We start from the raw sequence: 144,179 nt of genomic DNA, 5'->3' as shown, positions 1-144,179 counted from the left end.
CTACAGTAAGATGCTGTCGGCTGGTGGCTACAGTAAGATGCTGTCAGCTGGTGGCTACAGTAAGATGCTGTCCGCTGGTGGTTACAGTAAGATGCTGTCAGCTGGGACACGTGTCCTGGATATATTGGAGTCGTTCTGGTCCCCCCTGAATTTTCTTTATTTTGAAGAAAATTCTATTCTAGCGCAATCATCACCTTTCATCAGACTATAATCTTCTTGGTCTTCACTTTGGGTAGAGGTGAACATTATTTCTTCATAATTTTCTATTGCCTCTCAGAGTTTCTTTTTAAACTCTTCTTTGGATAGTTTAGGGTTTCGTTGTTGAAATATTGCAACATATTATGATATTTCCATCTTTTGGGGTGAAGTTGAAGGTATAAACTTCATTTTTATTTTGTTTGGATTTAAAGAGTCATTCTTAGAATTATCCCACCGTTTGATATAGATTTATCTTTGTAATTCGGGGATATTATGCCATCTATCCATGTCATCTGCTGAGACTTGATACTCTCATTTTAAAATCTAAGGGACCTGATATAAGGTCATAAAATTTATGTGGTAGTCTCTTTTTAGACTCTTTTTATTATACTAAGAGAATTTTCTCTGTGAAATTTACAGTTCTGTTGGTAGTATTTAGTTTGTGGATCCCCATATGGAGAATCAATTTTTAAACCAATTTGGAAAATTATTTGGCTCAATTATTTTGAACTGAATTTACCAGCTATGGGAATTTTTTGTATTCTGGTATGAAAAGACTTCTTCCCAAGCCTTTATATATTCTTAGTAATGGTAGGATTTAATTTTAAATCCTTTTGTATTCATGATCCCTGGCTTTAAGGGATTCGATCCCCATTCTTTGTAATTAATAACTTTTTTGATTTGGAACTTTGAATATGCTATTTCATTATCACTATTTCTAGAATGATGAACTATAAAAATTGATCATGTTTCTATCAGGATGCATTCGTACCATTCTCTGCTTGTATCAGGTCTTAGTAGATGATATGGATAGATGTGGTTATATTCCCAAATTACAAAGACAAATCTATATCAAATGGTGGCATAGTTATAAGAATGACTCCTTAAATGCAGACAAAATAAAAATGAAGTTTATACCTTCAACTTCACTTCAAAAGATGGAAATATCAGAATATGTTGTAATATTTCAGCAATAAAACCCTAAACTATCCAAAGAAGAGTTAGAAACGAAACTCTGGGAGGCCATAAAAAATAATGAAGAAATAATGTCCACCTCTACCCAAAGTGAAGACCAAGAAGATTATAGTCCGATGAACGGTGACGATTGCGTCGGAATAGAATTTTATCCAAAATAATGAAAATTAAGGGGGGATCAGAACGAATCCAATCTATCTAGGACATGTGTCCCAGCCGGCATCATCTTACTGTAGCCACGAGCCCACAACATCTTACTGTTGCCACTAGCCGATGGTCCACTATTGTCACCAACCGAAGTATCTCACTGTTGTGTCGGTGCGGACTTTAAACATCTTCAAATCCGCCTAACTTTAGAAGCTATAAAAGAGGGAGGACTCCGCTCTTTTGAAACATCGGAAGTTATCTGGAGTTTCCAACCTGAGTTTTCCTAAGTAGTCCTCTCTCTCTGCAACTCTCTACAGTCCTCTCTCTATGCAACTCTTTACAGTCCTCTCTCTCTGCAGCTCTCTCGCTATTGTCATCTCTCTGTATATCTGGTGGTGTATCAAGCCATTCGGATGTTTATTTAGTTTCGTTATTGTAAAAGTGTAAGATTGTTATGTGTGACAGTTTTTGGGAAGAAGCTCTTGACTACATCTGGGAGCAGCTAAAGTTATTCACCAGCTTATGTATTTGTTAAATGTGAGTTTACTTTACGTCTTGTATTCTGTTGTATTGGTTTCATGTTAATGTTTTACTGTGTTTAATCTTGTTTAATCTTGCTTTAATGTCTAATTTCGCCTTATGGTATCAGAGTGGAATTATTTCCTTTCCATATCTATTTTAAAATAAAATCTCTAAAAATAGATATGTATATGTGTATATATATATATATATATATATATATATATATATATATATATATGAAAATTCTTCCCAACGCCTATAGGCAAAAATGAACAGTGATTTTGTCTACCCTCAACACTATCCAAAGTTCATATACGGTCACGATTGTCTGGTAGTATTTTATTTTTTATTTTTTTCTACACATTAGAATGATCTAAAATTTTGAACGTGTGTATATCTTAGTGAGGTGCACCTAATAAAAATATATAAAAAAATAATTCGTAAAAAATAAATTGACCAAAATACCCTTAAAAATTTTCAGGGGTATTTTAATCAATTTATTTCATATAAAATATTTTTTTGATATTTTTTATAGATTCGTCTATTTTTTATGAATATATGCTCCAAATTTCAGATCATTCTGATTTGTAGAAAAAAAATAAAAAAATAAAACTCTATTGGACAATCGTGACCGTGCGATGAACTTTGGACGGTGATGAGGGTAGGCGAAATCACTATTTATTTTGCCTAAAGAATAGTGTATATAGGCAAAAATGAACAGTGATTTCACCTATGCTTATTATCGTCTAAAGTTCATCGCACGAGCATGATTGTCTGGTAGTGTTTCAATTTTCTTTTTTTTTTTCTGTAAATCGGATGATCTGAAATTTGGAGCATATGTACATCTTTGTGAGGCGCACCAAATAAAAATACAAAAAACATTATTCGAGAAAAAAATTGACCAAAATATCCCCGAAATATTTTGGGGGTATTTTGTTCAATTTATTTCATGTAAAATATTTTTTTAATATTTTTCATAAATTCACCTATTTTTGATGAACGCATACTCCAAATTTCAGACCATTCTGATTTGTAAAAAAAAAAATGAAACACTACCGAACAATCGTGATCGTGCGATGAACTTTGGATGGTGATGAGGGTTTACGAAATCACTGTTTATTTTCACCTATAAGCGTCTTGTAGTATCTTCCATATATATATATATCCCTCCCTCCCTCCCCCTCTCTCTCTCTCTCGGAATTAATAGAATTTTTTGGGGTAAACATATTATTAAAAATTTATTTCAAAACATGAAAATGCATGAAGGTAATCCCAACTCTTGTAAAATAATTTGTCTCCATCTTGTATCCATGAAATCACCTAAAATCTTGGGATCTACAACAATGTATTAGCTAATCTACTTGCTACAATTTTTATTAACATGTGGCTTTTATATCAATCTTAGGTAAAGGTAATATTGAAGTTAAGAGCAACCTATGTAACTTATATTGAATCAGAACAAATGAAACCTAAAAAACTAAAAATTTATAATTTGATAAGTTGCTATTTTACTTCTAAAGTTATAAATACTGAATTAAGATTCAAGGTAATATTTGATTAATAGAAACTTACCTATTAAGTTGATTATCAAATCGTCACGTAAACAAATGAAAATGTGAGTGATCTTATGTATAAATTTTGTGAAGAATAATTTTATTTATGATTATATTTAATGATTTAAATTTAATTTTGTTTATTAATTATGGTATTGCTCATTTATAAATTCTACTTTATACTTATAATTTTAAACAGTTAAAATCATCTATTAATTCATTTTTAAAAATATGTCAGTTTGAAATTGGTTACAATAAATTTAAATTTTTAAAATAAATTTTTAAGAATAATATGAATAATAAAAGGAAAATTGCTTCATGCGGGCTGGACTGCATTTCTACAATATGTTGTCCAAAGGTAATTGGGTGGCCTATCTAAAAACAAATATAATTAATGGTCCAAATGTTTTTTTAGTATAATTATTATTTATAGTTTTTTTATTTTTTTAATATCCATGATCTCCATAGTAAAGATTATATATTCTCTACAAATTAAGATCAAATTATATTTAAAAATATATATTTATTGCCAAGCCCGCATTTCTACGATATATGGGCGGGCCGCATAGAAATCGTGTCCATAATAAAATTTACATAATATGGATTTACTTTTATTCTATAAATTTAATTTTAGTTTAGAGAAGTTCCTTTTAGGAAATTATAAATCAGTAAAAAAATTATTCAAAATGAAAAAAGATTTCTTGTATTTTCAAATAAATAATGGTAACTAAAAAGAAATACTTTTTATGTTTTTAAGTACATGAAATCAGCATTTATATCAGCTGCGTGGAAAAAAACATGATATTTTCCAGATTTTTTGAAAACTTGGAGTTTCAAACATGCTTTAGAAAGGCGAATGACATTTGAGATTTATTGGGGGAAAACATCATGTTTTTGTTAGAGATTTGCTATCTATGTTTAAGACTCCAAGTTATGGAGTTTTTTTTGTTTCCTTTTTTATCAAATGTTTTTGTCTAGAACTTCGAGCTCTGAGCATGTTTTTTTTTTGTTGTTGTTGTTAATGTGCAGTTCAGAACTTGGACTTCTGAAGATGATTAAAAAAAAAAAACTGAACAATTTTTTAATAAAACATGGTTCTGAACTCCAAGTTTACCCTATTAACTCAATTTGTTATTAAAAATATTTATAAATTTATATTTATCTATAATATTGCTGAAATATAAATTTTTATTATAGTTATAAATTTAATCTCTCTCTCTCACTAATTTTTTCTTATAAATGTTCTTTTTCAGAGTAAATTAATGTACTTTTTTGGAATGGACATGGTATTGAAAATTCATTTCTAAACATGAATATGTATAAAAGTAGTCACATATCCTTTAAAACAACTTGCAACCATCTCATGTCCATAAAACAGTCACCAAAAAATTTAAGATCTAATGATTGTGTATAGCTAATTTTCTTACTATAATTTTTATAAATATAATTTTTTATATTAATCTTAAGTAAGCTACTGTTTAGGGTAGTGGGGTATATTGTGTTTGTTGTGGTACTATGCTGTGCTGTCACGAATTGAGGTGTCAGGAGATACATTGTGAAAAATAATACTAAAATTAAGAATAACTTATGTGACCTATTGCATAACAACGAATTTAAAAACTAAAATTTTATAATTTGGTTGGTTGATATTTGTACTTATAAAGTTATTAATAGTTAATTAAGATTCAAAGTAAATAATTTTATTTATGAATACATTATACTTTAAATTTTATTTTATTTATTAACTATGATGTTTCTCAATTATAAATTTTAATTGTACAGCTATATTTTTTAAACTCATTTACTAATTAATTCCTGGAAATTTGACATTTTGAAATTGTTGTTATACGATATTTCTAGTTTTTAAAATAAGTATTTAAAACTACTATCATCATCATAGCCTTTTCCCAATTATTTGGGTTCAACAACATAGATCCTGGTCTGCCATTCTGCTCTATTAAATGTCATACCTTTAGTGAGTCTATAAGTCCTCATATCTTTTTGAACTACTTTCAACCACATCCTTTTGAGCCTACTCCTTGTCATTTTCAATCCTTCTACTTAAACTAAATCGCACCTCCTAACATGAACTGTACTGACTCGGCACCACACAAGGCTAGCCGAAGTCTAATCTCTCATCTTATAGTCAATTGGTGCCACACCTAAATTTTCTTGAATGATTCATTTTGAATTCTATCCCTTCTTGTCTTGCCACTCATCCATCTTAACATCATCATCTTCGCTATACCCATTTTATGGGTTCCCAATATTCTGCCCCATAGAGCAAAGCTGATCTCACAGCTGTTATATAGAATTTGTCTTTCACCTTTATTTGTATGTGGCGATCACATAAAATTGCAATTGCATATCTCCACTTCGTTCACTCAACTCTAATTCATCTTCCTCAATCTCTCTATTTTCCTGGAATATCGACCCAAAATATCGAAAGTGCGGTCTTTTTGTACTTATTGGCCATCAATCTTAACTACTTTCTCATATTTACTTAGATTATTACTAAACTTGCATTTCATATACTCTATCTTTGCTAGGCTATTTTTGAAACCTTTGGATTCTAGAGCATCCCTCCAAAGTTTTAACTTCGTGTTGATATTGTTTTGGGCCTCATTGATCAAAACTGTATCATCTGTGAATAACATGAACCATGGTACCTCATCATGTAGGTGTCTAGCTAAGTGATCCATAACTAATACAAAGTGGTACAAGCTCAATGTTGACCCTTGGTGTGATCTATTGTTACTAAAAACTCACTCGTATTTCTACTATTTGTTCGTACACTAGTTAGCGCTCCATTGTAGATATCTCTCATCAAGCCGATTTCAAACTACTATAAAAGTAACATTTACTTAAATTTGCAGTTTCTAAAATTTACTATTAAGCATTGCTAATGTCGAGCCTCACCTGAATTTTGACTAGCTATGGCTCAAGGAGATGTACAAAAGTCGTAGTTGTGAGCACAACCGATAAGGGTTTCGATGTGGGTTGATGATATCGGAGTTGTGCCCAAGACAAATACATCAAGGGACTAAATGTGAATCATATAGTTGGCGGAATGGAACATAGGCTTAAATCTTTATCATTACTATCACATAGCATGTACACTAGATAGTTGTCCGGTAAGCGGCTCTTTGGATATGGGTGTATGATGTGCACAATGTGCGAAAAGATGATTCTATGCATCATTGGACTGTGTTGGAAGTACCAATGAAGCATAGTGATAGAATGGGACTTAGACTTGTTCTTATGGAGGGATTTGCAATCCGTAAACTACAGTCATGTCTCTTTCATTTATTGCTTGACTTTAATAGTCCAATCATGAACCTCTGCGAAAGGGCTGTAGGTCATGGGAAATATTGGACCAGCTTGAGAAGAGATATGATCATTAGAAAGAATGAAATCCTCAATAGATTTGTCGTAATCTTAACTCTATGGATCTAATCTCCATTAAATCTTCTTAGATATGTTTAAATATATTTGAATTATTTTTCAAATAAGTTAAATAAATTTTAGACCTCTCTGAGTATTTTATTTTATTGAAAAATGATTTGTGCATAAGGAAAAAAATTAATTTTCTGGATTTATTTTAATCAAAGAGAAAAACTAAATATATGATAGCGTCACAAAAATTATTTTATAATCTAAAAATTATATTTAATATATTGATGTCCATAAAAATTTGTTGGACCCACCAATTAGTGGGGTGTGGAGCCCACATGGCTACCCATGGGGTGGGGTGTGGAGCCCACATGGCTACCCATGGGGTGGGGTGTCAGACCTCATCTTATTTTCTTTCCTAAATTGTGTCATATGTTATTAAACCACATGTTGAGTTGAAAATTTTAGGAACGTGTAGTATAGATATTTTAATTTATTAAAAAAAAGGAGAGTGTAATGATTAATTGTAATTGATTTAGAATTTTCTTTACATCATATTTAATGGGAAAAGAGTTATGGAAATTGAGAGATAATGATTCAACGTCATTTATCTAATCATGATTGACCAAGAAATAGATGGATGAGATATCTTTACCCCACAGGTCTCCAAGATTAAAAGTTAAGATGAAGCCTCATAATGATGACAAAACCCTAACCCTAGAAACTCTAACTTTTAGTCTATATAAACTAATTATGGGGGCTCATTCTCTATATCTTTTGGTCTCTTTTTCTTTCTCTCTCTCTCTCTTAGTCTAAGGGGTGCCATTCCCCTCTATGATCTCTCTCTCTCTCTTCTTCTCTTTATAAAGTTAGGGTTTTAGAAAAGAAAATAAATCCTAAGGGGTGGTATGCCCAAGCCACAAAGCTTAGTTATAGGTTTTGGCCTTATGGTTATGTGCTGAGCCGTGGTCTAATTTATTTCATGTCATGCTCTCTGCTAGTTTTGTCTAAGCTTCCCAAGTGGTGAGACAAGTTCTTGAACCTAGATCCCGTACGTCATTGGTGGAAAACTTGAAGATAACCTGAGGCAAAATATGCAATATTTTATTGTTTCATGCTTTCTTGATTCCATTACGTCTTTTATGTAATTTTCAAATTCATGTTGTGAATGTAATTTTCTTTTGATGGCAAGCTAGTGACAGCTTTTTGCATTCTTGTATTTTTATTTGGTTCATAAATTATAGGAAAAATATCTCTATAAACCCTATTTTTAACTTTCACGTCTTTTTAAACCCAATGTTCAAACCCTATCTTCTAACCCCCCCCCCCCCCCCTTCCTCCCTCCAAATAACTTTATCTATTTTTATTTCAAATTTTAACCCAAACAAATTAAAAAAGACATCTTTTTTTAATTCCCTCTCTCCTCTCACCTCACATGTTTCAATCTCTCTCCTCATGTATTTCTCTCTCTAGAGTGTTCTTCCGCTCTCTTTATGCAACCCATTTCTTTCCAGCTCAATTGTGGAAGCTGGGAGATTGTAGAGAAAATGGGCCACCTCGTGCCATCAAGCTTCATGATGGAGCTTTACTTCATAGTCGCCATCTCATCTGCCATTGCAGTACCAGAGGCATCTCCATCTTTATAACAATCCCTCATCTCTCTCTCTTCGCCTCTCTCTGCAATTTCTAGATAGCTGGCGTAACGTTCCAACCCTTAAGCTCTTCATAGCTCACAAAGCCATCTTTATCTTTTGGCTTTACATCAATGAGAGGAAACAAAAAAGTAGCCTCCTCGTCACGTCATAAATCCCATTGAAATTCATCGGAATTTCCCCCCACTTCCCTGGATTTTCCCTTTGAAAAGCCTGAATGGCCAGAATTTCGCTGGGAATTGCCAAAAAAATGAGCATTCCGGCCAAAGCCTTCCTTTCATTCTAAGTCGAAGAAAGAGGGGCGGGGTTCCTGTGGTTGATGGGAAATGAGCCGGCGATGGCTGGAACTGGTTTAGAAAAACGATGGCCTCCTAGATGGAGATGCCTCTGGTGAAGAGATGGCATAGTCAATGGTGAAGTAAGTTACCTTTTTGTATTGATGGAGATAAATGATGGCCTCCTAGAAAACCATTTTCTCATTGATTTTCATGTGTTGTCATGGTTTCTCCTTTAAATTCTAGAGAGAGAAACCTAAGAACTTTGTTTCCACACAGTGAAGGTGTCGCGGACTTGGTGAAAAATTTGCCCTTTTTTATTGATGAAGTCAAACAATGGCTTCGTCTTAAACCAGTTTCTTATCCAGTTACATGTCTCCTTATGGTTTCTCATTTAAATTCTAGAAAGAGAAACCCAGGAGCCAAAACTTTGAGAAATCCACTCACATCTTTTGGGATTGAGAAACCATTAACCCTATTTGAGTGAGAGAGAGAGAGAGATTTCCCATTCCGTGTAATCTGATTTACTGGCTTCTTCAACTACTAGAGAGAGAAGCCAATTAACCCAATTAATTTTCACCAGTTTCGCCTCATAATAGGATCAAAAGAACCTGGATCAATATAACAAGAGAGAAAATCGCAGGTGGGTTTTCTTTGTAATTTCAAGGATACGAGTGGAATGTTCTCTGATGAGTTGTTGGGAACTTTTGTGGCCATATCGGTTTACTAGTTTTATTCTGGGGGTTATTTTCTATTGATCGATTTAATAACTATGCCTGCACTCAAGGAGAGAGAAAGGGAATCATGTAAAGAGCGAGAGGGTTCAAAAAACAATATCTTTTTAGGAATCATGTAAAGAGAGAGAGGGTTCAAAAAACAATATCTTTTTAAAATTTGTTTGGATAAAATTAATTAGTAAAAATGAATAAAATATGTCTAGGGGGTTAGGAGATAAAATAAAATGAATTTCTATGTGGTAAGATAGGTTTTGCAATCTCAGGTCAATGGAGAAATGAAAGTTGAAAATGGAGTCTATGGAGATATTTTTCCTCTATTATATTGGCTGCGGTTTGTATAGGGCCTACGCTCTAAACAATCAAAATAGAGCTTACCTTCAAATAGTATTAAGAAATATAGTTTCAATACTAAAAATCTTTTTGATAGCCTTAAAATATATTTTCATCTTTATTTATAAAGTTTAAAGCTTAAAAAATAGTGTAGATTGATAGATCCATGAAAACTTAATTTTTTTTGAAAATTGACGATCCAAAAATGCGTTATAAAATACACTATTTTCGAAGCTTGAAATCCAAATTTTTTTTCATGTCTATACATCTTGATGTCGAGATGATCAATTTGAGGATATTTAGGCATTAAAACAACTTCTTCTAATAAATTTTTGAGGTAGGCTCAAATTTGATTGTTTAGAGCTTCAACTCTATATGAACTTTTCCTAATTAGATTTGGATACTTATGAGTGATTCAGGTGGCAATACATAAGAAAAAATTTATTGGTATTAACTGGCCCAATCACATAATCATTCTTTCAGTTGCTAGGTCAAAGATATTACGATGACAAATTTTGGGGTGCTAAACATAATCCCAAGGGAGTAAATAGACAATGTCTTGAGGGCATAAATTCATTTGGCTATTCTAAGTTATAATTTCAATATCTACCTAAAAAAAAAGTTATAATTTCAATTTTCCACTCAAATTATTACTTAAATTTTCAAAAATTTGATTACTTAAAATTATCCTTAAATTTTTTTGTTATTATTTAAGTATAAAAAATTTAAATTTATGAATTCTAGGTTAATAGAATTATTAGGTTTTTTTTTAAATTATCCTTAAATTAGTGATATTATTTAAGTATAAAAAATTAAATTTATAAATTCTATTTAATACAATTATTAGGAAATAACATTCAATGCATATTCAATATATATGATTTCATTAAAATGTGTGTGTTTTATTGTCAATTCAAATTTACTATAGATAAGGATGTTATTTTCAGAAAATTTATAAAAGAATTTAAAATAATAAAGACCATATTGCATTTTTTAGAAACACAAAAGTGATGAAGTTTTACCTATTAGTAGCATTAATTGCATATAATAGTACAACATGACTAAACTTTGCATTAATTTGGGAAAGTTATGTGGTCTTATAGTATCATACTGTAGATGCATTCCATTGGGTTAAAAAATAAAATATTTGTAATTTTTTGACCAAAAATATTGATATACTCTTTAGAATGAGTTTGTGGATAATATATATATATATATATATATATATATATATATATATATATATATATATATATATATAGGACAATGACCTTATGAGTCCCTCCCACATCCATGTGTGTAGGACCCCAATGGACCACCATTAAATTTGGCACAGATCTTTAGAAAAATCAAATCTCACACCTATGTGATAACGTTTCTAGAGATCTATGACAAATTTTGGGGTCCCACCCACACACATGGGTGTGGGAGGGTCTCATAAGATCATTACTCGTATAAATAAATATATATATATATATATATATATATATATAAATAAATAAATAAATATATATATATATATATAAATAAATAAATATATATATATATATAAATAAATAAATATATATATATATATAGGGAAAAGTATGGGATTGGCCACCTCGCTCATATGGTTCCGCTCTACCCAACGGCGTTGAATTAATTTTCCTAATCCGATGGCCATGATGCGATACTGCAGAATGAGATTTGAAAAGTTAATAAATTCGACAAAATCAATGCCGTACGAAACAACACTGACAAAGGTACGCTCCCTGCGAAGCGTACGCTCTCCTCTTGCTTTCCCTATATATTCTCTCTTCTTAGCTAAAAATGACCTAAATCTCTCTCTTATTTCTGCTCTGAACTTCTTTCTCCTCTCACTGCACAAAATGAACTCTCTCCCCTCGCTCTCTTTCCTTTCACTGCACAGAATGAACACTCTCATCTCGCTGCTCTGAAACTTCTCTTTCCTCTCCCCTGCACAAAATGAGGCTTATCTCTCCTCTTGCTGCTCTTGTCTGAAGTTTCTCTCTCCCACACAAGGCATCCGCAGATCTCGCACAAAAGGGTTCCTCCTGCTAAGGTATGGGCTCTCTCTCTCTCTCTCTCGTGCTTCTATTTCCATCTCTCCCTCTGGTTTTCACTCTCTAGTTACATCAAAACCCCCAAATCCCCAAGTGAGGAAAACCCAATCTCGGCAAAAATTGCTATAAAAAAATGTGGGCAAAATATGTCTCAAGTAGAAACCAATTTTACAGCAATTTTTACTCAGATTTTGTGCTCATTTCTTGGATATCCCAAAGACAGAGCAAAACATCAGGTGCTTCTATTTCCATCTCTCTCTCTGGTTTTCACTCCCCCAAATCCCCAAATATGGAAAACCCAATCTGAGCAAAAAAATTTATTGCTACGGCTAAAAAAAGGGCTATCCAGATGGTTCACAGCATACTACTCATTTGTCTGAAACAAATCTTGTTGGTGGCTTTAATCTAAAATTTTAAATCTACTAGCACATGTGGTTCCTCATATTTTATGGATTGGTCATATTTTGCAATAGCTATAAATATTATAGTCATGAATGTATATGGGAATCACAGGATATGAAGATGGCAAAAAAAACTCAGTTGAATTATGCCATTTTTTGTATGAATAACATTAGATGTTGTTGAAGAAGTTTCACGTGATGACTAATCGATTACATAACAACTTTTAAACATTAGCACCAATTGGTTTTATCCCAGCGTTTTAGCTGGTTGAGAACACGAGATATTTGAGTATGGAGATGGCATTCCTATATACTATAGGGATCAAATATGACTTTTTAAATAACAGAAGATATCTCTATCATGTACCAAAAATGAACTACTGAAAGTAAAGTCCATATAGGTGAGCAAAGGGGCTTCTGTCATATGCATAATGTTGCTTAGAACTAGCGATGCATATCACAAAATTTTCTGACACATTTCATACCAATGCTAAATACCAATAATAATTCGACTGGTATATTTGACAAAAGGGTTTATGTTAAGTTATGACTCTGGATCTTCTTGAAGCCACCTCTCTTGTGCCCAATTTCAATTTTATAGGTTAGATATATAAGATATTTTCTTGTCGTTTTCATTTTCTTTCTGAATGCTCCCCAACATTTTTGATGTAGTTCAGAATATTCCAAGTTTCTTCTTACAGTCTAGATTGAAACTATGGTTTTCTGTTGGGATGGAAGTTGAATTTATGGGCATGTCTGGGGCTGGGGCTGATGGAAAGTAGGAATTTCATAGGAATCACTTTATTTCAGCACAGGAACTCTAACACTGAAGAAGAATTTGGTGTGCTTAGGTCCTTTGAGTCTTCTATTGCTTGAATGAATATTCTTATTTCATCGAGTAAATAACCGCTTTAACGGCCAAGGTTCTGTGAGAATAATTAAGTGGAACTTCCTATGAACCTTTTGGTGATACTTTAAAATTTTAGAGAATTCCTTAAAATAATTTGTCATGGACATTCCATTGTCATGTGAGAAGGTTTAAAACTTGTTTGGATATCTTTTCTTGTCCAATTTGTTGCTGATTCCTACATTAGTTGTTTAACGAAATGGAAATATTTGTTTAGTGTTGGGCTGGTAAATGTTTTTTATTATCACCACTTACTGGAATTGACAGGTTTCTCTTTAACATTGCAATTAAAATTGATCTAACATACTCACTAGAATATATTTAGGTTGTTGAACACTCTTTGGGTGGGGGCACTGCTGCACTCCTAACCTATGCATTGCGGGAGAGGGAGGAGTTCTCTATGTGTACTTGTGTTACATTTGCTCTAAGCATGTATTTCCTTGAGACCTTGACTATTTATTTAATAATCTAATTGGTTAAATATTCTGATTGTTAATGTTCGTCCTTAATGTAAATGGTCTTATTGTATACAATCCTTATTTCAGGTGTGATGAAATTCTAGGTGAAGAAATGAAGCATGTAGTTAAAAGGTTCGTGTCCCAGAGGCTAGATGCTTATGCTTCTGATGGAGTAGATGCTTCTATGTCTGAGATGGAGAAGCGCAAATATGTTGCTATGGTCCCTGAGAAAGTAGACGTTCAAATTTTTTTTCTCATATGGGTAATTTTATTAATGACAATGATGTTTGCCCTCCTTTTTTTTAAAAAAAAGAATAGGTATATATTTTATGATATAAAAATATATATATATATATATATATATATATATATTTATAATTGTATACACTTAACTTTTTGTGGTTTTGTGGTTTGAACGGTGAACACTTTATTTCCTTATACTACATCGTGAATGATTTGGTATACCTTTGAGTTTTATAGTGCTCGAGCATCAGATATTCTTAAGTGCTTTGAATGGTGATAGCTAGATTGGCATAGTGATGCCTAGTTGTTTTTGGATATTTTATTCTTCACCTATTTGACGCATCTTTAGGTAGATTTGTGAGAACAAATGTGTCCGTTAATGATCTAATATGTTTTGAGAGTTGGTGTATTGAGTTTCGAGAGGGTCTCATGGTGATTAAATTAGGGATTATGTGCCTTATTTCTCTTCTAAAAAGAACCAAGTAAAAGATTCACTTGTTATTGCACCAAGTACATAGATCGTTAATATCACATGTAGGTTCTAGCTCATCTATTTATTATTTTAATTATGAGATCAGATTATATCATAAGGTGCCTTTGTCGATAGTCATATTAAACAATACGCCAATAGCCTAGAAAATGCAGCAGATGCTTCAAATCACATTTAGATTTATAAAAAACTGTCGAGTTCATCATACCATTGGCACGGCAAAACTTTCCATGTCAAGAAACGAAAGGAAAATGTCATTGGGCCTCACCGCATTAAGCACTCAAAGGATTAATGAAAGCTAAGGAATGCTCCTTTTATGCACTGTGACCTGTATCTGCATCTTGACAGCTCCTCCCCCTCTGATTGCATGCTCAAGCTTTAAAGGTTTCAGAATGCAGTAGAAAACTGACTCTAACGAACTCAATCCTTTATTACAACTACTCATGATGTCAATGCCCCATCCAAAATGTCTTCTATAATAGAAGCTCCATCGCAATTGTGGTCCCCAACTCTCCCTCGATCTTATTAAGATAAAAGTCTTTACAGGCCCTATGCGATCAGAGGGTCTCATGGTGATTAAATTAGGTATTATGTGCCTTATTTCTTTGCTGGTTATGAAAAATGAGTAAACTGAAACAAAAAAACTACCGAAAATTGAAAAAAAAAAAGAAAAAACGAAAAAAAGAAAAAAAAGAAAGACAAACAAGTTCAAATCCATTTATAGAGTGAGATAACATCCCAAATCATACCACTCCAAAAATGGATTCAAAGGAAATCCAATCGGGTTTGTAAATGGAAAATATTATCAATAGAGAGAGAATGATGCCAAACCAGTGAATATCACATCTCAAAATATTAAACCTCAAATAACCATTGTCTTCAAAAAACAAAAACAAAAAGATAAAAATTTCCTGATATGGTTTTCTCTGAGCTCAAATTCATACCAGGCATCATCACAAGCTGTAAACTAAAAAAAATGAAGAGCAATGGGGTTTCTCTCTCTAGAGAATACTAAGAAAAATGGGTCTATGCTACATAAGAGTGATAAATGGGTCTTCTCTATCGCAAGAAAAACTAAAGAACAGAAAACTATTGCATATAGAAAAAGAAGTACATACATGCTATAAACAAAGCCATACACATTCTAGAATTCATCCCATCCATAAATGAAAAATAAGTATATACATGCTATAAGAAAAGCTTCAGCATTCAACACATTGCATATAGAGAGGGAAGCAATTAAAATCTTGGCATATGCATTCAACATACACATGGGAAGGAAGAGGAAAAAAAAGGACTTGAAACCAATAGGTTCATCCCCAAATTAACAATCATAAACTTCTCCTAAAAAGAAAAAATTTGGTCTCCAGGCCAATTTACACAATTTCGGGACTTCAATGTACACAGCCATAAAGTGTCCCTGTTGTTGCTATGACTCCCCACCTGTTACACAATTTACACAATTTGGTCTCCACCTGTTGCTGCTGTCAAAGTGTTTTTTGATGTTATGAGTCCCCCGAAGCAATAGAAGGAAACATTTTGAGCTCTTGTCAGACAAAATTGTGAAAGCTGGCTTGAAAAGCTGCATAAAATAATACATAATCAACAAAGCAAATGAATGTAATAGTATAGAAGAATAGAATCCAAACACCAAAAGATATCTACATCCCTATTTGTGATTTTATTTATCAATAAGTCCCCAATATATAAATTAAAAAGGTAAATAAGAGGTCTTGCACATCAAATGTAATAAAGCAAAATAATAAGAAATACTACATACCCCTGTTTTAAGTTCTTGAAGAAGCACATCATCAAGGGTATAGCCAGTTTCCTCCAAAAATAGCGGAAATGGCTTTTTTGAGAAATGCAAGCAAAGAGTCAATAACTTCAAAAGCTGCCTTAGGTCAAAGATTATATCAGCTCCTGTGAGTTGTATACAAAACCTAAGCAAAAATTGATGTAAAATTGCTTTGTTTTTTGGACAATTTTTCCTAGTTTTATTTATAGCAATTTTTTGTCATATTGGGTTTTCCTCATTTGGGGATTTGGGGGAGTGAAAACCTGAGGGAGAGATGTAAATAGAAGCACCCGAGGTTTTGCTCTGTGTTTGGGATATGCAAGAAATGAGCAAAAATTACTGTAAAATTGGTTTGTATTTGGGACATTTTTTGCCCACTTTTTTTTATAGGAATTTTTGCTGAAATGGGGTTTTCCTCATTTGGGGATTTGGGGGTTTTGATGTAACTCGAGAGTGAAATCTAGAGGGAGAGATGGAAATAGAAGCACTTGAGAGAGAGAGAGAGAGAGAGAGAGAGAGAGAGAGAGAGAGCGAGCCCATACCTTGATAGGGGGACCCCTTCTGTGCGAGATTTGCAGATGCCTTGTGTGGGATTTGCGGATGCTTTTTGTGGGAGAGTGAAACTTCAAAAGAAAGCAGAGAGAAGAGAGATGAGCTTCATTTTGTGCAGTGAGAGGAGAGAGAAGTTTTAGAGCAGCGAGAGTAGTGAAAGGAGACCGAAGTTTCAGAGCAGCGAGAGGAGAGAGAGTTGGGTTATTTTTGGTTGAGAGGAGATAGAATACACAAGGAGAGCGAAAGGAGAGAGAGAGAGAGAGAGAGAGAGAGAGAGAGAGAGCGTACGCTTCATAGGAGCATACCTTTGTCAACACCCTTTCATACGATGTTGATTTGTCGAATTTATTAACTTTTCAAACCTCATTCGACGGTATCACATCGTGTACATCAGATTAGGAAAATTAAATCAACGTCGTTGGGCGAAACTGAACCATATGAGAGAGGCGGCCAATCCCATACTTTTGCTATATATATATATATATATATATATATATATATATATATATATATATATATATATATATATATATATTTATGAAAATGTTGAGATTAGCCCACTAGCTCATATGAACATCTGAGGCCAACGACTCAGATTGAATCTGGACCAATCTGATGGTCACAACTTCATTTCATATTTTAATTTTAATTTTTTTTCTACAAATCCAAATAACTTGAAATTTTAGCCACGTGTTCTTCTCATCAAGGTGTACTTAATAAAAATATTTAAAAAATAATTCACAAAAAAAATAAATTGACCAAAATGCCTTCTGATAGATAATATATACTTCCTTTCACACTCCCCCTCAAACTCCAACTACTCTCTCTCATAACATATTGAGTTTAAGGGGAGTGTGAAATAAAGTATATATTGTCTACCAAGTTAAAATGGAAAGTGTATATTGTAATCAATATATTTAAGAATGATTGTTGGGTGTAATTTTAGTCACATTTAGGACTAGATACATTCTAATGAATGCTCAACAGGAGAGTAAGATGATCATGAGATAAGATGATATGCCTTCGGTTAAGTATATCTTTAAAAGTTATGAATAGTGGCTTTAACACATGTTGAATAAATATATGCTTGCTCAATGAGTTAATCTTTTGGAGATAGGATTTGGATGATGAATATGTCTTTTAGTCACATATATGACTAAGTGTATTCTAATGAAGGCTCGATAGATTGAAGATATCGATATACGGCAAAGCCTATAATTGATAGTGGATACAAAGACTAGAGTAAATTTCCAAGTCAAAAAACAAGGCAAAATAGACATCTTCAACAAGACACTTTCTAAAAACCAAGCTAAGTAAATAAATTACAATCTTTTAAATAATAATTACAATCATTTATGGCCTTGTAAATCCACTGTAAATAAACTCAAAAACCAACCTCTTATGGGGCAATTACAAATAAAGCAAGACTAGCTTATGAATTACACTTCTATGCACAAATTACATAAACTATGTCCCAAAGTTTAAATACAACATGCAACTATTCTAAACAAAATTATAAGGAATAAAATCAACTAAATAAGGAATTAGAATTCCAAATTAAAATAAGGAATCCATGTTTCGAACCCCTTGTGTTGGGGCCACGCAATCGGGTCCTATAAGGACTTAATTTTGTCCCTTTGGATATTGTACAAAAGTAGTTCAATCTCACAAGAGTGTCCAATCCAAATGGAAAGTAATTACGTACCATAAAATCACTTCTTAAGATCTCAATACACTGGCATTATCATCCAAAACAGCATGCAAAAGGTTTGAATCGAATCGGATAGAGAACAAGAGAGTTATGGCCAAACTACACACGGTGGTCCCTCGGACCACCAAAACAATCTTGTATAGAAAGATTATGAACCCCATAGGTAAAAGCGTGATGAAAAAGTTCTAAAAATTGAGTGACACTCTGAGGCTAAATTATTTGATATATTTGAAGTAAAGTAATCAATAGATACTATGCATGATCATGGATTCTCATGCATATAGGCTATAACTCATGAAGGACCAGACTATGAATAAGCATAATGAAAAAGAAGATCAAATGGAGATTGTAAGATCAATGAAACTTTTTTAAATTCAAAACTCTCGCAACTATAGATGTCAAGAATATGATCTTATGAGGAAAGAAAATTCAATGGAGTTTACCTTGATAAACACATACTTTAGACGTAAGCATAAGAAAGGATGACCACCATCAATATCACCATTAATGGAACTCTAAAAGCTTTCTCTCTTCAATTTTCTCTTACAAAACCTTAGAAAATGAGGAGGGGGGGTGGGCATAAAATTTCTAAAATGGTTCAAGAGTTAAGAGATAGTTAGGGTTTGAGATCTTATGATGTGCTTCTATAACATGGGTGTAACCTTGGACTCAATCAACACCCTTTATGCACTAATCCAAAGGTACATGAGAGGCTAATGTACCTAGCCACCCATCCCCATCCAACCACTAGGATGAAGGGATGAGATTTTACACCATTACCATATTATCCTTGGGTCATGATTTTCTTCCAATTGTATCCAATATGGCCTTACAAAAATACCCGTAATTTTTTTAATAATGTATTAGAGTAGATAACTAGAAAAGCTAAAGGAAAAAGACGTAATTGGCAAAACTCATACATGTGGAGATATTATACTTTATCAAAGCCAATCTCTTTGTAGATCTAAAATTTCAAACCAATCAATTTAAAGATAATGTCTCATTCACACATGTGTGTGAAGATATTTTTCAACTCAAATTTGAAAATGTATTTTCTCTTTAATATCAAATAAATAAATTAATTAAACTTCACACTTGCCATGCATGACCCATGTGTGAGTTAATTAAGACATGTGATAAAAATTTGGCCTTAAATTATAACATTATATAACAAAATATAACAAGACACCATAACACAACCCCTTATAAAACAAGCAACCAATTGCCAATTTGGTCCCCCGCCTAGGGATCAGTGCCTAGCTGGGCGATGATCCTAGAGTGACTCGTGAGGTGCCACGTAGCAACCCTATAGTCACTCGGACGCCACATGGCACTACCAGGTTAGGATTGAAGTGGAAGTTGAGTCAAACAATTTGAACAACCTTATTTTTTTAGCAAATAAAATTCGAAAAAATTATTTAAAATTCACAATAAATATTTGAAGTATTTTTTATCAATTATTAGATTTTTCTCATCATTATAAAATCTAAAAAAAAGTTATAGTGATATCTTAGGCTAATAACTATAGGTATCGGAGTACTCCATCGAGCTAATCCCAAATGATATTCCTTCGAGTCTCAAATTGACCCAATAGACGCATGTTCCACACTCTGAAGCATAGAAACATAATTGGTCATATCAAAGCCACTGAACCAGAACTTTCGATTATCTGGCTCTCAATGGATTACAGGTGTACCCTTGTGGGATATGATCGAACTCAATTACAAGGGTCCCCTTAGAGCACATATGCACTGGCTCTTCCAAACTCGGATAATGCATTTGGAAGAGTGGCTTCCCGTACGAAATGAAAATGCTCATGTCATGTAATGGTCTCGTGTCAGGATACGGAATTATGTCCCATAAGTCTTGAGCATTCCATACAGGGCAAATACTCAATAAGTACCCGGGTTCTATTTTTCTCGTTTGGATTCTCCAAGCCCTGGATGATTGCAGCTAAACATGAGACTAACCTATAAAATCCTGACTAGGAGGTTACCCTCACACCTCCTTGAGAAATTGCTTTCTCAACACATGAACTCTCGATGCCTCATGCGTACTCAGGGTAAAAGAATCTGGACTCCATTCCGCAAGACGCCAAGATTTCAATCTCTCAATCACTCCCACTGAATGAGAGACTATTGGATTTTAAGCGTTGATAGATCATATTTCCAACATAATGCACGCTAGATAATTATCTTAACACACGGACGATAAGAAACGAGTATAGTTCTTAATAATACCTACTCAGATATGTGCCATATGATATGAAATACATGATATGATCAGGATTCATCATATGAAGGTATTGATATGCACGTAGAGTCTTGATTCATCAGTTAGTCCCTAAATGTTCGAACTTACAGCCGATAAAGATATGATGCCTGATAACTCGTCAGTTGAGTATATTCAATGTTGACTTATGATATTAAAACCATCTCATTATGAGACAAGTTCTAGGATACATACACTCCTAAGGTCTGACATGCTTATGCATGTGATAAGTCAAGGAACCAGATATTGTTTAATGAATTTTTGGGCATATGCCTTAGTTATACATGAGTGTGATAACTTATGAGCTATGATAAAAGATCATTGGGACGTTTTTATTTGAGGCGAAACTCTGGAATGCATATATTTTTATGGCATGTGCCGGCCTCTATACTGAAATATTAGAGGAGTTTTGGATGAGATGTGATATGATCATTTTAACCCATCAGTTAAGAATATGGGGTTTTAACAGACGGAACATAAGAGAAACCTTTCAATAGATTGATATATTGAGGTAAAACCTTGATGATATATATTTTGATGCCTGATATGTCTTAAACTCCAAGAGTGATATAACTTGGGCAATATTTAGAGTTAGCTTAACCCATGTCTATATTCACCGTCAGTTAGGATATATCTTGATTGATACCTCAAAACTTGATGTTTTCAGGGATAAGTAGAGACTTTTGGGGCATATGTTCAAGGCATCATAGCCATCACCTTGAAGTTTCATATCGCTTGGAGGAGAATTCGGTCATCATCTGCATTGGCCAACAGTTAAGGTTTTAAAAGATCTATACCCCTTGCATTACAGTCAGGATGACCGGTCACAAAAATTGGGTTTTCTATCTTGATATGAAGAATTTTTCCATATGACCAAGGCCATCGAATTCCTGACTCAATGATTTATCACTCTTAAAAGGTATGAAATTATTTGATATATGTGGAGGAAGAGGTTGCATCCGCAATTCCTTGGTGATGCTGATGCATATTCCAGCAATAATGCAGTGACTTTGATGGATTGCATCTCCTTCATTGGAAGTCCATTTTCAACAAGATTTGAACCCTTGAGTTCATCTCTGAGTCATCTCTAATCTCACAAAATTTCGTGATAGAAGGAGGTGTCTTCGGAGAGAAATTGAAGATATACGGAGATGTGTCTAACTAAGTAGCAGGAATTGAATGAACGGGCGATGAGAAGTAGTGCGAGTCCTGGTATTCCTCATAAGATAGCTTTGCTGGAGCTCGAGTCTACAAATTCAAATTCGAAATTGAAGATGAGTATTGACTGGGTAGATAATTATCATCAAAGATATACTGCTACAAATAGATTATTCTGTATTTATCAATAAATAACATGATCATGAAACAACATGAAGAGATAAGCGTGAATTCAAATACAAATTTGTGACCAACGCAAGGAATTCAAATATGAATTCACATAGGGCTGAAGACAAGTATCGAGAATTCAGATTAGTGTGAAGACCAATTCGTAGATTCAAATTTATGTGAAGATGAGATAAGTGTGAAGACTTGCTCACATATTCAAGTTCGCGTGCAGATGAAGATGAGTACGAAGATCAGTTCGTGAATTAAAATACAAATTATATGAAGATAAATATGAAAGTGAGGAATCAATGCAAAAGCCAATATGAAGATGGATATTGGAATGAGATCAACGATACAGATTAAAGGACCATAAATTCATAGTTCTTGGCTAGAGATTAAAGCTTATCAGTTCATGAAGATTAAATAAAACCTGTTGATAATCAAGGGAGGGGTTCGCACATCTTGTTACCACACTCTAAGTGTTTTGCAGTTTGTAATTCATGTATTTTTAGAGAGTTTGTGTATTTTCATTTCATTTATTAGTGTGAGTGAGATAGAGAGAATATTGATTGTAATACACAGAGTGTGAAGAATCAGTTCCATATCTTCTAAGCACGTTTGTAGTAGAGGGAGAGATAGAGATTGATTCTGTGCTCCCAACACCCACTTGAGGCCCGCTCTCAAAAGAGTAAGCAGACATAGGAGTAACATCACTGCCTTTAGATCATGTATATTGGCAAATGTCCCTTTCGTATTAATATATTTAATATGTCTGTATGGTTTTTTTCATAGAAAACATATATATAGGTCTTAAGGCCAGAATCAAGGGTAGTTCGCTTTATTTTCTTTTATTTGGTCAATATAAATGTAACAAAGGATTAAACCTTTGGAACTGTTCCATTGCCAGTAATATATATAAAAAACCACATGTTTTTATGATATGGAATGCATGGCGAATTTGGCCTCGAGTGTGATGTTATCTGGTCATTTGTTTAGAATTTAAGGTTTATTTAAACATCATAATCAACATTAAACATCACATTTTCGGAGCGTATAAGGACAAGTACAATATCTTGTATTTTATGATAAGTAACGGTATAGTATAGGTATCTGTGATTTATTTTTATTATTGCCATCTATAGTTTTCCTATTTAAGACAAGCTTATATATTCATATTGATTGATGGACACTTACTTTTTTGGAGAAACTTGAAGTCTTCACATGGTATTAGAGTCAAATTCATCTTTGCTTTGTCCATTTGTGTAAGATCGAGTCTATTACTTTGTTACTACATCATGTTCTTTTCTGTATGATCAAGTTTGTTGTTCTATTACTCGATCCTATGTGTTTGTCTAGGAGCTACTGAATCAATTACGGATATGCACTGAGTTTTGTTGGCTCTTCTAAGTGCCAATCTGCTTTCTCGGCTGACTTGATTGCTTTTCTTTCTCTGAAGAATATTTGAAGTTTTTGTATGTTGCTCAAGCCTACTCTATTCAAGCCTTCTATTTATGAGGCTTGTTGGTCTATCGTCACTTAAGCATGTCATGTTATGTTGTTCCTTTGTGCTTGTTGATCAAGCAATTTGAGCATAGCAACCACTACTTTTACTGGTCATGCTATGCACCTGAAGACTCAACTGTTTGTTTCTACAACTTCGTGTTCAAACTACAACTGCTCTCTCTCTCTCACATAACATCTTGAGTTTGAGGGGGAGTGTGAAAAGAAAATATATATTGTCTATCGGGTTAAAATAGAAGGTGCATATTGCAATCAGTATATATGAGAAGAATAGGTACAATATATTGTATTTTATGATAAATATGTGTATGGTATAGGTGTCTGTGATGTATTTATATTATTGTCATATGTATTTGTCCATTTAAGACAAGATTGTATATTCATATTGATTAATAGACATTGAATCTCTTTAGAAAAACCTGAGACTCTTCACAAGAAGGTCTAAACAGGGTGACGACCTTCAAGTTTCCCTTAACACTGGTCGGATGCCTCAATCTCACCCCCCGTATCTAGGTGATCGAGAGACATGTGTCTCGGATTTGGAAGAGAAGAAAAGAGAAGAGAAGAGAGCAGAGAGAAGATGCAAAGGAAGGAGAAGGCAAGTCCCTGCGACATTAGGCATCGCTGTCACAGCGTCGTGGCCCCTGGACGGTGCTGGACACTACTGCTCATGGTGAAAGGGTGAGCAGTGAACTGCAGATGGCATTAGCCATCGCCATCAGCAACACGACCATTCGTAGGCGGCAATATGTACAAAGTGCACGAAAGAAGCCTGCAAACGACGATAGGCATTGCCGCGACCCTTCGCGGGCGGCGATAGGCACATGGCGCAAGAGAAGCCTGCGGCGGCGATAGACATCACCGTGACCGTTAGTGGTTGACGATAGGCATCGCCATCTGTAATAGGTGCAGGACACTGAAAACATGTTCACTGATGGCGATGACTATCGTCGTATGCACTTGCGCAGGACGTCGAAGACATGCCTGCTGATGAGGATGAGCAGCACCGTCTGAGACCCATGAGAAGAAAGAAAGATGGCTCGCAATCAGCAATGCACAATGTCGTGCATGACACCAATCCTGGAACTGAAATAGGAGCCCGACCCGCTGCTTGAAAACAGCCTGGCTCACCATGTGCTCCTTTAGACGACATTACGCATAATGACGACTAACGCCATGTTCAGGGAATGAGACGAACGAGGAGAGGGAGAAAGAATCTCGTGCTCGGTGCTGCCATCGCCATGCACGACCTGCGAAGTCATAGGAGGAGGAAGAGAGAAAGAGGCTTGCACGGCACGGCCACTTCCGTGCAGGGCCTCTGAGAAAGACTTAGCAGAGAAGACGAAGAAGAAAGAGAAGAAGAGAGAAAAGAAGAGAGAAAAGAAGAGAAAAAGAAAACTAGAGAGTGAAAGGAAGAGAGAGAAAATGCCTTGAAGGTAGGAGGGGTACCGCTCTAAACTTTCTCTCTCTCTCTCTCTCTCTCCAAAGAAGAAACGTGAACTCGTGCTCTTGAAAAAGGAATTTGTGTTAATCAAAAGAGCCTCTGTGAGTTCAAAAGAGAGATCCATTTACAACGAGAGGTAGCGTCTATTTATAGACTAGGGTTAAAACGTGGGTGGATCATCCAAAACTAACCCTAATTGGGGATAATTACAATTTATTAAAATTAAGAAAAATAAGAAAAGAGGGTGAAAAATGACTGATCTGGCCTTGCCTAACAATTTGAAAAATTCCAAAATAGCCCCTACTGAGAACTAGGGACGTTCTGGATTCTTCTCGGACATCCATTGACGATCCGGCAACTGAATGAACAAACGATGATTGCCATCGTGCAGGGCTCGATGCTACGATCAATTTGATAATAATTTTAAGCCACGAATCACACTTTAAAGGCACGATCATGTAACTTGAAATTTGAATAGATCTTGAAAACTTTTGATTGATAGTGCGTCTTCATCTTGGTGTTTTTCTTCGATTTCTTGCTAAATTACACTGAGAAAGTCACCACGATCACGTTGCAATGAACAAGACACGATTTGGTGCCCGAATGAAGATTTGACAATCTTGAACTTTTGGCCGTAATTTAGGATTTTGGCTGCCGGAATCTGTAGTGACTTTCAATTGGATCTTATTGGAAATTCGACTGTTCATTACGTACATAGTTTGGACCAGCAATGGCCACGGACCTTACGCACACGATGCAACTAATCTCGTGTCAATTGGGGTCCCGGGCGCTGTGATATGGCCGTTTGAGTGAGTGGAGGTCCTACTGATTTTCTGCAACATGTTTCTTCAAATCGTGTATTTCTCTCTAGCTTTTCTCCTTGCTCCGACATCATCACGGGATGTACCATATATCAAAACTCTCGTTTCGACGAGACCAACACGTTCCAATAAGTTTGAGCACGATCCGATCTTGGACGAGGGAGATATGGACATTGCAAGTTCACTGTTTGTGACTGTGCTTTAATGGAGTTTAGTTCCAGGGTGGCCACATGAGAATAGTGTGCGGCTCCTCCTGTTTTGGTCTTTTACCCATAACTTCTTTTTAAAGTGTCCGTTTTAGCTAAAATTTACCTCTTGAGGTTTTCAACCGTGTCGGATCTAATGGTGGTGGTCCCACAGCCATTTGATGCTCCGAGAGTGCTACAGGGGTCCTTTTCAGGGTGCTAGAGGCTGATTCTGTCGAAGCTGTCTCTCAGTTTTCATTGCCATAGAGATGTCAGAATGTGATGAAACTTGGCAGGAGGCTTTTAGGAGTCCTTATAAAGATTTTAACTTATTTAGTGGCCATTCTGAGACTGTCAAAATTTCCACTGTTTGTCAAGCTTTATTGGCTGAACTCTTTTATTCCACATTGGGGGCCCATGGTGCTGAATAATGTCTTCAAACAACATGCCCCACCGAATGTTGTGCTTCAAGAGAAGCGAGAAGAATAACATTCAAAAAATTTTCTATGGCTTTATTTATTTTTTCTTCCTAGCCACAGGAGCACGTGAACGCCGAGGAGATTCACGCAATGATATAACTAGGATGCTCAAATGTTTGGATGCAATGTATAGGTCCATCCGTGGAGACTTAGGGGGAGAAGAGACTTTGAGCGATCTTGTCGTGGTCCTCGCTCTCATTGAACTATAGGGGTTAGTTTCTAATGTCTTCACCCTGTCAGACGAGTTTGCAACATGGAGAGACTGATATTTACAATCCTTACCCTATCGAATAGTACCCCAGAGGGCCATTTTGTGTTTTTGAGGGATCTTGTGGTTATCGTCCTCACCCTAAGGACTCTTTTTTATTTTGAGGGATCTTTTGTTCATCGTCCTTACCCTCAAGGACTCTTTTTTAGTTTGAGGGATCTTTTGTTCATCATCCTCACCCTCAAGGACTCTTTTTTATTTTAAGGGATCTTGTTCATCGTCCTCACCCTCAAAGACTCTTTTTGATTTTTGGAGGGATCTTTCGATCATCGTCAAGGACTCTTCTTGTTTTTGAAGGGATCTTTCAGTCATCGTCCTCACCCTCAAGGACTCTTTTGATTTTGGTGTTTAGGGGATCTTGTGAGGCCTCACTCTAAGGTGAGCCATGTCATTGGATCCTGACAGCTGAGGATTTTGTGTGGACCTTGTTAGTTAGAATTATACTTGTTTGGTAATTGGGTGCCCGTTGAGGCTGTGATGCTGCGTCAACTTGCTTTATTGGTCGAAGCGCCCTTTCACTTGGATTGGGGAAGTGGTGCCGTAAATACGGTTTTCACCAACCTCATTTATTTTTGGGCTATTTTACCCATGACCTTGCGACCATGTCCACCCCTTTTCATCTGTTTTTTCTCACAGTGCCCTTTTGGGGTTTTCACCATGCCCTAGCTATTATTTGCACAGAACTCTTTTACTCATGGTTTCGTAACCATGCCCGTCCGTTATTTTTACTCATGATTTTCCCTTGTTTAGGTATACACCATGCTCGTTATTTTCTCTCTGTCTTTTTTTTTGTGAAGGCGTGTTTAAGGTCATGCCTTCGGGACCTGTGAGAAACCTTTTAACGTCATGCAGCCTGGACGTGCGCTACCATTTAAGGTCATATAGCTGGACCATAGTAGAGATGGGCGACAGTCTGTTGAGGCCATGGAGTGAGTATGGTGGTGGTTTTGACTCACTTTGGGGAGATGGCATGAGGTTGTCTGCAAGGGATGGATGATGTATGGATGGAAGGTGAAAAGTGGTGACCCACTAGCTGACGGCCCGCATGGATGGCAGGATGGTTCACCGTTATGTGAGCATGGGTGAGACTCACTGGGGAATGATGAATGGTATTAGAGGAAGATGGATTTACTGTGGAGGTGTTGAAGGTGATGTGTGCACAAGGAGGGGTCGGTTAGGGAACACGTGAGTGAAGATGCACGTAAAGGGCATGTGCGCATGTGCGATGGCGTGTTTAAGGTCATGCCTCCGGGATCCATGCAAAGCATTTTAATGTCATGTGGTATCGTTTAAGGTCATATAGCTTGGACCGTGGTTTTGCAGTCTAAAGTCATTAATTTAAGGTTGTGCAACTAGATCTCTGCTATAGTGTAAGGTCATATAGTTTGGACCATATAGTTTAGGGTCGTGCATCTAGACCATGGTTGTACTGTTTAAAGTCATGTAGCATGGACCATGGCTGCACGGTTTAAGGTCATGCAGCATGAACCATTGTGTGGGTCGCCCCGTAAGTAAAGCTCCGTGGGGGGATAGAGTGGCTCAGTGAGAAGCGATCTCACTGGGGATTAATGGGGTAAATATGTCCACGAGGATAATGAGTAATGGAATGCATGTAACTCTGCTAAGAATGGCAGAGACTGGAGCACAGATGTTACCCCTTTGGCGATTGAAGGGATAAGAATGACCCTAACTCCACTGGGGATAATGGGCTGCAATACGGATGTGACTCCTACTGGGGATGAGGGACAGTGGCCTGCATGTAGCTCCATTGGGAATGACAGTCTGGAGCATAGGCATTGGGGATAGTGGTAGAATACACTTGGTGGTGAGGTGCATCCATTTCACAGTTTAAAGTCATGCGCATGGACTATTTGTTGCTCCGTTTAATGTCTTTCTACAAGGACGTACGTTATAGTTTTAACGTCTTGTAGCTCGGAACATGCCTATGCAGTTTAAAATCATGCAGCTAGGACCATGCAGTTTAAGGTCATGCAACTAGACCTCTGCTACAGTTTAAGGTCATACAATTTGGACTACAACTGTGCAGTTTAAAGTCATGTAGCTAGGACCATGCAGTTTAAGGTCGTGCAACTAGACCTCCGCTACAGTTTAAGGTCCTATGACTTGCACCATGCAGTTTTGGGTTGTGCACCTAGATCACCGTTATAGTTTAAAGTCATATAGTTTGGACCATGTAGTTTATGGTCATGCACCTAGACCGTCATGTGGTAAGGGAATGTGACTCCATGGGGAACATAGCCGTGACTGAAGATTTGACTCCTTAAGGATATGATGGCTGTGGTGTAGAGAATGAACTCCCTGGGGACACAGAACGATGGTCCAGATGGGAGTGTCGTAGCATGCGCACAGTGCTAGGTTTTGAATGATGCACGCGACATTAGGCCCTTGATGAAGCACACACGGCGTTACTCCCTTGTTGAATCACACGCGGCGTTAGCTTCTGGTGAAGTGCACGGTGATAGCTTCTTTAGTAAAGCACGAGGCGTTAAGCCTTAGAGAAGCGCACGACGTTAGCATCGCACGGTGTTAAGGCATAACGATAGTAACAAATGGCATCATGCTCATGAGGTACAGGCGGTAGCGACTCACATTTAGACCTCGAGCTTGACCCGCCCCGGCCTGGACTTATCTCCATCTGAAGACGAGAACTGGAGCGTCATTTCGAGCTTGTGGGGGGCACTTTGCATAACCCTTCTTTATAAAAGGGGGTAAAACCCCATTTTACTGTTTGACCCTTGGTAAAACAATGAAGAGAGTTTAGAAAGCGAGAGCTTCCATTAAGAGACTTCCAGCAAGAAACCTCCAGCCAGGCCACAGTTGTTTAGGAGCTCTCCAGCGAACTTCAACAAGCCGTGAACCTTCGCAGAGTGCTTGTGAATGTTTTCAGAGAGTGTCGAGGCTTATCGAGCAGGGAACAAGGAGCCTTTGAGAAGAAGAAGGGAGCCTGATGAAGTTGCAGACATTGTAGAGGAGCTTTAGCGAGCTCTAGGGAACTGAGAAGGAGGAGAGAGACAAACCAAAGTTCACCGACTAATCTCGTGAACCTCAGTGATTTCCTGGCAGTCTTGTGGTAACCGGCAAGTTGCAGAGGCCTCGGGGACACCAGGGAAGAAAAATGGGACTGCTGGCACTTTCACAGGGCTTTCTGATGACCTCTTGATGCCTTTGCGATTGTTGTAAGGCAGAACGGAGGTCGAACAATGGTTTTGTCAGAAGCTTAGTGATTTTACGGCAAGTAGAGGAGTGTGAAGAAGGGAGAAATAAATTCATAGGGTAACATGGGAGCTTCCATAGAGATTTTGATGATTTCCCTGTATTCCTGGTCGTCAATAAGGGGAAAGAACAGGGTCAGATGGGGGTCTCCGGTGGACGGAGAATTGTTTTCAACAAAAAGAGGAAACACCGGTAGGGGCTTGAAGGGTCACAAGCTTGTAACTTTCGGGGAGGCGAAGGGTCGTGAGACTGCGAATGGTCACCCTCTATACGCACAGTGATAGACCACATCGTGAGTGTCAGGCGGCGTGCCCAGATTTCCAGGGACGTGGTGTGCCACACGTGTGACTCATGCGAACAACTTGAGCACAGCCGGTGTTAGACGCAGATGGCGTTAGCCCACCTTTGCCTGCATCAGACCGCGCTATGTCTTGGCCCTCACGCTGTGCTATTGCTTTACTTCGGCAGGTGGTGATAACCCCTTTAGTCGTGAGACGGCGATGGTCATGCCTTCTACGCACGGCAATAGCCTCATTAGTCATGTGACGGCAATATCCCTACCTCTTACGCACAACAATAGCCTTTATAAGAGCAGCTGACGTTACGCCTTAAGAAACGAGCCAGCGATACGTCCTTGCGAACACAGCTGGTGCTACGCCTTAGCGTTTTGTAGACAGCCTTACGTAGCCCCTTAGTGACTTGCGCGCGACAGTGAAGCCTTTGCTCTAGCTTCATGGCCTAGCCTTCAGTCACCATTCCTGACATAAAGAACCGCCCACGAGTAGGGGAGCTTGGAACCAATGAATTCACCTGTGAAAGCTCGGTGAGGGGTGAGCCAATCTGGCTCACCGAGGCTTTGTGTGAACCAAGGTGGCCTTTGAGCATCACCTTTGCTAGTGACCTTGTCTGTTTTGAGGTTAGAGAAGACAATGACGGGAATGTAAGAATAGAAGAAGGGGTAGGCCTCTTCCATTGTTTGCACAGGAACATAGCCTCAAGTGAGGACTTGCCAACCCTAGGCAAAAGGATGGTGAAGACCCCAGGCCTGAAGTGGTCTTCTGCTGGTCTCCGAGTGCAAGGGGAGCACCAGTACCTGAAAGGGTACTCTTCTTGGACCATAAGAGTGCTGAGCCGATACCGGGCCATTCTGAAGCGCGCTGCCCTGCTAGCTACCATTCAGTGTTTGGTAGGATACTATGACCGTTGCTCGAACACAGTCACGGTGCTATTGGAAACGTGGAGCCATGTCAGTAATACATGGCTGCTTGGTCATGGCGAAGCAGGGATGTCTCTACTAGACTTGTACTTCATCGATTGGCTCCCACTCATCGGTGCTATGCATGACGAGTTTGTGCCCTCGAACTTGGTCATTTTTGGAGGTACATGAGTCAGGAAAGAAGACCCACCAACTAGATTGCAAGATTTATTTGGGATTTACCAGCTGCTCTGCTCTGAGTCCAAGAATGGGCGCGTCTCCTTCACCCAGTGGGTGGCATTCTTCTATAGAGACTGTAATGATGAAGCTGGTCCAAGCGCAAGAGGAAAGGGGAAGGCATCCATGAAGGGAGCCCCTCTAGTATTTGAGCTTCATAGTGGGAACGACCACCTCTTTCTAGCGTCGTACCTGGTACTCTTCTTGTGCAAGTTCGCTCTCCCCGGGGGAGCAGATACTATACGTCCAGGCACATTCTATGTAGCATGTGACCAGGTGAGGGCACGAGAGTACGCACTCGTACAGCTGGTCTTATGCAGCATCTATTACAATTTGGGAGCCATCTTTAGGTGAAAGCCTATCAAGGTGATGAAGGAGGGAACGACATAGTGGACGGCGAAGACTTCTCAAGGGACTTCAAGACGCCTTTCCCCCTCCACTATGTGTACGGCTGGCTTGGAGCTTATTTCCCCAACACATACCTCAAAAATAGGGTGTTGAAGGAAACCATGTGCCCATTTTACCTAAAGATTGTTGGGCAGAAAGCAATCTTCCATGCACATTGCTTGTTCTATAATGACCACCTTCATATGAGTAGACCCACCTTCCCAGTCGGAAACCTCATGGATCGCGCTTTTGCCGATGAGCTGGGTAAGAGCCTGGACGGTGTTCCTACCACTCATAAGGAGCTGATGTTCATGTTGAGTGTTAGAGGTGGGGTTCTACCCTACCGTACCATCCATAGTGCCAAGCTTAAGGGGTATTTCCCTCATCGATTTGCCCAACAACACGAGATGGACCAAGGGTGTCCATTCTCGATATTCTTTAAGAAGCAGTATAGTAAAATCAGCCCATCGTGAGACCTGGCTCCCGAGGCACATTCACACAGCTTGGGCCACGTGCTTGGAGTTCACTGAGATCAACAAGTATGTGCTTCCATATTTTCGCAGAACAATGTGAGCGACTGAGGCACATGAACACTGGTGGCGGATCACCAGTAAGGGTTATTGAGAAGCCAGCCACCCCTGAAAAGGGAGAACTCCCACTGGAGCCAGGACATGCAGTAGAGGAAGATGGCGAGGACTCCGCCATTGAGGGAGATATTCACTCTGGGCTTCCCTTAGAGCTAGCGCGACATTGGGCGGCCTCGCCAAATTGCCGTGGACAAGTCTTTGCCATGGTTTCTCGATATGGAGAAGAAGAAGAGCATTTTTGACAACCTCTCTGCTATTTTCAAATGGAAGGATGGCTGCAAGGTTCCGGGGTATGAAGAACGCTCGGTCCAAGATTTGAACAAGTTGATAGGGACTGGCCCTCATAGCAAACTTGCCGCTGACTCTTCTCGAAGGGGTGCTTTTGAGACTGCCTTGCCTTCTCAAGCGAAGGGGAAGCAGGCTGTTCTGGCCGTTCCTTGTACACCAGCTCCTCAGGCTCCAAAGCGTAAGGGGCTCAAATGTCCAGTGGTTCGGGAACCAGAAGATGGTTCTTCACCGACTGCTTCCTCGGAGTCCTATGTGTCTCCTGTTATTTCTGCATCGCCCCCTGCTCTTGAGGACTCGTCTTCCCTTTCACTTGAGCCCCACTCTTGCTCTTCAGAGACTCAGGCCGGTAGTTCAGATCCCACTGTACCAATTGACATTGGCTTGGATCAGGAACTGACATCTTTGACTAAGAGGGAGGGCCCAGTCTCGATGGAGATCAACGGGGCTGAGGCGGAGAAAGCATCTGAGGCCCAAAAGGTTGCTGCGCCTACTGAGGCAGAGGGTGCAGTCATGGAAGGGGAAGCCCCGGGCTCTATTCGGGAAGAAGGGTTTGTGGTCATAGAGGAGGTTGGGGCCTCAGAGACGAAAGAAGGGTTACCCAAGCAGTAGGAAGTTGCTGCTTCAGGTGATTTAGTTGTAGGGGATGTAAAGGCAGGACATCCTTAGAGGGCTAATCTTGAGGGCTCGAAAACGGTAGCCCAAGGGGGTGATGAAGGGGCGGAGGGCCCTATAGCCACGGAAGCGGCAGCCCGACAGAAGAAATGGTAGCTGAAATGGCTACCCTAGAGGACAAAGGCGAAGAAGGAGAGGCTAGAGGTGTCGCACCTGCCGTGGCAAAGGTGGGGGTTCAAGAAGAGATGGAGTAGGAAGAAGACACTGCCTCAGGAGAGAAGACTACCGTGGTACACCATGAGATGATAGCTCCAGGCCGGGAGGCCACCCTTGCCCTGGGTGAGGATGCGACACCTACAGAGGGCAAAGCTGTAGCACCAGAACATGAGAGGATCGAGCCGGAAGAGGCCATGGGGGGAGATTTGAGTGAAATGGCTTTTGCTGAGATACCAGGGCAGCCTAAGGTTGCCCCTGAATCTGGGGAGCATGAGGCCTTGGCTGCAGCTGGGGATTCTTGTCACGACCCTACCCCCAGACCTAAACCATACGAGTGGGTGACGGCAAGGGGAGGAACCGCGACCCGAGCTGGCGAACGCCACTCAGGTGAGAGTGGCTCAATCGCATGAAAACACGGAATCAAGAGCAAACCATGCAAGCAAAACTAAAATCTACGCATAAATACATATATCATTCCAAAAGAATAGGCATTTCCATTTCATTATGTCTTCAAAAGTTCTTACAATTTCTTCAAGGCACTAATGACCAAAAAATATACAGTGTAAAGTAACTAACACAATGGTAAGATCAACCAAAACACACTATAGAAAACTCCGGAAGACGGCTTTGTAGACCTCAAGCTTCAATCACCTAAGCACAACACAACTATCCGCCTTCGGTTTAGAGATTAACACTTTCTCTCTATAGTCATGCAAATAAGATGGAATGAGCTAACAACCTAGTAAGCAGATCTACACCATTGCATATCAATTATTATAACAGTGGTAGCAGTAAGCAATGCACACTTATTCACAAAATATCAAGGGGAAGCCCTCTAGAATGCCTTTGAGTATTCTAACAATATAATAAGACAGACAGTTCAATACACAAAGTATAACCCACAAATTATTTCATTTTAGGCAAAAACAAAAAGGTTAACAAATCATAGTTATATGAACTAGAGAGCCCTACTCTTGAAGTGGAAGTTCCATTGCTCAGGCCAAGCCAATCCTGCCGTCGGAAATCTCTACCCTCCTTCAGAAGGGAGGACAATTACAAGTGGGTGCCCCACTTCGTAATGCCCTCACACACACACACACACACACACACACTCACACACACACACAGAGTATATCACAATATAGTCATAGATTACAGTTGCCAATTACACAGTGTTTTCCTCAGTATAACGATGTCACTACGAATGGGTGTACCATTGCATAGTGGTCAATCTCATAGTATATCACAATATAGCAGTCCCACAATGTATCACACAATAACAGTCCCCACTACCAATGAGTGCCCCATCGCGTAGTGGTCATGCATAAAAGGCTTACGGTATCAGTGTTTCAACAGTATAGTAGTACCCACTACCAATGGTTGCCCCATTGCATAGTGATCAGTATCTTATTATCATGCTTCCAATATCACAGTAACAGTAGCAGTATCACAATAATAGTGGTGGTATCACAGTAACAGTAGCAGTAGCGGTATCACAGTAATAGTGGCAGTATCACAGTAACAGTAGCAATATCACAGTAACAGTAACAGTAGCAGTATCATAGTAACAGTGGTAGTATCACAGTAACATTAGCAATATCACAGTAACAGTAGCAGTACCACAGTTAAGCATTACAACCCATTTTCCTGCAATTATAGGCAACGACGTGCACTAATAATTTGGGTTGTAACCGCTGGTTCATTTGGAATTTAAAGATAGTTCCAAAAACCAATTTTATACTAGACACACCCATCTTTCAAATGGGGGTGGTTTGAAGACCATTTGAAGCCCATTTGGCCTCCTTGAGGTTCAAGGAAATTGGCAGGGGGGGAGAGGTTTACTAACTGTACCCTACTATGTACATGGAACAACGACATCTCTGCTTCGTAACACTATAATTTTCAAACCATGAAGTATTTTGAGGCAATCTCAAATTAAAGTTTAAACCAAGACATAAATCTTTCGAACAAGGCCAATTTGAAAACATTTGGACTCCATTTAGTTCTTCCAAGGTCCATGCCAAACAAGGTGATAATTCTGAGTTTTATCAAAACCATCCACAATGACCTATTTTCATAAAATAAAGCATAACTTTCAATTTAAGAGGAATTTCAAAGTAATTTCTACATGCAATTTTTACCCACTCAAGGGTTGTGGTTTAACAGGAAATGGACATCGTTTGGTTAGTTAAATTCAGTAACCACAACAGTGTTAGTGGAAAATCTAGGAAAAACAACCAACCATGACCTATACGTACATTTGAAACATTGCTTCATTTTTATAAAGAATTTCAACACTGGAAAACATGAACATTTTACTAGAGACTTGCATATCTTTCCAATGGCGGTGATTTGAGGCCAATCAGACCTCGTTTGGTTGTTCAAAAACCCCTATAAAAACATGTATAGTCCTGGAATTTCATAGTAATCGAACACATACTGCAAGACTAGGTTCCATAACTTCGATCTCATGGTGAAGAACATGATAACAACTATCCTCTCACAATGCACACACATAAAAATACATTTCATACAGAATTTATGAATCATATATACATTTTCAGCATCCACATTCATCATAAAACAAAAGCCCCAAATTTCGGTGAACAAGGCATAAGGAACCACCACATCACATACACTTTGATTGCTATCCCCTAAGCATAAAATTCATGTATCCTTATGACTATGATGCAATGGTGATGAATCCACTTATGTTAACAACAAAAGTGCCTTCCCCAAACTTCTACCTTAGAGAGAGAAGAAATGAGGGGAGAATGAATGGCTTGGGTGAGAGGGAAGCCTTAAGTACACATGAGGTTGGGGTGGCTGTCCAAGTGGCGCTAGGCCTAGACAAGTGGTAGTCAAAACAACATGCACTCAACAGGTGGATTATGATGTCAGGAACACATCTGACGCTACACAGTTAGCAGTACACACACGGTGAAACACAGCCGGCGCTGGTCCATCTCTTCTTCTTCACAGCCGGCACTGGTCCATCTCTTCTTCACATCCGGCTGGTCTCTTCACAGTCGGCGCTGGTCTCTTCACAGCTCGCACTGGTCCCTTCATAGCCGGCGCTGGTCACTTCACAACCGACACTGGTCCCTCTCTTCTTCACAGCCTGCACTGATCCCTCTCTTCTTCACAGCCGGCGCCAGTCTCTTTACAACCGGTGATGGTCCCTTCGCAACCGATGCTAGTCACTTCACAGCCGACGCTGGTCCCTTCACAGTCGACGCTAGTCACTTCACAGTCAGTGCTGGTCCCTTCATAGCCAACGCAGGTCCCTTCAAACATAGACGATGTTGCCCCCTTTCTTAACAAATTCCTACCGCCGTGTGCAATACTGTGGCTGGGAATCTTTGGTCCTTACATGATCTCCCCTAAAAATATTTTCTCCTCAAAATCGTTAACTCAACTAATTGAATAAATGGGGGTATTTATCTTGGATCTCATCTTCTCGTTCCCACATTGATTCTTCTATCGAATGATACTGTCATAAAACCCGAACTAGGGGAATCTCTTTATTGCATAACACTTGAATTCTTTTGTATATTATCTCAATTGACTATTCAACATAAGTAAAATCTTCACTAACCGGGATCCTCTCATACTTCAAAATGTGGGACGGATCAAGTTGATACTTTCTCAATAGTGACACATGAAATACATCATGAATATTGGCCAACTCGGGCGGTAGGGTCAATCTATGTGTCGCGACTTCAATCCTTTATAAAATCTCAAAGGATCCACTAAATCATGGACTCAGTTTCCCCTTTTTGCCAAATCTCATTATGCCCTTAATTGGTGATACTTTCATAAAGACTCGACCACCCACTTCAAACTCAAGATCCTATCTCCTATTGTCGGCATAAGTCTTCTGCCGACTTTGAGCTGTTTAAAGTCTTTCTCAAATTAGAGTGATCGTTTCTGAGGTTATTTGAACAATCTCTGGCCTAACAGTCTCCTTTCACCGACCTCGTCCCAACATATAGGCGATCTGCACTTTCTCCCATATAATGCCTCAAAAGGCACCATCTAGATACTTACCTGGAAACTGTTGTTATAAGCAAATTCTATTAAAGGCAAACGATTATCCTAATTTCCTTTAAAGTCTGCGACACAGACCCTCAGCATATCTTCTAAGGTCTGAATGGCTTTTTCTGATTGTCCATCAGTTTGAGGGTGGAAAGCTGTACTGAAAGCGAGTTTGGTCGCCAAAGCTGACTACAGACTGTTCCAAAACCTTGAAGTAAATTTAGAGTCCCTGTCAAACACAATACTAACAGACACCCCATGCAGTCTTACTATCTCCTTGATGTATACCTGAGCCAACTTGTCCAGGGTGTAAGTAGTGCAATTCGACAAGAAATGAGCGACTTTAGAGAGTCGATCCACAATGATTCAAATACTATCATGCCCCAAACCTAATCTAGGCAAACCCGACACAAAATCCATAATTATGTGCTCCCATTTCCATTCTGGCACTGGTAAGGGCTATAACTGCCCAGCAGGTTTCTTATGTTCAGCTATCACTTGTTGACATGTCATACACTTAGAAACAAACTGCGCTACATCTCTCTTCATATTAATCCACCAAAAGACCCTTTTTAGATCTTGATACATTTTCATGCTTCCAGGGTGCACTGTATAACGGGAGTGGTGTGTTTCTTCCAAGATAGCCCACTTTACTTTCTCATTGTTAGAGACACAAACCGACCTTTAAACCTTAACATTTCATCACTGCCCAAAGCAAAATCCTGCTTACCTTCTGTCTTTAGTTCCTCAAAAATTGCCATGAATTGAGGATCTTCTTTTTGTGTTACTCAGATTTGCTGAAAGAGATGGGGCTCTACTCTTATACATGAAATTATTCCTTTTGCATCCTCAAGGGGCAGAGATGGGTGCCATTCTACTGTATCTTCTAGTAGTTTCATCTCTCGGACCATCAGTTGAGCCATCGATACCATAGGCTTCCTACTTAAGGCATCTGTCATGACGTTGGTCTTACCCAGGTGGTAATTGATGGTACAATAGTAATCATTGAGCAAGTCCATCCACCTTCTTTGTCTCATGTTCAATTCTTTATGAGAAAACAAGTACTTAAGGCTTTTATGGTCAGTGAATACCTTAAATTGGACCCCATACAGATAATGCCTCCAAATATTTAGGGCGAAAACCATATCTACTAACTCTAAATCATGAGTGGCATAGTTTTGTTCATACGGTTTTAACTGCCTGGAGGCTTAGGCTATAACATTTCCATGTTGCATCAGTACACACCCAAGCCCTTTGTGTGAGGCATCCGTGTAAACTATAAAATCTTCATTCCCCTCAGGCAAGGTTAGTATTGGGGTTGTAGTCAGTCTTTTCTTCAGTTCCTGAAAAATTCTCTCGCAATTATCAGACCATTCAAATTTGACTTCTTTTTGGGTCAGGCACGTCAGGGGAAGTGCTCTCTTCAAGAACCCCTCCACAAAACGTCTACAATACCCTACCAGTGCCAGGAAACTACGGACTTCAAATACATTCGTTGGTCGTTCCCACTTAAGCACAGCCTCAATCTTACAAGGATCAGCTGCCATCTTTGGAAACAATATGCCCAAGGAAAGCCACGCTTGGGAGCCACAACTCACTCTTACTCAGCTTGACATAAAACTTCTTAGTTCTTAGGGTTTGGAGGACCATTCTTAAATTTTGTTCATGCTCTTCTTGATTACTGGAATATACCAAAATATCATCTATAAAGACCACTAAAGTTATCCATATAGGGTTTAAAAACTCTGTTCATCAGATCCATAAAGATGGTCGAGGCATTTGTTAACCCAAAAGGCATGACTAAGAACTCGTAATGGCCAAAACGGGTCTTGAAAGCGGTTTTGGAGATATCCTATTCCTTAACCCGCAACTGATGGTAACCTGACTGGAGGTCAATCTTAGAAAATACTTGGGCCCCTTGTAGTTGGCTAAATAGGTCATCAATTTTGGGCAATGGGTATTTATTCTTCACTGTGACCTGATTCAGCTATCTATAATTAATGCATAGTCTCAAGGTTCCATCTTTCTTCTTAACAAACAAAACCAGTGCGCCCCATGGTGATACGCTAGGTCAGATTAACCCCTTGTCCAACAATTCATGTAATTGCTTCTTCAATTCCTTTAACTCAACTGGGGCCATCCTATAAGTGGCTTTAGATATAGGAGTAGTACCATGGGCCACCTTTATTTCAAATTCAATCTCCTTAACTAGGGGCAGAGAAGTTAACTCTTCTGAGAAGACCTCTGGATATTCTCTCACCACTGGTATCTCTTCCAATTCAGACCGAACATTCTGGTTTTTCACTACATAAGCCAAGTATCCCACACATCTTTTGGCTAACACGCAAAAAGCCAAAGGGCTGAGATGGTGTGTAAAGGAGAAACATAATTGATGCCCTTAAAATTCAGTTCAGGTTGGCCCGGGCGTCTAAGGGTTACAGTCTTATCAAAACAGTTCACTGTGGCATAGTGGGTGGACAACCAATCCATGCTCAAAATAATGTCAAAGTCTTAGACATCTAGGAGTACCAAGTCTATATGTAACATATGCCCTCCAATCACAACCCCACACTATCTATACACTATATCAATTTCTATTGATTCTCTCAAAGGTGTACATACTACCAGAGTCCAGTCAATTGTGTAAGCTTAACATTTAGGTGACATGCAAAGTGTGATGCAATAAATGAATGGGAAGGTCTAGGATTAATGAAAACTCTTACTTCAATTCCACATACAGAAAGCATACCTCAGATAACAGAGGTTGACGCCTTGGTTTCTTGCTCTGTCAGGGTGAACACCCGTCCTTGAGCCCTCAGTCGGTCCTCTGATCCTTAGACGGGGCAGTCTTTTACAAGATGGTCTGGCTTGCCACAGCAGAAGCAGGCCATAGTCTTCCTGAAGCACTCAGCTGCTATATGATTACTTAGACCACAGTAAGGGAAAACTGGGTGTCGATTGATCCTTACATCATTTGAAAAGGCCATTGAAATCTTGACGCCACCTTGATAATTTCTCCCCTTCAACTCTTTCCTGGGAGGCAATCGCACTTTCTTCGTAAAACTTCCAGGTTGTGCGTCACCCAATCTTCCTTCTCTTCTAGCTCGAAAGTCTTCACAATCTCTCTCTATCTTTAGGGTTAGGTTCACCAGCGGGGAGAAGGTCTTTAGGTTTTCTGAAATAATTATTCCCGTTATAACGGGCCGAAGGCCCCACTTGCTAGCCTTTCGCACCTCTGAGTTAATAATATGTGGCGCATATCTAGAGAGTTTAGCAAATTTTGCCGCATATTGCTCTATGGACATCTTTCCCTGTTGTAGCTCTATAAATTCTACCTCTTTCATTTTCCTTACATAGTCGAGAAAATACTTCTCATAAAATACTTCCAGGAAATTCTCCCAAGTAGTAAAAATTCCTGACCTTTCTTGCGACTGCTTTACTGAGCTCCACCAGTGTTCAGCTTCTCCTTCAAGCATAAACGTACTCAGCCTAACCTTTTGCTCGTCTGTACAATTTAAAACTTCAAATATCTTTTCTATTTGTCTTCTCCATCTCTCAGCCTTCTCTACTCCCCCATGCCCCACAAAGTTTGGAGGTGCCAGTCTCCCGAACCTTTATATCAAACTGCTATTACTCTAGTCAGGGACCGGGGTAGACGGGTCCGGCATAGAATCTCCAATTATTTATGTCATAGCCCTCAGGGTTCTGAAGAATTCACTGAGGGCATCGGTGTTCTTATTGCTTGAACTCGCGTTGTTAGCATGGGTCCTCGACATCTTCAACCTAAAACACAAACATCCAGTCACTAGCCTATCAAAGAACAGTCCTACAGACACTCCTAAGACTTCTTAGGCCAAGACTCCTTTCTTGGCTACTCTGATACCATAAATTGTCACCCTAAAGCATATGAGTGGGCGGCGGCAGGGTCCGGGACCACAATCGAAGGTGATGAATGCCACTCAGGTGGGAGTGGCTCAATCGCATGAAAACATGGAATCAAGAGCCATTTCCATTCATTAGGTATCCAAAATTTCTTACAATTTCTTCAAGGCACTAATGGCCCAAAAATACACAGTGTAAAGTAACCAATACAGTGGTAAGATCACAAAAAACATACTATAGGAAACTCTGAAAGATGGCTCTTTAGACCCCAAGCTTCAATCACCCAAGCACAATGCAATTATCTACCTTCAGTTTAGAGATTAAACTTTCTCTCTATAGTCATGCAAATAAGACGGAATGAGCTAACAGCCCTATAAGCAGATCTACACCATTGAATCTCAATTATTATAACATTGGTAGCAGTAAGCAGTGCACACTTATTCACATAATATCAAGGGGAAGCCCTCTATAATGCCTTTCAGTATTCTAACAGTATAATAAGAAAGACAGTTCAATACACATAGTATAAGTCACAAATTAATTTATTTTAGGCAAAACAAAAAGGTTAACAAATCATAGTTATAGAAACTAGAGAGTCCTACTCCTGAAGTAGAAGTTCTATTGCTCAGGCTAAGCCAATCCTACTGACTGAAATCTCTACCTTCATTCAGGAGGGAGGACAATGACAAGTGGGTGCTCCACTTCGTAATACCCTCTCTCACACACACACACACACGTACCTAGCGCGTTATAGGATATTTGATAGGCAGAGGCCTAGCAAGACACGACCCTCTCATGTGCCCTTCCAACGAGTGAGCGTTACACTACCAACAGTGCCAATAACAATTGCGGGGTGCGACCCACCCAATCTCTCAGTTTAACTTCCTAACCCCAGTCCTATCATTGGGGTCGAGGGACAGTCAACAGTTGTTGGCATCCTGTATCCAACTACCAATTGGTGAACCATTGAGTAGTGGTCAGTCACAGTATATCACAGTATAGTCATAAATCACAGTTGCCAGTTACACAATGTTTTCCTTAGTATAACGGTACCAATACCAATGGGTTCCCTATTGCGTAGTGGTCAATCTCATAGTATATCACAGTATAGCAGACCCACAATGTATCACATAATAACAGTCCCCACCACCAATGGGTGCCCCATTGCGTAGTGGTCAGGAACAAAAGGCTTACAGTATCAATGTTTCATCAGAATAGTAGTGCCCACTACTAATGGGTGCCCCATTGCGTAGTGGTCAGTATCGTATTATCCTACTTCCAATATCACAGTAACAGTAGCAGTATCACAGTAATAGTGGCAGTATCACAGTGACAGTAACAGTTTCACAATAACAGTAGCGGTGTCACAGTAACCATATCAATATCACAGTAACAATTACAATATCAATATCATAGTAATAGTAGCAGTATCACAGTTAAGCATTACAGCCCAATTTCCTGCAATTATAGGACGTGCACTCACAATTTTGGTCGTAACCTCTGGTCCATTTTGAATTTGAAGACTATTCCAAAAAGTAATTTTATACTAGACACACTCATCTTTCAAATGGGGGTGGTTTGAATACCATTTGAACCTCATTTGACCTCTTAGATGTTCAAGGAATTTGCGAGGGGGGGGGGGTGTACATGGAACATTGACATGCACTGCTTTGTATCACTATAATTCTGAAATCATGAAGTATTTTGAGGTAATCTCAAAATAAACGTTTAAATCAAAAGATAAATATTTCTAACAAGGCCAATTGGAAAAAATTTGGACTCCATTTGGTTGTTCAAAGGTCCGTGCTAAACAAGGTGATAATTATGAGTTAAATTGTCTACAGTGACCTATCTTCATAAAATAAAGCATAACTTTCAATCTAAGAATAATTTCAAAATAATTTTTACATGTAAATTTGTACTCACTCAAGGATCTTTTAAATGGTTATCGCTTGACAGGAAATGGACATCGTTTGGTTAGTTAAATTCAGTAACCACAGCAGTGTTAGTGGAAAATCTAAGAAAAACAATCAACAGTGACCTATACATACATTTTGAAACATTGCTTCATTTTTATAAATAATTTCAACAGTGAGTAAACATTAAGATTTGACTAGACTTGCATATCTTTACAATGGTGGTGATTTGAGGCCAATCAGACCTTGTTTGGTTGTTCAAAAGCCCCTTACAAAAACATATATACTCCTGGAATTTCCAGTAATGTCACACATACCTCAAGAATATGTTCCATAACCTCTATCTCATGGTGAAGAACATGATAACAAATATCCTCTCACAGTGCACACAAATAAACATGCATTTCATATAGAATTTATAAATCATATATTCACTTTCAGCATTCATATTCATCATTAAACAAAAACCCCAAATTTTCGTGAACAAGGCATAAGGAACCACCACATCACATACACTTTCATTGCTCATCCCCTAAGCCTAAAATTCATGTAACCTTATGACTATGATGCAATGGTGATGAATCCACTTACGTTAACAGCTAAAGTGCCTTCCCCAAACCTTCTTTCATTGCCCTCTTTTTATTCCTACAATAGCTGCCTCCCACAACAGCTTCTCCAAACTTCTGCCTTAGAGAGAGAAGAAATGAGGGGAGAATGAATGGCGTGGGTGAGAGGGAAGACTTAAGTACACATGAGGCTGGGATGGCTGTCTAAGTGGCACCAGGGTTGGACAAGTGGCAGTCAAAACAATATGTGCTCAACAGGTGGCACCCATAATCCATGCATGTCAGGAACACAGCTGGTGTTATTCGCACGGCGAAACATAACCGGCGTTGGTCTATCTCTTCTTCTTCACAGCCGGTGCTGTTCCATCTCTTCTTCATAGCCGACGATGGTCCATTCATAGTTGGCGTTGGTCCCTTCACAGCTGGCGCTGGTCACTTCACAGCCGGCGCTGGTCCCTCTCTTCTTCACAACTGACGCTGGTCTCTTCACAGTCGGCGCTGGTCCCTTCACAACCGGCTCTAGTCACTTCACAGCAGGCGCTGGTCCCTTCACAGTCGGTGCTAGTCACTTCACAGCCGGTGCTGGTCCCTTCACAGTTGGTGCTAGTCCCTTCACCCCCGGACGACGTTGGCCCCTTTCTTAACAGATTCTTACCGCCATGTGCAATATTGTGGCCGGGATACTTTGGTCCTTACAATTCTCTTGTTGTAGCTACACCTGCTCTGCTGCCTAGACCCATCCTCAGTGGAATGCTTGGAATTATCAGGGAGATGCTTCGGGTTAGCTTTCAAAAGCTGAAGGAGCTACCCCTAGCCCAGCTTGGCGATGCGCTCACGCAACTGAAGCAGCTTACCCTAAAAGGCACACTTGAGGCCATCCCCTAATTTGATAGTATTATGAATGAGTTGGAGGGATGGAGGGTAAAAGCTCTACAAGAGGAAGAGACTGCAACACGGTTAGGCCATTGTCTCTCATAGGTTCGCCCTTGCTGAGGAGGCATAACACGCCACATCAAGGTAATGACCCTGAAGGCAAAAATAGCCAAGTGGGTGCGGGAACTTGAAAAGTTGGAGAAGGAGACAGCAGCTTGGGAGGCTGAGGATAACGAGCTAGACGAGAAACTGTTTGACCTCGAATACTCCTTAGGTGAAAAGTTGTCCTTAGTGGAGCATGAGGCTGGGCTGGTGGCCGAACTGAGGGGAGACATCTTGTAGGTGAAGGCATCGGCTGAAGAGTGCAGGGGAAAGGTCAATGATATCATTGACCGTTTTTTATAGTGCATTTTTTTTCTCTTTTCTTTATTGTATATGAACACTTGTAATTCCCCTATTTCAGAAATGAAATGCCATTTCTTCTCTGTGTAATGTGTGTCTTTACTCTTTCCCTTGTTTTTCATTACTTCTGCCCTTTCAGAGTGTGTGACGAAAAAGAATAGCCCACTCCTTGCTTTTGTCTTATGACAGCTTGTTGTGGCTTCAATGACCTTGAAAGGTGGAGCAGTTGCTTCCTCACTCCTTAATGTCTGATTAAACAAGGGCTTATAATTCATGTTTCTCATAATTTGGTGAGCCTGTTTGCTGTAAATACTCCAATCTGGGGGAGCTTTGGCTTCGCTTCGACGTGCATTTCTCTTGAGCTTGGTCTCAGGGACAAACTCCTTTAAGTGCTTTGAAGCGACGTGCATAACCTCCAGCTGATTCTGAAGGTTATGGACCTCACTTCTCAGCTCTACCATGGGGTCTTGTTCCTGAGAGCCAGAGGGCTGACTCTTGTCTACTTGTCCTTCTCCGAGAGCATATAAGAAGTGTAAGACCTTCTTTTGGCTACTGGTGATCTTCTTGTTCAAGGAGGATGGGATTTGGAGTACCTTCCTTGATGGTTGGTATGCCAGTTCTGCTTCTAAGAGAGCAATGGGGACATGCAGGACTTTTTGCTGGTCCGGCGTGTAGGCGACCCTCGGTGCTAGAAGGTCTACCTGTAGGGCTTTCTCAGCCTCAGGAGTTGCTTCTAGCTCGTTATTTTGTTCTGGCGAGTTAGAAGTGGAGGTAGAGGGGGAAGCTTCATCTTCAGGGGATGACACCATGACCTCAAAGATGTGGCAAGGTATACCTGGTTAAATAGAAGTCAAGGGGAGGATCCTGCCTTGTCTTTTCTCCTCTTTGAATATGTCCGTAATCATTCGCCTAAGGTCTTCGACATCATCATGAGACAAGGGTTCTATCTCGTTCACAAGTTTCTAATCATCATCATTTAAGCTTTCTGGTGCTAGAAGATCCGTGAAATATAACTTAGCATCAGCATAGTCAGTCTTGGCTACAGGGAACAATCTTTTATCAGTATAAACCATGTGTTGTCTCCCATCTCAACTGTACTTGAAGCATTGGTGGAGCGTGGAAGGAACCACCCCCTGATCGTGAAGCTAAGGGCGGCCGAGCAGAACATTGTAAGATGTATCGATGTCAATTACATGAAACTGAACGTAATCGTTTAGGTCACCGATCTTGAAGCGAAGACGAACTGTCCCAGTCGGCTTTTCTCCTGATTGATTGAACCTTGCACGGTGATGTGGGTAGGAGTGAGGTCGCCAGATCCTAATCCCAATCGGGTGAGGATCCTTCTGGGGATTAGGTTGACTATTGACCCTCCATCCAACATAATCCAGTTGATAGGGTAGGCATGTAACTCATCATTCACAAAGAGGGGGTGATTGTGAAATTTTCCTCCCAACTGAAGGTCATGTTCAAAAAAGGTGATCACCAAGCACTTGCTCAAGATGGCTGGGTCCACCTTAATAGGCTCCACCGCACTCTCGTACACCTCTGGGATAGAAAGGACTTGAACCAGGGCCACACGGTAGTCTCTAGACAACATAAGGGTGTCATAGATACTTAGAAGGGCTGGAAGCTTTTTCAAATGCCCAACTACGTCATATTTCACCTTATCCTCATCAGCCTTCTGCGCTCCTGATCCTGTTAGTGGTTTAGGTGGTAGGGTAGGTTTAGGAGCAAGATTTTGGTTGAGTTTTAGTTTGTGACACTGGCTGACTTTGTTGTTCGGCCGGTGCGGTCTGGGCTGATGGGGAAGTAATAGGGATTTGTATTAAGGATGTGGAGGTTTTGAGGTTGACATTTGGGGAAAAGTGAAGGATCAGGAAACTTGAGGGCCTTGAGCTTCTGAGGTGTGGACTATAGCTTCTTCCATGATATTTGGCTCATTTGCCTTGTACTGAATGCTACTTCCGAGATATGCACCATATTTGAGGCCTCCTTGGAACAGGAGCATGAAGATGGCTCAGTCTCAGCTTGGGTTTCCAAGGCATCAGCGACTGTCAAGAATCCAGCCTCTTGGGCCAGCATCTTTCTTAGGCGCCTCCAGTGTGACCTACTGATGGTCGTGCCTTCGAGCTCTCTGTTTAGAGTGTCGAAGTCTGGGCACTACCGAACTGCACATGTGAAAGAGATAGAGAAGAGGGATGAGAAGAAGAAGAAGCAGAGTTAGCGTATTCTAGGCAGCTTCTTACGTCGTCACTAGAATTGGACATGTGCATGGGGTATTTTAGGTCTTGCCTCGTCTCTGATCGTTGCGGAGTGCTTTTAACGTCGTCACCTATATTGAACAAAGGGATAAGCCGAGTTGTGCATGGGATGAAGTCCTGTAAGATCGGCAGTGGAGGAAGGGGCTTTAGAAATTCTTCCTCGACTGGTGGCTGAAGAATGGACTTAGTTGCTCGTCTCCTTCTGGATCCCTTGGGAGCTGTTTGGTTCGTCCTATCGGGCTGATGAGTAGCCTTGACTTCACGAACTGCCTCACACTTCAGGGACTTGAGCCTACTTCATCCACGGTAGACTTCCCAAGGCTGAGAAGTCAAGGGCTCTGAAGGGTCTAGTGTAGGCTCATAGGGAACCTGTAGTGGGATTTCCTCTCAGACGGGAGCGTTGGCTTGAAAGCATTCTTGAAGAACGACACAAACAATGTGGCCTCTCTGTACCTTCTACGCAACTACAGCTTCGAACCCAAAGCATTCCCTCAACTCATGGCCCCATTCCTGGTGATATGGGCACCAGAGATTTTTCGTACCCTGGGCAAGGCGCCTAGGTTGCCTAGCGGATTTGGGAGTGACGAGACCATGTTGGAGCATCGCCTCGAAGAGGGTCTGCAGAGGGTGGTCTAGCACACTTTCTTGGGGTTTTGGCAAGAGGTCTTGTACTAGTGGAACAGGGACTTGCGGGTGTCCTTCTGGGTTACTATGAACTTCTTGGTGCTGCTGCATCTTCTTTGCCAAGAGCTTGTGGAAGTCAGTGCATTTTCTCAGGTCATGGCCTAGTATTAGATGATACAGACACCTGAGGTTCTTAGTTCCTGGAGGCAGGATCTTGGGCTACCTTATTGGCTTTAACGTGATGAGACCTTCTTCGAGCATTGCGGAGAAGATTGCATGGAGGACGGTAGGTGCTTTATCATCCTCTTGGATTGTCACTACGTGGGATGCCTCAGTTGCCTTGAATACTTTCTTTAGCTCTTCGAGCTTTATCCGGCCCTTGTTAATAAGGGCTTCCATAATGTCTTTGAGCGTATAGCATTCTTGAGTGGGGTGGCTTACTTTCCTATGATATGCACAGTATCTTTCATGTGTTTCCTGTCTAGCCTGATCTGGGGATTTGACCTCTAGTAGCTAGATCATGTTTTTCTCTAGTAGTAATCGAAGCAGTGCATGAACACATTCCTTCTCGAAGGGGTAGACCTTATTCTGGTGCTGGATCCAGTAGTCACTTCGATTTATATTGTTAGGGGGCGAGACCTTGTTATAGGATTGCTGCTGCATGCATCCTACCTGAGGTGTGTGTGCCTTGGTTGTGACTACCCCTTTGGAGAGGTCCAAGGTTTGAGGGGTGGCTTTCTTAGTGTCAGTCTCGGTGACAGTTGCACTAATCACCCCTTTTTGCTAGTTGCCCCGATTATTGAAGCGAGAATTACCATTGCCCTGACTATTTCTCGAGCTAGAGGGCTGCTGGTGAGATCCACCATGGTGCTTGGACAGACCTTCTATACGAACCACTTTAGAGATGAGCTCTAACATGGAGGGGGGATTGGAGGCCTCAACATGTAGGGCAATCTCGGGCAGTATATTTCGTATGCAGGTCTGAACTGTTTGTCTTTCAATCATGGGAGTTGTATGATAGGTTGCCATCTCTCTCCATCGAGCGATGAACTTATTGACTGGCTCACCAGGCTGTTAAGTCAGAGTGAGGAGCTCGATGGTTTCCATGTTTCTCTGGACTTCATAAAAGGGCTGGTAAAACAATTGCTCCATTTCCTGCCATGTGTGTACGGAGATTGGAGGCAACCGAGCGTACCACTAGAAGGGTGGCCCTTCGAGAGTCTCGACGAACTAACGAAGGAGGAGTCACCCGTCAGCTGCCGTCTCTCGACAAGAGCGATATGCTGGTGAGGGGATGTAGTACCATTGAACAAGGAGAGCTTCCCTTTTTGATAGTCTGAGGGCAACGACACCTGACCAATATACGAGGGGTAAGGCTTTTGGTAAAGCGGCTCCCATTGTATGCCTGAGATCTTACTCTTGAGACTGTGGGTCATCATGGCATCTATATCTGCTTGAGAAACCATGCGGGGAGCAGAGCTGTCTTGGGAGGCCGATGAGGGAGTGTGCCAAGGAACCGTGTCCTCACCAGGTGGGGAGTTGGCCTCATGTTGAGAAAAAAGGGGATTGGAGGCCTCGAGGTGATCCATCTTTTCGAGAATGGACTGCATCATCACTTAGAACATGTTCATTCAATATTCTTGGGCATCCCGGCTGGTTGATCACCATGACACTGACTATTTCTTCTGGAGGGAGCCAGGTGGAGTAGTGGCCTGCTGTGGTTGACGAATCGTACGCGGCAAGTCGGCCTGTAGGGGCTTAGCATGCCCCGATTAGACTCGAGTCTTGTACACCGACAGTGTGAGGACCGGTTCTTGATGGTCTTAGAACCGTGATTTCTTGGCAGCTCGGTCTTTTCCTGAGACGGTAATCACCAAGCAATACTCTTGGACTTCTTGCTCAGGTTCTGGAATTCGAAGAGGGAAAAAGGGACTGTGAGGCAGGAGGTCGTGAAGAGTGGTAACCTCAATTACCTTAGGGGTCTTTTTAGTCATGAGTTGCGGGCCTCTCTTCTGCTTGATCTTGAGGTTGTAATAAACTTCACTCCAGAGTTGATCTTGGGATCTGGACTGCCCGTCTGTCTTGAGCATGCGAGGGCTGTGTCCATCATCTGTAGCAGAGAGTGAGGTCCAAGGATAGAGGGCAATCTGGGTTACTGCCTTGGAGCCTGTAGGCTTCTATTTGCCATCACGCCTTTGCCTCGAATTCCCTTGTGAGGTCCTGGTGCATGGCTAACCTGAGGTGGCTGACTCAAGATGGTACTCTTAAGGACAACCTTTGAGTACAAGGTCTCGAGGTGTTTGCCTGTCACAAGAAGGGTAACAGAAGAAGAAACTTGCTCACGATTTTGCCTGAGTCAGGATCGAGGAGGAACCTGTGAAGCTGGTGAGTGTGCACCTTTGGAAGCAGTCTTCCAGGTTACTTCGGGGTCAGCCCGGTCTTGGTCAGCTGGTTTGGCCTTAAGAGGCTGAGATCTACGAGCTCATGTCTGTGAGGGACCGGGTAGGAGCTTATCTCTCACAAAGTGAAGCTGTGTGTGCTGAGAGGTAGGACGAAGTGGTCGACCCCCGTGTGCTCGAGCTGGCATAGAACTGGCGTTGCCCCGAGCTATGGGATGCAGATGCATGGTGTGTGTAGGGTTCGGCCCTAGAAGGCCTAGCCTTGAACGCGAGCTCAATGCAACTTAAAAGTTGCCCCGAGGTGTGGCTCAAGTGAACGAACCACGAGCCTTTAGATGTGTGCGAGAAGTGGAGGCTCCAAGATCTCCTCCTCGATGTGTCGAGCCTCTAAGCATAGAGGTTTGGGATGGTCAAGGAGTATGGGCAGTGGCCTTGCGGCGACCCTCAGAAGCGATGGCAACCTGCTTGCCTTTCGCGAAAGTGGACAGGGTAGCCTTTCGGTGTACCTTAGCAATGTGACTGGCAAGGGACTTGCCAGTAGCAAGGTGTGTGCTGTGGGTCGTAGCAAACGTCCTACACATGCGAAGGGCTAAGACTAGAAAGTCGGGAGTTAGGGACATTCATGTCCCTTCAGGCACCAATCCAAGAAAGAACCTGGAAGCCGGACTGTGAATCCTGACTCAAAAGGAGTGTAGGGAACAAGGCTTGAGAAGCTCGCTTCCTCGAGACGGTCACGAATGCGGGGATGAGAAAAACCCCAATTCGGATGAACGGGTTGAATAACCTAGATGCCATGGAATGTAGTGCAGAAAATAAAAGGTGATGCCAATCAAGCAAGAGCGAACCGACAAAGGGGTAGCAAGTCCCCAGTGGAGTCGCTAAACTGGTCGGATGCCTCGATCTCGCCCCCTGTATCTAGGTGATCGGATGACACGTGTCTCGAATTTGGAAGACCCGGGACCAAGGAACGCTCTCTTGGGAATGTTGTTCACAGAACAAGGGCATGTGCCTAACTGGTGAGAGAGGAATTTTAAATGTGAGGTGGGGACCAACCTCACTTGGGTCTGTGACTTACCCAGACTGACTCGTGCGGGGTGCCCTCTTAGATGATGACGGAAACCCCCCCAGCTGCTTCAGCTGGTTTGGAATCGACTATCTTGACCTGTAATCTCCTTGTTTTCTGCAAAGCACTGACATGGTTAATTTGCAAGACAAGTGGATCGAGGAACCCACCCTTGTCTTGGGCCATGCACAGATGTGCACATTCAGATGGCAGAGAAGATGAGAAGTTAGTGTGATGAAGAAGAGGATTCAGATAAGGGGAGAAAAGAGAAGATGACTTGACAAGGAGACAAGCTTAGCCTGATAGCTGGACCGGTGCAGTGACAGACTCAGAGTTGTAGCAAGACGAGCACGGTAACTCAGACCGACGCAACAACAATACTACTCAAAACCAAGGCCAATATGACTGTTCTAATCTTGTGTGGCAGTAAGATAGGCATGGTACTCTGGACCAGTATGACAACAGTGGTACTCGGCAACCAGACTACTATAGTAGTGCTATACCGAGTGTATCCTTCAATCAAGCAAGAAGAGAAGAAAAGAGAAGAGAAGATACGAGAGCAAAGAGAAGATGTGAAAGAAGGAGAAGGCAAGTCCCGATGGCGTTAGGAATCGTTGTCCACAGCCATGGAATAACAGCATCATGGACCCTAGATGGTGCTGGACACTGTTGCTCACAGCGAAAGGGCGAGCAATGAACTGTAGACTGTGATAGTCATCGCTGTCGGCAACCCAAGAAGGCGGCACGACCCTTCACGGGCGGCGATAGGTACAGAGCGCATGAAAGAAGCCTACGGACGGCAATAGGCATCGTTGCGACCCTTCGCGGGCGGTGATAGGGATCACCGTCTGCGATAGGCACAGGGCACAAGAGAATCCTATGGGCGGTGATTAACATCGCCACAACCCTTCGTGGATGGCGATAGGCATCGCCATCTGTAATAAGTGCGAGACACTGAAAACATGTTCATGGATGGAGATGACTATCACTGTCTGCGCTTACGCAGGACACCGAAGACACACCTGCAGACGGCGATGAGCAGCGCTGTCTGTAACCCATGAGAAGAAAGTAAGATGGCTTGCGGTCGGCGATGCACATCGCTGCTTGTGACACCAATCCTGGAACCAAAACAGGAGCCTGACCACTGCTTGAAAACAGCCCGGCTCACCGTGTGCTCCTTTAGACGGCATTACGCACAATGACAACTAACGTCATGCACGAACCATGTTGAGGAAAAGAGACGAACGAGGAGAGGGAGAAAGAAGCTCTCTCACAGCGCTGTCATCGCCATGCACGCCACTGTTGGGCATGGCCTCTGAGAAAGACTCAGCAGAGAAGACCAAGACGAGAGAGAAGAAGAGAGAAAAAGAAAACCAGAGATAGAAGCAAGAGAGAGAAAATACCTTGAAAGTAAGAGGGGTACTGCTCCAAACTTTCTCTCTCCTCTCTCTCTCTCTCTAAAGAAGAAACATGACCTAACTTGTGCTCTTGAAAGGAATTTTTATTAATCAAAAGAGTCTCTGCGAGTTCAAAAGAGAGATCCATTTACAATGAGAGGTAGCGTCTATTTACAGACTAGGGTTAAAACGTGGGTGGATCACCCAAAACTAACCGTAATTAGGGATAATTAAAACTTATTAAAATAAGAAAAATAAAAAAATAGGGTGCAAAATGACTGATCTGCCCCGGCCTAACAATTGGGGAAATTTCAAAACAGTCCTTACTGAGAACTAGGGAGGTTCTTGATTCTTCTCGGACGATCTATTGACGATCCGGCATCTGAATGAACAAAAGATGATTGCCATCGCGCAAGGCTCGATGTTACGATCATTTTGATAATAATTTCAAGCCACGAATCACACTTTAAAGGCATGATCACGTAACTTGAAATCTGAATAGATCTTGAAAACTTTTGATTTATAGTGCGTCTTCATCTTTATGTTTTTCTTCGATTTCTTACTAAATTGCACTGAGCATGTCACCACGATTGTGTTGTAATGAACGTGACGTGATTTGGTGCCCGAATGAAGATTTGATCTTGAAATTTTGGTCGGAATTAGGACTCTAGCTGCTGGAATCTGCAGTGACTTCAATTGGTTCTTATGAGAAATTCGACCGTTCATCACACGTGGGGTTCGGACCAACGATAGCCACAGATCTTACACACGTGATGCATCTAGTGTCACGTCAATCGGGCTCGCCGGCTCTGTGATATGGCCGCTCGAGTGAGTGGAGGTCCTACTAATTTTCTGCAACATGTTTCTTCAAATCACGAAATTCTCTCTAGCTTTTCTCCTTGCTCTGACATCGTCACGGGACATACTACATATAAAAATGCTCTTTTGACTAGACGAACATGCTCCAATAAGTTTGAGCATGATCCGATCTCGGATGAGGGAGATATGGACATCGCAAGTTCATTGTTCGTGATTGTGTTTTAATGGAGTTTATTTGCAGGGTGACCACACGAGAATAGTGTGTGACTCCTCGTGTTTCGGTCTTTTACCCATAACTTCTTCTTGGAGTGTCCATTTAAGCTGGAATTTGACCCCTAAGGGTTTTCAACTATGTCGTATTCAATGTTGGTGGTCCCACAGCCATTTGATGTTCCGACAGTAGGGTTCCATTTATAGAGGTCTGTTTCAGGGCGCTAGAGGCTAATTCTGTCGAAACTATTTCTTAGTCTGCACTACCTAAGAGATGTCAGAATGCGACGAAACTTGACATAAGGCTTTTTGGAGTCTTTATGAAGATTTTGACATGTTCTGGGGCCATTATGAGACTGTCAAAATTTCCACTGTTTGTCAAGCTTTATTGACCGGCTTCTCTCTTTTATTTCGCATCGGAGACCCACGGTGCTGAAAAATGTCTTCAAACAAATATGTTTCAAGCCTGGGTAATAGAGATGGGTTGTATTAAGTAGGTAGCCAACATAAAACTTTACCATTTCAGGAATCTTGTATCTATGTTATTTGCTTATGCTTGGGTGTTCCTCGTAATTGATGAGTTGTAACGGAACCTAGATACAATGAGAAATAATCAAGGGTCAGCTAATGTGTTTCTCAGAAGGGATCCGTCGTAGCGCCACCCGGTTGTGGTGAAAAATAGGCAAGGGTTCCCACAACACACTTGATGAGCGTTGATAAGGAAACTATTCTAAGAGAATAGGATTCGTCTAGCCAAATGAAATGTATGAATGCTTACAGGTAAGAGTATATAATTAGTGGATACAATAAGACAAAGGAGAGTAAGCATAGCTTGTCTACAAGAAATTAAGTAGAAAGGAAAAAAAACTAAGGAAATAGATGGGTATAAACTTTGGTATATAAGAAATGATAATAATAAAAATGACGTAGATCTAATAGTAGACAAAGATTCAATGATAAAGTAGTTAATGTCAAAAGAGTATGTGATAGACTTCTATTAATTAAACTTATATTAAGGGAAGAGATATTTAATGTAATCAATGGTTATGCACCTCTAGTAGGATTGGAGGACAGGATTAACAGACAATTCTTGGAGGACATAGACGGACTTGTCTAAGACATACCAAATGGAGAATGACCTTGCTAAAGAAATGAGATGATTGAGGCCAAGGGTTTAAAAAATGGATCAGTGCCCCGGATCGGGTACCCCAAAAACCAATCCACATCAGTGAATCGTCCGAATAGGTCCGATCCAACCATAAAATAAAATCCAAAAAACTACTAAAAATCATTATAAATATTTTTTTTAGGAATCCAATAAGAAATAGGGGTACTACATTATTAACTTTCATTTTTTTGCATTAATATGTGAATATTTAGATCCTTTTTCCTTGTATGAACTACTTGTTAACCATTAAATTCATTGTAAGATTAATCATCAAAGAAGTCCAATAATAAACGAATAGATCTTTCTCAAAAAATATAAAAATAAAAGAATCGATGTTGATATAATTCAGGACAGTATCACATAAAACACAACTTTTAGGTAGGTCTCAAGGATTAGTTAATCTGTAGAATGGTGTTTCATGCATTCACTTTTAGTTATGCTTCAAATTTTCAAACAAGTATGACTTCCAAGGTCTTCTGATACTTAAGAGATAATATTCCCCAAAAACTGTATATGGAACTTGTACAATAATTCTCCCTGAAATTCTGTATATCATCTCTTTAGATCAAACCCATTTCGGCATGGCAATACTTGCTACCACAGTACCATGTACTAATATTGCACTATCCAAATCGACAAAAGCCATTACACATGTTTAAATGACAAATAATTATTCAAAAACGTAGATCTCACAAAATTTAAGTATTTAATGAGACTCATATACACACTAATGGCAAACTTTAAGTGTTTCCATCTAATGATAACCATGACAAACTTTAGATATTTCCATTATAATGATAACCATGTTTTTTGTCTGCAAAACGCCACAAAGAAATATGGGAAAAAATTAAAATCAACCTACCAACATTAGATATTGAATGACATAAACTTCAAACCACCTATTATTTCATGTGAGCCAATTCCAAAAAAAATTAAGCATACCCTATTACTGGAATGCAAGGAGAGAAATATCTTCAACATAATTCAAATTTATTAGTCCACAAATTTCATCGCAAGGCTTATGATCAAGTAGGTTCTATGAGATTATTCAAAACAAAAAAAAAGAGACAAAATCAATAACTCAAAAGCTATAAATTCAAAGACATCGAACCAAACAACCCTAAGATGTTACACAAAAAGCAACGGGAAACTAAGAAATTATCAAATATAAAACTATTAGGAACTACAGTGTCCATGTAACAAAGAACTTAACTGTACACCAAGGCATGATCTAAACAATAGTAAACCAAACCATAACTGCTCCAACAAATAAGGATACATCAAAGAACCGTAACGAAATAATACCAAGAAATAGAAAATGTTCATTCCACTAAATGAAGGGAAAACTTATAGAAAACAAGCTAGCGGCCAACCTTAGGTTGCACAAATGCTATTGAGCAAAACACTAGACTCTAAAAAAGACCATAAATATCTCTTAAAAAAAATAAATGCAAAACAACAAATCATATTACTCGATTTTGATGAAATCCAGTATTACCACGATCATTCAGCAAAAACAATAGATCAAATCGATGAAGAATGGCCACCAAAATCATGATTTGGTGGAAAACCCTAATCCGTTAAAAAACCCCAAATTTCAGTAAAAAAAAATCACAACAATGCATTGTTTTGGTTTCGATTCAACCCCAATCGATGTTTTATATACATAAAAACTTATTTCCCTCCATTATTGATAAAAAGACAACAGATTTTTACAGATCCAGAGGTTTTTTTGGTGAAAAATGGGCAAAGCACAGGATTTACTGTAGCACACCCATTTTAATTGTAGCGACCTATCGTTTTATTGCTGAAACTCGACGTTTTACTTTTCAAAATTGTCGTTTCAACTCAAACCATGGGCGTTTTCCTATGTTTTGTGAGAATCGGCACGTGATGACCGATTCCCGAGTCGACCAGGGAGATTCCGTGCCGATCTTTTTTTAAAACACAGGTTGAGGCTATTCTAGATTTTGCAATGGCCTACAACCTAGTAATAATAAATACTTATTTTGAAAAGCGAGTTGAACAATAAGCTATAAAATAAGATCATACCAAAACCAGATGGACTTCTCCCTAGTTAAGAAGACATATCGACCATCATATAAAGACTGTAAGGTTATCCCAGGAGAGAGTTTGGCTGTACAACATTTAGGCTTATGGTTATAGATGTCTGCATAAAGAGATGGAAGAGAAGGGGTGAAATTAACAAGGGTCTAAAAACTAGGTGGTACAATTTAAAAAATGAGAAAATAGACTTATTTAAGAATAAATTAGTTAAAGAAGGAAAATGAAACTCTGAAGATAAGGTCAATGTTGTGTGAAATGAGATGGCTGGCTGTATTAAGAAAGTGGCAAACGATATTTTAGGAAAAACTAGAGGGAAAACAAAGTTCGATAAGGAAATTTGGTGGTGGAGTGATGAGGTTCAAAAAGCTATTAACAAAAAACAATCATGTTACAAACCATGGCAATGAACTAGAAATGATCAAAACTGAGAAGAATCTAAAAATACTAAGAAAAATACTAAGTAAATAATGAGTAAGGCTAAACTTAAGGCATTTGATAATTTATACAATAAACCGAGAACAAAAAAATGTGGCAAAGATGTTTTCAAATTAGCAAAAATCAGAGATAAAAATGTAGCAATCTAGACCATATTGAATGCATTAAGAGTGATGATCAAAAAGTTTGGGTGAAGGATGAAGAGGTCAACGAAAGGTGGAGAGTTAATTTTTAAAAATTATTAAACGATGAACACAATGGAAACACAACTGTAGAAGGAACCATTGACATAAATGAGGGACGGGGCATAGATATATCAATAGGTTTAGGATATTGGAAGTGCAGTGGAGATCAGCACTGATTGGCTAGCCAAGTTGTTCAACAAGGTGTTGAAAGAAAAGGAAATTTCAGACGAATGAAGAAAAAGAATTGTGTTATCCATTTACAAGAACAAAGGAAATATACAAAATTGTACAAAGTATCGACATATCAAATTTATGAACCATACTATGAAGCTGTGAGAGGGACTGATTAAGCAACAACTAATGTATAAAATGAGTATATCAAGAAACCAATTCGATTTTATGCCAAGGTGGTCAACAATTTAGGCTATTTTTCTATTGAAACAACTGATTGAGAAGTGTAGGGTAAAGGGAAAAGGCATCCACATGATCTTTATTGATATAGAGAAAGTTTATAGTAGAGTATATCAAGATTTAATTAGGTAGGCATTGGAAAATAAAAGAGTCTCCATATACTATATTGACTTGATGATAGATATGTACGAGAGAGAGAGCTAAGTATTGCGTGAACAACTAGTGGAGAGAAGTGAGTTTTCAGTGACAATAAGTCTACATCAAAGCTAAACATTGAGCCCATACTTCTTTGTCTTAGTTATGTACAACTTAACTTGGAACCTACAAGATGAGGTACCATAGTGCATGTTGTTTGGGACGACATAGCTTTAACTGATGAGACCTAAAGCGGTGTCAACACAAAGTTAGAACTTTGAAGGGATTCTCTAGAATCTAAAGGTTTTCAAATTAGCTGGACTAAAACAAAGAGATTGAGGAAGATGTCGCAAATGGAATTGGAGCTGGATGGGTGAGGTAGAGATTTGCAACCGAAGTTTTATGTACGGTTGTCACGTACCAAAGAAGTTGGAGGGGAAGTTCTATAGCACAATTGTGAGCCCAACTTTGCTTTTATGGGGAGGAATGTAAGAAACAACATAACCATATAATGAGTATAGTTGAGATGAGGATGTAGAGATGGATGAGTGGCAAGACAAGAAGGGATAGAAGTCGAAATGAACATTCAAAAGAACTTAGCTATGGCTCCAATAGGTGATAAGATGTGAGAAAGTAGACTTCGGTGGGTTGGTGATGTGTAGCATAAACCCAGTATAACATCAGTTAGGAGGTGAGAGTTGGTTCAAGTAGAAGGCTCACATAAAGCAAGGGATATGCCCAAAGAGATATGCTTGGAAGTAGTAAGAAAATACATAACGACTTATGACCTCACTGAGGTCATGGCCCTTGGTAGAGTAGAATGGCAAGCCATAATTTGTGAAGCCAACCCCAAGTAGTTGGGAAAAGCTCAGATGATAATTATGATTTAATTATATATGAGGGTTGACTTAGGAGAAAAAAAAAATAGTTTTGAGAAAATGAGTTTTTAGCTTTTATCAAATGAATCAAAGTGATTTGGTTTGCTCTTTAGTAAATTCCAAATTTAGTACACATTTAGGTTCATTCCTCCTCCTAGGAATCTAGATTGTGCTTAATTGGTTACTTGTTCATAATAGCAACATTGTGTTCTAGCCTAATTTTTAATTTTGAGCTACTAGAAAGAAAGAATAACTCCTTTTTATTTTGAGAGAAAGGGAGAGATGAGGGGAGCAAAAGATCCATGTGTTGGACAATATTTGGTGTTAGTGAAATGGGGGCAATGAAAATCAATTGCTGGATGATTTTGCAAAATCTTAGAAGTCTTCATGTTTTCCGGAATCATTATCGTACAATAATATTTGCTTCCAATTGACAAGAATAAGAATGCATAAGTTTCAATGAGCAATTTGTCCTCATGATACCTAAAAATGGAAGATCAAACACTTATTTTGCATGTTCAATGCATACAAGAAGATCCTCAAGCATCAGAGTGGCCTTTCATTTGGAGAAAAAATATGTTTGAAAAAATGAGATGCTATGTAAGAGAGAGAGACAGAGATAGAGAGAGAGAGAGAATGAGAGTAACTTTTCAAGTCATGTGTCGTATTCTTTTGCTACCTTGGCGCTATTCATTTTGGGCATTAGAAACATCATGCATTTCTAATAATTAATAGTCATTAATTGCTCATCACTTACAATTGCATGTAATTGGGTTCAAAGTGAACCATAAAGCATATGCATATTCTTTGGCCTAATGCATGATTCATCTGCTGACATTGATAAGCTATGATGCGCTTTCAAGCTTCACATGCTCCATATGAGCCTTCTCTCTCTTTGATTATGCGGACATAATAAGATAGGGTATTCTGTATTTAAACACGACTTTTTCTTCTCCATTCTTCAATGTCTCTTTTTACAATAATACGCTTTTTAGAGACAGTTTAAAAGGATACTATTTTAAAATAGCACATGCTATTTTTTCAAAGCAAAAATACTAACACTAGTGAAAAAAAAAAAAAAAGTAAAACGAAAGATGTAAGTCTTGTTGACTATCTATTTTGTAGCGAGATAGATAGACCTTTTGTAATGTTAATCTATAGCTCATTTTGGAAATTTAGATAGACCTTCAGTTCATTCAAGTTTGCAAACCATAGTATGTGGAGGTAACATATTTAAAAATTGGGGCACTAATACATCTGCAAAACACGGTTTTTATCCAAGGGAGTGAACAGAGTCTATGCTTCCACAAGGCAGCACAGCATAGAATTTTTTTTCTTTTTGACAATGAAGGAACCTCAGTTAAAAATACAGGGCCAAACCGGTGACCTCTTGATTTGCAGTCAAATGCTCTACCATTGAGCTATGGACCCCATGATCATGTGGGAGCATAGAATATTTGGACATCTAATAATATCTATAGTGCTAGTCTGTGGTTATGGTTATGATCATGTTGGTGAAAATGCATTGGATCCCTTCTTGGTTAATATTACAAGCACCAAGAACACTGTCCACAAATAGAGAACGAGGTGGTCAAACTTCAATACTTCTCTATAGATGAGATGATGGGCACAAAATATTTTGATATTGGGTCAAGGTTGGTCTCATATCACAACACAACATTGAGATAATCGTAATGATATTAGATTATGAAAGAAAAAGTTTATATAAAGTTGCAACTTTATACTATAGAAGTAATGTGCACCTCAAAAATCTATCAAAAGGAGTATTCAAAAGTTTGAAAATATTAAGATTACTCATTGACCTCCAGATATATGGATATTAAAAATAAAAAAATTTTGAGTCTTAAAAATAGTCTAGCTTGAAATAAGTTATTTGAACTATCTATTTTCAAGATTGTAAAGTGTTTATAGTTCAACTCGATCAACATAGTTTTTGAAATTTTAAATTTCATAATTAAGATTAAACGTAGATTATGAAGGTTTCCGATACCGAAACTATATCTTCATAAGTGCATTTTTTTTTAATTGGGGATAATTAAGCATGCCTTATATAAAACTGAGGTAAAACAATAGCAACAATAGTAAGAATGAATTCCTAGGGTTTTGTGGTGCAAGTGGGCCAATTGGAAGAGAGGCCGCTTGGCTTTTATGGGTGGGGAAAGCTTGTTCGGCAGGCAGTATATATAGATATGCACGGTCCCTCAAAAACTAAAATTAAGAGAGTGAAAGGAGGGGCATGCCACTGTCTTTCTGGAAAGCACATGACGGAGAGATTCGGTTGTTGATGACACGAGATCTCACACCAGGCACGCACCAACCGTGATGGGAAATGCACTCAAATATGCGCTGTCCTTCTCACTCTCTCGACCCCTTTCTTTTGACCCAAGACCACCATTAGAGAGATAGAACAGTTTCGAGTTTTGACCTAACACCGAACTCCTTCCCAATTGGGCAGGGACTAGAGAGATTGAGAAGGAAACCTGAGAGAGATTCCCCCATCTGGCTCGCTTTCTCTCTCTACGGAGGGACGTAGCGAGAGAAAAAGAGAGAGAACCGAAAAAAACTAAAAACCAGGCAGAAAAAGTTTTGTAGGACACAAACACAGGGGTAGACAAGATGGGTAAAGCTCTCTTGCATTCTTTTTGGGCATACCGTTCTGATGATTATGATGATGCATTTCTCTCTCTTTCTCTCTTTACATGTACACAACAAAAAGGGGAGTCCCCCACGCCTTTGCCATCTCTCCAATCATACTACTTGCCTTTTCCCCTTACCAACTTTCCAAAACCGAAAGCATCGCAATTTGGCTTCTTTTGGGTTTCATATTGGAGCAGGCTTATGCTTTGGGCTGGTCAAAAGGGTCTGGAAATGAATCAGAAGAGAGAGAGAAACGAAGAATTGTCAGAGATGGGTTTTGTAGAGAGAGAGAGATTAATGGAAGAGAAGAGTTGTGGGTGTTCGGTTGTTTAGAGAGAGAGAGAGTGGACGTTGGAGAGAGAGAGAGAGAGAGAGAGAGAGAGAGAGAGAGAGAGAGAGAGAGAGAGAGAGAGAGGGAGCTATGGAGAAAAACAAATGTGGCTGTTGGGCTGTGTTCAAGTATGGGCTGAAAGGGGCCTGCAAATCCTCTGCTTCAAAGGATGCAGCCCACACAATCCCCAAAACCAGTCTGGTTTATGATGCAGGTAATAAATTAATCACCTCCTTTTCCCTCACCACCACCACTACTTCTTCTTCTTCTTTTTTAATCTTTTGATGATCCTCTCATCAACCATTTACTGTAAAATATCAGTACTTGACTTGGGTTTAAAATTTCAGCCACGGAGACGAGATACTTGAATGCGAGCAATCGAGAAATGTGTGCACCCGATGAGCCTCAATCATCGACTGATGCAGCACCTGCTCCTCCTCCTGCTCAACCTAGCGAGGGGAAACATCAAATGCTTAAATTCACTTTTCAGGAACTTAAATTGGCCACTGGTAACTTTAGGCCTGATAGTATTCTTGGGGAAGGTGGGTTTGGATACGTTTTCAAAGGATGGATTGAAGAGAATGGCACTGCACCTGCGAAACCAGGCACTGGTGTGACTGTCGCTGTTAAAAGCCTCAAGCCCGATGGTCTTCAAGGCCACCGAGAATGGGTGGTGGGTATCGAGAGAGAGAGAGAGAGAGAGAGAGAGAGAGAGAGAGAGAGAGAGAGAGAGAGAGAGATGTAGATGATGGTGGTGTCGGTGATGATGTGAAATGCGTTCGATTTCTTGAATTTTCAGGCAGAGGTCAACTTCCTAGGGCAACTACATCACCCCAATCTTGTTAAGCTTATCGGTTACTGTAGCGAAGATGATCAGAGGTTGCTTGTCTATGAATTCATGACTCGAGGAAGCCTTGAAAACCATCTCTTCAGAAGTGAGTAATTGATTCTTAGTTTTCTTATATCTTCCACCCGGTTCTCCAGTTATGATGCTGTACCCATAATTTTGTTGACCTGCTATTGGACACTAGAAAAGAAATCTTTGCGTGCACGCCATGAACTTTTTTCACCTGTGTCTCTCTCTCTCTCGTGAAGAACTAAGTTGCCTGGTTTATGAAACGCGCAAAATCTTCCTCAAAGTGACAAAAATGCGTGATGTATTTCCACCCAAAGTACCATTTATCAAAGAAAAGCTCCAGGGTCATTAGTGTTGGGAATAAAAGGGTCAATTTTGTTTGCCTTTCGACCGTTCTTTACATGTGAACTTCCACATATTTACTATTATTGGATTTTTGTGTCCATATTTTTTTTCTTAGTTTTCATGTGGTAGACTACTAGTGGGACACATTAAAATAGGTGGACACTGAAATTTGAAAAATGTCTTAAAATGGAATACAAATAGTTACTTCATTCACTGATAAACTTCGGTGTTTCCAATTTCTGATTTTGCATATCTGGATATAATTGCGGTGTTGATGCATATCCAATTAATTTGATTATTTCTTTTGACCCCACAATCATCCAGTTTGTTGTGTTTCATTTTATGTTGATATTGCCATCTTCCAACAAAGTTCTCCTTTTTGTAACCTTGGAATGCAGATCCCTCTTTGAAAGACTTTCTTGATGTCAAATGGAATTCTTTGTGTTACTTCGAAATGTTCATAAAGTTGATGAAAAGGAAATTTCGTGGAAAATGGGATGACAGTCAAATGGTTTGGGTTAAACTTCAAGTTAAAGCTTCTCCAAATCATGGCTGTTGGGGCCTGGGCTGGAGTTAGGAATTGGAAATATGGATGATTGCGGAGTTTTTAGAGAGAGATTTTTGAGGGCTTACTGATTGCCTTGGTTAATAGTCCTGCCTTACACTTGCCTGTACATAGATAAGAGTGTTCTCATTAGCTTCAATTGTGGTGTGCATACCTAAAGCATAGAGAAATGGGATGTAGCATGTAGTCAGAAGAACTCGAACTGGCATCGGTAGGGTTTATATTAGTGATTTTTTTAATATCAGTTTTTCTTTGTTTTTGGGAGAAATGGAAGAGTTTAACAAGGTACCAGAAAAGCAATGGTGTCTAACAAATGTGCTCATTGAAATGAACAATATATGCTACAGTTGTATCTGTGGGGGTCCATTGTGTTTGTGGGAAGGCCAGCGACATGGGGGACTATTTGATTGTGGTAGCGTGTCTTGTTTTGGTTGTAATGGCTAGTTTGCATTTGTTGGGTGAGATATTCTTCTTTGCTTCATTTTAAAATGAAGGATTACCAAGGAAAAACTTGGGGCTCATCATTTATTGTCCATCAATGTCATATTCTGTGTGATGCTCTTACAATTACTTCATTTGTTTAGACCATCAGCTGTAAATGGCCCATGGAGATTTTAATGTGCATTATGAGTACAAAAGCTGACATCTTGTCCAATTCTTCCAAACATTGCATGGAATGTAACAAAAGTTGATTTGATAAGAAGGCGTGTTACCCCTGTTCTATTGTTGCCATTTCATCCATTGTAGAAGGCAATATGTAGTTTACTGCAACAGAACTCATTATTCACTCGAGTAATTTATCTTATTCAGAGCTTAGCATAGATAACCAATAAGTGTTGTGCCTACATAATTGTTAGACCCAAGTATTCCTTTAGCTTCACAATTTATTTGTTAGATATTTATAATTACATGGAGAAGTTATATAACGGTTCTTTTCTGATGTCCTCAACTGAACATTGTAAGTATCTGTGTTTTTTAGTGGTGTTTGGTTTCTGACCTTTATGATGGTTAGTGCATGTAATTTTTATTCTTTTACACGACTTATAGGTTCTGAAAAATGTGTGCTACATGGATGATTATTTCATCTGATGACACATCTATATTTTCCTGTGTGTCTGGTAGGAGCTCTCCCTCTTCCGTGGTCTGACAGGTTAAAGGTTGCTCTTGGAGCAGCTAGAGGTTTGGCTTTTCTTCATGGAAATGCTGAGCCGGTCATCTATCGAGATTTTAAGACATCAAACATCCTGCTAGACTCGGTTGGTAACACAACCTCACGTAATTTGCAATTTTGTGTGTGAACCTGATCATGCAAGTGGAGAGGTGGAATGTATGTGTAAACATCTACAAGTGTATGAGTGTGCATGCAAGTATGCAAATGCATGCTCTTGAGGTTGAATGTGCATGTGCGTGCTTGTGTCTATCTATAACAAACAACAAACATATGTAATTTTTGTTTTTGTATGTGTATGCATGTCTGTATTTATTTCATTTATGTATGTGGCATATGTGTGCATATTTTAATTTCTGTCAATGTATATCCTATGCAGGAATACAATGCGAAACTGTCAGACTTTGGTTTGGCAAAAGCAGGACCCCAAGGCGACAACACTCATGTTTCTACTAGGGTTGTTGGAACCTATGGTTATGCAGCACCAGAGTATGTGATGACTGGTAGGCAGTTTCTCTACGATGGGCCTTCTATAGGTAGCAAGATTATTGTCTAGGAACCTAATGTTAATACTTGAGATCATATGTATTATGTTCACTTGTAATTATCATAATCTTGGCACTAGGATTCAGGGAGTGTCTTTTTCATATAGTGTTCTGAATCATCTTTCCAGATTTCCTATATCATTGGAATTACAACCAAGCCTGTCAGAACTCATTTGAAAATTTAAATCTTGGCAACTATGAAAGTTATGCGCATTATAATGACCATCTTCTACTAAATTATTGTGATTGTTTTTTGGAGGTTCATGTGCTTTACCAAGGGAATGAAAAATATTTGTCTGGAATTGTCAAACCCAGTCTAAAGATGAATTTTCACTATGACGGATACTTTTATGGAAATATTTTTCTTTTATGAATAAGATATTCTTTTAACCAATGTTTTCCTTTTTATCCTAGTGCCAAAATTATCATGATTACATGTGAACATGATGTATGATGCTTCAGCTGTACAATACGGCAAGTCAAGTTTCAGTGCCAACTGATGACAAATTGGGTTCAATTCATTAGCTCATGATTACAATGGATAGCGAGAATATATCTGTGTTTGATACTCTGACATGTGTTGCAATTCACTTTGCAGGCTCATCTTGATTTGTATTGTAGTCTTTAATTTATATTATGAGATGCTACCACTCATATGCTACATTTATCTGGAATGTCTATAAAGTTTGTTTGAGCATATTTTATAAAATCCTCATGGTCACTGAAATAATCATTGTAATTTTGTGATTGATGCAGAATTGTATCTTAAAATGCTTATAGCTGATCAGGTTAGGAGTGGCTTCTTGTCTTCTGTTATGAATATATATCTGTTATGGTTTTTTATTCAGTTTTTTTCTAAGCCTTTCAATGAGTCTCAGTGGATGTCAGTGTCTAGCACAATAGACTAAAAATTACCGATGTGGTAAGGCCTTCTTGAGCTTACAAATAAAAGATGAACTTTTTAATTGATAATCAGGGTGTTGCTTCATATATATATTAACTATCACAAATATACTTTAATTTTCGCCTATTTAAAAAAAACCTTTAACTTTCATAAACCTTGGCCACACCTTTTTTCTTCAATTTTGACTTTTTTTTATCAAAATAACCTTCATGATAGTCGTATTACCATGATGCACAATTACGGTACTTAAAGTACCGTAAAAACTAAAATGTTATACGGCATTTTAAGTACCGTAAAAACTAACCCATGTTTTATGATACTTTAAGTACCGTAAAAACTAACCCATGTAATACGGCATTTTAAGTACTGTAAAAATTAACTCAAATTATATGGCACTAGAAATGCCGTAAAGCCTTTTCTACTGTTTATATTTATCTCTTTCATTCTGTTTATATTTTTCTCTTTCATCTCTCTCATTCTTTTTATGTTTATCTCTTCTTTCTCTCTTTAATCTTTCTCTCTTAATTTTTTTTAATATTTATCTCTTCTTTCTCTCTCTAATTCTTTTTAATATTTATCTCTTCTTTCTCTCTCTAATTCTTTTTTTGATCTCTTCTCTCTCTCTCTAACTCTCTTTCTCTCTCCAAGGAGATTTGTATAACAACTTGTGCGTATCTTACCATCCCCTATAAAAACTCCCTTCAACTCCATCCCCTAGAAAAATTAGACGGAGTCAGATTTGTATCGTGTTGGAATCGTGTTTGTAGAGTTGATGTAGTAAGTAGCACGAGAAAGAGAGTTAGTGAGAGAAAAGATTTAGAGAGAGAAAGAAGAGATAAATATTAAAAAGAATTAGAGAGAGAAAGAATAGATAAATATTAAAAAGAATTAGAGAGAGACAGAAGAGATAAACATAAAAAAAAAATTTAGAGAGATGAAATAGATAAATATGAACATGAGAAAAGGGTTTACGGCATTTTGAGTGTCGTATAATATGGGTTAGTTTTTACAGTACTTAAAATGCCGTATAACATGGGTTAGTTTTTACGGTACTTAAAATGCTGTATAACATGGATTAGTTTTTACGGTAATTAAAGTACCGTAATTGCCTTCACGGTAATACGACTACTGTGAAGGTTATTTTGGTAAAAAAACACTCAAAATTGAAGAAAACAAGTGTGGGCGAGGTTTATAAAAGTTGAGGATTTTTTTCTAAATAGACAAAAATTAAAGTATATTTGTGATAATTTCCATATATTTTTCTACAGAGTTCTTTGAACGAACACGTTTCCATAGCCATCTGTAAAACAGCTCACCACTGAATACCAACTACAATGAGAAGGGTTCTCACTGTTATCATTTTGGCTATTGGAGTTAACTTCTCCATAAAATAAGTCTCATATTCTTGATTATGCCCTACTGGTCTGGGGTTCCATTGGACCTCAACTTCTTATATACCTACTTGTATGGTGCCTTATAGCATGCTTACCTGCGGTATTACGTGGACACCGATACTCATTTTGGTGTCTAGACGTACTAAGGGTTTCTAATTTGAAAAACCTGATGTGGCAAGATATTTCCATATAATAATATGCTAGAAGTAGAACTTAGGTTTTTTTAATAAAATTGAGATATTTTTCAAGCCAATGTTTTACAACTCAGGGAAGTCAACTTGGACTCGCCCAAGTAACTTGAGTTGGGCAGGTTGCCTTGCTCAAGTCCCCTTGTACTTGAGGGTACATAATCTTTGATGAATAATAGAAGGGTGCAATTTGTATAGAGCCTAGGCTTTAAACAATCAAATTAGAGCCTACCTTCAAGTAGTGTCGAGAAATGTGGTTTCAATACTGAAAATCTTTGTGATAGCCTTAAAATATATTTTCATCTTTTATAAAGTTTAAAGCTTCAAAAATAGTGTAGATCAACAGATCTATGAAAACTTGAAAATCTTGAAAATTGACGGTCCAAAAATGCGTTACAAAATATACTATTTTCAAAACTTGAAATCGATTTTTTTTTCTCATGTCCATGCATCTTGATGTCGAGATGATCAATTTGAGGATATTTGGGCATCAAAACAAACCGATTCTAGTGAAAATTTTGAGGTAGGCTCTAATTTGATTGTTTAGAGCCTCGGCTCTATATAAACTTTTCCCATAATATAATGAGTGTTAATTTATAATTTATTTAATCTTTGATAAAATATATTTAGTTTTATTTATACTTCTTAAGATTTTTATAGTTTTTAAATTTTCGGGTTTTTATGTTAAATTTTACTTTTATAGGGAAGAATGTTGGGTGGTCAATAAACATCACACCCATAGGATGAGTACAGCTGAGATGAGGGTGTTGAGATGGATGAGTGGGTAGATAAGAAGGGATAGAATTCGAAATGAATACATTCGGGAGAACTTAGGTGTGGCTCAAATAGGCAATAAGATGAGAGAAAGTAGATTCAGGTAAACTGACCATGTGCAGCATAAACCTAGTACAACACTCGTTAGGAGATATGAGTTGTTTCAAGTGGAAGGCTCAAAAAGGGCAAGGGTTAGACCCAAAAAGGATATGGTTGGAAGTAATGAGAAAATATATGGCGACATATGGCCTCGTTGTGGGTATGGCCCTTGATAGAGCAGAATGGCGAACCGGATTCGTGTAATAGACCCGAAATACTTAGGAAAGGCTCTGATGATGATGTTAAATAATACTTTTATATATGATATAATAAAATGTTCACAAATCTTGTTCACTTTGATGCCACTCATGCTGTGGTAGACCTCACCACCTCTTTCAAGAAGTCATGGTTTCTAAACTTTTGGGGCTCACTATGACGTATTTACTTTTAAAAACATGAATTTATTGAAAAATTAAGCCCTACAAAAAGATCTGCTCACTGCTAGATTTGACCGCAACATTTCACCATGTTAAAGTATATCTAGGTTAGCCAATGGCCTTAGCTGCTAATAGTATGCAAAACACTTATAGAAGTGTCCACACGTACTAAAAATGAAATCACTTGACATGTATGGCCAAGGTTTCCAGGCCATGTCTAGAAGTGTCAATAGATGTCAAGGTATCAACACATGTCATAACAAGACAAAACAGAGAAGTGGAGTACTTGGTAACATTGCTTACTTGAGGGCTGATGCGCTAGTTCCTATGTGCGATTTGAAAGTGGACAATGTGAACTAGCACATTTATGTAATTTCAGATTTTTCTTTTTCCAAACTGGCTGGGATACTTGTATAAGTCCAAAGATTATGATAATAACTCAAATAAACAAATAAAACTTCAAAAATGGATTCTCAATTGCTGCCACTTTAACAACTCTTTATTTTATGATAAAAAAGTGCATCAACTTGAACTTACGGATAAGAAACACAGTTAGCAGTAAACTGAGTGAGATGACAAAAGATTACCTCAATTGGACTTGATACACCCCACATCGGGTCTCCTCCCCCGATGGCACACGGGTTCAAGGGCTTTCTTAGATCTCACAAAGATGGGAAGCTTTGGCTAGAAACCCTTCAAGAAATATGAGAGCAAGTGGAACAAGCATAGGCCTTTTCTCTTCTTATCTCTAAGTGGGGCATGCCTCTCTCTAACAATGTATCAAGTGTAGGGGCGTGCCCCTTTCTAAGGTTTAGAGAGAGTTTGAGAGTTAGGGAGAGAAAGAGAATGAGAGAGAGGGTGCCATGCCACCTTGAGGAGAGAGAGGGAGCTTTAGGTCATGGGTGCAAATAAGACCCTCAATGAGAGATATTATAGACTTGTGATTAGGGTTTCTAGGTTTTAGCCATCCTTTATGAAGCTTTTATCTAGAACATTGATGAAAGGTGATCTGTGGGGTGAGAGATCTTAGCCATACAATCCGTAGATCAGCCATCATGATCTAATAGAAGGTGCTAAAACCTTATTCCTTAGCTTCTTTAATCTAATCCTATAAAATATTAAGTGTAGAGAAATTATATTATACTTGCCTTTTATTTTCAAATCAATCTCTACACATTCTTCTTTCAAAACAAAATTAGCCTTTATTTCAAAGCCTTCTTATTTCATTTCAATCAATTAAGTGGCTTATCACACAAGGCAACATAATAGGAAAGAGAGGGAGAAAAGTGGGGGGTGCCCCTTTATGTGCACTAGTAGGCCCCACATCCTCGACAAGATGGACTAGATTGGTGGGGCCCATGAATTTTAATGGGCCTCCATCTGTTTTAGTAATTTTAAAATCTATAAAATGATTTTTAGAAAACAATAAATATTTTTATTCTCTCTTTGAATAATTAAACCTGAAAAATACAGTTTAAGCTTATTTAAAAATCATTTTTTGTAAAACAAAATGTCCAAAGACTTTTAAAAAATTATTTTAATATTCTAAAAATTATTTATAATCAAACTAATTTGATGGGAATCAAATCCAACTTTATTAAGAAAAATACGGAAATATTGAAGCACTCCATCTCTACAAGTGACCATGTCCCACACTCATTTTCTCAAAATGACTCAGTAGTTCCCATGACCTACAATCCATCATAACGGTTCATGATTGGATTTTCAAAGCCAGTCAATAGGTGATGAGAACACAATCCTAGTTTATGGACTACAGGTGCCCCCTAGGGACAGGTCTAGGTCACATAGACTTGTGCACACACACTGCAATTGGTGCATGGGGGCTATCTCTAGCACATGTACTTGCAACACCATCAAGGGTATTCACTTCCCAATAAGGCTATCATATGTACATACCGTGTAATGGTCATGATGAGGATTTGGCCCTTGTCCCTTCAGGCCTACCAATCACCCACAAGGGTCAATAGTCTCTTGGCTAACTACCCTAGGCATCTCTCCGACTTCATCAAGGGGTAACCCTGCTAACCCTTCTCGATTGTGCTATGTGCCCTGGTATCATAAAGTTTTACAACTCAACTCGACCAAGCTCGTCAAGACTTGTTTGAGCCCCGGCATCAGAATTGCCAACTTTGGTCCCTCTGGACCATACTCCCACTGGAGTTCATTGTTCCACTATCATATAATTCATTATATGCTCTCGTAATGCCTTTAAATGGCCACAGAAACCCAACACAATTCATGTCAAGTTCAGCTATCTCCTTATCCAATACTTATTGCTGATGTTCTTGGGGAGAGGCTTTGGAAGATGAAGTAGGTTTTGATCAAGAAAGGCAAAGGACAAGCAAGAGGAATAACTGATCTGGTTGAATTTAAGACCTAGAAGATATGGAGCATGATCTTTAACTTGGATGGCCAGCTGTCTTATTAGTATGTGCAACAACTAAGGATAAACCATCAACAGTAAAAAATTGGATATTACCTTGATTAGGTTGTGAAAGTGGACATTTGACAGTGTACAGCATTATAGTTATAAACAGTAAGGACCAAAGTTAATCTACAAGTAGTATGAGAAGATGTATTGTTACTTGATCAACCACTGTCGCCAAGACTTCAGCTAGTGTTGAAGGGTCTCAGTGAGACATGTGATATCAACTAGGAATGGAGGAGACTGTCGTTATGAAGGAGGAGGAAGGAGTCTCACATTCACGATTGTTAATATGTAACTCATCATTATGAATGAAAACTTCATAGTGACTGATGTTCACATAGGTTAAAGGCCTCTAGCCTGAGGTTGTCATGGGCAAATATTATTGGTTTGTCCTGGCATCTTGTTATAGTTTCAGACTGCCATGTTTCTGGACCTAGAAATAGTTGTCCCTTAAACTTGAAGATATCACACTGCAACTGAATGTCCTTGTCTTAGTTATCACTGCCAGAACTGGCTCCTCTAGGACACAAGGAGTCGATCGAAGACATCTGTGTCTTAAATTAATTTTTCCTTGACTGAAAACCCATATATGACCTCATCTAAGGATGGACATCAAATTCTGATTGTAGATTCATCAAAAAATGAATAGTCTAGTTTTATCTCTTACCTTGCTATAGATCTTATCTGCATTTTGGAATTTGAGTTCTATTAATTATAGACAATTCATTCTAGATGATAGAGAGAGCATTGTAGTTTCTTGAATCCTCAATGGAGTTTCATCTTCTTAAACCTAGGATATATACACTTTGAAGTAATTCCAAATATAATAGCAAACTGATTGAAATTGCTCCAATCCCTTCTTCAAGAGAATTAAGGATCCTTATCTTGATGCAGTTGCTTGGTATGTCCCACTATGCAGTGGTTTTCTCTCAAGCCTTCAGATTGACCCAACCCTGCATAGGTCTTCTTGAGAAATCACTAATATATATAAACATTCGGAGGATTATGCCAAAAGTCTATATTTGCCAACACAAAAATTTGTTTCTACCAAACTCTGGTAGGTCCTCAACCTCACTTCTTCCAGGTGTTGATTATAGAAAAGCAACATGATGTTAAGTTATAGCCTGAATGAGGCTCCACAAAATAGGAATTGATGGCCCTCTGAATGGGCATTCTGTGGATCACCAAGATCGTGTTATCTTGAAGCAAATGGTGCCTCAGCCAAAAGGTGACCTGGATATACTAAAAGGAACCATTCTGTCTTTGTTTGGGGCCAGGGAGGCTTTGGACATGTGGTAAAATCTTCCAAATACAGAGTTGTCTCAAGATGAACAAAATTTTTCACTTAATTTGAGGATCTGAGCTCACATATGTTAGTGTATCTCCACCTATGTGACCGTGCAGATCTGGTTAGATTCTGAAATAATGATCCTGATGGGTCACTGAACTATGTTTCTTGATCTATTATGTTTGTTAAAACCTCAGCATTGATTGCACCCTCATAGTCCCTGATCTTCAGTTAAGCGACTAGTGTTTTGGTTGGCTCTAATACCATCTCATTAAAGTGAGTGGCTGGAAGGAGAATGTTGGGGAGCTTCTTATTAGTTTTATATGTAAAGCTTAAAGGGTTTATACACAACTGTATACTAGAATTCATGACATGTTTTCCTCTTTTTGATATATGTAAAAAAAAGTTCCCTTGATTATTCAAAATATAAAAAAATATTTACTCATATGTCACAGTGACTCAACAATTCTCATTATATAGGACATGGATATGAATTTGTATGTCATTGATGCTTAGTATAGCTTATGTAGAATATACATTATTAAGTACAATGTGTAGTGATATGGTATGTGTAATTGTCATATCAATAGTATAATCATATTAAATATGTCATATTGTTTTTTTAATGTGTATTTTAAGGGAAAGTGCACAAATAATGCATGTCGCATACAAACAGTAAGCTACACATTTTTGCAACTGATTGTCACCTACAGAAGTATAGTTGCTGGCTCCTCCACTTTAGCAGACTTGACCAGAGGAATGGTTTATAACCTTATGTAGTTGGCTAAAAACATTGAGAATACATGTAGCTTATTGTTTGCAACTTTGTATGCTACATGCACGTACAATCCCCTAGGTTTATCATACATTACATATTGTATTAGGCATCATACATTTAGATAAATCATATCATAATGCACAAATTTATATTTCATTAAAATTATATTTTGATACTTCTATCTTTTTATATTTGTAAATGTCATAGGAGGATCCAGTATTGGTAATGGTGTGGTATCTTGTCAACCCCTGTACATTGAGCTTATAAAGTATCCTGGTGTCTTCGTTGCTGTGCTAGTTACTTGGAAAAGTAGGAGTTAGTCATGGCAAGATTTAGCACCATAGATGGTTATAGAACCTCGACATCCATAGCCTCCGAATTAATGTGGTTTAGAAGCTTTGTTGTTGGAATCTGGATTCAAAGTGGATTATCCCATACAAATGCACTATGCCAACTGCCCAAGCGCATGGAAATTCTTCATGAGGGAGAAGGTGGCTGCTATCACTATTTGCACTGCCCAAGGAGTAGCATATTGCATTTCATTACAGGCAAGTGAGGCATCTCCAATATTGGTGGACCAACTAGGGGGGGATTATTAGATGATTTCATGTATTTTAGTCATTTCTTGCTGTATCAATAATCTTGCACACGAGATTGTAGTTTGTTATTTACCAATTGTAGGGGCACTTGTTGTCCCTATGACTATTGTAAAGAGATTCTTGTATATGTAACTATAATAATGCTCATTCATTTGAGGGAGATCAGCCCAATGCGTTGGTGCTTTTTGATATGCGCCAATTTCAGATGTATGACAATCTCTCTTTCAAGGCCATTTACTTTTACCCTCCTATTGTAACTTATAGGCACTAATGTGACTTATAGACACTCAAAACATCTCCTAGACAGACTTTTATACTCATGGACAATTAACAACTTCAAAAGAAAAGGTAGACTTTTTTACTCATGATTGGAACCTAATATTACAAGGTTTGAAAATGTTTCCAAGCATACCTTTGAAAATGCTATAATGTGTTTCTTATAATATTCAGGAATTATATACCCCTTCAAGAATTAAACAAATTCTTGGGTTTTTCTTGGCCACTGTAGGCTTACACATTTCTCCTTTCAAATATTTAATCCTAACATTAGATGCATGTCTCTAACGCTCTAAATAATTCATGTTAATATTCTTCCGTAAATCCTTGGCTTCTACATGTACTTGTAATCGTACAAAGTTTTCATGTGCATGTGTAACCTGTATTTGAGATATTACAGAGTAGAGAATCTATGAACCCCATGACCTACAACTCTACTAGTCTATAGTAGGATTCCCTTTCCTATTTATTCAACTAAAAAAAGGACTTGTGTTGGGTTTTTGTGGCTACTACAGGCCTTATGAGAGTATGTAATCAATATCTAATATAGTGGAACATAAACTCAGTGGGAGTGTGGTCTTTTGTGGACCATGATAAGCAAATGCTATTTGTCGATATTCACACTTGGCTTGATGTGCTAGGCCAGTCAAGTTGGAAAGCCCCTATCACTTGCGCATGGAACAAAATCGAGAAGGGTTTATGGGGTTATCCGTTGATGAGGTCGGAGTTGCTTAGAAGAGTGGGCCAAAGGATTGTGTGACCCTTGTGTATGATGGTTGGCCTTTAGAAATGAGGGTCAAAGCCTCATCACTGAACCATCACACGATATGTATATATGATAGCCGTATTGAGAAAATGAACCACCATTTGGGGTGAAGCGTGTACATGTGCGAGAGATTATTCCTATGTATCATAGAGCTATGGTTGCATCCGGTCCAGGTGACCATGGGTTCATCTCTAATGGAGAATCTGTAATCCATAGACTGGGATTATGTCCCCTTACCTATTGGCTGACTTTGGTAGCCCAATCATGAACTCCTGTAGTGGTCTGGGGGTCATGGGAACTGTTGGGCCAGTTTGAGAAAGCAAACATGGATTATAGTCCATAGTAGAAGATAGAGTGCTTCAACGATATTATAAATTCTTAGACTTAAACGGATCCGATTCTCATCAAAATTATTTGTTTTAATTATTTTAATGTTATATGATTTTAATTTTTATGAGTCTCTGGATATTTTATTTTTATAAAATGAATCTATAAATTAAAAGATATTTGTATTTACATATTCAGGGGAAAATAAAGTTTATTTCCAACATTCTAAAAATCAATTTTATAATTTTAAAAATCAAATTTAATATGGGAGCCCACCATATATCCTTATGGGATGTGCATGTGGGGCCCACTTGGAGCCTCTAGGTGATCACGCCAACCCTATTGGATATATTCTTTAGTGATCATATCTTGTCGACCAAGATAATTAAATAAGATATGTATTATAGAGTCTATAGATATATAAGAAGATAGGATATCTAAAAAGGATATGTATAATTAAAGAGATTTATACAAAGATAAATATTATCTGTTGTTTTGCATACTTTATTTGATAGGATAAAGGTTTAGGTTGCTGAAGGATAAAGTTCTACATCATCCTTCGAATCATGATGACTGATCTAAGGATTAAATGACTCAGATCTCTTACCCCACATGTCTTCGATGATTAATAGTCTGGATCTAATCTCCATAAGGATGGCTAACCCTAACCCCTGGAAACTCTATAAATAGGGGTCGTCTCTCCCATAAAATTTTACACCTCTCATTTCTCTCTCTTCTCTCAATGATCTCTCTCTCCCTTAGAAAAATATTTCTTGAGTTAGAAATAGGAGCCTGCCCTAAGCTAGGAGTAAAGAGGGGGCACACCCCACACATACTAGGTATTGAGGCCTTGTGCTTTATGTGATGTTGCATGCTGCTCTCATATGGATTAAGGGTGGTAGCCAAGGCTTTCCCATGCTTCAAAGACCTAAGATAGACCATTGATCCTGTGCGCCATTGCAGGAGGAGATCTGGTAATGGGGTGTACTAAGTCTGGTTGAGGTAATCTTCAGATATCTTGCTTTGTGGTTTGCAATGTTTTATTTCTTATGCTTTCCTATTCTGATAAACATTGTGTTGGTTTTATTCATTGAATAAAAGAATTTTTAATTAGTGGCTGCAAGTAAGAACCACTCAAGGTTTCAAAAAACACTAGGCGGCCTGCCTGGCGCCAAGTACCCAACTCCTAGGCGGGCGTCTTGTAGTGCAAATTCTTAGCATTTTTTCATATATTTGCTATCCAAATGCACATATATGATATATTTGTGTCAAATTTTGTACTTTATTCCATTTAAAATATTGCATGTTTGAAAGATGCGTTTTTATATACAAACATATCACATATCTCAGGTTGAGAATTGTTTAAAATTTCAAACCATACAAAAGTAACAAAACATTTAAAAGTCTAATAGTCTCTTTTAAGGTCTCCAATTCTCATATTCTTCATATTCCATATCCATAAAATAAACCATAATAACATCCAAGTCTCCCACTCTCCAAGTCTTCAACAAATTGACTTCCAAAAGACTAAAACTATAAAAAACTGTTAAACCACAACAAAATAGTCCAAAAAGGCAAAAAAAGTATAAACCACATAACAAAATAGTCCAAATGTCTAAAGCCTAAACCAAGATGGTGCAATAAAGTTATTACAAAAGAAGAGAGAAGACATCACTAAGAATCAGAATCATCATCTTCATTGCTTTCATATGCATCAAAATCTTGGCCATCATCATCAGAATCCTCACCCTCGTCAACATATTCCTTTTCTTCCAAAGATTCTTATGAATCTGCCTCCTCTTCTTCTATCTCCCTTTGTGAGTGTGAAGTACCAGTAGAAGTCCTTGCTCGAGTGGCCCTCCTAGGATCAGAAACTTCTCCCGAAGCCTCCTCGACCATTTCTCATGTCAAACCCTCCCCAAGGAAGACCTCCTCAGTACCAGGGTCACCAACTAGCCAATTTGAAGCATTCTCCATGTATTTCGAAGAGATGGGATCCTTCTTTGGTTGGTTTTTCTTCTCCTTGAGCCTTTGATTCTCTCTAACAAAAACCAAGTCATTGAGCTTCTTTTGCTCAAGCCTATTTCTTCTCTTTGTATGCACCTATAAGGAAAAATGCACAAGTAACTACTATGAGTCTATGATCTTCTTACCTTTTATGAAGCTATATTAGAAAAATAAACTTGTGAACAAGAAAAGCATATAAAATTGTAAAATAGTAAAATACCATCTCAAACGAATTCCAATTGCGCTCACAACCAGAAGAGGTAGTTGTCAAACTCAAGATCCGTATAGCCATCTTTAGGAGGTTTGGAGTGCTACTCCCATGTTGTTTCCACCATTGGGCTGCAATAAGTGGGCAACCTTTATAATTAATTTAGGTATTTAACATTATCACGCATAAGTTTAGGAACTTGAAACTTGAAAGAAAATTATAATTTATAAAACAAAAGTAAAAAGTATGTTACCTGGTTCATCTTTGTTTCTCTGTCTTAATGACAAATCTTTCCCAAATGACATCAAAGAACACTTGTACGAAATAAGCTCTTCAGTTGATATCATATCTTGGATATGTGGATCGGGAACTAATTTCTTAAGGCACTCATTAAAACCTTCCATAATTATCCCTTTTGACTCAATATGCGCATCTGCATAAAAAAATTTGGGGTTCAAGTAGTGCCTTGCTGAATGCAATGGTCTATGGAGCTGCCTATCTCATTTGTCATCTATAATCTCCCAAATTGGGTCGTACTTGACTGCACCATTGCCCAAATTCTTTGCAATCTCATTCTTAGCCCTTTCCATTGCATCATATATAAAGCCCATGGACGGCTTATCAGCATCAACCGAGCGCATGACCTTGACCAAGGGACAGTATGGTAACAGTATATTGTCACCATACAATGTTGGAAGCACCTTGACAATATATTGTATGGTGACAGTATGGTAAAACCATCGAGCAATATACTGAATCACTTTGCATCTATCTTTCTTTTTAAATCTATTTTCAAGTGTCACTTATTTTTTCCCCTTTCCTCCCTTGCCTTTCTCAATTGCAGTCTCAGGGTTAGGTGTAAAAAAACTATATATAGGACATCTCATACGAGGCTTCTTAGATCCAAAAGCCTTCTTGCTCTTGGAGCTCTGAGTACCAACCATGGCTACCTCTTCTTCCCCCTCTTCATCCTCTCTTCAGTATATTATCATAAAAAACATGGACCCTTGATTTTAATTCTGCTATATCGTTTTTGCTTTGAAATTTTTTTACTCTTTTCACCTTCAATGTATTCAGAAATATTTTTCTTTACAAGCTCTGGGACTTTCTTACATGGGGCAACATCACCTCTAATATCGGCAAGATGTTTCTTAAATCTATTTATGCCGGCATTAGAATCATGTCCACAGAAATTGCACATAATTTTGTAGCTATCCAGGTTAACACAATATTTCCATCCCGGATCTCCAGCCCTAGTAGACCCTACAGAAGACATCTCAAATTGGAAAAATAAAACTCAAATGAAGATTTCAAACTGACCTTTTCTGCCCAATCTTTGATCTTTGATGTTGGTTACCTCAATTGAACTACTAATCAACTCAAAAGTCTTTTAATGCCACCAATAGCACCTAAAAATAATTTCAATGAGGAAAGAAAACTTTTTCAATCCACAAAAAATACTTTCGATTTTCAGAAATTACTTTAGATTCTCATAAATAAGTTTAGCATAGAGATTGAGGGTTTTTTTTTCCCCCACTTTGGGGGTTAAAATAAACCCCATAATGTTTTAATACAACCTTGGGGGGTCAAAATGACCCCTTTTGGGAGATTTAAAAAAACGAAAAAGGCCTTACGGCCCTGGGCACCGGCCCAAAACTGGGCACTGGGCGCCTGCCCAGGTACATCCGCCCTTATAGGGCCGCCTAGGTCTAGGCGTGTGAATTTTTTGTCCAGGCCGCCAAGTTGGGCACCTGGGTGCCGGGCGGACCTTTTTTTAAAACATTAGAACCACTTTTGGTTATCTATTTGTTTATTTCAAGTAAGTTTTATTGTACTTGGACCTTTGTAAGTATTCTAGTTAGTGAGAAAAAGAAAAACTAAAAACTATGTACACCATATTAGATCACCTTGTCCAACTTTTACTTTGTGAACAAAGGTGATTATGAATTGATCCATTTGAAATATAGCTCAATGCTTCCATGCTTTTCCCACAGCTGATTATCACACACATGCGTGTCACTGAATCCTGGTTACAGGGCTTGTGAAATCTGAAATTCTGTACCCGTTTCCAACACTGATCCCTATATCAATGTCTTGCTCCAAATATGTGACATGCAAGTCATCTTTGTTTCTTGGAATCCTAAGCTATTAGTCCTTTATCCTGCTGCTGGCCTCTTGCCTTAATAACACCAATAATCATTTGAGTGATAGGCCCTCCTGCTCTCCACTTTATCACATGTTCATCATACCACCTTCTGCATGGTTATTCTTCACCTGTTTGCCTATTCATATCATCCCTTCCAAACTTACTGATAGAAGATGCAAAGGGTCCCTAAGTTTGATATATGCGGATGCACGCACACATGCTTGTTTGTATGTGCGCATGTGTGTGCGTGGGTATGCATGCATGTGTATGCATGTGTGTGTGTGTGGTTGTGTGTCAAATAGTTGCTCTTTTTTTTAATACGCCTGACAATATAGGAGTTCCTCTTTAATCATGTATGATATACCCAACTTCTGAAATGTGGGGAGTCAGCTAATTTTGCGATCTTGAAATTTTAGTGTTTGTGTTGACCATTGAATTAAACAGTTGAACTGTTTATGTGCTTATGAAAAAGACAAGAAATTCAATTGTTTATGTAAAATTATAACAAGAAAAAGGAAATGGGGATAAGACCAAATCACATCCATCCCTATGCAAGAATCTCCTTACTCCTCTCCTTATAACATTATCAATGAAAGGATAGACCTGTTAAGCGAGCTAAAGTGAAGGCCTCAATCCTCATATGTGGCATAACTCAGTTACATTCGGGCATCAAAAACCTAACTCTGAACCTTCTATTCCCAAGTTAACCAATGAGTTAGCAACTACTCTATTTGCTTCCCTAGACAGATGATGAATATCCTAGGTGAAGCTATTGAGTAGCATAGGAAAACAATCAAACAAAATAAACACCCATAAAAGAGAACCTATGTCCAATACCCCTTTTCTCGAACCTACAGGCAAGACCCACCGTTTCCTTCCCCTCTCTCTACGGAACCTACAGTCATCTGATATGACCACCAACGAATGATCCCCTATACCAACTAAAAACACCAAATCCAGTTCCCATTGTCCCAGCTGCCAATAACCCTAAAGCAACGCCACGAACCCTCAATATACACAAGGTGCTTATCCTTAACCTACTTGGATTGGAAGGCTATTACATAGAAACATAGGTATGCCAATTGCAGAGTCACTAGTCGGCCACTTCAAACCCCAGAGAGGTGACTTAAGAGGAATTGAGAAACGGGGACAGAAACTTCGGAAGGAGCCCGATCTGTGTTGTCATAGACTGCCAAGAGGTGCTTTCCTCTTCTTCTTTTCAACAGAGGGGAGCACTAAGAGACCTCCTATCCAAGAACCTGCACATCACAGGAGCTTCTTTAAACCTTCTCCCATGGCGGCAAAATATGAGGTCCATCAACAAGTAGAAAGTCTGGTTCATGGCTACAAATATCCCTCTCAATATCCCTCTCAATATCCCTCTCGAAACATTCAACCAAATAGGTGACTCCTATGGGTAAGTCCAAACAGTCCATTTGAAATTCATTGAACGCCTCCCTTTGGGCTCAATCCAAGTTCTAGTTGAAACCTCATATCACAGCCTAATCTCTCCTAGATTATGGCTTTCGATCAAAAGTAATGTCTTCTAAGCACTCATCTTTCCTGGAACTCTGCATCACCATTCACTGGAGGCCATGAGAGGGAGCATGGTCTGGATTATAAAGACCAAACCTTAGTTACTGTGATCTTCCATGTAGGGGGTTGCTTCTGCTCCCAAAGCTCGATCCTACACTTCGAAACACGGGATCTCGATCCCAGCCAATTCGTCGATATTTGGGATCTCGATTCGGGAAATCTGAAAACTCGATCTCATGTAATGGGATCCAGATCCCTATGCCCAAAATCAAGGTTCCATGATTAAGCAGATCATTGGCACATTTTTTGAGTATCCTCAACTTTGGGATTGAGTTTCACTGGCACACTTTTTGGGTCGTATATAAAGGAGTGTGAATCTCAATTTCTTATGACCTATAAACTTTCTAAATATTATAATTTCCTATTTATTTTGCAATCACAACTTCACACGCCTTGTGAATTGTTACTTGTATCTAGTTCCAAAGAAAGACAACAAGAGTGAGCAAGGAGAGAGAAGGAAGGCGTTAGAAGGAGATATAAAAGTTAGTCGTGTTGCAGTTCTAGTGAGGAATGAGGTCATGATCAATATGTTTAGCTTCTTTGGGTATAGTTCATTAGGTCTTGTTCACCTCTTGAAGGACTTCTATCGCTTGACTACTGGTCAACCAAATCAAGCCAATCATGGGGTTGCCTTGTGGGTGATAGATATCGTGTATACTTGAAAATGTGAGATCTCTCTTGTGTATATGTCATTGGGCCCCAAGCAATCCTCGATTGAGGAGAGCTATTGGGAATTATATAATGCAATCTCTTTCCCTTTTTTCTTGTTGTTCAATGGAATTCCCATTCCATTCCCAAATTACAATACAGTGGATAAGTGAACTTCAGGAACCTCAATCCTAAACACGGTAGTGTGCAATCCCGTTCAGTAAGAAATTCGCTCTTTTGCAAATATGGAACGCGCTCCCTAACAGTTAGGGATCTTAATCCCTATACCTAACCAGGTATGGACCTTGTTCCTTTGACCACGGATCGTCAAGCCTACCTCTCTTCGCGCACTCGCTTCCGATCCCGTAGCCCTTATTGCTCCCATTCCCCGTAATTATGGACCAGACCAGGAAACATGTTTCTCAAGAGCGATGAATCACAGCAGTCCTTAGGCTCAAAGGGAAGGAACATCTCTACCATAGAGTGGACAAACGAGGGGGCTTGATTGTGTAACAAGCATGGAGAAATAAAAACGGTACAGTGTGTAAAACTGCATGTCAACCCTTCCCTTCTCTCAAGAAGCTGCTAAATCTATCCTGACCCAAAATTTCCCACCCTCGGCAACCACCTCCACAGCAGTAGCCTCCACATGAGATCAGAGATTGGTTCCCCAGCCCACTTGACTTGTAAGACTTCCGCGTTTTCATATTTGAACCACGTGATATGCTAGCCTTCCCCAAATTTGAATTCAACCACAGCTGGCTGCCTCAATCACCACTGCCCAACTTCCCATCCAAAGAACCTTACCCCAGCCTGCCCTCACACCAAGTCCCCACTTCCCACATATTCGAACCCCATTGATTGTCACAAACCGCCGTCCCTAGCCACCTGGACCCAGTTGCAGAAAAAGAGGCCCAGTTGGTTGACGTCTCCCTCATCATCGATGACATGCCACCACCACAAATGCCCTTTGCTGCACACGTGCCTACCAGCACTGGCCTCAGCCCAAATATCCCACACATGCACCTTGTCCCACACGTGCATAACAACAATGACTATAGCCACATCACTCCACACGTACCTCTCATTTCCACATCAGTCCTCGATGGATCACCGACTTAGAGACAGCTACTCTCTTAACTATGCGCCTACCAATCCCCATGAATAGCCCTGAATCACTTGAGCAACCCTAATTCCCTTAACCAAAACCCCCTTATCCCTTACTGTCCCCATTATTCCAATGCAACGACCCCCCAACCCTAACCCTCCTCTCTCGCCCCTGCTCACCACTTCTGGTAAAAGCCACCCATCGTATCCTCTTCACTTTTTTGCCTCTGGGTACTCAACCCATCTCACCTACATCTGCCTACACAATCTTCCACCATTACCCTAACAAAAAACCTCGTAGCCTCCGAACAACCACTCACAACCCCAACCAACGCCAACCCCCAATATTTGGCCTCCACAACTGTGGTCTTTCCCACCACATGTTGCCTTAATGGGTGAGTTCCCACATCCCTAGCCACAGCTGCCACTTCAGATCCTCCTAGAATCATGAGGAAACCCCATCCTATTCCCATACCGCCTCTAAACCCCCCTGTCCTTCAACACCTTTCTTATGCCCCCAAGTCTCCACAACAATAACACACCTCGGGCTCATCCCCCTGCGTCATGTCGTGTACTCCTACTCCAACTGCATATTGACGACGTTGGGCCTTGTCTTCCCCCTACCTTTTATTTTTGGAACCAATAACCCCCACCTGCAACACCAATAGTGCTACTCCCAACACAGACTCTGGAGGTCGGTCCCCAACCCCACCAAATCCTTGTGGCACTTGCTTTTAGCCCCTGCCCAACCCATCCCCATGCCAAACCAAGGCTCAATCTCTCAAACAATGCTCACCCAAGCCCAATCCTGCTGGCTTCGATCCCGAGATTTGGAGATGACCCTTGATACTCACCCATTTCATCCTGCACAGACTTTGGTTCCTCAGAAGAGTCAGAGGCAGAATCTTTTCACTTGGTAGATTTAGGTGACATTGAGAGGATAGAGAGTGCCCAGGGAGACATCAACAAAGTCCTAAAGATGATGGGCTTTCAGTATGATGGGTCTTAGTTGGTCATTAGAAACTTCCTCAAAGCCGATGCATCAACAAGCACCAAACTAAATAAAAAAGGTACGAGAGAGATCACCAATCTCTCTTTTGTGAACAGATATGATAAGGAAGATCGGGGCCCTTCCTTGTCTCTTTCCTCGCTCAGTCCCCCTGTCGGCCTGTCCAACTAGAATCCTGGATGCTCTGGCCATTTGGGCCCTCTTGAGAAACATAACCCTGGGGTCCTAGCAGTTATTGAAACAAAACAAGCCCACCCCCTTTTCCCATGATCTGACAAATCTGGGGATGTAGGCCATGCCAGTGGGAGGCTTTAGAATCCCAAGGCGCTTTACAAATAATCTGGGTCATATGGGATGTCTTCCACCTCCCCCCCCCCTCTCTTCCCTTCCATGCAAACAGCAGTTCACACATAGCCTCTTTCTCTATCTCCATCCTTTTTACAAGAATCTCAATTGGTCGTGCCTGGAAGTTCTTTGTGTTTTATGTCCACAATTCCCCTGCTTTTAGAGACCAATTTTGGGATGTACTTGATGCCATTGCGTCTCTGCCACCTTCCTTGTGGTGTGTGGGCGATTACATAAATGTCAATAGATGGTCTTTTGAGAGAAACGAGATTAGATATTACTGCTAGCATGTCTAACTTCTAGGAGTTTATTTTCAGAAATAGCCTTGTAGATGTCCCTCTAAATGGTTCTGACTACCCCTTGTCGAACTATTCCACAATCCCCTCTTTTAGTTTGGGCAATTACTCCACATTCCCCTCCCTCTCCAAACTGGATTGATTCCTCACAAGCACAAATGGGGATGCCATTTTCCCTAGTATCCGCTCCTTTGTCCTCCCAAAACCCGTTTCTGACCATAGATCGATCCTTCTAGACACACAATCTACTGTGGTAAGTGAGAGACTTTTCAGATTTGGGTTTCTTTTTGGCTTGAATAACCAAACCTCTGTCTGTGTGTCCCAGAGTGGTGGAATTCTTTCTCAGCTCAAGTTCAGGGCTGGGATGGCTACCAGCTATAAGGAAAGCTACATGTGCTCAAAATTTCTTTGAAATGATAGAGTGACTGACCTCTGGGAAATTTTTAAAGCACAAAGGAAACCCTTCTTGAAACCATAGAAGTTTTGGACTCCATTAAGGAAACTAGGAACCTGAACCAGAAGGAAACACATAATCTAAGGTAAGCATGAGTACGGGTTTCTTCTTAGAAAAGAAGAGATATTTCATTGCCAATGATCTAGAGTCAAATGCTTGAAACCACAGGATCAAAAACTAGCCTTTTCCACAAATTTGCAAAATGTATAAGGCGAGATAACACCATTACCCAAATCAACGTGGGGGCCACATGACCAGCCACAAGATGTGGAAAATGCTATCATAGTTTTTTCTATTCTTTTCAGAACCTATTCTCAGTCTACTAAGGGCCCTGGCTAAGAATGATGACTCTTTATCTTCATCCCAAATGACAAAGTTGTGTGGTTGGAAACCCCTTTCTCAGAAGATGAGATCATTTGGACCATCAAGGACCTTGGCCTGGTGGTTACCTTGCAACCCTGTTTAATCTTTTCTTGGACTCGATAAGCCCATACACCCTCTCGTTCTTCCATGAATTCTACCATTGAGGAATAATCCATAAGGCCATGAACGCAACCTTCATTGCCCTTGTTCCAAATGTTGAATATGCTAAGGACCTTCCTGTTTAATAGCTCCTATAAGATCCTCTTTAAAGTTCAAAGTTCTAGCTTCTCGCCTCAGAGAGGTCCTCTGTTGGGTCGTCTCACTGAAGCAAGGAGCCTTTGTCAAAGAGAGGTGGATACATAATGAGACACTTGCTGAGCCCTGGGGTTGTCATCAAACTCAACTGTGGAAAAGCCTAAGACCATGTTGATTGGGCTCTTCTAGACGGGACCCTCCTAAAAATGGGCTTTGAAGGGAAACATAGAACTTGGATGTGAAGTTGCATCTTTAACCCATTTTCTCCATCCTCATTGTGGCTCCCCCAAAGGCTACTTCCTCTCTTCAAGAGGCTTACAGCAAAGCGATCCCCTCTCACCTTTTCTATTTTCTGTAGTGACCGAAGTCTTCAGTAGATCTCGATTGACCATCAAGGGCTCTTGGAAAGGCTTTAGATTCAGCAACCAAGGCCCAATGATCTCGCACCTCCAATACATTGACGACACCTTGGTCTTTTGTGATGCTACCGAACAACAAGTTGACACATTGTATCCTTCCTTAAAATGTTTTTAATTAGCCTTTGTGCTTAAGATTGGCATGGTCAAATCTAAAATGATGTGTGTAGAAACTGATCCCCTGCTGGTCCTTGACCATGCAAATTGTTTGGGGTGTAGGGTAGAGCAGCTGCCCACCAAATACCACTGTTTTCCCTTCTGCATTGGCAAACCGAAGAAGAAGCTCTTGGATCCCATTATCGAAAATTTTTGATTTAGTAGCTGTGTGGAAAGGCAGATTCCTTTCACTGGCTGGTCGGCATACTCTAATTAAGGCAGGCCTTGCAAATGTCCTAGTTTACCAGATGTTGCCTTTTGAGATGCCCACCTTCATTGTGGCTCAACTTGAGAGGTCAGAAAGGAATTTTCTATGGTCCAGAGTGAGGGAGGTCTGGACCTTTGAAGCATTAGATGTAACTTGGCCCTCATCGGAAAATGGTGGTGGTGTTTTTCTATTTAAGAAAACCTCCTATGGCAAGAAGTAATTCAACAAAAATACCACTGTGAAGCACTGGCCTGGCTTAGTGGAACCTCAAATGGTCAGTCCTCTGGGTAGGACACTCTATGCTTGCTAACTCCCACCAATTCTGGGCAAACATTTGCTTCAGGGCCAGGGCAGGCAACGGAGTCAAATTCTGGACGGACCCATGGATTGGTACTTCCACTTTACAATATCAATTCTACTACATGCCCCTCTTGGCTCTGGGCAAGAGGCAATAATGACTGACCAGTTTGAACTCTTGGGCCATTGAGAATTTGGTGCCCAAACTTGAGAAGGACACTACTAGACCATGAATTTTCTGACTTTGAATCCCTCTCTTCCCTCCTGCAATAAATCTGTTACAAATTTCTTTGGATGCCCTCCCCTCAGGTAGATACACAGTCTCTTTGTTCTATTGCTAGCTCCAATAGCCACCGACCTACCCCTTCTCTATTTATGTTATGACAGTTCAGTTGTTTCCCCTTTCTTATCACAAATATCAACAAACTTCTCTCGATCCTCTGCTAACAAGTTGAAGACTGGAGCTTCGTGGGAAGCCCTTCATCAGATTTGAAATGATGACTTACACCTTACCATGACATTACTCTACCGCTGAGTTGAAAGGGCCCATTTTATTCAATTCATGAAATAGCCCATGAGTATAGTGTATGTACCTATGCATGTCCTCCCTCCCTTGCTAATAGATCCTGGGGTAGCTTCAGTCCTTCAAAAATCCAAGTTTCCAGCTTGATCGCTATTTCTGAGAGGGCCCCCACAGTGGATCAGTCGCAAAAGAGAGGCATCCCAATCCCGAACAGCTCCGCCATGTGCAAAATTGTAGAAGAAACTAATGAACATCTCTTCTTCCGTTGTGCCGTGGCTTGGGACCTGTGCGCAGAATTACTACAACTTTTCAAATGGACATGGGTGACATCTGAATCTGTCCCTCACCTATTCTAAACTTTCAAATCCCCACCATTGCCTAGGTCGAGTCTCTTCTGTTGGCGTGCGGCAATGCAGCCAACCTGTGGGTGATTTGGAAAGAAAGGATACTATGGAGCTCAACACCATTGCCAACAACAGCAGCAACCACCTAAAAAATTTCTTCCCTCTTCCTATCATCACCCTCATCTCTCTCATTCTCTCCCTCTATCTCTCTCTCTCCGTCTCAACACCTCTCATCTTGTGTCTCGCTATCTCTTCTCTACTAAATTACAATGCTTTTGCCTCTCTCGGACCTGTCTTTTCGTATTGATTTTGTAATGGTCTATTTCTTGTAGAATTAAAACATATTTTTTGTTTTCTTTTCATAACCCAATTTTGTAATAAAGCACCGTCTCTTATGGGTTGCCTACGGGGCTCTTTTTTATCGTAAAGGCAGTTGTAGTAGGGTCGCGAACCGGACGGTACAAAACTTGGTTTTGGAAGATATGGCACAAAAAGTTGTGGAGCTGGTCGTCTTTCATATCGAGCCATTGAAGCAGTGCGTCGTGCTATGAGCGAACAAATCCAAAGAAATGGTAAGATATGGGTAAGAGTTCTCGCTAGCGATATTCGAGAAATGGATGCTTAGCCTGCAATGTCCAATAACGGTGCTAAAGTAGTGAATCTATCGGCACCACAACAGTGGCATCAAACTTTGGACCTAACGGGCCGGCCCTGTAACCTTTTAGAATGGGGGATCCCTGTTGGCAACAAAGAAAGCAGCTCTTTCGTGTAACATGTTATAGCCTCAACGCCCTTACGAGGTAGTGATGAGTTTCACGCACTCTAAGCCTGGCCTGTGCGTGGTTAGGAAGATTGGCCGCAATCTGGGCGGTACCACCCACCCTACCCTACCACTTATAGGTGGCCATAGAGCGAGTGCTTTGATGTGTAGCCAAGCTACACAAGCCAATGGCTTTGCTCGTTGCCTACACTGCCTTCACTGGACCAGATGGTCAGGCAACCTCCTTTATGTAAGGGAGGAACGGCCTGTGGGTGATTCTGTTTCTATCTCCGCTTGGTCTAAGCGTTCATTCCCCCTTTTTTATTCAGGAGGTGAGGTTCAAGGGTCGGAGGAACCTTTAGACTTGTTATGCATAACAACTGAACTCGTTGGCGGAGCGCTCCATTATTCACTGCTAGTTTATAGTGCAAGAATGACTACCGGAACTATACGAGCGTAAGAGAATTGAGAGGGGAAATTCGACTGGCCGGCATTTAGGAAGATTGAACCATGTTAGTGAACACCTACTCATAGTCAAAAGGCGTTACTTAAATTCAAGCGCAAGCCTTATACTTATATGATGTGAAAGTTACTTACAGTCTGCCTTATCATCCCGCAATAGTCTCATACGTCTATGAAAAAACAAGATGATTCGCGGTAGGCCCCTTCATTTGAGGGAAACCGACACAGGAAGAGTGGTCCTCCTATCCCACTCTCCACCATAAACAGTCTGAAGAATAGAAGCACTACTTAAGATAGAGAGCGAGAAATAGAAAACCACCCCTGCGGTGTAGTTTCACAACTTCTTGAGCAAAAATGTAAATACCGGGGCCAAGCTCATTCTACCGGATGGCGACTTGCCCCACCCCTCCACTATTCATGCGCGCCCACCCGGTCAACGTTGCATGTCGTCCTCACCCCCCCTACCTTGTCCCTTCTCAAACAAAGATTGATTGATCAATTGAATAATACGGTCGACTCCCTCCATCTAGTTGAGTTTGGAAAGGAGAATGAGAGAAAGAGAAGAAGAATGATATATTATTCCAATATATATGGTCTAAGAAAAAACTCAACCGACGCCAATGCCATCAGCCAAGAACAATACCACGCCTAATGTCTAAAAAAGCCGAGGCAGCCCAGCCTTAGTCTAACTATGTATTCTATCTGTACTATGACACTGCACAATTAGTTTTTGCTTAATAAATGATTGTTCCCATATTGGATAATTGAGCTAGATTGGGGAATCTACTACAAGGTAGAGTAGGTGAATCCACAGCCAAAGAAGACAGATAGAGCCCCAATTCCTCTCGTCCTTTGCCTTTAGGAACTAGCTCAATACTGAGGAGTTCTTAATTGGCTCTTCCCATATGAGAGAGAGATTAGGGAAGACACTGATTTTCGAGGAGGACTGTTACCGTGACGGATGCTAGGCGGAATAAAAAACAGGGGCCTCCACTGGTTGTCTGGAGGAAATAAAAGGGATGTCTAGCAGTCCCTCACGCTTGGCGCCAATGAGTTTTTCTTTATATTATTTATATTTGGTAGAAAAAGAAGACTATGCCTTCGCCATATGAAATATGAAACAAATAAATAAAAAAAATGAATCAGTCGTAGTCTTGTAGTTGGCATTCCCCAGAATGCCTATATAGTGGCCGGCCTTTCGAATGCCTCCTTCCTAGGCTGGGAAGCGACTACTCGTCGCTTCTGTGCTCGCTTCTAGGAGTATGAGGCACTATGGTAGGAAGGCCGACCGCTACATAAGCCGCCATCAGTCCAGTAGAGAAGCAAGCTGTGAATTACGACAGGCCTTAGACAGTCACAATGAACAAGAGCAACAACATAGTAAACGGAACGGCAACAATTGAGGACCCCGACATCCACGATTACAGCAGATTACACAGCTTACTAGAAGGAAAAGGGCTGCAACCACAAATCTCCAGCAGCACAGAGCCTCCTCGTCTCTCTACAGCAGCCGATCAGTCTAAACAGATATCTAATCCTTCTCTCTTGATTTGTCGTTCATGTCGTACCAAGTTTCTAATAGAGCGTTTTGTCTCTTATGAGTCTTTTTCCAAAAATCATCGTGTCACTTCCCTTTTGTCTATCACAGAACCGCAGAAGCATAAACTAAAAAGTGTTGGCAGGAGGCAATGCAGGAATCAATTGAAGCATTATAGAAAAACAATGACCTGGGAGTTCAACTAAAGTGCCTCAGTTAGCATAGGGTAGATAGGAGTGGGTATGAAGCACTATCGTAATAGCTGGAAGCGGGAATGGAAAGACTTTCTATAACACCAGAATGTCAAAAGTTTCTCATCAGAAAACAGTTTCATTTTCTCCCCATGTCTTGATCAGAGAATTGATTGGAGAGCTCCACTGTAGTATATTTATGTATCTATAACAAAGTTAACCATTTTCCCAAAAAAAAAAAAGAACATAGAATATTCAATGGAAAGGAATGCACCCCCAATACCTTAAAGGTTTGTATCAAATTACTGGTTATTTTTTGGAAAAAGAACCGTAAACTGTCCAAACATCAAGCCACCACAGATTTCCTCCAAAACTGGCAAGCTTTGTTAAACTTAAAGCCCTCACAGATTCTTCACTCGTCACTTTGGCGACCAATGGAACAAGGTCATATTGAATACAATCTTTGTGGTTGCTCCCTCTATAATCGCTGCCCGGTAGGTATAGGTGGAATTTTTAAGACAAAGACAGATACCTTATTTTAATTCTTGAAATCTGTTAATCATGTTGACTCCACCACAGCTGAGGCCATCGCCCTCCTCGAGGGCATCAAAAGTTTTAATCCTGATTGGAGCCCCTTTTTGGTCATAGAGGGGGATTCCAAGAGTGTCATCTCTTAGGCTTAAAAAACTTCACTGTGCCCATGGAGTAAATTACATTTTTGACGATATTTTTGACTTATGCAGGTTTATGCACATCTTCTTTCAGCATACGTGGCGCAAGGTGAGCTTTGAATCTGATTTCTTGACCAAAAATGGAGAAATCTTAGGAAATTGTGGCCAGGACTTTTTTGACACCCTTTTGAGCCTCATATTGTTATAATGTTTTCATCACAGATTTTTGGAGTATAGAAAATACAGTACCCAGCTTGTGGGATACCATATGGTGCAGACCTAGTAGCTTGGAGCTAGGTTTAGCAAAAAAAAAGATTGGGAAGATCCAAAATTAGAGAAAGATGCAAAAGCCAGTTATAGAAGAAGGCGCATTAACTGCTCTTAGGTTTTGACTAACATCTATAACAAATGCTTCATTATGCTTGAGTGAATAAAGCTCCTCTTATATAGGAAAGCCCTAAACATGACTTATTCCTCGCCATCCATCTAATATAATCATGGTTATTTATTATAAAAGATTTTTAAGTGAATAAAAGACATAAAGGACTCTAAAAATTACTAATTATGCCCCTAAGTAAATAAAATGACTCAAGAAATAAAAGACATAAAAGGATAGATTCAATGACCATTTTGCCCTTCTACGGTTCCCTTGTAAACTGTAAGTTTGTCTCTCTTACCTAGATACTTGAGAGCAGTATTCTGGACTACATCAGTCCCCCCTCAAAAGAATTTGCCCTCGAATATGATGGCTTGTCCTTGGAGGTTTCACCATGATATGTATGGAATGAGATGCTTGACAATAAAAACATCGGAAGTGCGAATATGGCTGGGAAGCTTCAATTTGCAGGTATTATCATTAATCTTCTGCACCACTTCACACGGTCCAATCTTGTGTTTGCTCAACTTATGATATTCATAACAACTTGGTCTAGAACCATGAACAAGCATAGGAAGGAAGAGTCTTGAATCACTTCTAATTATACGTCCTCGGAGATACCCATTCAAAATAACTTTGTAGGAAATCTCACCTTTATGACTTGTAAGATTCAGCATTGAATCCACCAAAAGAAGATTGCCATTCTTGCAATGAATTGATGAGAGTGCAATGCTGGTGCAAAGATTCTAGCCAAACCCACATTTCACAGCTTTAGCATAGGCTTTTTTAACTTCTTCCATACTCTCCAATCGTCCACTACACCATTTTGATTTAACAACACCAGCAAGGGTATTGAGAAGACCAAAACCCAAAACTTTTCATCTCTTGAAAATATTCTAACTCAACCTTAAAGATGTACAATTCAAAATAACTAGAGATCAACATTGTCCAAGTTGTGGCGCAACTCATATGCATCTTATTCATCATGTTTTATGCAAATTGAAAACTAACACTGCTGCTATATAAGTGTGCAACACTATGAATCATAAACATACCTGAGGAAAACTCTTCTCTTAGGATGTAAGAAAAACTTTGAACTTTGAACTTTGAGGCTTGTTCTTGCTGATTTTTGTGAGGTCGAGATGCAAATGTTAGGTTCCTTAGGTTTAGGTTTCGGGGGAAGATGCTAAGGACTAGATTTGGTTCTTCCATCAAAGCAACCAACCAGAGTTTCTCTCATAGAGAATGACTTTAGCAACCCTTTGGAGAGAATCTCCTATGTCAAACTCACTAGTTGAGAATTCAAGAGAAAATAGCTTTAACTCTTTGGTGTGAGCCTTATGTGATAACCTAGGTAAAACTCGAAGAAGAACAACATCATCATCATTACCTCCGTCAAAATCCTTCTCCTCACTACTTTCTCTGGAGACCAAGAAACTAGTTTCCTCCAATATTTGGAAACAACTCCTTGACATTCTCCATGTTCTTCATCAAGAATAGGAGCGTCCACAAAATTCTCTCCAATGGTAGGATCTTCTTGTTGGTCCTCTTTGAGGATTGGATGACAAGGCTATGATCACCCACTTGTTTCTCAACAGCGAAATCTTCATCCAGGTACTCGTCAAAGACCGGCGCTGAGTCATAGTCCATAATGTACCGATCTTGAGAACCATTTGGTGAGAACAAAGTTTCTCCATGGTTGTCCTTGATAGAGTTTCCATAACACCTGTTCAAATCATCATTGATTTCGTGCCTAGATTTATGACACTGTGCACCGAAACCCTTGACTATGATCACACCATGAATCTAACTCATCTGACACCAACTTGGTCACTAACTCATTTGCCTTGATCTCATCCTCCTGAGATGGGGCATCCATTTGGGCCAAATGTGGAGCTGCAATTTCGACTAATCTCCTTAAAATCTGCAATCCCGTCTCACAAACTAGCATCAAAGGCATCTACAATTGTTGCTTTTCCTCAGTTTTTCTCTATGTGGAGGCATGGTTGTTGATCTAGGGCATAAAAGTGGATGCCTTATTACCGTTCGTACAGTGATACAGTACCATGCTACAGTATGTGCTACAATGTTGTACTGTGCTATACTACTGTTCGTACAGTACTAGAGTACCGTAGAGATCGTGGGGCTCTTATACCAACCTGGCACTGACTTAGTAACTTGGAGCTAGGTTTAGTGAACAAGATGACAGGGAAGATCCAAAATTAGAGAAAGGCGCAAAAACCAAAGATAAAAGAAAGAGCACTAGCTGCTTCATTATGCTTGAGTGCACCTCTTATATAAGAAAGTCCTAATCAGGACTTAATCTTGGTCATCTATCTTATCTAATCATAACCATTTATTATAAAAGACTTTAAAGTGAATAAAAGACATAAAAGACTCTAAAAATTACTTCTTATGCCCCTAAGTAAATAAAATGACTCAAGAAATAAGAAAAAGACATAAAAGGATATATTCAATGACTATTTTGCCCTTCTGCGGTTCCTCTTGTAAACTTTAAGCTTGTCTCTCTTACCTAGATACTCAAGAGCAGTATTCTAGGCTACATAACTATCCTTTATTTGTATCATGACTCCATGCTCAATATAGCCATTAGCAGTCGTTAAAGTACCACACCCTTTAATACTCATTCTATGCTTTTATTACAAGTATTTTATGTAATGAATGTGTAGGAATTGCAGCATCTGGGCTCTTATTCTTTACTGATTATTTGTTATTGTAGTTATGGTTCCTTGATTTGCTTTATTTGGAGAAGGTTGAGAGTGAACCCAGTTTATGCTTCTGTCTCTTTGTTTTCTCAGTGAAAAATACACCACAACAATTATGACTGTATGCACTTAAAAATATTGGGGATGCTAAGTTCATGAAGCTGAATGAAGTCATTCTATTGTTTCTTGGCGACTCTCACATTTCATATGCTCACTAAAATAGAATATTACTTATGAATGGGAAAAGAACATCTTGTTGAATTTTGAGTAACTTTATCTATCATTGATCAAAGTTGATCTATCCTTTTCTGAATTTGTTCTTTTATAGGGCACCTGACCTCTAAAAGTGATGTGTATAGCTTCGGTGTTGTGTTACTAGAGATTCTAACAGGTCGACGATCCATAGATAAGAATCGTCCTGGTGGGGAGCAAAATTTGGTAGCTTGGGCGCGCCCCCGTTTGGCAGACAAGAGGAAGCTTCGCCAACTAGTAGACCCTCGTTTGGAACTGAATTACTCAATCAAAGGAGTGCAAAAGGTTGCACAGTTAGCATACTATTGCCTAAGCAGGGATCCCAAATCTCGGCCTTCAATGGATGATGTGGTGAAGGGCTTAACGCCATTGATGCATCTTGATGATCTAGCCCGCTTGTCATTCCACAGTCAACCATCACACCAGGCTCGTAACAGACTACAAAACGTCAGGATTCAGAAATGCGAGGGTTATCATGGGGTAGCAGGTAAGAAGGATGGTAGATGAAATGGTCACTGGAATTCCAAAATTGTTTTCTCTGGCCGTTTTGGCTTGATTGGTTGGGTTTTCTTCAATACTTGGGTTCGTGGAGAAACTTTGGAAGTGAAAGAGAGTTTCTTAAAAGTTTCATGTTCTCTTGTGAATCTCTTCATGCTTTGAATTCAGGGGGGAAGGTTTAGCAATGGCAATAAGGATTGCTTGCCTTATGGCTTTTTCTTCTTGAATGGACCAACCAAACAGTGGCAGCAATCAGTTTGGAATCTGGAAAAACTCTTTCCCGAAGTACCATGGACAGGCAATCTTGTATTAAGTATGGAAATATCAAGGACTCATCTATCTGTTTGCCTGGCACTGCACTTATGAGTATGTAAAATATCTCCTAGTGGATGGGGACCAAAAGTTTATCATCCTTGATTCTGTTATGAGAAATGCTGATATTGTAATCAAAATGGATAGAAGACTAAGATATTGGAGCAGCGCAAACCTCACATTCCTGAAATTAATGTTTCGTTATGTTTCTTTTGCACTTTGGTGCTTTCATCTGTTATACGTGGCATTCTTTTTTAAGATTGTGAGAGGAATTTGTCATCACCTTAGAGATGAAAGGGGTATTCGACAAGCATAAGTCCTCGATGTCTTGGAAGGCTACAAGTTATGTGCATGACACACTGTCTCTCGTGCTATTTCCCTTTGCTTATCAATCATGGAATGCCACCAAGAAGGAATTTGGAATTTCTATGATGATTGTGGAGAAAATACAGAATAATCAGCATTGATCAGGAGTTTCAATTGAAAATATAATGTGTGGTAAGATACTATGAGAACGTGTATGCACACATGTATGTGTACATATAAAGGTTGAAGGATTTTTACATAACTATAAACAATTCACTATGCCGCAATTTCAATGTTTAAAGTCATGAAGGACTGTGGTGAGGCTGTTGCATGGGCTGGATACTAGTCTTGGAAGTTGGATGCTTCCAGTGGTCGCAATTCCTCTAAATAATACGGCAGAACTTTTCAAATAACTCTTGGGTACTTTTTGCATACAGATAAATGTTGCCTGCTTTTGCAGGACTGGGGAGTCCCTTGCACTGTGTTGAGAGATTGTTTGTGAGGAGCACCGAATATTAATATTGGCAATCCAACTGTGACTTGTTTGGCTGGTACTCCACTGTTCCATTCCCCATCCTCTTTGACTCTTTTCCAGAAAATGGAGGCAACCTGACAAGCATATAGCTAAGAACTCTACCTCCTCCTCTGAGTGACTCTGCCTCCCCTTATCTCTAGCATCCTTCTCATGTTTGCTTTCTCTTCTGACTTCATGACTGTTCTGCAATTCGGTGTTCTTTTTCCTCTGGGCCTGTGTGAAACTTCACATCTCTCTCCAAGGAAATCCCTTCACCTTCGGGGTCAAGCATCTCTGTCTCAGTTAAGGCAGAGTTGCAAGTTTTCTTGCAAAGTTCTTTGAAAAGATCTTCTTTTTGAAGCTCAAAGAAATCCATGGGTCTATCTCTTCCCCTCTCCAATTCTCCACTTTCTAATGAATCATCGTCCTCTCCCTCATTTATTCCTTCTGGGATCCTAGGAAGCCAACCAGTAAACGACAACCCTCCACCCTAATGACCACGATCCGGAAACCCTTGTGCCGCGAAGGAAGATACACTGTCCTGCATGGGCAATTGCCTACCACTATCTTCATGTTCTTTGTTATCATCCTTCTTGATCTGTTCGACTTGCTCTTCTCCCTTGGTGTCTTTGATTGACAGAGTTCTCAGATTATCCAGCTGACTAATTTCTCCTTGGGGAGGTAACGTGTCCTCAAACTCTTCTTCACTTGAGTCACAGATAACGTCATTTTGCTTCAGATCTTCGATATTGAAGAATTGGATCTCTTCATCCCAGCTATTCAAAGGGGTTAGTTTCTTGGTTCGCAAAGGAGAGGAGCGAGTATCAGCTGCTACCTCTGATCTGTAATGGCTGTTTTCCTCTCTGATTTCTCCCTTCTTCTGCCACCCATCTTTAGGTTTCTCTGTTTTGGAATGTTTTGTCTGTTGGAGTTCAGGAAGTCTCATCAATTTTGATGCTATTTGCTTCAACTTTTCAATATAATCATCTATATTTTCCGCATGTTGTTTTGACTTCTTGTATGAAATTCTCCTCTCTTCTATCGATTGTTTTGGCTAAATGGAGAACTTTATTGAAAAATTGACCCATCTTAACATTTGGTTCAACTGCCTTGTTTCTCTCTCTGACCAGTAAGCTTGTCAGCCTTTCTGCTGTCTCGCTCACATGCCACTTTTTCTTCAGGTATCATTCTTCTCTCATCATTAGACAATCTCTTCTTGAAGTTTTGAAATAAAGGTTTCCATGTAAGAGATTTTAGCTTTGAGCACTGTTACTGATCTCTGGTCACCTGGGCCTCCAGGCTTCTGTGTGATAGGTGATCCTGGCAATCTCACTATTGATTTTGCTTTAGAACCATATTCAAAAGTTGCGATTGTCTTCTGAATATTCTTGGGCTTGGCACTCTCACAAAGAATCATGAGAAGTCTTGACTTTTCATCTTTGAAAGAGCCCTTTCAAACAAAGAGATTGAAGTCTATTAACCTAAGAGTGAGTAAGAAAATACTGTAACATGGCTTGCCAGAATTTCCTTTTACCTGAAGCAGCATTATGAGCTTGCTGGCCCTGTACGGTCCATACCTCCATTTGCTATGGACTCCACAACCCTCTAAGAGCTGCATTTCCTTGATTGATTTTCCATCTGTTTTCCATTTTGAATAAGAAACATGAGTAAGCCCATTTTATTTTGTTAATCGAATTACAATTTGTTTGAACCAGAATTAGAAAGTAAAACTCGACGTGCATTTTATTCTGTGCACCTTGGGCATGGCCTGCCTGTTCTATGTTGTCTGAACCAGCCATGTCCACTAATGTTAACCGTCCTCCGACTTGAGGCACATCGACTATTATCTGTTCTGTATGAAATTTCATCAAGGATGGGTGATTTGAAGCAGAATGAGAGAGATTTGAAGCAGCTTCAGAGAGAGATGTTTTATGAAATTTCAGAAAGTAAACATGATTCAAAGCAGTTTGAGAGAGAGACTGTTTTATATGAACCTTCAGAATGTCTGCGAGAAAGCACCTTGAGAGAGAGAGAGAGACAGAGAGAGAGGAAGGGAATGATTTTACCATGCAGTGGCTCCTAGAGCTCCTTGCATTACAATTTGTACTTCTAGTGCTACGTTTTTTCTCAACTTTCTCAATCTTTTCCACAACTCTTTAAGCATCGCTCCCATGAATCGAGCAAGCATTCGCGACTTTTGTCATTCTAGCCTGCAACCTCACCTTCAAACGAGTCATATTGAAGAAAGAACAGGACAACCATATTTAACATGATATGCAAATTCAAACTTCTTTTTTACAATCCACATAATTTGTATTATACACATTTCTTTTGGGGATTATGCAGAAATTATGCGAGCCATGTATGTAAACCAGATTATATGATATTTCTTTGTTGAGATTCTTTGAAGGGACTGAAAGCTTCTTGGAATTTGGTTTTTCTCAGGGAATATCTCAAGATAAGTGTTCAATAAGAAAGAATAAACTAAACCACCGGTTTCTGGCAACAAAAATGAGTAACTTCAGAAACCAGATAAAAAAAAACAATGGGATTTCTTGTTGGTAAATATTTGTTCACGAAATCTTTTAAACTATATGATAATCTATATTGACATTTCAAGCATAAAATCATCTTTCGAAATAATTAGCAGGGGAAAATAAGATACAAGTTGAAAATATGTCAAACCACTTCAAAAATTAATGATGGTTAATTGAACTAATTACCAATATAGAAGTTATATTTAAATTTTATTTCACTAGGGCGTCTCCTCAATGACTTTACTAAAAAAGGAAAAAGTTTATATAAGTGTGAGCACCTCAAAAATTTCACTAGAAGTTGTTTTAATGCCTAAATATCTTCAAATTGATCATCTCAACCTCAAGATGCATGGACCTGAGAAAAAAGGAGATTTCAAGTTTTGGAAATAGGGCATTTTGTAAAGCAGTTTTGGACCATTAAATTTCAATATTAAGTATTCATAGATCTGTTCCGTCTATATTATTTTTTAAGCTTTAAAGTTTATAATTAGAGATGAAAATATATTTAAAAGCTATCACAATGATTTTCAGCATTGAAACCACATTTCTTGACACTATTTGAAAGTATGTTTTACTTTGATTGTTTAGAGGCTCGGCTCTATACAAACCACACCCTACTAACGAATATATAAATTGCAAATTGCCTCAGCAGGGGAGGGTATTTTGGGATTTGAAGCACTTAAGTTTCTTGAGCTAAATGATTTAGTTACCCTTGCATGTTGTCCATTACCAATCTAAAACATACTTTTTCATAAGAAAGTCATGTTTTGGGTTCGGAACCAAGAACAAGCAGGGGTACTCATGTCTTTTGGCTTGGTTGGGTTATTTGGGCTTAATTGATAAAATGCCTCCTCTTATCATGGAATAAGATCTTTTGGTGGAAAATATTTATTCGGATTTGGAACTTGGGACGAGAAGATGTAATATTAAGGTCATTTGGCTTGAGTGACTTGAGTGCATCAAATTACCAAATCCCCTCCTTTACTTGGGGCACAAACCTAGAACAAAGGGAATTTGAGTTTTTTTAACAAAGTTCTTGAGAAGCTACTAAATATAAGGAATTTTAAAAACTAACCATAAAATTATTGGTTTTAACTAACTCAATCATTTTTTTTTTGGAGGTGATTTGACCATTTTGATAGTATTTCACAATAAAAGTATATGCCGAAAAACATCATGAAAATAAGAGAAATATTTGTATTTAAAATCATTTATTATTTTATCTAAGCCAAAAGATATTTAAAAAAACTCAATCTAAGAGTATTTTTAGTACCCAAAAAATTGGGGATATGACTTCTTGAACCTAGTAATTGATATTAAAAAAAGTACCGAAAAAAAAACATCCTGAGTTTAAACAGAGACCGTCTAATTTGCAAAAGGGTGAAATCCAAGTTTTGAAGAACTTAAAATTCAATTTTTTTTTCTTATTAGAAGTAATCATCTAATAACCATTAAGTAAATTTCTAATAATTATTAATGGATCGGGTTTCTATGCTACCAAGCCTGCATATGTAGAAATGTAAGCCTATTAATAAATTTATTTTTGAGTTGAAGAATAAAAATGGTTTTGAGTTCGTAAAGGCCTACATCTTGAAATTGACCAAATGGATGGTCTAGATTCATTGTTGGAAGGGACTCATCATTTTAACCATATGTATGATGCAAATGCAATATTTTATTTTGGAAATTGACTATTGGGATGAAGGGAGGGTATGTGCAATTTTCGGGGTGATATAAATGTTGCAAACATGATTGTTTAGAAGTGTGGTTGCATTATATTACTACACAACCGTTGCATGAAATCATTCCCCTATATATATATGGGTGCAGTTGGCATACAGACGCTTCTATAGGTGTAGAGGTACAGTGCCCTTCAAATTTTATCATGGTATATAATTTTGATGTAAAATGTTATTAGGATTATCTCAAAATCTATTTTTATAACTAATTACAAAATTTTAAATTTAAAAAATGGTTAAAATCAAGTTCATCTATAAACATATGAAAATCTTGAAAATGGATGATGTAGATAATATGTTGTAAAATGCACTATTTCTGAGACTTAAAATCGATTTATTTTTCATAGTCATACATCTCGAATTTGAGATGATCAATCAAAGGGTTTTTCAACATTAAAACTATCTTTTCCGATGGATTTTTGAGGGGTACCCGTAGTTCTACATTATAAGGTAGCATCGTTATATATATATATATATATATATATATATATATATATATATATATATATATATATATATATATATATATATATATATATATATATATATATATATATATATATATATATATATATATATATATATATATATATATATATATATATATATATATATATATATATATATATATATATATATATATATATATATATATGAAATATCAGTATTGGTTTGATTCTCTTAACTATTGATCTTCCTGAATAGGATACAGCCTGTTGTATAGTATCTTCTTCCATTTGGATATCAACAGGAGTAGGTCTCTTATGATAAGGTAAAGCTGTTATAGGTTTCCAATATTTTCCATAAGCTATCTTATTGATGGTTTCAGTTATAGGAGTAGTATCCATAAATGCTTTTTCTTGGTTTTGGATAGTATCTTCTATAATTGGTTCTTCTTCTGCAAGCATCATTGTTTCATGCTCAGGTATTGCTACAGCTTTTCCTTTGTCGGAAGACTCAGGTGGTTGAGATATAATGGTTGGAGGAGGAATACGAATTTGAGGTGATGGTACTCCTTTAATATCTAACTGGGATAGTTTTGATATTAATTGATCCATAAGGGATTTATTATTGTCTCCAATGTGGAATTTATTTTTATTTAATTCTGGAGGTGGTTTAAATAATACTGATTTAGGAATAGAGGTAATAGCAGAATTTTCTTTGGCTACTATTCTTTCTATTCGTTCTGTTTACTTTCCTAAAGATTGCAAATATAAGTTTGTATAATTGTTTTGTTCCACAATATGAGGAATGTACTCTTGTTTTTTATTTAACTCTTTAGGTATGATTTTATAGGGTGTAGCCACTATGTCATCTAGTGATTGAGGTTGTGTCGGCTCATTCTTTTTTGGAATGGCGGCCTTGAGTATAATACTCTTTTCAGGTGGATGTACACTAGCTGTGGTAGTACCATCAGTACTAATGTATGTTTTTTCTTCTATTGTTTGATTTTTATCAAATGAGGGAATAGTAATATTCTTTTCTATACACATTTCTTTGAACCATTGGAAAAATCCTATATTTAATCTTTCTTTGTATAAAAATTTATTATATTTTTTATGTATTAATTCTATTAATCTTGGTTGAAATTTTTTCAAATACCATTCTCTTATATTTTTATTTTCTTCTGATAAATAATCTTTTTTGATAAAGTCTTTATTTATTTGATGGATTGGAGACACTATTGATGAACATCAGGTTCACATAGATCCAAGCAAACTTGCACCCTTATACTTGCTCAATTATCTTAATCCTATCAATGGGGTTAAGACTCGAGAATACTATGAAGCCATACTCATGGAAACAGGGTCCATCTCTGTTGTCCATTACTTCCAACAAAATACTAGAATAATAGCTTATTCTAAAGTTCAAATAAAGAAACTTCTTTCTTATGATGAGTGAGGTTGCAATCCCGCACAGGGAAAGAAATTACAAAACCTAGAGTTTTCTTATAAATATTTTAAATATGCCGAGTATATAGAAGCCTGGCACAAATTCTTTTACTACCAAAATCCCAACAATACACATAGCTGGTATTTACAGTTCCGGCTGCCTATTTTTGAAAGGTTCCCCACATGGTTTCAAAACTGGTATTTTGTGTGGGGCTCAACTGCTTTGATTTTACCTCCTCCTTTCAAGGAGTTACAGGAACAATTCATACAATACAATAATAGTGATACTTCAGTTGACACTCACCTCTACTTTATGGCATTGTACCAAATCCATTGGATTATGAAATAGGATTATACTATATCACCCAATACCACAAATGATTATACCTACATCCCTCGTTTGGGAAAGACCATATCTGTTAAATGGTGGGATATCTTCCAAATGGATCTCACCAAAGCCACTCCAAAGAGAATACCTCCAAAAGCACCTAAATACCAGGAAAACCCAAATACTGCAAACACCTCTTTTGACTTTCCAACTTATCTCCGAAATATGTTACAAACCAATCCCCATGCATCCACAGAGACTGAAAAGTGTAGTAGGTAGGTTCGAGGGTAACAGAAAAGGTTACAGGTTGCAGGAGGTTGCAAGTTGCAGGTATGTTGCAGGTAACAGGTTGCAGGTAGGTTGCAGGTTCCAGGTAGGTTGCAGGTTACAGGTAACGGGTAACAAAGGTAGGTTGCAAGTTACAAAGGTAGGTTGCAGAGGTTACATGTAGGTTGCAGAGGTTACAGGTAACGGGTAACAAAGGTAGGTAAGGTGAAGAGTCAGAGGGGAATGAGAGACCTTTGGGATTTCTGAGCAAAGAAGTAGAAGAGAAGAGGAGGATGAGGAGAAGTGAGACCCTTGAGGGTTCTGAGCAGGGGAGTAGAAGAGAGGAGGAGGAGAAGTGAGACCCTGCCGAATTAAGTGGGTCTGTTTCCCTTTTATAGAGAGGATTCCTTCATGATGAAGAAAGGAGAGAGTAGAGAAAGACAAACTTGAAAAAGTTTGTCGGTATAAAACGACAAGAGAAGGTAGAGGAAGAGATTCGTTGGTGCAAGACGACAAGAGAGAGTGGACACAAGAAGACAAAAATAAAAGAAAAGAAAAGAAAAGAAGAGAGCATCTTTGTACAGTGGCACTTTTGGCCATATTACATTATTGCTACAGTGGAGCACAATATATATATATATATATATATATATATATAACGATGCTACGGTACGTCGATTCGTGTATCGCTAGAGTAAACGTCGTATGGCCCAGATCGAATATGGGTCGATCTGATGATCACAAATGTCTCGTAGTATTTTATTTTTCATTTTTTTTCTATAAATCGGAATGATCTGAAATTTGGAACGTGTATTCACAAAAAATAGGCACTTCTGTGAACTTTTTTATATATATTTTTATTAGGTGCACCTCACTAAGATGTACACACACTCCAAATTTAAGATCATTCCAATTTGTAGAAAAAAAATTAAAATTCAAACACTCTTGAACAACCGTGACCGTCAAATCGATCCATATTCGATATGGCCCATTGGACGTTTACTGTAGCAGTACGCACATGGGCGTACAAGAACTTTTTTCATATATATATATATATATATATATATATATATGATTGTGATTTCCATAGGGTTGCAACCTTAAGCAATCCATTTAAGGCGCGCCTTCAAATTTTACCATAAGGTATAATTTTGATGTAAAATATTCTTAAGATTATCTCAAAATCTATTTTCAAATCTAATATAAAATTTTAAACTCCATAAATGATTAAAATCACGCAGATCTATAAACATATGAAAATCTTGAAAATGGACGATCTAGATAATGTGTTGTAAGATGCACCATTTTTGGGGCTCAAAATCCTTTTTTTCTTTCATAGTCATACATCTTGATGTCAAGATGATCAATTATAAAAATTTTCTACATTAAAACATCATTTACCAATGAATTTTTTGAGGTGCATCTGTAGTTTTACATTTTAAGGTTGCAACCTTATATAAACTTATATATATATATATATATATATATATATATATATATATATATATATATATATATATATATATATATATATATATATGGAAAAAGTTAATATAGAACTGAGGCTCTAAACAATCAAATTCGAGCCTACCTCAAAATTTTCACTAGAAGAGGTTGTTTTGATGCCTAAATATCCTCGAATTCATCATCTCCACATCAAGATGCATGGGCATGAGAAAAAATGGATTTCAAGATTTGAAAATAGTGTATTTTTATAACGCACTTTTGGATCATCAATTTTCAAGTTTTCATAGATCTCTCGATCTACACTATTTTTGAAGCTTTAAACTTTATAAATGAAGATGAAAGTATAGTCTAAAGCTATCAAAAAGATTAATAGTATTGAAATTACATTTCTTGACACTATTTGAAGGTAGGCTCTAATTTGATTGTTTAGAGCTTAGGCTCTATACAAACCACACTATATAACAAACCACACTAACTATATATATATATATATATATATATATATATATATATATATATATATATATATATAGTGCAATTTGTATAGAGCGTACCTTCCTAACTGGCTCTGACTTCATGATTTTTCATTACTCCCATTTATAGGATTTTTACAAGGGTGCAATTGGTATATGGATGCATTCGTAGCTGCGGAGGTAAGGTGCCCTTCAAATTGGTATATAATTTTGATGTAAAATGTTCTTAGGATTATCTTAAAATCTATTTTTATATTTAATTATAAAATTTTAAATTTAAAAAATGGTTAAAATCAAGTAGATCTATAAACATATGAAAATCTTGAAAATAGACGGTGTAGATAATATGTTGTAAAATGCACTATTTATGAGACTTAAAATCTTTTTATTTTTCATGTTCATACATCTCGATGTCGAGATGATCAATCAAATGGTTTTTCAACATTAAAACCACCTTTTCCAATGGACTTTTGAGGTGCATCCGTAGTTCTACATTATAAGGTTGCATCCTTATATAAACTTTTTATTTTGGGTCTTGAGGGGAAAGTAGCGATAGGAGTTTGAACATTTTTTTTCCTTAAAGGTTGTCAACTGCTAAATTCCCTAGCAGCCCCAGTTAGCCCCTATAACCGTTCCAAACATATATATTGAGAGAGGAATAGAATTCATTTGTTTTGTTGTGTTTTTTCTTTAAAGAAAGAAAAATCATGTCGAGAAATGTCATTTCAATACTGAAAATCTTTGTGATAGCTTTAAAAAATATTTTCATCTCTAATTTTAAAATTTAAAGTTTCAAAAATAGTATAAATCGAGCAAATCTATGAAAACTTGAAAATTGATAGTCCAAAAATGTATTTTAAGATGCACTATTTTCAAAACTTTAAATCCTTTTTTTTTCATGACCATGGATCTTGAGTTCGAGATGATCAATTTGAGAATATTTGAGTATAAAAACAATATCTGCTAGTGAAAGTTTTGAGGTGCACTTTAATTGGATTGTTTAGAGCCTCACTCCTATATAAATTATCTCTCTCTCTCTCTCTTTCTCTGTCTCTCTCTCTCTCTATATATATATATATATATATATATATATATATATATAAATATAAAGGAAATGACCTTGTGAGACCCTCCCACACCCATGTATGTAGGACCCCAACGGATCACCACTAAATTTGGCACAGATCTCTGAAAAAGTCAAGTCCCACACCCATGTTATAATTTTTTTAGAGATCTATGTCAAATTTAATGGTGATCCTTTGGGGTCACATGGGTGTGGGAGGGTCTCATGAGATTATTACTCATCTCGCTCTCTCTTTCTATATATATATATATATATATATATATATATATATATGGGTGCAGTTTGTATGGAGCCGAGGCTTTAAACAATCAAATTGGGGCCCACCTTCAAAGAGTGAGAAATTTAGTTTCAATACTGTAAATCTTTGACTAGCCTTAAATAATATTGTCTTTAATAATAAAATTTAAAGCTTAAAAAATAGTGTACATCGAACAAATCTATGAAAACTTGATTAACTTAAAAATTGATGGTCCAAAATGTGTTACAAGATGCACTATTTCCAAAACTTGAAATCTATTTGTTTTATCTAGCCCATGCATCTTGATATGGAGATAATCAATTTAAGGATATTTGGGCATCAAAACTACATTTCCTAGTGAATTTTTTGAGGTAAGCTCTAATTTGATTGTTTAGAGCCTAGGCTTTATATAAACTTTTATATATATATATATATATATATATATATTTGCACCATCCATTTAAATGGACAAGACGAGTCACTTTAAAAATAATAAATCAATGGGAAACTGTAAGAGGTAGAGTTCCCCTTCCATCCCAACAGATTAACTTTTCTCCTCCCCTTCACCCCTTTGAAATCAGTTGTAGAAATGGTTGGACACTCTGATGAGCCTGAGGGGACGGATCACCAATTTGGGCAATCTGGGTCTCGTCCATTTGGATCAGGATTATCCACCCAAGGATCCAATTTTTACCATCTATTTAAAGGGTCAAGACAAGACATTTTTAAAAAAAGAAAAAGGGATTTTCGTTTTTAGTTTTATAATTTTAGACTTCCCTTGCCCTTAAAATCATTTTTAGAAATGGTTGGACATTCTATCCAGCCTAAAGAGACGGATCACCAATCGCTGATTCAAATTAGAATTAGTGGGTGGATTAATCCACTCCACCAATCAATTAGAATTTTTTTCAACATCAAACTAAAATTTTTTGAAGGATTTTATATGTACACCTTAATTCTACAATTTAAGGTATGAACCTTATATAAAGGATATGGTTTCTATAAGGTTGCAACCTTAAACAATCCTACTAAGGCCCACCTCTAAATTTTATCATAATGTGTAATTTTGGTATAAAAAATTCTTAAGATTATCTCAAAATCCATTTTTATATCTAGTTATAAAATTTTAAATTCCAAAAATAGTTAAAATCAAGTAGATCTGTAAACAAATAAAAATCTTGAAAATGGCTGGTCTAGATAATGTGTTGCAAGATGCACTATTTCTGGGACTCAAAATCTTTCTCTTTTTTTTTCTTATGCTTACATCTCAATGTCAAGATGATCAATTAGAGGGTTTTTCAACCTTAAAACAACATTTTTCGATGGATTTTTAAGGTGCATCTTTATTTCTACATTTTAAGGTTGCAACCTTATAAAAACAATTTCCTCATAGAAATTGTTTCCATATATAATAGAATAATCTATAATTCACAATCCTTCAAATACAAAGATTAATGTTAAAATGAATTGTGATGGATTTACTAACTATGTGGTAACTTAAAAAAACAAAAAAAAAAATTGTGGTCATGTGTTATCAAGTAAGGGTGTTTGTGTAAATTTTATTAAAAGATAATAGAACTTTTGTCATCTTCGTAAAAGATAAAACTGAAAAAAAATGTTTCAAGATACTCATCATCATCATCATTTTAACCTTTTTTTAATTAATTGGGATCAACTACAAGAATCATGGTTCTCCATTCTGCTCTATTAAAAGTTATATCCTCAGTGAGGTCATAAGTCCCCATATCTTTTCGAACTACTTCCAACCACATCGTTTTAGGCCTACCTTTTACCCTTTTCGGTTATTCCACTTGAACTAACTCACACATCCTAACAAGTGTCGTACTTGGTTGACACAGCACATGGCCAACCTAACTAAGTCAACTCTCTCTCATTTTATCATATTGGTGTCATGTCTAAATTCTCTCGAAATAGATTCATTTCGAATTTCATCCCCTCTTGTCTTGTCACTCATCCTTTATTGTTTCAGGATACTAACTTCTAAAATATGATTTCACTTTTATAAAAATTTCAGAATTACTCACATTTAATAATTAAGTTACCTATTAAAATAAATTTTCAAACAAAAAAGTAATAAACTGTCACAACCTATTTAACATTAATCTTTATATTTTGTGGAGTTGTTTACTCTAGATTAACATGTGTACAATGTATTATATAATGAAAAAGTATACAAAGAGACCATTTACTTTTGGTACAAAGAGGTCATACACTATTGTCTGTCAAATTTCAAGTTGGGTGGTTGTAAGAGTGTTACTGACTAGAGTCAAAGTTCAAAAAATTAAAATTCTCAATTGTTGTGATACTCCAAGCCACCTAATTTGATATTTAAGGACTAAAAGTAGTTGTGATCTCTTTGCATCAAAGATAAATGGTCTCATAGTATACGATCCCTTATATAATTATTTTATTTTTCTTTTGCTTTTTTGGGCTTGGTCGACCACCGATTCGAATAAAACTCTATGGGTGGGTGGTATGTTGTTTAAAATATCGATTCCAATTACATGATCAAGTATATTTTGATGGGATTTTTTAAATTAAATTGAAAGATATATTTAATAGTTGCGTATTTTGATAAATTTTCTTTTATTTTATACAAGTAATATAGTACGTTTTAATGGCTAGTATAGTTATGTTAGATGCCATTGGTTTAAAAAATGCTTACTTAGTCCTTAATCAAAACCAAGAATCGGTTTGCGAGAACAAGGGGAATTTGTCAGGAAATTAGCATATTTGGATCAGCCGAATCACCTGGTTCCCTTTTATTTTTATCTTTATTTTTCAAAATTTATATTTTTAAATTTAAAATTATCATATAAATTATTTTTTACCAATTCTCACACTACTGAATATGTCTAGTTTGGGCTCTTTGGCAATCCAAATCAATGTTGTGTTTAGGGTTTTAGAACATCTTTAGTTGCCATTGGTAATTTATCGTTAAGTTTAAATCTTTTAAGTTCGCATGTTCAATTTAGGGTTTTGTTGGTTTTTTTGTAGTAGCACCCGCATCTTAGTCACCACCCTACTAACATTTTCAAAAAACTAACTCCTAATCTACTTGAAAAAATATGTAGGGCCTGTTTTCCCCCACAAAATTACCCAAAAAAAACTATATTAAGTTACAACGGCAAATACTTGATTCTTTGAAATTTGAATAATTATTTCAATGTGATGCTAAATTTAGGGTTTACAAAACATAACCATGTTATAACATTTGTGCAAATCATTTGCACAAAAATGGGATTAGGAAAGACGTAGAAAGGTTGGGTTTAAAACCACCACTAACCACTTGAAAAACCTGGCATTGTGAAATCCCACAGTAAAGGACTCCATGGTTGGAATCAAGGTTTAAAAAGGCAAATTGTTGACCCGGATCGATCATCCCAAAAACCGAGTCGGATTGGTAGATCGGCGAACCGGATCTCATAATAGGCTGGATCGATCGGCTTTGACTAAAAAATTCCAAAAAATCACTAAAAACCCTAAAAATAGTATTTTTTTTTAGTTTTCTATATGTTAAGGGTGGTGTATTATGTACTTTCATTATTTTTGTAAAAATATTATGTTGTTGCTTATATGAATGTGTATTAATTATTGAATATTCTAAAGTTCTCAGACTCTAAAATTCCTCTTGAAGATAACTTCTCTCTCTACTAATTTTGGTTATGTCCCCTTAGTAGAGAGAAACATGGGTGGTTGTAAGATCCAAGTAAAATATTGAAAACCCTTTGTGTTTAATTAAAATTTAATTTTTGTTTCCTCAAGTTTAAAAATTTAAAGGCATCATGATTCTTTTTTATATTTATATATTATTTTTATATAGTTTTTTATGGGATACAAATTTGTGTTTTCATTTTAGCGGATATTATTCACAATGTTTTTATGCTCTACATGAAAGAATATGCTATTGTCGAGAAGAGGAGATGAAATTGTCCCACATCGTAAATTTGGAGAAACATGGGTTCTATAAAAGATTGCTTCTCCTCCCATTATGTGAATGTTGGACATGACTTCCTCACGTGTGAAACATTTTAGGGGAGTGCATTTATTCAAGTTGCTTACCGGTGAAGGGATAGAGGGATGGGCCAGCCAAACTACTTTGATATCAAAGAAAGTACCAGTTGGGGTGGATTTTCAATTACCATCCAGTTCACTGATTATGGGAACCGGATTGCAAAAATGAATTTTAATCCTGATTGAGTGATTCATCGATTTTTTAGGTTGGAATTATCGTAAGAAAATGGACTAAGTGGCTAGTATTAGTGAAAAAATGGACTCAAGAGGCTAGTATTAGTGAAAAAATGGACTCAAGAGGCTAGTATTAGTGAAAACTCAAAACAAAACAGAGGATTTCCGGCTTGTGATTTTAAAAGCATAAAGAAAGCTAAAGAGATTGACCAGCAGTGATTTGCTAGAAAAAATTTGAAACAAAAGCGAAATTGTCGAGGAACAAATGAGAAAAAAATATTCAGATTCATGATCACCTAAAAAATCAGCAGAAAAGCCCAATTGTTTGGGTCAAACAATAAACAAATTCCCATGCTATGAATCCTCTTCTCATTCCTTCCTGCTTGAAAAACCATTGGATGGCTAGAATCTATGGAGAGAGGATCAAATGGAACACAATAGAGATTTGGGCAGTCTCGTTGTCCACACATTGTATATGTAATTTGGCAAGAACAAAATTGGAAAAGAAAAGTAAGATGGCAAGCAGTCCTTTGGTTCATTATCATTATCAGAACTTTTTTTCAACTATTTGAGATCGGCTACGCAAAAATCATGATCCGTCATTCCCTCAGTGAGACCATAAGTCTATATATCTTTTCTCACTACTTTCAACTATGTCGTTTTTTTAACATTCTATTTGAAAATAACTTTTTCGCTTTTAAGGTAAAAATAGAACCATAAAATATGTACTTATCACACCGAAGAATGAAGGCAAAATAACCATTTATAGAAGATGGAGAGTCCAACCTCCAAGCCTACCCAACTGACATATCCATGTAGCGAGGACTTTGTGTACATGGAGAAGAGAGTGATAATGCATGGTGTGACCAATGTAATTATTGTTTTTCTTTATTCTCATATTTCAATACAACACGTAGGACCGCTTCAAGCATCTGGCTGGTTCAGCCAAAAAAATGTTTTGCAATTGGCGATTGCACGAAAAATTGTTCAGTAGTATGCAGTGAATGTTGGGCTATTGGGTTGCGGCTTATGTTTCTAAGGCTAATAGAATGTGTAATTTTAGGCTCTCTACCATGTTTCCTGTATTCCCTTTTATTGCTGATAGCTCTAGTTATGGTGCTTTAAAGCTTTCAATAGTGGTTTATGTGAATAACTTGAAAACCCAAATCAATGCTCCAGTTTGTAAGCTTGGAAACAGTTTGTGTATCTTGCCATTGACTGGTCGAAAGTCACTTTCTGTAGATCAAAGAAAAACCTTACAGAAAATTTGCCATTTACATACACTTACAATGGAGATGTGTTGTGAGAAAACTGAATTCAAGGAGGAAGCATGAATCACAAAAGCAATAGCTAGCAATCAAAGTCAATCCTCTTTCTTTGATTCCATCTCCCTCTTTTCTTGAATAAATGATCATTTGCAGTGTTCTGAGACTCAGCCAAGGCTTACACGGAATCGGCCAAGTAACTCGGCTCGCCCTAAGGACTAGGCGAGTTTCCGCCAAGCAAAATGTACACCAAATTTTTATAGTTTATATAAATTATTGTCTATTACAAATCAAATGTTGCACGAATGCTCATTATCGTCACTTTTTTTCCGTACTAAAATACAGTACATGAGCTAAAAAAATTAGATTCATGGTAATCAAACCACCCAAGATCCCTCATAAAGGAGGCGCCCAAAGGCAGCTAGTCTCTAACCACTACACCATTCAACAACTAATGTTAAAAAAGCGGGAGGAAATATTATGCCTTCTTTTCTTTCTTTTTAAAAAAAATAGGAATGAACTCAGGGTGAGACTTACTTGGACTTGCCTGAGCAGCTCGCCTCTAAAATACCAGTCACATGTCATACATAGTTCAAGTACCTTTAGCAAACACCCACCCTTTTGTTTTCTAAATTTTATCTTCGATGCATTTATAATGTAATTTTTAGGTTCTAACAAGCCTAGGCCCCAGTTTGTATGGGCCAATTATTTGTAAAGAGACTGCTTTCTCTCGCCTGCTTATTTGAAAAACACCACAAAATGTTCGCTATTTTGCCCTCATTCATGAATAAAACTCTTTTGTATTAAATTTGCACTACTTTCCAAACTGCTCTCTGTGAATTAGAGGCATTGTAACATGCTTTCCGCAATCAGCAATTCGCTGCTAGCAAATATTGAAGGAAGATAAATTTAAGAAAGCATATAATTTTTTTTTCCTGAGAGGTGGGTTAATATGTTGATTTCATGAGTCTAACATTTTTTATTTGCAAATCATACATGAATAGCATGTGTGGAAACAATTTGCTTTAAACCAAAATCTCATGTGAGTTGCTGCTAGTGTTTGCTTGAGTTTGGATTTTGGAGCCAAACTAGGCAAAAAAATATATGTACTCCCCAAGGAAACTTCAATTTACAATTACCAATAAAATCTCTCTCTCTCTCTCTCTCTCTCTCACTCTCTCTCTCTTGAATGGTATTTTTTTTTTTAAATATCCTAAATATAGGATATTTATCAGAGGGAGCATCCACTTGATGGATCAAACTCTCTCTCTCTCTCTCTCTCTGACACACACACGGACCTCAGCAGCCACATGGAGCAGGGTACATTGGAACATTTCCTTGTCCAATGTGCTTTCAACATGTTGTTAGTTCGCATTGCACAAGTAGCTCATCATCATTTCATGAAGCCACAAAGAATGAGAACAAATCCTCTCTAATATTCTTTCTGTTATGTAGAGTCTAGCTAGTAGGGCCCAGCTGAAAAAGTTTCTCTGCCTGTTCGGGAAAGAAAGTAATTAAGAGATATGCACCTGCATGTGATGATTACATATCAGAACAAAGAATATGAATTAAGCTTTGATTAAAAGCAACAAAGTTACGGCAACGATCATCTCAAACTACATATTTTGTTTATCCAGATTTAATAGCTATTTTAGAACAAAGACAAACGAATAAAGTATGATAAAGAGAAACAAAGAAATCTGGCCAACGCCCCTGGCATCGTAGTTACGTTGGATTGGGAGAAGGCCTACAAACACGTAGATTGGGATATCCTTGAAGAAACTCAGGCCAAGATGGGTTTCGGGACTAAATTAAGAGCATGGATGAAAGCTTGTTACTAGCATCCACACTTCTCCATGCTCATTAATGGTACCCCCAAAGAATACTTCCCTTCTACTAGAGGCCTCAGACAGGGAGACTCCCTATCTCCATTCCTATTCGCCATTGCCGCTAATGTCTTCAATAGATCAATTTCTAGAATGTATACGGCCGTACACCTGCATGGATTCTCGCTCCGGTCTCAGGCCCCTACGGCCTCTCACCTCCAGTACGCAAATGATACATTGGTATTATGCAATGCCACAATCGAAGAGAACCATAACCTCTTCTTGTTTCTCGGGTGTTTTGAATTCGTAACTGGCTTCAAAGTCAACTTCGACAAAACCAAGATGATGGGTGTTAAGGTTGATTCAACTACACTATCCAATTTCACTGAGAGATGGGGTTGTGAGGCTGAAACACTGCCATCTAAATACCTTGGACTGCCACTTTGCTTAGGCAAACCAAAATTGAGACTGTCGTCCAAAGTGGACTGTAGACTAGCAGGATGGAAATGTCACTTTCTCTCTCCGGGAGGAAGGCTAACACCGATTAAAGCCACTCTGGCTAGCATCCTGGTCTACCAAATGTCCATCTTCCACATGACCATGGCAGTCAGTTCCAGTATCAAACAGTTAATGAGAAGGTTTTTCTGGTGTGGAGATGGAGCCAATAAAAAATTCCACTTACTTGCTTGGGATAAACTTTGCCAGTCCAGAAAAAGAGGCGCGCTTGGGATCAAGAATCTTAGAACTCAGAATTTGGCTCTCCTGGGCACATGGTGTTGGCACCTGACGAACCTCAGGGATCAGTTGTGGATAGATATACTCAAGCATAAATACCATCTCTCCAATACACCGTGGGCTGCAGAACTATAGGGCTAATCAGACATCCTCCGGCATTTGAAGGTCGATATGTTCTGCGTTCCATGCTTTCAAATCTAGAATCAAATTCCATACGAGATCAGGGAACCGCATTCTATTCTGGCAAGACATGTGGTTAGGCCACACTCCTCTTAGGGACAGATTCCCCAACCTCTACTCTTTAGCTAGAGATCAAGGGGCCACTATAGTGGATGAAATGCTATTGGTAGGGTCCACTCTCTCGTGGAACCCAATCTTCAGGAGGGCCCTTAACGACTCTGAGATAGCAAGCTTCACAATTTTAGCGGCAGAACTTCGATCCACCTTCTTAGCACCCATAGGTCCAGATCGCATTATTTGGGCACCTACACCCTCTGGCCTCTTCACAGTTTCCTGTTATAAAAGCCTCTCCCTACCTCTAACATTCCCCTTAGCTCCTGCTGCTACAGCTGCTCAAGCATGGGACTCCTTCGCCCCCCCCTAAAATTAAGATCTTCACGAGGCTAGCCCTTTCTGAGAGAGTCCTCACAGTGGATCAGTTGCAGAGAAGGGGCATCCCAATCCCTAACAGATGTGTTATGTACCGAACAGCTGAGGAAACAAATAACCACCTATTGTTGCATTGTCCCTTTGCCCTAAGCATATGGGGGGCAATCCTTAAACTCTTAAATGTTCTGTGGGTATTAACGGCAGAGGTAACATCCATCCTCTCAGCCATCAAACCTTATCCTTGGCCTAAGGTGGGGATACTACTCTGGAAATCCTCGATGGTAGGCACGTTATGGGCCCTATGGATCGAGCGAAACAACATAACATTCCGAGAGTAATATTCCCCTTTTTGACAAGCCCAAGTCCTCCATTATCTTCTGGGCTACCAACCATCGCTATTACCACCAGCCTCGGTGTTCAGCAAGGATTGGCGCAATGTCCTCCAAGCCCATCGAGTGCGTCTGCTAAGGACCACTAGGTGGAAACCTCCACCAATGGGACCACCTCTGCTTTACACTGGCTACCATCTCCAAACATATTGGCCATGCCAACTCCATGGAAGCTGAAGCTCTAGCACTGTTGGAAGGCTTCAAGCTCATAGACCCCCTCCACTTACAATCTCTAGTGGTGGAGGGAGACTCCAAGAACACCATTTCTTGGGTTCAAAGATTTTCTTCCTCTCCCCCCTAGTTCCTGGCACACTTGTTTGATGAGATTGATCACCTATGCAAGAATATGTCTGTCGTGTTGATACATACATGGAGGGAAGGAAACTAGGACGCTAATACACTTGCCAAAGAAGTAGCAGAGATGGTGGACAATTGATGATTTTTTGGGTTCTTGAATCTTTTTGGACAGTTCTTTTGTCTTTTCTTTTTTCGGATCGACGTATTTTATTTGGTTGCTATGTCCCATTGTAGCCTCCTAAAAAAGGAGTCGATTCTACTTTTTTGTTCTAATTTCCGTTGTGCATCCTCCTTCGTGGATCGCCAAGGCCTTTTGTATTCCCCTTTCTGTTTTATCAATTAAATGTTAACATTATCAAAAAAAGATAAAGAGAAACAAAGAGGTGATATGTTCTTTGCGACTTTCCTACATTGTTCAGAAACTATGCATAGCATTGAAGTGAATAGCCTTCAAATTTTCAAGAATTATGATAAGAGCTAATCAAATAAGAGAAACTTGAGAGCTTGTTTATCATTCTATTAGAACATTACTAGATTATTAATGAGATGCATTCACCAAAATTTATCCTTGAAATAATTGTTGTTTTTCATGTAAATGAGAAAGCTAGTGTGTAGCCATGAGAAGAGCTAGAAAGAATCAACTTACAAATGAGGATGGTGCCTAATACAGCTGAAATTTTGCCTTGAACTGTTACAAGGCCAGCCTTGCCTGCATCTTGCAGCTCAACTTTTCCCACAGAATCAAATGTTCCTACATGAAGTTTTGAAATCCTTCAGCTCATAATGGTAAAAACATGCAATATAGTCATTTGAATTTCACAAAGTCTCTCTCTCTCTCTCGCTCTCTGCATGCACATGTGTGGCTGTAAAATGAATGAAATGAACCTGGTTTTACTGATTGAAGACCAGAGGTAATGCATGATATATTTTGAAAGCCTTCTTCCTCAAGTTGTCTAGCAGCAGCTGCAGATCTACAAATATCAGAAAAGAAATGAAGTGACAATGTTGGATCGTTTAGAAAGAAATAAACCTCAGTGGCAAAAGTAGTCAAAGTAAGAAATAGGGAGAGAATCACAATTAGGAGTTTGAATTTAGTAAAAGCAGATTTTATTACTAAGCTTGATTTGGCCTTTTCTCTGTAATCATCCCTATTCACTTTTCTAGTATTCCTTTATTCAAAAAACATGGCTGCTTAGCTTACAGTTGAGTCCATTAATTAATAAATCTCCCGAGGTACAGTGAAAGCTGGTTGGTTAAACATATCTATAAAAACTTAGTTACAAGTTGCACAGTGCATGTCAGTTTTTTCACTCAACCAATAAGTGATATTTTCTTGTGATTCTATATGAAAGTACAAATGCCTCATTCAAGAAACAACAATGTTTTATGACAGTAGAATTGTGAATTTGAATGCATGCAAATCAAGGTTTTTCCCTTCAGTAAAGTTTCAGTCATTTATAATTGGTAATATATCTGAGAATCATAGGCCACTATGCAGACATAAAAATTATGCATCAATACTTGGTACAATGTTAACAGTGAATGACCAGAATGTTAAGAGCATTTTCTATTAATTATAAAAAAAACAAAAAATTATAAATCATAACTGTATCAATTGTCTAAATCTAAAATGTTCGTATTAAGCCACATGATATATGGCTGATATAGCTGGTCCAGTCCATGCCATAGGCGATATACCTAATCGTGATGGTATAAAGCCAAATTGCTCAGTTGTAAAAACAAGCAGTTTGGTGAAAGTATTGGCTGAAAATATCAGCATGATGGCTGATATTACAGTTATTGTTGATATTTGATGTGCACTATGTGCATCCTATTAGATCTAGAGAAGAAAAAAAAAGAAAAAGAAAACAAAGACATCACTACTATATCTTTTGAAAATGATGGCCGATATGACAGTTATTGTTGATATTTGATATGCACTATGTGCATCCTATTAGATCTAACGAAGAAAAAAAAAGAAAAGGAAAACAGAGACATCACTACTATATTTTTTGAAGATGTGTTGTTTTTGGAGAAATTAATAACTAAAAGGTAGCACACCTACTACATCTGTTCTGATGTTTGTCATGTCTGATATTTTGTAAATATCTCCCATCAAGCTGTAATTTGAAATGCAATTATTATTTTAATTTCTAACCTCACATCTTATATAGTGGCTAATTCAATAAATGCCAATAGAGCTTCGTCGCCAATATAGATCCCAAATTGAATTCCTGAACCACAGTTCCAAATCTATGAAGAAAATCACCAGTAGGTAGCCCTCAGTGGCAAGTAAGCCACGGATACCAAAATGGCCTACTTGCATGGTGGTCTTCCATTGGGCTGCAAACGCAGAGTCTCATTGAGCTAGAGTCCTACAGAGGTTCAACATACTCATCAATATAAACCACCCACTCTTCCCAACTTCCCAAAGCCACAACCACAAGGTTAAGAGCCTTGCACTCTACCGAGCCAGGAGGGCTAGTTAACTCATGCACCTGATCAACTTATCGTATGAGCCAAAATTTAAAGAAAATATTAAGCAGACAAGGCCAAGAACCCTATGGTCTGTGCTGTTTAATCTTTACTCTGATGCATGCTAAAAGCTTCCTTTAAAGTGATGTACTGGATTCAGATATTCACTAGCCAGCACAACACTATGGATCCCAATTAATCCATATCCCATATTGTCATGGTGCCTTTAGAATATACATGCGGAGATTCACACATAAAATTCAGAACAACAGAAGTTTATCTTCAAATAAAATATCATCTTATTCACTTGGAAGATTTTACAAATCAATGGAACCTTGCCCATCCTTTCTCTTTGCCATTATGAGCACGACGCCTGGAAAATCCCTCTGCCATTGAAGTCATCCATAGAGCATCAAATGTCCAGGTGCTTTACTCATAGTCGCATACGCTCAAGATTCTATGACAACTAACAAACATTTACCATACTAAAGTGGGTTTCACGCATCTCAGAGTTAACAAGTAGATCAAGCACGTGCTACATTTTACTTTGACTCTCTACCAAGTTAGTCAACATGAAATTATTCATTTGCAAATGAAACAAAAGACCACAAAACCATAAAATTTCTTGTTTCTTTTCTTTCTTTTTATTCACTGCATAAGTATCATAGTGCAGAACACAACGGTGGTGCCAACATCCCTCATAGATTTTGTGACTCTACAAAGTGAAGGTGTAAAAAGGACCCCCATAATCAAATGGGCCAGGAGATATTCTTCCTGCAGGTCATAGATGTATGTATCCCTTCTTTTGTGCTCTCGAACCATATAATGTTGCAGGCAAAACACTGAGAAATGTGATTCCATTCCTATACAGTAAGCACTGATTGTGAAATAAAAAGTTCCATCAAAATAAAAAGTAAAGCCATCAAGAGTTGCATAAAGAAAATTATAAAAAAATTAGTGAACCAGGGATGAAGTTACCTGCACAATCTTTGAAATTGTTAAAAACGGTAAATATCCAATGAGCAGACAGAAAACCAATATTTGTATGCAGATATTTCAAAATGAAAAGAGCAAAGGCCTCCGAAACTACATGAAAGATAACGACATGGAAATTTACCTCCCACTCAATGAGAACCGGATAAATTCATAGCACGTGTAGACAAATTGGAACTAAAAACTCAAGGATAACCAACTACCAAAATGTTTCAACTTGCACTAACCTCATTCCTTCCTGGCAGACTAGTAATAATTTGCTGTCAGTTGAGAACTTCTCATTTACAGACTTAACGAACTCAGGATTGGGCTTTGTAAATGGCAGCCCAAAGAACAATCCAGAAAAATTGTTGTGCACAGTTCGTTTGAGAATTGTACCTGAAAATGTTCAATGGCAATCAGGGAAGAAGAAAATCTATTTGTCACTTCATATCCATATTGATTTACAAATTTGCAATAACATTTGCCTCAAAATACCATCAATGCATCTCACTTGAAGTATATCACAGAATTGGGAAAATAAAATAGTGAAAATAGCAAAGGAAAAATATGAAGAAGAAGGTTAATTTTATTTAGTTCTCTTTCTTTGGTCTAATTTTATTTTATGCAAGAAAAGGGATGGGCGTCAGTGCAACGCTTTCGCGCTAGCCGTTGCTTTCGAGCCTAACTCCAACCCTTTTAGTAGGCTCCGCTAGGCCCAATCTGCTTATCATTTATCAGAGCCAAAGCTAGGAAGAGTTTATCATATGGAAAATGCTCTAGAGGTGCATGATGCGTCGGGAGCATGAGAGGTTAAGAGCACCCTGACTATGAATGGTTGAGTTCATCCCTTCACTAATTTTGACAGACCCGGTTTCTTTTTGTGGGCGAAATAAGAATTTTTTTCCTTCATAGGGATTTTTATTTCCTTATTTTTACTAGTGGATAACAAATCAGGTGAAAAATATAAGTGTCCCCTATGTTTGAATGTTTGCGAATGAACCGCAAGTCACAGAGCTACAAGTTGCAATATAAGGATATTGATTCAAATGTAATTTTTCCCTTCTCTTCTTCTTTGTGATCAGTTTAGATTATAGAATATGGACTTCAGTTTTGAGAATTATGTTTTCCCAAACCTTAGATTCCCTTTTGGACCAGAACAAAACCCAACACAATTTGTGTTCACAATTTCTGCAACAAAACTCATGGTATTACATATCAAAGCCTTCATGATACATCCAAAAAACTTTTCTAAAAAATAAAAGTTTCAAGAAACTCAATAGAGAAACTTAACATATAATTGAGAGAATAGAATCCATACCAAGGTCATTGTCCTTATTTTCAATAAACAGGGGCACATGATGACATGATTTGATATGGGCTCGGTCATATTGAAATGTATCTCTTACATCTAGTACAGCATAACCCTCTTTTGAAACCAGTACTTTAGCCTCTTCACTATCAACATAGTCCACTTCTGCTCTAATAACCATTCTTTGCTTCAAAGAACTTCTACATGACGGAAACCGCCCATGGTTGCATTTGAATGCTGCCCAAGATAACCTGAAATTCCAGTTTCTATAGCTTGGTAATGAATAGTAAAATAGCAAAATGCATGTTCTCACCCACCCATTCCCCCCCCCCCCCCCACATCAAAAAAAAACAAAAAAAATTCCAGAAAAATGAAACAAAAAAAGAGAGAAAATGATCTCTACCCCTCCCCGAAATTTCCATCCCGCTTAGCCCTTTGGATCACTAAAATCCCTTGTACCCCGTAAGTTTAAAACTTTGGGACCATTAACTCTTTAATTATGTTTTTTTTTTTGTTCTTTTTACAAATTTGAACACAAAATGCCATTACATTAGTCATCGGTATTTTTTTTTGTGTGACTTGATATATAAATTTTATTGATGATGATGATTATAATAATAATAATAATAATTATAATTGTTATTACAATAATGACAACAATAATATTTAATTGTTAAATAATTCATCTTTTATAGGTATTTTGAGAAATTTTTTTAATTCAATAAATAATAATCCATTAACAATAGCAATAAAAAGATCTTGATTAATCATTTTCCTAGTTCGAAAGATATAATTTATAGAGTGGGGTCTACGGAAGTAAGATTGGTTTTAGGCAACGGAAGAGAAAGGAAAGGAAGTTAACTAATGGAAGGGTTTGGCATGTTATAAAATAAAAATATCAAATTTACAAAAAGAGCAAAAAAAAACATAATTAGAGGGCTAACAGTCTCAAAATTTTAAACTTTACTGGGTACAAGGGATTTTGGTGAACCCAATGGGCTAATAGTGATGGAAATTTCAGGGACGGGATAGAGATTATTTTTCCAACAAAAAAAACACCAACAAAGAAAACCACTATCTCATTTTTCTAATATATTTTTTTAACTGTCATTCTTGCAAGTTAATATGTTGCTGGACATAAGTCTGAAAACTCTATAAAAGGAATATATGAAAAGACAAAATATCAAACAAATGCATGAGAAGGGAATGAGCAATCCTTAGCTCTTAGGTTTTAAACTAATACATGTAAGAAAAGGCAAGAAAGACCATTTTACTCTATACGACCACAAAATTAAAGAGAGGCATATGGGTAAACTCACTCTCTCTCTCTCTCTCTCTCTCTCTCTCTCTCTCTCTCTCTCTCTCTCTCTCTCTCTCTCTCTCTCTCTCTCTCTCTCTCTCTCTCTCTCTCTCTCTCAGTTTAATGACTTAATCAAATACTCAATAGTTAAAGAAAAGGAAAGCTTGAATGCTCTGAGTCTGATATCACACTGCACATTGAGAACCAAAATTCATTTCTGTTACTATTTAGCAAATGGTAGGAAGAGATTTGTCGCTCAAATGAAAAATTTCTATTAAATTCAAGCAATTTAGCAGAGGCTTTATCATAAGTCATTGCAGCCCATATGAAATGCAGAGACATCCATCATACAAATAACAGTAGCACTTACAGAAACAGTAGATAGAGAGAGAGAACCTGTATGATCCCAAGGTGCAGCAACTGAGACCTACCATTTTGGCTTTTTTCTTTTTTTTCTTGGAATTTTAGCATGAGTTTAATGGATTTGGCATACAGGGAAGCTCAAAGAATGTGAATCAAGATGACCAACTGAATCACGATGACCAACCAGAGCACGCCACGTGGGATGAAAAAGAGGATAGGATTATGACGACATTACTTAAGAATTTGTCGTCTCAATCAAAATTTCAAAATACACCTAGCAACTTATCGCTACCCCAATTTTTTCTCGCATTTTTTTCTCCAACCAACCATTGCTCCCAAAAACCCTTTTAAAGTAAAAAATTCTTAATTTTTGGATGAAAGTACGCTTCCTGTACAGACCAAATCAATTCGCATTCCCTTATAAACCAAATCAATTCGCGATCCCAAATAGAGTAGCACCAGAGGGCAATATACTACTGCTGGAGTGGAATGTCAAGAAGCAGTGCCAGAGAGCGGTGCTACATTGCCAAAGCAAACGGCCGGAGTGAAAAGCCGAAACACAGTTCTCAATATGCCGGAGCGATGCAGGTCAAACAAAGCACTGCCGGAGCGCACATTGTGACTGCCGAAGTGCGCATTAGGATTACCGGAGCGTAATCCTCCATTGTCGGAGCCGAAGGCCATGTGAGAAAAAATAGGAGAGAGAAGGCCGTGTGAAAAGAAATGAAGGTATTTTAGTCTTATTTTATGTTACTTTTGGGTTGGGAGGTTTTTACGAAAAAAGGTTGTTTGGGGAAAAAAAGTGTGAGAAAAAATTAGAGTGGGGGTAAGTTGCATAGATAGTCCATTTTAGGGTGTATTTGGTAATTTTTCTAATAATATATGTAGGTTGTGGTCCACATGATCGCAAGTAATACGTCATTGTCATAGTTAGCAAATCGGCGTTTTTTTAAAAAATTCGGCCTTTTTATGGAAAGAGTTTTAAAAAGGGACTTTTTTTAAAAGGTCGAAAAAAAATCGCGTAGTTTTCATAAAACCATTTAAAACGCGCTTTTTTTGTAATACAATTTAAATCAAGCAAAACCTTTTTTACTTATTTTTTTATTTGAAAGATTTTTTTTTCCTGTTTTGTGTATTGCAACCATTGCTACTTCATGTTTTTTAAAACAATATTATTTCAAAAAAAAAAAGTGTAAAATATAAACTTTTATCCTCACTGTGTTCTTCAAAGCCACAGTTGCAGATTGATGGCATAAATTTTTTAAAAAAACTTAAACAAATAGATGCAGATTTCAGTTGTTATTCTGGAAAATCATTGTGTCAATGAAATATTGTTTATAGCAAATCATTTTGTAAAGTAAATAATTGTGTAAAGAAATCATATACATGCATATTTCTATGATTATTTGTGATAATTGGTTTAAAAATATTGTTTCTAGCACAAATTAGAGCTCAAAACATAATCTTTTTTACTGATGAATGAGAAGCAGAGAGACTAAGTAATCAAATTTTGTTTTTTATTTTGTTAATTGTAAACTTACAAGAGCAGGTAATTGTACATATAGGAATAGTTTGCCAAACTTAATCATTCAACTCTGCTTGCTGTTTCTCCAAAAAAATGAAAAATCCTCTTAAAACTATTCCAAATCAGAAAGAAAAACCATTTTCAAACTATCCCAAATCAGCATCCTATTTTCTTTTTCTCTCTCTAAAAATTAGTCAGGGCTCTTCCATTAGGGTTCTTCCTTTTCTCTCTCTAAAAATCAGTTAAGATCTCTTCTATTAGGGTTCTTCCTTTTTTCTCTCTAAAAATCAGTGAGGGCCTCTTCCATTAGGTTTTATGAAGCCCATGACCTCTTTTTTTTTCCTTCTTCTCTCCATACACCCTAATGGCCATGAGCAAAGCCCTATTTTCTTCTCTTCTTTCTTCCTTCTTCTCTCTCTAAACCGTAAACACATATGTGAAACCCAAATTTCTGTAAGCTTATTTTCAATTAAAGAAATTTATAAAACTTTAACCATAGTTGTGGAGTGACCATAGTCACCATAATGTAGTTAAATCATTTTAATGAGAAAACAAAAATAATGTATTTTGTGGGGGCAGTTTTCATACGGATGCCTAATATACGCAGTCCATACATTTCGACGGCCATGATTGCATAGTAAAAAAAAAAAGCAAAACCGGTGATCGTCGGGAGCGATTTTTGCTTCCCTCAGCATGTCCCTATGCCACACGAGGCTTGGAGATTAGACTGGAGGAAGAGGAATTTAGAGAGAAAGAGCGGATAGTTGGATTGAAAGAGAAGAGGAAGAGATGTTGAGAGAGAGAGAAAAAGGGGAGAGTTGGGGTGAGAAGAGAAAAAAAAGGAAGAAAAGTTCAGATTGGAAGCTTCGGGGTTATAGGGTGTACAGTCATAAGCTTGAGCTGCAAGTTATTGAAGCTCAAATCCTTCATCAAATTTTCCCGGGCATCATCTTTAGGTAAGGATGCATCCAATTGAATTTGGCATCACGATCCTTTATAGATCCACCAAAATGCCCATCTCAAACAAAAAGAAAATAATTTCAGTGAGGTTTTTGCATCGAGACCTCATGTTATTGAACCCTAATTCACTCATCCGCCCTTCTTTAATTTTCTCTCTCAAATCAGAAGCAAACAATCTAATAAAATTTTCTCTCTCAAATCAGAACCAAACAATCTAATAAAATTTTCTCTCTCAAATCAGAACCAAACACTAATAATTGATTCAAATCGTTCATATTTCAACCATTTAGAAAAACCCTAAGGTAGTTTTTCGGATCAATTGAAAAATTTGTAGAAATTGATGTACAAAGTTTTCCATATATATTCATGTTATATATTCAAAACCCTCCACCCTTCTTTCGTCATGCCACAACAAGCATTTTTTGGGCATTCCGTATAGGCACCCATATGTGGGCTGTCTCTTTGTAATAATTTTCAAAAAATTAATACAATGTTAACCCAAGAAAAAAAAAATGGTCATCCAATTTTTTTTATATTGAGTAAGTGTTCTATTTGGTGTGAATCTTTTTTCTTTAAGCTGAGTTTGCTTTTTTAAGTGTTAATTATTGGTGAAGGTAAAAACCAATAGTCTCTTAATTACTTGTGAAGCTAAAAGCCAATGGTTGAACTATTATGAAGTTGTTGATGGATTGATAAGTATATACACTATTAAATCAGCTTGATTTGGGGATGGCTTTGTTGTATGAGGCAACTCTGTATTGATTGAGAAGTGTATGCACTCTTAAATCAGGTCAATTTGGGGATGGCTTTTGCTGTATGAGACAACCTTGTATTGATGTGAATGTAGTTATGACTCAATTTGGGGATGGCTTTTGCTATATGATACGTCTCATTGAAGCTAATTCTGTATTGATGTGAATCTAGTGCCATCAATGTTAATATTTATTAATATTTATGGCCCAATTTGGGGATGGCTTTTGATGTAAATGTAGTGCCATGTGGCTCAATTTCATGTTAATATTTATGACTCAATTTGGGGATGGCTTATGCTATATGAGGACAACTCTGTATTGATGTGAATGTAGTACCCATCAATGTTAACATTTATGTCTATTATGAACAACTCTTCAGGCTAACCTCCCTTATTTTTCACGTACTAAAAATTGCATAGGCAGCACCTAGGAAATTTAAATAGTAATCCTCTTTCCTTATTTTTAATGTACTTAAAACCCTTTCCTCTTTTCTATTATAAACAACTCTTCTAGCTAACCTCCCTTATTTTTCGTTATCACTGTACTAAAAATTGCATAAGCAACACCTAGGAAATTTTAATAGTAGTCTTCTTTCCTTGTTTTTATGTACTTAAAACCATATTAACTTTTTCGAAATACATGTGATTGAGATAAAAGTGCTCCACAAAGTTACAAAAGCATATTTTAGTTCCAAGGTGCAGTTTTCATATGGATGTTTATTAAATCCCTTGTCTCTAAATAAATTTCCTCAATGTATTGGACATAATAGTTTTTTTTAGGTGAATGGCTAGTTTTAATGATTGTTTCATAATTATAATGTGGTAAATCAGTTATTGATAGTTGTTTTCACAAATGGCTGTCTCAAAGATGGAGCGAGCTGCTCATTTTAGGTTTATGGATGTAGGCATGGACATATAGAATAGGGATATGACTGGAATTTCCCCAATTTCTAGGATATGGATACATATGCAAGTATCCCATCTAACACATCTATAGATATACAGTTTACAATATATAATACATAAATATATGCATCCAAAACCCTGATATATTCTCATGTTATATATATATATATATATATATATATATATATATATATATAGGAAAACTCTCCCAACGTTTATAGGCGAAAATGAACAGTGATTTCGCCTACCCTCATCACCATCCAAACTTCATCGCACGGTCACAGTTGTCCGGTAGTGTTTCAATTTTCATTTTTTTTCTACAAATCCAAATTACTTGAAATTTGGAAAACTCGTCCCAACGTTTATAAGCGAAAATGAACAATGATTTTGCCTACCCTCATCACCATCCAAACTTCATCGCATGGTCACAGTTGTCCGGTAGTGTTTCAATTTTCATTTTTTTTTTTTTCAAATCCAATTACTTGAAATTTGGAGCGTGTGTACATCTCAGTGAGGTGCACTTAATAAAAATATGAAAAAAATAATTTGTAATATATAAATTAACCAAAATACCCCCATAATTTTTAGGGGGTATTTTGATCAATTTATATTTTACGAATTATTTTTTATATATTTTTATTAGGTGCGCTTCACTGAGATGTACACACGCTCCAAATTACAGATCATTCCGATTAGTTAAAAAAAATGAAAATTAAAAGACTATCGGATAACTGTGACCGTGCGATGAACTTTGGATGGTGATGAGGGTAAACAAAATCACTGTTCATTTTTGCCTACCCTGATCACCGTCCAAAGTTCATCGCACGGTCATAATTATCTAATAGTATTTTAATTTTTTGTTTTTGTTTTACTTATCAGAATGATCTGAAATTTGGAGTGTGTATACATAAGTAATAGGTGAATCTAAAAAAATTATTTTATATGAAAACAGTGACCAAAATACCCCCGAAAAGTTTTAAGGGTATTTTGATCAATTTGTTTTGCATATTATTTTTTTTATATTTTATTAGGTGTGTTTCACCAAGATGTACATACGCTCTAAATTTCAAGTCATTCCGATTTGTAGAAAAAAAAACGAAAAATGAAATACTACCGAACAATCGTGATCGTGCGATGAACTTTAGACAGTATGAGGGTAGGTGAAATCACTGTTCATTTTCACCTATAGGCATTGGGAAGAATTTTTCATATATATATATATATATATATATAGTAATGATCCTATGAAACCCTCCCACACCTATGTGTGTGATTTTAAAGGATCACCATTAAATTTGGCACAAATCTCTAAAAAAGTCAAGTCCCACACTCATATGAGAACTTTTCTAAAGATATGTGTCAAATTTAATGGTGATCCTTTGGGACCCTACACACATCGGTGTGGGAGGGTCTCATAGGTTCATTATATATATATATATATATTAGTTCTGTTATTTTATAATATAAGTATCCGAGCACTATCCAATATGAGTATCAATGTGATCACAGTTCACAGTAAGATGCTAGCATGTTTAGAATATAAAAGTATCTATGTAACATAGGGAAATTCATTTCACTTGGTTTGAAAAAATTCATGAATTCAGCTGGGTTTTTAAGGATGTTCTTATATAGAGGCTTTCGAAGGGAACTCATCATGTGGCATGGAGATTTCGTGTGAGCACCTAAAACTCAACAGGTGTTGTTTTGTTTTTTACCATGATTGTTGATGGCATGGCTATGAATTTTTACTGGTTGTTCATGTAATTCATCACATCAAGGATTCATGTGAACTTTATAATTTGCTCATGTTATCGGTTTTAATGAAAAAATATATATGTATTGGTTGAATTAATTAATCAATGTGGTCATCAAGAGAGATGCTAGTGTTTGCTCAACTGAAAATTTCATTTTGATAAGTTATTTACTTGATTTTGATTAAAGTTAATGAACTTATTCTGCTGCTCCTTTGGTTACCATACAAGACTGCATTGGTTAGTGGGATGTTTATTTACTTATATATTTGTAAGTTTACTCATCAATCATGTATTTATATGAGTGTTTATTGTGTGATGTTTTGTTTTATAAGGTGACTTGGGTACCATACAAGTAGGCCAAAGGAGAGGAATATAGTGCATTAGACCTTGGTAGTAAGGAAACAATATTGTATCTGACATACCTACTAAGGTTCAACATCGCAGAGTATGATATGCCCAACCACGTACTTAAACAATTTGGGAAGGTGTAAGGAATTCCGATTGAACCTCCAAAGTGGTATAGGAGGGAGAAGGTCAATAGACGCCCTACAAGTTGGATAGACGAGTTGAAATTGGAGATAAGTGATTGGCACGAACAACAACACCATGTTGTTGAAGCTGTCAGGTGTTTGTTCTTGCACCACCCTCACAATCCACATGTGAGGAACCGCAATGGAATTTTCGACATCGTAAGGAAAGCTTGCTAAGGAAGCTAATGAGAAGGGGAAGGTTCCACTTAGCTAGCCAAAAAAATTACAAAGGCGAAGAAAGTGATGATATAGTGTATAGATTTGAGTCTCTTACATATTTGTTTTTTTAATGAATATGTATTTTGATTAGAGCAAGTTCGATTTGGACATGCTAAATGAAAGAGTATTATATGCTATAAGTTATATGATATATACTTCTCATTTATTTTGCCTTCATTACAGTACTACTTATTTTTCATCCTGTCTTCTTGGGCAACATTAAGCAACTGAAAGAGTGGAAATTGAATGCGTTGCAACCATCCATATTACTCGAATGAAACATAATTGAATCTTTAATGTACTTACTCTTGCTATTGAATAATATGCACTTGGGTTTCAAGAGGGTTTAAAAGCACTACATAACAAGCATGTTAAAAAATTTCGGTACTTGGCTAAATTGGAAAAATATATTCAAAACCTTGTCCATTTACAAGAACTCAACATCATCAATTGGTATAGATAGCCATAAATCAACAATTTTGAATTAGGATACTAAAACGTCATAATAAGCTATTACATTCTCAAAAGATCCTCCACACCATCCATACCAAATATAGATCCTCAAGCAAAAATTTCATTCACAATATAAGAGAAATACACCCTCTTCATAATTTAGCCATACCTACCACACGAAATACAATATCAAGTCACACCTACCACCTCTAATACAATCTCAAAATATTTATTTACCACACCTGCCACACCAAATACAATATCAAGCTACACCTGCCACCTCTACTACAATCTCAAAATATCCATTTACCACAACTGCCACACCAAATACATATTCTTAAGCAGCACTCTCAACAACTATTACGTTCTCCAAAAATCTTCCACAATAGCTGCACCAAATACACATTCATCTATCTTTGCAACAGCAACACCAAATACATCATACATAATCCATGTGCGAGAGAGAGAGAGAGAGAGAGAGATGGCTTTCAGAATGGTAAATGGCAACAACTGAGAGGAGGCTTGGTCTCATGTGCTTCATTATGAAAGACCTTGAGAAAGCGCACTTATACACATGATGTTGCCAACATGGGTTAAACATGCGAATCTAAAGCAAATTCCACATCAAATGTATGGAATTATCAAAAAGTTAAGTGACGAGAGGAGGGAGAAGAACCTTACATGTTGAAACAACGAGCAAAATTAACGATTCTAAAAGTGTGAGAGAGAGAGAGTTAGAGCAAAATTTGAGTCTGTAAGGCATCAAGCATACAAAACATCTAGTTTCAAGTTAGGTTGCCCACTTGTTCATACAAAATACCCATGTATTTGAAGGGCATTATATTTACATTTTTGCAATGATTACATATAAAAAAACTATACAACTAGATATAAAATAATATATAAAATTACATATAAAAAAATGTATAATTAAGCATCAAAAAACTTAAGGTTGTAGATATCAAAAGCATATGTAATTGATTGTCAATTCAAAGGCTAATCACTGCTGCTCCCTAACCACATCATTTTGGGTGTTACTCGCCCTCCCTTGGGGGTTAATTGTGCTTTCAATAGTGACGCCCCTGTACCAAAATAGAAAACAAGGATCAACTCAATGATAGTGGATTACCATGAAAAAGATTTCATGATTAAAACCTATTTGAATTACACTCACCATACAACTATTTAACTGTAAGCACTAAGAAAATGGAGGTCTGCTTAAAGCTAAATAGCAAGTTAGTAATTCAATTTTTAGAGTTTGAAAAGTAGCAAATAGACATGCAAACATTCACAACTAAACTCGAGTTTTTAAAATAGAAACAATGCATTAGTTTATAGACAACAAGATTTAAAAACTTAAGCTCACAAGTACAAAAAATGACATATCATACCGTGTGTTGCACAAAGAGGGACATTTACGTCTATCATGACCTATAACCCCACATCCCTTGCACTTTCTTTTACTCTTTCTCTCCTTACGCGTAGGTTTCAAACTTGAAGGGCTAGGCCGCTCCTTTAGCTTTGCATAAATTGGAACCTTTAGTCACATGTGGATTTTAAACCACAAAGAGGATGGGAGTCACACAAGGGGATCCTGTGTATGCAAGGCTACTATGGGAAGAAGATGCTTGTATTGCAGAATCCTTTTCCATTTCAATTCTAGCAGCAACCTTATCACATGCCTCATCTATAGCCATCTTTGCATACTCATACAAACCCACATTCACTGCACCATTTACTGATAGAATGTTGCAACGTCGAAATAAGTCATTGTAGAGTGTTGAATAAGTATCCTCACAGTTGGATTGTACTTGAATTCCACAATCATTATGACCAATCCCCTTTGTAACATTTTTTGTCCATCTTTTCATTATATATTGTTGGGGTAATTCAATAATATTTTTTAGAAGAAACACCCTAAGCATATGACTACAAGGGATACCCATTCGCTCATATAGATGACAACTACATGTTGCTTTCTCCTCAGTGTTTCTGAATGCGACCATGTGAGCTCTGCAACATACCCCATATTCTTTCAAACTAAATGTGCATACCACCTCATCTTCCTCTTGGACTTCACAAATAAGATTAATGGTTTCCATCAACTTTGGCTGAAAGAAGTTCAAAAAGATAGTTGGGGTATCAATTTCAGCCATCTGCTTCTCCATGCGAGAGGCAGTCTTCATAACTGGTGTCTCGTTATGAGATTTAAAGACTGCAATGTTTTCATCATCAAAACTTTTTTCAATTAATTATTGTAGTTTGCCTACAAATGTAGTCAAGTTAGTATGTGAATTCACATATGCCTTGATGTCTGTGTTCATAGCTTCACTTCTTCCACTTGTCCTATTGCCAGCAAAGAAGCAATCTTGTAAATATGCATCTACCCACTGATGGCGAATTTCATGCAAAGACTGCAACCATTCATTATTCTTTAAATCATATTTTTCTATCATTCTTGGCCATGTGTCTTCAAATTCATTTATGGTGGTGCACTGGTCAATACATTTATAGAATTATGCATGAAAGGATGGATGTTTGCACTCAGCTTGTGCCATTTTTTGCTCAAACTTTTGTGTAATATGCCATCTACACAAGCGATGTCGAAACTCTGGGAATACCTTTTTTATTGCAAGGGCCATTGCTTTGTCTTAGTCTGTGACAATTGACTTGGGTTGATACCCATTCATCACCTTAAGCCACTTTGTAAATAGCCATGTAAAAGACTCATCATCTTCTTTATGGAGCAAGGCACAACCTAAGAATATAGTCTTTATGTAGTGATTCACTCCTAAAATTGGGGCACATGGCATCTGATAGATATTAGTTTTGTATGTGGTATCGAATGTGATGACATCCCCAAATAACTCATAAGCAATCCTCGATTTTGCATCAATCCATAGTACATTGCTTAGGTGCCCTTCTTCATCAACTTGCATTCTATAGGCAAATAAAGGGTTTTCGACAATCTTAGTAACAAAGAACTCCATCAACCCCTTTGCATCCCCTCCTATCAACTTTAATTTTTTGACTTCTGTAGATTTCATTCTTGCAATCTATTTCATAAAACGGAGACCCCTTGGGCCGCCAGCCTAAGTACTAAGCACTTGTGTTATCTTTGGTGCAATTAATCTACATGAGTTATTCATATGGATCATTCATCTGGTGAGCTCTGGAATTTGGCGATGTGACCGAAGGAGATGAACTTTGGATGGTGAAGTTAAGGCATGAGAATATTCTTTATCATACATCACAATGATCCATACACCATCTTCATTCTTTTTTATTCTTAGTAAGGCTTTGCACCCTGTCCTTGTTTGGGGCCGTGACCGATTCCCCTCGTATTTCTTATGTTGAAAACCTTATTTTGAACATACATACTCACGAGCAATGAGTGACCCATCTTTCCTTGATCGACGTGTCGAAGAATACCTAACACTTTGCATATTTGTTATAAAAGTCAAATGCAGCTTTATGGGATTCAAATCGCATACCCTCTTTTGGGACATTATCACAAAATTCAAAACCTTGGGGCTCATCCATGTTAGTCTCATATGCATCTTCTGTATCTTGATATACATCAAACTTGTTGCTGCCATCACTGTCGAAATCATTGATATCCTTCATTTCATTGCAACAACCAAAATCATCATAGTCCACCTCTATTGGGTAATCTTCAATAGGAGTTTCTACCTTCGTACTTGTCTCTGTCCCACTACCAACTGAATTACTTCCTAACTCTAAGTCAATTGCACACCTCGTGTTCAAGTTCATGTCCATTCTATTTTATAAATCCATAACATAAAAGGAAAAAATAATCAGAAGATTCATCTACCAACTTTAAATCATATAATTATTTAGAAAATCCCAAAGCTAGCATTAAATACTTTTCTCCCATTACAACAATTGCCATCATCACTCATATTACTCTTTAGCAATCTATCGTTACTCTGTAACACTATTAATATTATTTAGTGGTTATCTTTTTCAAAATAAACAATATCCTCGAATTTATAAATATTAAACATAAAATATTAGAAGGGTGTTAAAAAGCACTCATAGATGGTACTACTTATGACAACATCATCTTATGACAACATAGAATATCTGTAGAAATATTTCTGTTGTTGTTAAGATAGAATGCTAAAATCATTTAAAGACAACAAATACATATTCAATCCTCATTTTGGAAAATACTTATTAATAGTCAATTGTTTGTTGTTTATATGGTCTATTAAAAAATCATCACTAGCTATCATCACAAGCCCATTACATCTCTTAAATATCTAAAGACAATAAGAAACCCTATCAAATACAATGGCAAAAAAAAAATTGCCAAAAAGAAAGATGACAATGAATCATTTTCACTTTGTATGTAGATTCACCTACATTAGATCCAACCAAAAATAGAATATATAATAACTAACTAAATTCAAAAACTACAAACATAACAAAAAATAGATAAAAAGAAAACCTAAAACATTTATTTTGGGAGGAAGCTAACACAATCAAAATCAAATAGAGAGAGAAAAGTGTCATACCTACAAAACAAGATAGAGAGAGACAAGGGCTTCCTAAAGGAACCTTTGCTAACACATGCTGAATACAACATTTATCTCTTCCATTTTCTTCTTTTGCCTCCCTTTTTCTTTAGTCCATGAATATATATTTTTTGTGGAACAGAGAGAGAGATGCACAATGGTAGAAATGTCTACTAATACCACAACTTGGGATAAGGGGAAAGAGACAGACACATCTCCCAATTTAGAGATCAAGGAGATGCCAAACTAAATGTCAAATACTTCAATGGCAAAAATCACAAACAAGTAATCTGAAATCCATGGTTTCATAGATGAATGATCTTAAAGATATTTCAATGGTTATCCATCTGAAAGCAAATTTGGGTGGATCCATAGCACCTGAAACTACACAACCAGAGTACTTCCCAAAACCCTGCTTCACAAATCAGTAAAATATTTTACCGTAATTTTTCCTACATCGTCCACTTCAAGACCCATCAATCCTTCAAGACCCATCAATGCATAGAACTGTTCTGTTGTAGGCCATGTAACACCTCCAAACAACCAAGCAATCCACCCAGATGGCTTCCCCTGCCACAACTTAACATGAGGGATAGAGAGAGCTTCCAAAAGCCTCAAGCCTTCTACTTCAAGATCTCCGTCAGACATTAATGGCAGATTCAAAGTCTTCTTCCCCTTCCTTTTCTCAGAAAAAAGAGAATTTGGTTCCTAAAAGTTCAAAAATAGCGAATCTGAACAAGTCCAAGACAGAGTTGTTGACACGAATTCAAGGGCTGAAACAGGATATGCAAGAGTGGAGATCAAAATTGGACTCACAAGTTAAGACTTACCATGATGAACTCTCTGAGTTGAAGAAAACACTTAATCTTGAAGTTGAGCAACTTAGATCGGAATTTCAAGAATTGAGGAACACTCTCCAGCAACAATAGGAGGACGTAACAACTAGTCTCAGGAACTTGGTGATAAGTGATTTGCCCAAAGTGGATGAATATGTCAAGGCAACAGACGTTACCAAGGAGGAAGACAATGTTAAGAAAAGTGATGAGCGCAAAGTGGAGGAGCTGGCAAAGGAATCAGGAGAGAGACATGGTGGAAATGACTGAAGCCACCAAACTCGGGATGAGGGGGTAGAGAGAGAGAAAGGGGACGATGGTAAAAATAGCAGGCACAGCTTGGGATAAGAGGGTAAAGAGAGCGTGAGAGAGAAAACTGTACGGAGGGAAATGGTTTGTAGAGAGAGAAATGGAGGGAACTGAAGATAAAAAAAAGGAACCAGAGGTTGCCGGTTGATTAAATACTTTCTTGAGGTTTGGGTCAACATCTCAACCGTCTAATTTATTGGACGATTGATAAGGGTGCATCCTTAGGTGTTATGATAAGGATGCAACCGTATTCAAACTTTTCTCTTAATAGATTGACCATAACAAGTGCTACAATCAAATGCATAGCCCTAACTACCCGGCTTCACGTGGGAAAGGATATTTCCCCCTCTCTCTCTTTCTCTCTCTCTCCCACATACTGTTAGGAACCAGAGTAGAGAAACATAAAAGCTTAAATGTGACACCCAATGGAGCAACTCTTGCCTCCATGCTTTCTTAAATGAAAATTATCTCAGCACCAAAAAGTACTTTCCTAGCAATGGAACATCTTACAAAATCACATGAGAGAGAGAGAGAGAAAGAGAGTGAGAATTTACATTAAATAGATAAATCATAGATAGATAGCCAATTTTGAAAAAGAGAGTAATTTACACCATCTAGCACAACCTAACAACCTTTCTTTAAACATAAGAACTCTTGGCATGGAAATGCTTGGCAATCAAGCTGTTAGTTGAGCCAATTTTCCACCTACCAAGAGCACACCTCAATTTTGGGCACCAGTTGCTAGAGTTTAGCTGCATTCCATGTTTAAATATTAATATTCTAGAATAACAATGAAGAAAATAATTTATTAATATTTTAGAATAACAATGAAGGGAAATAAACAACTTTGAGTTTCAACATGACTAAATCTAAGAGGTGAATTGTTGAAAGAGGATTTTTGAAAAAAGCTGAGTCGCAATTTCACCTGATATGGAGGGTCATTATGCATAATTGACAAGGCAAAGGATTCAAAACTTTCCCTTTGCCAGTCTAGGAGCCATTGAAAGGTTTATATCACCATAAGGTTCTTCTTGTTGCACTTCAATAAATGCATTGCTCTTCAAAACCTGCAACTTTCTAAAGGTTAGGAATCTGTGCTTTGATCCAAAATCTTGCACACTAAGGCAGGCCCAAACTTACCAAGAACACCACTAGCTGAAGTAGAAAAGAAATTGCATTTATGCATGTAGAAAGAGCAATTGGATGTAAACTAACAATACCTTTAACCTTCCTATTTTATAAGAATTAAGGTTGTATAAGGTCCAATAACCAAATAGATACACACGTACAATGAAATTGTTTGAGATAATGAAATGGAATAGGTTGAAGGTTACTTGAGAAGAACTCAAAACAAAGCATATGAAGATTACCAAAGTTTCAAAGAACAGTTTGGCACACTCATTTCTTGTTCTTCCTTCAATAATTCTGTTCAAGCTTAGATTTCTTAAAGGTCTTTTTGAACTCTCGGATTGAAAGGCTTTCTGTAGATATTGTGCAACTGCCCTGTGCCAATACCAAGCAGCTATCAGGTTTACATCAAAAATAGGAAACATCCCAAAACAAAACTTGTACAAAAGGAAATACTTACCTGGTCCTCACAGACCAGGTATGCACACCATCTTCTCTAGGTCCCTCTACAAGAGAACAAAGCCACAAATCAAGTTAGATTGATAAATCCGAATTTAAAATATGGCCCCCATGTCCTCCCAAACTGATTGCAATACACACCAAGATTTAACGCTAAACTAAATGGCAATCATCACACGCCATGTGATTTCTCAATATACTTTTGTCCAAGTGAGTATGGAAAATCATAGGGCATTGGGGTCATAACCATCCAGTGAAATGCATGTAAGGTGGGACTCACCACCTGCGATCATGTACTCATTTTGTGGTAGGACCCACTCTGTCTCCATTGCCATACATTCCATAGGAGGTTCATGATCCCACTGGACTATGGTAAGCCATAGTCCATTGGACAATGATAAATTTCCCCTTCATAATAAGCCATTCATCTGAAATCACTTTCAGAGGCAGTGCATTTGCATTTACCTGATTGACCAGCATCTGCCTTCAAAAAGCTTAGGTCCTACAAAAGAGTAGTATAATTTAGAGTCCAGCAGATCCCAAGAACATTATTCCATAGAGCAATAGAACTCACAGCGAGCAAAAAAAAACAGTTCCTCACCGTTCACATAGGCATGCTCTTTGTTATCAATTTTGCAGATTTCTTTTCAGTTTTCTATTCCAATTCAAGGGCCCAAGTACCAAAGACAAATAAAAACACACACACGCACACACCTATGCACACATACATGTGCACATGCACTCACACACCAGCCCACACAAACACACATAGAGCCAGAAACTTCAAGGGCACACACGACAATGTGTGATGGCATGTATGGAAAAACACTCGAAAGGGTATTCAAAAATGGCAGTTTCTCTCCTGTCTTTTTACAACAATCCATTTATGGAAACTATGCCCAACTTTAGAAATGTTAGCAGTTGAAGTAATAACGTGGAAAGGAGTCTTTTTGTTTAAGGGTTCATATACGAGGAGCAGTTAAATTGAAATTTCATTTCTGTTACCAAAGAGAGGTGGCTTCATTGTTTTAGAAGGGTTTTAGCTCCTTAAGAGTATGATGCTCTAAAAAATACAACCCACTGAAATGGCCTGAATATGAATGTCAAAAGTTTCATAATGAAATCTTTTGACCATTAGCAATAGTCATATTATGGCAGTTATATTTCTTTTATTTAACAAATCATGACAGAAAAGTGGTCAGCAGACTTCCATTTCCAATGGATCAAACCTCACCTCTGGTGTCTCAATAACACGTAGCTGCTCCTCTTGATCAGCAGCTGATGCTTCAAGCAGGTCAGCAGATGGAGGTTCCCACTCCATATTCTCAGTTTCCAAAGTCATTCCGCTAGGTAACGTTGATCCCACAGTGTGAGGAATTTCATAAGTGGAGTCCCCTATTCTTGGAAAAGGATATGGCAGTTGGGGGAAGCTATCAATTTCTTCACTGGGAGTAGATGGTGTGTGAGCACAAGATGGAGCTCTTATGCCTTCTTGTGGGTCCTCAATAGGAACCTGTCTAGTTTCTTCATTTGGCACAGCCCTAGTTGATCGACCAGCAGGCGATGGAGCTCTTGTGATCTCTTGTCGATCCTCCACAAAAGCCTCCTCAATTTCTTCATTTGGTATAGAAGAAGGGCCATCAGGAGATTGAACTCTTTTGGGACCTTGTGGATCCTCCACAGAAGGCCCTGCAACCTTGGGAGCAAGCAACACTTTTTTGAATGCTTCTTGGAGAGGCATGCACAAGTCTGAAATAAACATTTCATATAGCATCAATTGATTGGTCTCTCCATTGATATATTGGTTTTAATATTCATTTAAGAATCAAACTTTTTGTTTAATTAGTAACTTCAACTAATCATTGGTTAGGGCAGCTCTTATTATTGAGAACATGATAAAAGAGAAATAATGTATATAGTGCCAAAGAAACATGCCAGGTATTGAGGGCTCAAGGAAAATCTGATCCATGTGAGAGCTCTTGTAGGCCTCCCGAACATCTAGAATTGAAACTGGGCATTTCTTACGTTTACGCACAAGTTTGCTTGCATCTTGCAGTTGCATTTTCATGTCCCTGCAAATTCCAAGGAGAGCATCATATCATAAATCCATTAGGGTAAAATAGAAAATGAGAACTTTGTTATTTATGTTGCAAACAGAGAAGCAAAAAATGAATTAGAATTAGTACATAGACACTTAGAATATGCTGCATATGTCTCACAAAGTGGACAATGCTTAGTTGATTAGAGAAAGAAAAAATAGAGATCAGGTTCCTCTCCATAACTTACTCATTAGACAATACAATGACTTCATCAAACTGCTTCCTCTTCCTTGATCTCCGATTTATGTTCTGAACAGGAGGACTTGAAGCCATCTTAATTGTGCCCTCTGAATCATAAAAAGCAACTTAAATCAACATAAAATATGTCCACAACTTTTACATGAGCATAATAATTTGTAAAAGAGAAAATAAATGCAAATTCTATAAAGGATAAACATGATTTTGATGTTCACAATATTGAATTTACAAATTAAAATAAAAAAAATCATCAACAATAGAACAATAATATATTTTAAAAAATAAAAAAAGTTAATTTCAAGAAAAAATAATTTCCATATTGCCCCTGAATCATAACAAGCAACTTCAATGGAGAGAAGAAGATGCATGATAGACTCTTACACAAGCATCATAATTTGCTACAAAGAGATCAAGTGTAAATTCATAAAGGAAATAAATTGTTTTGATGTTTACAAAATTAAAATTTATGCCCAAAAGAAAACAAAACATAGGATAGTTAGCCAACCTGAAGGAGCACTTGGAAGAATCTCTGGTGTTGGTATCTTGGCCCCTGAAACGTAAAAAGTAACTTCGATCAATAGAAGACACGCATGAGTATCACACGGGAATCACGAAGTTGTTAAGAGAATCAAATATAAATTTCAGAGGAAAAACATGGTTTTGATGTTCACAATAATAAATTACCCCAAAAAAGACAAAAGTGTAGGATAGTGAGCCAACCTGAAGGAGGGCTTGGAAGAATCTCTGGTGTACGTATCTTTGCCCCTATATCATAAAAAGTAACTTTAATATAGAGAAGACATACTAATAACTATCACACAGGAATCATAAGTTGCTCTAAAAGAGAACCCAATGTAAACTAAATAGATGTGGCTTTGAAGTTAAAGATATAAAACATAAAGAAACTCAAAAAATACAAAAACAAAAAAAAATATTAATAGGAAACCTTCAAAGAGGTATTAGACCCCACAGATCACACCCCCTTCCCCCCCGCCCCCAAAAAAAAAAACAAAAACAAAGTCAAGAAAAACAACCAACGTCACTCAGAAGATGATACACTGATGACTCAATACATGGGCATCAGAATTTGTTGAAACCCAAGTGTAAATTCCTTAGAGAAAAACATGGTTTTGATGTTGAAAATATAGAATTTGCATGAAATTCCAAAGCAAAAAATGGATAGTAGCCAACCTGAAAATGTAGCCAAACCAGAACCGGGATGAAATAGCCCGGCTTCAAGAACAGGAGCTTCAACTATGTCTGGCACATATGCCTCATCTATGACATGATCAACATGTTTATTTTGTGGTACAGAAAATCCAGCAAGGTCATTCATTACAGGGTTGGAGGGCAATGGTTGGACCACATCACGCTGAAGTTCTGGGGTTTCATGGAAAAACTGATCTTCCAAAATTCTATTATTAGTATCTTCAAGACTTTGTTGAGGATCAATTCCAGCCATGCCCACACTAGTATTTATTGAAGGACGAAGAACACTGTCATGAAACAAACCATATTAATATTTGTACAAATAAATGTGACTTGGAGATTCGGTCCGTGAAATGATATTATTTCTTTTGTGGGTGACTATACCATACATTCATTAAGTGATGATACATAATTCATTGATGGACCATCCACCATCAGTTAAATTAGAGATTAATCATAGTTAGGTACATCACAAAATGCAACCAGGTATATGTAATATCTACCATCCTTTATTAAGAACAAGAGGGTCGCTGCCCCTTTAGAGAACCATATGCTAGACTTTAGAAAAAGAACACATTGAAAAAGATGAATAAAAGGATCGCAGGAATGGGTAGACATACTCTTCTTCAATTATCGTCATCCCGAAATCTTGGAACCCAAATTGGGAACTCATACCTCGAAAATCCTGAAAATTCACGCATTTAGATCCATGAAAATAATAGGATGTGCATGCTTCATGCAAGTGCCAAACACATTCATGACATTATAAGAATACTTTAATGTGGAGATCTTCACAAACTATGGTGCACAATGTGCGTCAAAATGGCTGTTGTATCCATGTTGGACACTTAAAAAACATATGGATTTCACAATAAACTGATGTTGTGGCCATGTCCATATCCGAATTCAGGCATCATTACATAGTTCACAAGTAACAATGGGCATCATCACATTATTCTAGGTAGATTCTTTTTTATCATGGGTCAGTACGTCATCATTCAAGGGACTTGGTATCAAGTTATATCGATTCTACATTCCCAATCATAGGTGATTGGAGATAACTATGGAACCATATGAAATTAATTTGCAACCAACCACCAATGAGAATGTATGCTGGATGCAGCAATGGAGTATCATATACCAGATTAGATTTGAAATAAGTCATAAATGATACAGAGATGGATTGTTGTTCAATAATTTGAAATACCTCATTCACAAAAAATTTTGTGTATGGACTTCCTTCACCAGGAACCTGATCTGAATAGGGCCAAGAAAAAAAAAAATTATATGATGACCAACATAGTCTTGCAGAGAAAACCATGAATTGACAAACCAATCTGCATAGTCTGAGCCAAAAAAAAAAAAAAAACCTGATATAGTGATCTGATCATGAGGTTTGAGATGATTATCTGGTGCCCTGACAAATGACAACACATAAATAAACTAATGTTCCAGAATAAATACATAACATATGACAAAAAAACAATTACAAGCTAGTGTGAAAGAATAAATATGCAAAGTCTGGAAAGAATTCCATCCATAACATTTATAAACTTAAAGCCCAACATTCATGTTGGTGTGGATATTTCAAGCGGTGAACAATTTTCTTCTCATGAAATCCAGGTAGAAGGAAATCTCACTCTGCTGTGTGGTAATCCATATCCAAAGCATCAAGTTGAAATGTGTTAGGCAAAGTGACAGAGCTGAATGCTGCACACGATGCATATGCAGGAAGGTCAACATGTATTGAGGCAATGGTACTTCGTAATTTAGATAAGGCCTCATTGCAGTCATGGTAAAGATAGTCAACTTTCTTTGAATATATCCGAACAACACCCAGTAGGAGGTGCCCTGATAACCTTAGTGCAATGGGGACTTCAGACAACATGATTGAATCTGAAAAACCAAAAAGAAAAAATTATAAAAAGAAAAAAAAAAAGGAAATAGAGTTAAGTAGGGAAAAAGGAAGAATATTTAAAGTGAGATAAATGGGAAAAACTAAGGTCTGATGCTGAACACAACATGGCAACATTAACAAACTCATAAAAAATAACTAAAAACACCAACATATACAAACCAATGTCAAAAATAAAGGGGTAAAGCCATCCAATTATTAGACAAAGGATTCGTGAATTTTACCTGAAATGCATGTTAATTCCGAGAAAAAGAATAAGATAGAAACCATCAATAGAACAGCTCTAAATGGTATTCTATCCCAATATTTTCATGCAATAGGCAAGTGATTCTGATACCCATAACCCTCACAGGATTCCAACCAGAAACCAACCAAAATTTGTTAAAAATTCTTTCTTTTCATTATAGGGGTTAGAAATTGAAAAAAATGTGGAATTTTTAGCATAAATTTTTACCATACTTCTGATACATGGCCTATACATATTCCAAATTTCAGATTGTTTGTCTATGTATTTTTGTTTGTCCTACCTGTATTCAAAATAATTATTAAACCAATTCCCAAAATTTAACCCTTTTTTTTTTATGAACTGGGAAGATTTCAACTGAAATTCTGGTATCAAACAAGTCTCTAGGGTGCATGACTAAAAACAAGTAGCATCACACATGTTTCTTACAATCTAGTCTTGCAAAAAATAATGGATGCACACATTTCAGATACCATATTCATCAAGCAACAATTTCAATTCAAAAAGCAAATATACAGCATCAGATGCTTCATCATGATATCATTCAAAATTAGTTAATTCATCAAAAACCATGAGATAAGCAAGAATCAGAAGAGTATATACCAACAGAAGAAGAGATGTTGGTCTCCGCAACTTGAGACTTGCGAAGCTTGTGCTGGAGATGCGCAGCCATCCATACGGCTCCAAGAGGGCCCTTTCGGGCGAGAATGTAGTGAGAATAAAACATCTTTTTAGGGTTTCAATACAAGGGAAACTGAAGAGAAAAGGTTTGATAATAACTTCAAAAGCGAAATGCATCGATAAGGTTTCTGTATAAAGTTAGAGAGGGAGCTAGGGTTTGGAGGATGAATTTTCCAGCCATGGTTTTAAGTTTAACAAGGGGCTAAGGGTTTTTTAATGGAAGTTGTGGAGCCGGAGAGAGAGAGAGAGAGGTCTTTGTCCATCTTCAAATCAAGTCTTTGATACGGTAGCACCATGAATAGCGCATAGCAGAGCAGCACCTATACTCCACTCCAGCAACTCCCATCATATGAAATAGATTCAACGTCCAATTATGAAATCGATAACCATTGTCTTTGTTATGGGATAATTTATACCTTTGTGAAGGCAGATAACCAAACCAGTGATGGGAACCGAAACGGGATGTACCGGAGGTGGAGAGACAGAGAGAAAAACGTTTTGAATAAGTGAAAAAAAGGAAAAATAGAAGGCGGGAAATGAATTCCTTCACCGGGACGCCTCGAGAGCGGGAACGTGGTGATTTTTGTTTTATTTTTTGAGCCTGTATAGCGTACTCCCGCGGAAGCGCATTATACAGTTATTCCTTCACCCAAACGGATATAACGACTACTAAACCAATATGTGTTATCACCGATCCAAATATTGAAGGGTCATAGGATACTTCTTTTTACTCAAATTGAATTGAAGATTCCTAAATTTTTCCTTTTGTTGTTAGCAAGTAGGCCTAAGTTTGCGAGTGAAATTATTCACGGT

General features: G+C 38.0%; 3 protein-coding genes and 3 long non-coding RNA genes across 18 annotated transcripts; 3 read left to right on the top strand and 3 right to left on the bottom strand.

Moving 5' to 3' along the window:
- Positions 1–61,435: 61,435 nt before the first annotated feature.
- On the top strand, positions 61,436–96,774 carry LOC18446277 (serine/threonine-protein kinase PBL34). 6 transcript variants are annotated; one of them, XM_088855442.1, is made up of 7 exons: positions 61,437–62,408; positions 62,542–62,867; positions 62,994–63,129; positions 65,083–65,216; positions 65,508–65,631; positions 95,373–95,732; positions 95,912–96,774. In XM_088855442.1, the coding sequence occupies exons 1-7, from the start codon at positions 62,285–62,287 to the stop codon at positions 95,923–95,925; spliced, it is 1,218 nt and encodes a 405-aa protein (XP_088711568.1). In that variant the 5' UTR covers positions 61,437–62,284; the 3' UTR covers positions 95,926–96,774. The 6 variants fall into 6 exon arrangements, with proteins under 6 accessions (XP_088711569.1, XP_088711568.1, XP_088711566.1 ...); XM_088855440.1 differs by having other exon boundaries at positions 95,322–95,732; XM_088855443.1 differs by lacking the exons at positions 95,373–95,732; positions 95,912–96,774 and adding an exon at positions 74,132–74,685 and having other exon boundaries at positions 61,436–62,408.
- A 3-nt stretch (positions 96,775–96,777) lies between these two features.
- Positions 96,778–98,765, top strand: LOC148779185 (uncharacterized). The gene is made up of 2 exons (XR_016047280.1): positions 96,778–98,056; positions 98,175–98,765. It is a non-coding gene; the product is annotated as an uncharacterized LOC148779185 (long non-coding RNA).
- Positions 98,410–99,048, bottom strand: LOC148779184 (uncharacterized). The gene is made up of 3 exons (XR_016047281.1): positions 98,942–99,048; positions 98,632–98,727; positions 98,410–98,513 (listed from the first exon to the last, which is right to left on the bottom strand). It is a non-coding gene; the product is annotated as an uncharacterized LOC148779184 (long non-coding RNA).
- A 14,334-nt stretch (positions 99,049–113,382) lies between these two features.
- Positions 113,383–122,766, bottom strand: LOC18446459 (Rhodanese/Cell cycle control phosphatase superfamily protein). 7 transcript variants are annotated; one of them, XM_020674905.2, is made up of 6 exons: positions 122,660–122,766; positions 120,999–121,255; positions 119,926–120,076; positions 117,116–117,201; positions 116,877–116,981; positions 113,383–113,903 (listed from the first exon to the last, which is right to left on the bottom strand). In XM_020674905.2, the coding sequence occupies exons 1-6, from the start codon at positions 122,758–122,760 to the stop codon at positions 113,833–113,835; spliced, it is 771 nt and encodes a 256-aa protein (XP_020530564.1). In that variant the 5' UTR covers positions 122,761–122,766; the 3' UTR covers positions 113,383–113,832. The 7 variants fall into 7 exon arrangements, with proteins under 7 accessions (XP_020530564.1, XP_020530565.1, XP_006856459.2 ...); XM_020674906.2 differs by having other exon boundaries at positions 113,383–113,868; XM_006856397.4 differs by having other exon boundaries at positions 120,999–121,240.
- Positions 122,767–124,846: 2,080 nt separating this feature from the next.
- On the top strand, positions 124,847–129,461 carry LOC105421592 (uncharacterized). 2 transcript variants are annotated; one of them, XR_967064.3, is made up of 2 exons: positions 124,847–125,133; positions 128,881–129,461. It is a non-coding gene; the product is annotated as an uncharacterized LOC105421592 (long non-coding RNA). The 2 variants fall into 2 exon arrangements; XR_002283053.2 differs by lacking the exon at positions 128,881–129,461 and adding an exon at positions 125,928–126,260.
- A 1,023-nt stretch (positions 129,462–130,484) lies between these two features.
- Positions 130,485–143,813, bottom strand: SYN3 (Rad21/Rec8-like family protein). Its single transcript, XM_020674879.2, has 16 exons — positions 143,289–143,813; positions 142,167–142,422; positions 141,897–141,943; positions 141,734–141,783; positions 141,147–141,211; positions 140,509–140,813; positions 140,038–140,082; positions 139,823–139,867; positions 139,307–139,406; positions 138,956–139,092; positions 138,255–138,769; positions 137,486–137,522; positions 137,022–137,067; positions 136,804–136,936; positions 136,359–136,500; positions 130,485–130,832 (listed from the first exon to the last, which is right to left on the bottom strand). The coding sequence occupies exons 1-15, from the start codon at positions 143,410–143,412 to the stop codon at positions 136,402–136,404; spliced, it is 2,004 nt and encodes a 667-aa protein (XP_020530538.1). The 5' UTR covers positions 143,413–143,813; the 3' UTR covers positions 130,485–130,832; positions 136,359–136,401.
- Between the last annotated feature and the right edge of the window lie 366 nt (positions 143,814–144,179).

Source organism: Amborella trichopoda, chromosome 13 (genome assembly GCF_054954075.1).
Source record: "Amborella trichopoda isolate Santa Cruz 75 chromosome 13, AtrichopodaSantaCruz75HAP2 v2.0, whole genome shotgun sequence".
Lineage (NCBI taxonomy): Eukaryota > Viridiplantae > Streptophyta > Magnoliopsida > Amborellales > Amborellaceae > Amborella > Amborella trichopoda.
The sequence above is the reverse complement of the archived record's forward strand: the minus strand, read 5'-3'. Positions and strand labels throughout refer to the sequence as shown.

What these genes read in the sequence shown, in the direction of transcription:
- LOC18446277 (XM_088855439.1), top strand. Translation starts at nt 62,285, where the DNA reads ATGGAGAAAAACAAATGTGGCTGTTGGGCTGTGTTCAAGTATGGGCTG. An exon ending in AAGGCCACCGAGAATGGGTG is followed by an intron (nt 62,868 to 62,993) that starts GTGGGTATCGAG and finishes TTGAATTTTCAG; the next exon opens with GCAGAGGTCAACTTCCTAGG. An exon ending in ACCAGAGTATGTGATGACTG is followed by an intron (nt 65,632 to 95,321) that starts GTAGGCAGTTTC and finishes GTTCTTTTATAG; the next exon opens with GGCACCTGACCTCTAAAAGT.
- LOC18446459 (XM_020674905.2), bottom strand. Translation starts at nt 122,760, where the DNA reads ATGCTAAAATTCCAAGAAAAAAAAGAAAAAAGCCAAAATGGTAGGTCT. An exon ending in GTCTGCCAGGAAGGAATGAG is followed by an intron (nt 117,202 to 119,925) that starts GTTAGTGCAAGT and finishes TGATATTTGTAG; the next exon opens with ATCTGCAGCTGCTGCTAGAC. An exon ending in ATTAGGCACCATCCTCATTT is followed by an intron (nt 113,904 to 116,876) that starts GTAAGTTGATTC and finishes CATCACATGCAG; the next exon opens with GTGCATATCTCTTAATTACT.
- SYN3 (XM_020674879.2), bottom strand. Translation starts at nt 143,412, where the DNA reads ATGTTTTATTCTCACTACATTCTCGCCCGAAAGGGCCCTCTTGGAGCC. An exon ending in TCTTCCAAGCCCTCCTTCAG is followed by an intron (nt 139,868 to 140,037) that starts GTTGGCTCACTA and finishes TTTACGTTTCAG; the next exon opens with GGGCCAAGATACCAACACCA. An exon ending in AACTGTTCTTTGAAACTTTG is followed by an intron (nt 136,501 to 136,803) that starts GTAATCTTCATA and finishes AGAAAGTTGCAG; the next exon opens with GTTTTGAAGAGCAATGCATT.